The sequence below is a fragment of the Nomascus leucogenys genome, chromosome 22a, assembly GCF_006542625.1.
Source record: "Nomascus leucogenys isolate Asia chromosome 22a, Asia_NLE_v1, whole genome shotgun sequence".
Classification (NCBI taxonomy): Eukaryota; Metazoa; Chordata; class Mammalia; order Primates; family Hylobatidae; genus Nomascus; species Nomascus leucogenys.
The window spans coordinates 135,384,944-135,527,893 of NC_044402.1; the positions used below are offsets into that span (position 1 = coordinate 135,384,944).

The 142,950-nt window shown below is 49.4% G+C and overlaps 1 protein-coding gene across 1 annotated transcript; it reads left to right on the forward strand.

Annotated features, from left to right (window-relative positions):
- Nucleotides 1-1,558: 1,558 nt before the first annotated feature.
- On the forward strand, nucleotides 1,559-104,631 carry SH3BP4 (SH3 domain binding protein 4). Its single transcript, XM_003278555.3, has 6 exons — nucleotides 1,559-1,753; nucleotides 44,516-44,589; nucleotides 84,528-84,777; nucleotides 90,384-92,743; nucleotides 101,480-101,668; nucleotides 102,507-104,631. Exons 3-6 carry the CDS (start codon nucleotides 84,660-84,662, stop codon nucleotides 102,729-102,731), a joined length of 2,892 nt encoding a protein of 963 aa, XP_003278603.1. The 5' UTR covers nucleotides 1,559-1,753; nucleotides 44,516-44,589; nucleotides 84,528-84,659; the 3' UTR covers nucleotides 102,732-104,631.
- The last annotated feature ends 38,319 nt before the right edge of the window (nucleotides 104,632-142,950 follow it).

A 142,950-nucleotide genomic window follows, 5' to 3' on the forward strand; every position in this document is an offset into this window, starting at 1 on the left:
GATTCAAGCACACTCTAGACACATCCCTACACCAATCAGACCTCCTAGTCACCCAGAAACTCTCCTCTGCTCGGAGGCTTCTCTGCTTCCTCCACCTGCCCCTTCGCCTCACTGCCTCCTTTTAAAATCTGCGGCATGTATTTTAGGGATACTCGTATCCATTTTCAGGAATTCCATGATCTACACACAGATGACACCAAAATCAGAACAGCAATGTCCACCCTTCTCCCGAGCCCTAGGTCGGTGTCTCTGTCCATCTGTGTCTCCTGAAACTTCAACACAGACTTCAAATGGAGTGGCAGAAAACCAGATTCCTTAGGGAAAGGAAGGTCTCCCAGACGGCAGGAGCGGCAGGGCTTAGGGGCAGCCGCAGGGGCTCGGGAGTCTGAACATACCCGGTTTGAATTCAGACTCTGGCACGCCCCATGCGATCATAACATCTCAAGCCACCTACAAAATGGGGACAATAACTATATCTGCCTCGGGGTTAATGGTGAGGACTGACTGTGTGTGTCTCGCTCAGGACCAGGAGCAACAAATGTTGGCTTCTTCCCCGGCAAAGACCCGCGCTTTCTCCTGGGCTCCGGGTTCCCGCGGTGGGGGTGAGCGCAGTCCCGAGGGCCCCAGGCAGTGGCACAGTGGTCAGACCCCAACCTCTGGAGTCGGCCTCGGTTCAGATTCTGGTTCTACCCTTCTCCTGCTGTGGCGAACCAACCCTCCGAGCTCTAGTTTACTCGCGTGAAATGGACTAGCCAAAATTGGGATTTTTTTTTTTTTTTTTTTTTTTTTTTTTTTTTTTTAAGGATTAGATGTGTCGGTCCGTAGACGTTGCTGGCCACATAGTTAAGTGGTGCGTTCACTCACTGGGCATTGATGGAGCGCCTACCACGTGCCAGACCTATTTTACGCGCCGGGGGCCCAGAGGCGCCCAGGTCAGACCAAGTGTAAACGATTCCGACGAGAGCCCTTCAATCTGCATTCCGCTTCGCAGGAAACTCTCCTCCTTTTATGATTTTCAGCGTGACTGCCTTCCCTGTTGTTAGTTTGTAACTTTCGCGCCGGCCCCCGCAGCCTCGCGCCTGCCTTCCCTCCACTGTCCTCCGCCAAGGTGTAGTAAAGCGTCTCCGAACGCGGCGCGACCCGCGCCCACGCCCGCTCGCGGGGGGAGCCGCACCGCCCCAGGGGTCCTCGCTAGGGGTTCCCGGAGAAGGGGTGGGAGATGGGGGTGCGGGGGGGCACAGGAGCGCGGGCAAGCACCCAGACCTGCTCGGTATCGGGGACCCAGACCCGAGGATGCCGGGCGGCCAGGGCCCTGCTACCCTGGCCGGCTCCGGGCGGCGGAAGAAGAGGAGGCGCCCAGACTGGATCCCCGCCGGGACCCGGAGCCGCGGCACCACCCCCAGCCCTCCCCACGCTAACCAGCCTCAGGCGGCCGCGCCCCGCCCCGCCCCTCTCCCGAAGCCCCGCCCCGGCGCGGGACCACCCCTTCGCGGCCTCAGCTCCGGTCCCGGCCCCGCCCCCCGCGACCCCGCCCCGCCCCCGCCCCCGCCCCCGCCCCCGCCCCGGCGCGGGACCACCCTCCGCCCGCCGAGGCGGGGGCCCAGCGTGCCCGGCACTCTCGGCGGTCCGGGCCCCTCGCCACTACCGCCGCCGCCGCCGTGAGTCCCGCGGAGCCGCGCGCGCCCCCGGCTGGGCCGAGCCGCTGGCCGACGAGCGGAGCCGCAGGAGCCGGCGGGGACGCCATGCGAGCCAGGTAGGCAGGCGGCGGCGGCGAGCGCCTCGGGCGGCAGGGCCTTTGGGGCCGGCGGGGGCGCGGGGTCGTGCTCGGGGCTTTGCACTCCCTTGCGGGCGCCGATCGTGCCACCGCCGCCTGAGTTCGGGGCTGCGCGGGTGCCTGGGCGCGGGGCGGCTTCGGGGAAGCCTCGCGCGCCCCTCGCCGCTCCCCCGGACGCTCGGGTCTCCCTGGTGCTGGCGGGCAGGGACCCGGCCCGGGGTTCCGGGCGCCGAGCCCCTCTCGGAGCCCCCCGCGTGCGCTCGGGCCACCCCCCAACCCCGGCTCTGGCCACTTCCCGGCGGGCGGCCCTGCGGGGTGGCCTCCCTGGGCAATCGGACGCGTCCTCGGGCGCGAATCGGGGGGCGCGCTCGGCTCGCGGGGGCCGTGGGGGCCACGGGAGGGCCTGGAGGGGTCGGGGCGCCCCCCTCGCGCGGCGCTGGGGAGGAGGGAAGGACGCCCGGTCTCCGGTTAAACTTGTTGGTGACAATGCATATTTCAACTTCTTCGGAGATCCCTCCTGTGAGGATGAAATTGAAAACTCCGGTTTCTGGCTTGGCGATCGGGTGACCGAGCAGCCGCGAGGTGACAGCGCCGGCGGCCCGCGGGCGGGGACCGGCTGGGATAGAGGCGCGTTGTTCTCTGAGCGATGTTTACCGAGAAGCCCGCTTCGGGGCACGGGCGGGTGTCTGTTGGGACCCCAACCCTGGGTCCCGCGGCTCCTAACCGGGGGCCTGCGGTGTAGACGGGGGTTGGGGACAGGCCCAGCTGGCCCTGACCGGGTGTCGGGCGCCCAGAGATGCCGCCCGGGAGGGGCCGCGGGAGAGCCGCCGGGCTTAGCGAGCAGAGGGTCGTGGAACCTGATGGATCAATGAAATCTGAAAAAGAACACTTTGCGAGATTGTATTCCTGCTTATTCTTTCCAAGTTAGTAGGCAGATTGGAACTACAGAATTTATCCATGATAATAATAAAGTTCGCATAACTTTTGTTCTGATTGCAGAAACAATGTATGCTCAGGGCAGAAAGCTAGAGATAAAGAGAAATATAAACAGCAAACAGGAAACCATCCCCAATCCCACAGTTTTTACCAGCCTTGTCACAGCCTGGCAGATTTGAACATTAAGTTAGAACTGGAGCCATTCTTGCCTAAACCAGAGAATCCCTGAATGCAGCCGCCCCTTCTCACCCTTGTGATCGTCTCTGAGCTCCAAAGTTTGGGTTTTTTCCTTGCTCCCTACCCGGGCAGAGTCTCTGCTGGCCACGAGTCCCCTTCCCAGTGGGCTGGGGCTTTCCTTGAGATCCGTGGCCCAGATGGAATGATGGGAGAGGCCTGGATCCTCACCGCCCTCTGTGGTTTTGGTTCCTTGCCTTGTAAAAATGAAGGTAATGATTCTCAATCTGCTTCTCAGGCCACCATAAAAATTAATGGGTGGTTTGCAAGCGTTTTGACATCCATGGATGGACAGCGGCTGTACTTTAAGGCGCTGGGCAACATTTTACTGTTCCTCATTGCAGTGGTCATCCAGCGTAATAGGCTGCCTCTCACCTGGCCGTCCTGTCCAGGAAACAGACTCCAGGAATGTCCAGTGGAGCCCTGAGGACAATATTCCTGGTTCCCTGCTCAGTGCCCTCGGGACTCGGCCAAATCCCTCAGAGTGGGAAGCTTGGGAGGAGGCAGCGCTCTCAAATCCCCCTCCCCCACCTCTGCTTTCTGCATGTAGGCGGATTTCTTAAAGTAAGGGGCAGTGATATTTAGGCGGGACCCCAGATTGCCCACTGCCTGATGTCTGTGGGTCTGTGGAATGCCCGGGCCGTGCTTATCCAAAAGAACAGTTAGTTCTGGGAGGACGCATAAACTGAACAAACCTGGTTTCCTAGGGATTTGTATGGCTCACTTGTTTACTAAATGAACAATGACTGGCTGCGGAGAAGCCCAGGACACTTCTGTGAGCTTTATTTTTTTTTTTTCCTGTTGTCCCAAGACTACATTTCAGTGATCTTATAAAACAATAAATAAGAACCCATGCCATTTGTTAATTCCGGGTACCAAAGGCCCAGGTGGTGAGAGGTATTTCACAGCATGCCTTTTGTCCCCAAGCACCCATGCCACCCCCACAACAACAAAGTAATCAGGGTAGAAGATCCTCTTTCTGTAACCGTTTGTCGTTTGATAGTTTCATTTTTTAAATTGTCCTTTCCACCAGCACGTGGATCTGATCAGGGTCTGTCTAGTTGCAGATCACAGCTTGGGGGGTTTTGGAAAGACCCAGAAAGTGGGCTGAAAAAATTGCTGATAAAGTATCCTTCACCGGGTGCCTTGTCTGTTAACGTATTGTGCTCTTACTTTTCTCAGTGGAGGGAGGACCTTCCTGGATTTTCTCCCTTGCTCTTGTTTGCTAATCTGGCAGCCTGGAATTATTTCCCTCTGGGCTGCTTGAATAGACTTTCTTCTTATTCTAATGCTGGATTCTAGTCTGATCATAAGGTATGCGAACGGTGAATGTGGTTTACGCCCTTGAATCCTGGGAGGTGTTCCTGGTTTTAAATCCTGGGATCCTGGCCAGTTAAGAGCCCTTGGCTCCCCTGAAATTGCGTGGGAGGTGTGTGTGCTTTCTCTTCCTGGGGAGCTTCTTACAGAGCCCTTGACCCAAACAAGGTTGAGAGCTCCGGAGTGCGGCCCTTGCAGACCTCGTCCCTGGTCCCTGGCTCCAGGCAGACCTCCCAGTTCGCTGTTTCAGGTACCAGCCTTGTTTTGACCCAGTAGGAGCTGCTGTTTACAATTGGCCAGCCATGTGGATTTCCCTGAGCTTTATTATTTTCAAATTCCACACCTAAATTGGGCTGTGTTGTGATTTTTCTTCTGAAAATTGGAGTCAGGCCCCTGGGACATTTCCCAAGGCCCTGGAGGTGGGCATCAGGTCTTCTCTGTTGCGAGGTCGCCGCCTGACAACCAGGAATCTGAAAAGGTCACCGAGCACTAAATAGAGTTCTCAGAGCACCCTCAGTGCGCGGGTCAGCTTTGCTCCTGGCCGGGAGCGAGCCTCAGGCCAAGCAGCGTTTACACTCAGCCTCTGGGAAGCTGGGCTAGGTCTCTGGGCTCCCCAGCTATTTGCACGAAAGAAGCCTCACATTCTGCCACCACCCTGTGGGGCAGTGACAGAAAAACAATTCATCTAGCCCCCAAATACCCAGGGAACAATCCAGCCACTTGATTCAGTATCCTCCAGGAAGCCGAAACCAGCTCCTCGGTGGGCCCTGAGGGCATCCGCGCGTTACATAACCCAGCACTTGATGCCACCGTGACCTCGCTAAAGGGAAAAAGTGTCAATAGTCAGTCTTCAGACGGCGAGGGAGTGCAGAATACGCTTCAGAAAGAGGCTGTGTGCCGTGTTTTAAGAAGGGTAAAAACCCATGTAGAACATCACAGACTCCCATCTTCCAGGTGAACAGTGCCTGCTGAAGTCATCAGGAAGCATGTGGATTTGAGGAAGTAGAATTGCTGTACGGAATTCCTCTAATTTAAGGTTTGGGGTATTTTGAGGGATGGAAATAGGTACCACTCATTGGGCGCTCACCGTATGCTAGGCCGCATGTGTGCCCTTTTGAATCCTCACAAAAACTGCCAGGGGTTTCATTTTACAGGGAAGCTACGAGAATTTAAGCAACTCCTCCAACCTTAGACTTTAACGAGTCCTTGAGTTGGGATTTGAACCTGGATCTGTCCAAGTCCAGAGCTCATCATCACATCTCCCAGGGTGCTGAAATTAAAGAAACAAACGGCTCTCAGTCACACATTGGAGCCTGAAGATACAGGCATGCGAATAGCAGGGTGCCAGCCTCCCTCACACAATTAGAAAATAGCTTGTACTCTGAAGGTGATGAAATCTTTAAAATGTGACGCTTTCTCAGCCTAAATGGAAGGCAGCCATTTTGCACCTTTGTTCATGAAACCCTCACCCCGTCGCCGGGGTGAAGCAAGGTTTATTTGGAAGACTGTGGCTTTGAAGTTGGGATAAACCAGGATTTGGTACGACGTCTTTCCTTGTCCCGTGAAAAGAGGGTGTTTGGGCACATGAGGTCACCAGAATGAGATTAAGATTATAGGAAGGCTGTTAAGTAAATGTACAATAAGGGTTCCACCTTCCTCTTTACAATCAAATAAACGACATACTAATGAGATTGTTCTTATCTGTGCAATAAAAGCTTATCTCAGGGGAGCTCTCTTTGCTGAAGCCTGTTAGCCCAACCCTTCTGTAGAGATTGAGAAGAATACTTCCTTTGAAAGGATTTTATGGTTCCAAGTTTTTATTAAATCTGCATAACTGAGGACAACCCTGCCTCTTTTTTTTTTTTTTTTTTTTTTTTGAGTTCAGATTTCTCTGTTGCCCAGGCTGGAGTACAGTGGCTCAATCATAGCTCACTGCAGCCTTCAACTCCTGGGCTCAAGCAATCCTTCTTCCTCAGCCTCCTGAGTAGCTGGAACTACAGGTGCACACCAGCACGCCGGGGTGGGTTTTTTTTTTTTTTATTCTTGTAGAAATGGGGTCTCGCTATGTTGTCCAGGCTGGTCTTGAACTCCTGGTTTCAAGTGATCCTCCAGCCTTGGTCTCCCAAAGCACTGGGCTTACAGGTGTGAGGCATGTTGCCCTGCCCTTGCCCCATTTTTATGAGCTACTAAAGTCTGCAGGCCTGAAGGAAGCTTTTCTAGCCCCTCCAATGTAGGAGGTCCCTGAGCCCATAGTATGCCGGTAAACCTGCTCTCTGAGGAGAAAGCAGACTTCGATTGCAGTATCTGCCAATTTCTGTGACGTAAGTATTCCCACCATGGCTAATTTCTTTTTTTTCTTTTCTTTTTTTTTTTTTTTTGAGTCTCACTCTGTCACCCAGGCTGGAGTGCAGTGGTGCAGTCTCGGCTCACTGCAACCTCCACCTTCCATATTCAAGCTATTCTCCTACCTCAGCCTCCCGAGTAGCTGGGACTACAGGCATGCGCCACCACGCCCAGGAAATTTTTGTATTTTTAGTAGAGACCGGCTTCCCCATGTTGGCTAGGCTGGTCTCGAACTCCTGACCTCAGGTGATCCGCCCACCTTGGCTTCCCAAAGTGCTGGGATTACAAATGCGAGCCACCGCACCCAGCCTGATTTCAAACTGCCAGTTTGGGCTGGGAACATTACTAAATAGTTAACAATCTGTGTGAGCCAAGAAGAGCTGGGTCCTGCTCACCATTCATTGCACTGAGCCCACCCACACGATACCCCCGCTTCCCCTTCCGTCAGCCCCATCACTTAATGGAAGAAATCATGGCCTCACTTCTGCTTGGTCCATGTCTGCCTAGGAGCAGTACTGAAAAAGGATTTGGGTAGTACTGAGTAACCGAATTTGGCCAGCAAGAGTAGAAGGCTTCAAAACTCAGGCTGCATTTTAAAATCACCCGGGAGCTTAAAAAAACAACAATCCATGTTCCAGGCCCATCCCCAGTTGAATCAGAGGTCTGGGTGTGGGGCCAGACCTCTGTAGATTTGGAAAGCTTCCCGGGTGACTGTAATGTATATCCACGTTGAACACCAGGGATGTGGTGATGAGTTTGTTCAAGAAGAAGGTTGAGGAGGGGGTGCAATTTGGGGCAGGGCATGGCAGACCCTGTATTTGAGCCCAAGGAGGTGAGATCTCCCTTGCAGAGCAGGGAATGTTCTTCCTTGAAGCCTCGTAGCGGGTGAGGAAGTGCTGGGCTAGGAGAGGCAGGCGGAGCCCATCTTCCCCCCAACAGGTCTGTCCTCCTCCAGGGGCACGTGTCCTACACTGATGAGGTCCACATACTTGTTTAGCTTTGGTTGCTTCTGCTGGTCTAGAAAGGAAAAGGGTCTTCCTTCCAGGAAGTCAGGGGTCAGGATGAAGCCAGGCAGACCCCCTGGGTGGGTGTGATGAGCTGTTCTCAGGGCAGAGGGGCTTACTGGGACCACCCAGGTGAAGGAAAGAGAAACCCTACTGCTCAAGGGCCATAGCTGAGCACTTCGTAAGAGTCGTTGAGCTTGGGTGCACACATAAGCTGATTATTTTTTCTCCATCATAATTACCAGTAAAATTATTTTAAAATGTGAGAGCTTTCTTTGGAGGCAGTAAGCATGTGGGAGGGAAACGTCATTCACCTTCAGAGCCAGCCGTAGTGAGCGGGGCTGGGACTGGGGAGAGGCACACGAGGCCCCTGGGGTGCAGGATTCAAGGAGGTGCTCGCCCTGGGGGGTGTCTGGGGCAGGGTCTGGCCTGCGGGCCAGAGGAGGGCTGTTTGAGAGAGGGCGGGCCTGGGCTCACTTCCTTAGAGTTGGGCGGTGAGTGTGGAAGAGCTCACACATGGGAACCTAGTGTGAAGAGCAGGGGCCAGGATCACACTGCTGGATCACCCCCGGAAGGGGCAGGAAGGCCAAGGGGGAGCCAGTGCAGGAGCAGCTGGGATGGGAGAACAAGTGCCCTGCGTCTCCCTGAAGCCAAGGAGGAGAAAGATGGGGGTAGGGGGAGAACTCAAAGCAGACGGGACAGTTCTGGGTCTATCATGTGCAGAGGATTTGTGAATGGGAGGACTGGAACCCTGTCCCTGTGGCAGTGGAGAAACTCCTGTAATAGAAGAAATAGCACAGAGTGGAGGCCACGCAGAAGAATGTTGGTGATAAAAGAAATTGGACTGTATTTGATGGTGTGGAGACAGGGCAGGAGGGAGCCAGGGTTGGGTCAGAGGGACTGGGATTCTAGCAGGGGCGGAAAATTCTCCTTGGGGTACCCGTGCACTGGGGAATGGCCGCAGATACTGAGAGGGAAGCATTGGGTGTGAATAGCTGATCACCAGAAGCAGCTGGTTAAAAGACCTTCCCCAGATGCTTTTTCAGATCATGACATCTGCAACTTTTTCCCACTAGCCTTTGTGGAGGGCTGGCTGGGGGGCCCATTTGTCCTTAAGATGCAATTCATCGGACTCGCTTGCTCTTCCAGGCCCAGTTCACACTCCCTTCTCAGACACACGTGAGTGATCCTGCACCTGGGTCTGCCTGTGTCCTAGCTTTCTTACCTGTCTGTTGTCCCCCTAGGCAGGGTGCTGCTTGGGGGCAGTTGCATTTTATTATCTCTGCATTCTCCATACACAGGAGCCCCTCAGACAGCATGCCCAGTGCATGAAAGAGTTGGCAGAGAGAGAGAGAGAGAGAGAGAGAGAGAGAGAGGCTGGGCAAGGTGAAAACTTAGGGTGGTGACTTCATACAGCCATGTAGTGACAGCTCCAATATTCTCTTCTTGACATCTTGGCAGTAAAACTTACGATATATGATAGAAGTAATTCCTTCCTATGAATAATAAACAGCTTACTTATAAATACTGTCAAGTGGCCATCCGCATAGTTCTGTGCAATTTAATTTTTATTCAGGTAGGTTTACCTCACCTTTGTTTACCCATTTTCTGCTATTGCCCTTTGTAAGAGAATTTGACTTTTTTTTTTCCTTTGAGACGGAATCTCACTCTTGCCCACGCTGGAGTGCAATGGCACGATCTTGGCTCATTGCAACCTCTGCCTCCCGGGTTCAAGTGATTCTCCTGCCTCAGCCCCCCAAGTAGCTGGGATTACAGGCGCATGCCACCATGCCTGGCTGATTTTTGTGTTTTTAGTAGAGATGGGGTTTTACCATGTTGGCCAGGCCGGTCTTGAACTCCTGACCTCAGTTGATCCGCCCACCTCGGCCTCCCAAAGTGCTGGGATTACAGGCATGAGCCACCTTGCCCGGCGAGGATTTGATTTTTTTAATAGCCTTAAGATATTAAGAGATAAATGGAGTATTATTAAAATGCATGTACATTTAAGCATTTTTAAATCCTCCTAACAATCATAGTTGATGGACAAGTGCCATCAAATATTTGTATGTGTCCTGTGCATAAATGGGAAATAAGGGTACTGTGTTCAGATCTAACTGAAAATAATGATTGGAGCTGATGTAATGCTTATACATAATTCACGTAGAATGCTAGGCCCAGGGCCTATGGCCCAGTGCGAAGTGGTGAATACAGATAATGGTTGTGCTTCTTACTGCTGTGGTCTGGTCTCACTTTTCCTTACCCCTGTCCCAAATATCCCCTCGAGAAAGTTGGGTTTTTGTTTTTATCTTGTGGTTTGGGGAATCGATATTTCAGATGTTTGTAAGAGGAATGCTCTGTTCCGGTTCAGTACAGAGCAGCAGCCATTGGTTCTCTCCTTTACAGTGTGGGGTTAGGACATCAACACAATTTTGAATTTTGGTCTCATTTCAGGCCTGTGTGAGGGGGTGCTGACTCTGGGTGACATCAGGAGATCAGGCACTGGCTAGTCATCACAAACAGAATTCCAAGAGTTCACTTAGTGCCCATTTTTGCTTACATGTGTATCTTATTGGAGCCACCTGTGATTTTCAGAACTGCTAAATTGGGGGAAAGCAGACACTACTGTTTGGGGCCACATGCACACACACTTGATGAAATGCTCAGTTGCACTGTGTAATGTAGGATTTTTCTGTGGTTTCGGACTCTTCCCAGATTTGTTGGCCTTTTCCCTGCGTTACACACTGAGACATTTCTGTACACAGCTGTTTCTTCGAAATCAATCCAATATGAAACAGCCTGATTTGCAAAACTGAAAGTCGTCGTATGGAGGAAGATCCTTGGTAAGAATTTCATGGCTCACGTATCATGTTCTTCTTATATTGTTTTGTGTTTCCCAGCCATTGTCGGGGAACAATAGCTGGAATGACGTTTTCACAGACCGCAATATGAGAAGTTCCTTTTTCCAGTGGCAGCTCCATGGCTCTTTGTTGGGACCTGGTTCATTGCGGGGACATCACAGTGGGAAGGCGCAGGGGGTGTCTCAGCCCCACACACCTGTCCGTGTCCGAATATTTGGCTTCTCTTCCTGTTATGACCTCGGTCACATTTTTGGACATCTTTGAGGCTCAGCCTTCTGATCTCTAAAATGATGACCATCGCGCTTCACTCCTGGGGTTGGGCAGTTTAAATGAGATCACACTAAATGCCACTGTACTGCTAGCTGTGGATTTGGCTGCGTCATTGTCCCTGTGGTTTTCGTTTGTTTGTTTGTTTTTGAGTTGGAGTTTTGCTCTGCCGCCCAGGCTGGAGTGCAGTGGTGTGATCTTGGCTCACTGAAATCTCCATCCCCTGAGTTCAAGTGATTCTCCTGCTTCAGCCTCCCAAATAGCTGGGATTACAAGTGTGTGCCACCATGCCCAGCTAATTTTTGTATTTGTAGTAGAGATGGGGTTTTACCATGTTGGCCAGGCTGGTCTTGAACTCCTGACCTCAGGTGATCCACCTGCCTCAGCCTCCCCGGGTGCTGGGATTACAGGCATGAGCCACTGCGCCCGGCCCCCATGTTGGTTTTGAGCCACATGCTTGTCGGCGTGCAGTTCTTCATGCCTTGCTTCTTTTGTCTTGTGTACATGTACCATAGTTTATTCTTAGATACTGAGTTAATAGAGTTTCTGTGATGTTCCAGCATCTGAGTTGAACAGAGTGTAGGGGTTTGATATTCTTTTGATGCTCAATTTGACCTTTAAAAAGCACGTAGGTGTGGACCAGGGGCTTGATGCGGTCGTAACTGTCTAAATAAGGTTTAGGGCTCATCCATGCTGACTTTGCCCAGTTCCTGAAGTTCCTGGAGGAGGTGGGGTGTTGGGGGGGGGTGAGGAGGGGGATGTGTTTGATGAGGCCACAGGTCCCCGGAGCTGGGGTGGAGAGTGGCTCTGGCAGGTAGCATAGAAGGACCAGCAGCAAGTGCCGGAGGCCCCTGTGCCTTTGTTTGCAAGAGGTCTTTACCTGCCCTGACTTCTTGGGTGGGGTGGGGAGGTGATAAGCATCTTTTGTTCACTAAAGTACTTTATAGACATATGAGTTGTTTTCAGAATTGTTCCTTCTGATTTTCTTTCAGCTTTTTGTTTTTTTGGAGACAGTGTCTCCCTCTCTCACCCAGACTGGAGTGCAGTGGCCCAATGTCAGCTCACTACAACCTCCGCCTCCCAGGTTCAAGCGATTCACGTGCCTCAGCCTCCCTAGTAGCTGGGATTAGAGGTGCATGCCACCACGCTCGGGTAATTTTTGTATTTGTAGTAGAGACGGGGGTTTCTACTGGTCTACTGGTTGGCCAGGCTGGTCTTGAACTCCTGACCTCTAGTGATCTGCCCACCTTGGCCTCCCAAAGTGCTGGGATTACAGGTGTGAGCTACTGTGCCTGGCCTCTTTCTTCTTTTCAAAAAAAAAAAAAGCCTTTTCTGCATATGTATTTTAAATTACTCAATAAATTATATGTTTGTACATGTTTGTTTTAGAAACACTAGAAAATGTAAAAGGAAAAAAAAAATCATATCAGTGGAATTCTACCAGCCACGATGACCACTCTGGACACTTTCATAGGCATCTCTCAGATATTTTCGCTTGAAGTACACAGCTTCCAAACAAAAACAGGCTGAGACAGTGAGTGGTCTTCCCTGTGTACCTGGCACATAGCAATTTTTCAATAAGTATTTATTGAATGAATGCTATGCTTTTTTTTTTTTGAGACTTTTTAGGCTGGAGTGCAGTGATGTAATCTCAGCTGACTGCAACCTCCGCCTCCTGGGTTCAAGCGATTCTCCCACCTCAGCCTCCCTAGTAGCTGTGATTACAGGCACTTGCCACCATGCCTGGCTAATTTTAATATTTTAGTAGAGACACAGTTTCACCATGTTGGCCAGGCTGGTCTCAAACTCCCGATCCCAAGCGATCCACCTGCCTCAGCCTCCAAAAGTGCTGGGATTACAGGCGTGAGCCACTGCGCCCAGCAATACTATGCTTTTAAAACTAGCTTTTTATCTAAAATTGTCGACATATTTTCAGATCAATAAATACAGATTTGCATCCTCATTTTTCATGTCAGGTTTGTATAGGTAAGTACCCTGTTTGTTTAACAAGCGTTTATGAATAGACACTTCCCAGTTATTTTGAAATCATACACAACACTGCAATGAACATCTCTGATATATAGATTTTTCCGTGCATGTGAAGTTTCTCATTTGAATGAACCTTTTACTTTTATTGTGCTTAAAAATCTGTGAAGAACTTATGATTATATTAATTGTTGGGTGACTGTATAATTACTATACAGAAAAGCACCTCAAAAGGGAGTGACGTTGGGAAGAGTTCCAGAATCTGTTGTATGAAACTTGGTGAACTTTAAGAGCAGCCTTACTTGTTCCCATCCGTTTCTGGGGGAATGAATGCTTTCTGTTTCTCCGGATCCTGACCTGCTTTGCGTCCTGTGCTTTTGGAGTGGGAGGTTGGGTCAGCAGGGTAATGTTGATGCCTTAAGCACATGCTTCAGTTTTAGGATGCACGCATACATGCCAGCTTCAGAAGCATTAACATCTGTGAGTAACTGTATGTCCTGGGGCCCAGGAGGTGTTTCTGCTGGGAGGTCTTCAGGGCCCACTCCCTCCTAGAAGGGGATGAGTGATGGTTTTCATGCGTTCAGCTTCGGAACTGTCATTGCAAGCTTCTCCAGAGTCATGTCGTCATGGGTGTCTAGAGTGATTCTGTGGCTGTGTCACTTGATCAGCTGTGACAAGACGGACTGCAGTTGGATCTGGCATCTGGTAAAAGCGCAGACTTGGTTTTCAGGACCTCTGGGTTCACTAAGGGGAGAGTTTGTCATGCCTCCTGCTGATTGCAAGACTGTAATTTGGATCTTTGACTGCGGTCTGGTGTCGCAAGCCTTCTTTCTGGCAAGAGAGGAAAACTAATTTATGGGCGGAATATTTCTTGGCCTGTCTCCTGTGTGTAGTTTTGCACAGGGGCCTGGCTGCCTCCTCAGGTCTTGGCACCACAGTATTTGTGAGTCATCCACCTATAGGTCACATGAGGCAGCACTTTGGGGCTTCGTGAAACCCCAGCTAGGGGGGTAAGGGACTGGCCAGCATTCCCAGGACACCCCAGGGGCTGCCTAGAAGCAGGAAACTGTCCATGAGTTCTGGTTTTTTGTTCTGAGTGTGGAGGACACCTTCAGGAGGCTGGGGAGGGGCACTGACATCAAGCCTGAGAGCTGACCCCTTTTCTAACTCTCTGGGACATGGTCCTGGCTCTTTCCCTCTTCTTGTTCACGCTTTAACGCTTTTTAATTGCTTGACTCACTGCTGAGCCCCTCTGCATTCCGGGTGGGGGAGATAAATGGGGAGCCCACCAGACGCTCCTGCTCCCAGGGAGGTCACTGCCCAGCGGGGGAGAGGGGCATTCAGGTGCACCAGGGGAAAGGTCAGGGTTCATGAGGTTGTGTTGGGGATCAGGACAGGATCCCTAAAGAAGCCCCACTAAGTAGGGGGACCTGAAGAATGAGCAGGCCGGGAAGTGCATGGTGATTTAGGGGGCCAGTGGACTGGTGGGTTCTGGGCAGGGTGGCTTGGTGAGTCCAAGGAACCAAAAGAGGGCCATAGTGAGACCGCTTCCCCAGAGCACCTGGGAGGGATTCCAGGGCAGGTGGCTGGATCGGACAGGTCCTTCTGCACTTCCCTAGCTTTGAACTTGTATCTAAGGGCACCGAGAAGACGCAATTAGATGTGTAAGCATGACTTGAAAGGGGCCGGGTGACCTGCCCGGGGTTCCCTGGCACAGGGGGTGACCCATCCATCATCGAGGCCTGGCGGGGAGGCTACCCTGTGCACCACATCCTGTTCCAGACCCCCATCTTCACAGCCCTGGCACTACATGTAGCAGAGTCGGTCTCCCAGCCCAGTGCTCCCGTGACCCCACAGGTGACCCACATGTGGTACTTCTCCCTCCCGGCCTGCTGTGAGATTCTTATAAAATTGTCTCCTGATTAACCACTCTGTACAGCTTTTAAAAGTTACTTTTATTACCCAAAACAACACTTCAGAAACTAAGCTGACGGTTGAATCATTAAAGGAGTCACAGCATTCTTTCATCCCAGAGAGAAAAAAGGTAATGAAGAAGAGGAGACTGTCCAGTGAAAACCACATGAGAGGCACCCAGAATCAGTGCACCTCTCTCTGGTCAGCTGAGTCCTTCAACTCCTCGGCAGTTCCCCCTCAGGGAAGGTCAGCGGACAGGCTGTGTCCTGGCTTTGATTGTCAGTTTCTGAAACTCGCCGGGCTGGGTGTTCAGACTCCTGACAGCCACATCTCTGCACCCCTGTGAGCTGCTGAGTTTACTGGCCATCCAGAGAGACTTCTGTGTGGAACCCACATTAACCTGGCTAATCCCATCTCTTCTGTGAAAACTTGAATACAACCTTCTGCTGCAATAGAAAAACCGGCTGTCCTCAACTTGCTCAGAGGAAAACCATTAGTTTTTCAAGGTGAAAAGGAAATAGTGAAAAGCTGGGAAATGATGTCATAAACACTGATTTTTTTGTCATTAGTCAAATTGTCTAGAAATTGGCTGCTGGCTAAATTGGGAGTCAGATTGTTATTCTGGGAAGATGGGGGTTATTTTCATGAGCAGGAAGATGGGTAAAACGGCAGTGATTCCCACAGCGAACCTGTGTTGGAGGGCTGCCACTAACAGGTGAGTAACTTTCGGGACAAAACTCCGATTTACTGCTCAGCCGATTGCCAGTTAGGCATTATGGGAAAAACTTGCACTTGTGTGACTTTGAACGTCAGGTTGTTTGTGGTTGTCCTCTTGTGCTACTAGGAATTGCAAATAGGCAACACAGTAGAGCTTGCAAATAGGGTCTGGAAGGGAATGTACAAAAATAACAATTGTTGTTTGGGTTGAGATTTGGCCTGGCGAGGTTGAGGATGGTCATCTCCTGCCTGGCCACACCTGACCCCTCCCATTGTCTTTAAGGAAACAAAGTAAACTGTAAATTTAAAATACTTCGGGAGAAAAGAGGAGAAAGAGGCTGGGCACGGTGGCTCATGGCTGTAATCCCAACACTTTGGGAGGCCAAGGCAGGTGGATCACTTGAAGTCAGGAGTTTGAGACCAGCGCGGCCAACATGGTGAATCCCCATCTTTACTAAAAATACAAAATTAACCGGGCATGGCCTGTAATCCCAGCTACTTGGGAGGCTAAGGCAGGAGAATCGCTTGAACCCAGGAGGTGGAAGTTGCAGTGAGCCGAGACTGCACCATTGCACTGCAGCCTGGGCAACCAGAGCGAAACTCCATTTAAAAAATAAATAAATAAAAGAGAAGAAAGGGAGGAGGTGGCTAAAATTTGTAGAGCAGCTACAGGCAGTCACTGTAGTAGGTTATTTCACTTTCTTAATCCTCGGGAAAACTCAGTGGAGTAAATGGTTTTGTTTCCATTTCATGATGAAACTAAAGCCAAAGAGGATAAGTAATGTGTCCGTGAACACAGCAAGTATCTGAAATACCACACAGTAAATCTTGTGTGTGGCACTAAGGTCTGGATATTAACCGAGGGGAATTGGAGACACAAGGCACCGGCATGTTGATTTTAATTTTCTGCAAACTCTATTTCACATTCTGCATTTGATAATGCCTGTGACTGGGACATCATTTTGACTCTCTAATATTCCTTTGGATTACAAGGGTCTTTTGAAACTTTGGAAATAGTTATTTTCATTGGTGGCAAATAGCCCCGGTGTCAAACTAATGTGAACATTGCCCGTCTGGCAGAAAATGTAAAAAAAGCTTTGCTTAATTAAGGTAACATTATTCTTGATAGTAGAAATATTAAAAATATGTAATCCTTCTTTGCTAACTAATCACGTTTATATATTCCCTCTTTCTGATTGTTTGGTGTTCATGCATAACACATATATTATGCTTACGGTAATAATAGTAATAGAACAGGGCTGCATGCCATCCTGTGTTTTCAGCACTTACCAACCTTACAACACATAGGAGGGGAGGGACTCTTACTGTCTCTGTTTAACAGATCGGGAAACTGAGGAACCAAGGGGTTTAGGGACTCGTGTGAGCTGGGAAATGCAGAAGCCAGGAGTTAAGTCCAGGCTGTCTCAACCATGATACTGTTCTCCCCCACAAGGGGGGCCAGGTCTCAATTCCAGGGTGAACAAGGTGCTTAACCGGGACCAGACTGGGCAGCAGGATGGGGCTGTGTTGTGGGAGGTGGGGAATCTGAGGTCCCAGATGAGGTGTGAGGGTGGGTGGGAGGTTGCCAGGTGGGTAATCAGGAGGATGGGTCCAGACCTACCGCAGGAGCCACTCCTTGGAGGATGCGGGGAAGGCCCTAACACCAAGAGGGTGTGGAGCTGGGGTCTCACCACTGCGCCCTGACACGTGGGCTCCCCATCTTCCCTGCCTGCTTGGAGTCTCCTGCAGCAGTCCTCGACCTTCCAGCCCTGCGCTTCTGCTGCAGCCTTGCACTTCCCTAAGTGGTATTGGAGCTGCGCTCATTGCAACAAGGAATTCTTCTCGTGGCTCCATATCCGTGTCAGGTTACCTCCTTCCCGTGCCTCCCTGGCTCCCCGGGTTCTTGGTGCTCACCTCTGCACAGACAGGTGTCACTGAAGCCCCTCACCCAGTGATCCAGTGATGCTGAGTCCTGCTTTGGGAGGTGTGGCACAGGGGCAGCCACAGTGGACCCTTGGTGGAGATGATCAGAGCCAGGATCCCTGCCACCCTGAGTGGCGGATGCTGCAGAGCCAACTCTTTCTACCTGAGAAGCTTGCCCTCAGGTATCTGTACTTTGTGGGGCTTCTCTGATTGGCCATTGTGTGTTCATCTAAGAATTAGTGCAGGACGGGAAGCTCCCACCCAGATGGTGAAGGCACCTGCTGGGTTTCCTGCCACCTGTGGAGAAGCCCGCTCCTTCCCTTGCTCGGGTGAGGGCGACCACGCCCAGGTCCACCTGGTTCCGCCAACCAGTCCGTAGCTGATGGAATGAAGGGAGCAGCTGGGCTGTAGCCAGGTGGTCAGGGATCTGGTCAGCTCGGTGGTAGCAATGATAATAGATGGAGTGTTCTAGGTTTTCCCCTTTGGAAATCTCAGCTCTATTCAGGGAATATTTGTTAGTAGCAACATCAGTAGACTCATGAGGTGGGGACTGGGGGCTTGTGTTTCCATGAGGGGCTGCAGAAACACGGCCACCTGATGCCCAATGAGTTTGCAGAACCAGATGGACCCTGGGGTGTTCTCCATGTGCCTTCTAAGGAGCCTTTAACTCAAGAGAGTTGTTCTTTTTTTCTCAAGTTGTTTACTCTTATTTTCGAGTTACCTTCTAGAATTATTACACTGGGGCCAGGTGGTGTCTAGTACAGTTTTTTACTTTGGATAATTTATTGAAATTTTCTTTGGCTGAGAATGCCTTCAGTGTTTGTGGTTATTCCTTGGATACTTGCAAATCAATTGTATTTTCTCTGGGATGTGGGGTTTCAGATAGATCAGTTAAATCAAGCTTGATTATATCGTATTTCACATCGCATGCCATGTGTCTTGTCTGTTGGACTGTCAGGTCTCAAGAGACGGGCTTGGGTTTCCCTGTGTGGCTGCTGCCTTGCCCTTTCCCCGATCCACACTCACAGCTTTTACCATATGTTTTAGTCATTCTTTCGGCATAATTGGATGTTTCCGTTGCTTTGCAATTTTACCAGTAGAGAAATCCTGTGTGTGTGTATTTCATACTTTTCCTGATACCCTTTTATTGCCTCCCTTTCTAGGTCATTTCGTTGTGGTTTTATTTTATGCAAACAGTGTGCAAGTGATTCTTTCTGCCGGTTTTCATATTTGGTGTTGTAACTCACACAGTTGATCACTGCCCTCTTCTTTGAAGATGCTGTCTTCTAGAGCTCTTTCTTCCTTTATGATCTGGAAGTGAGACCAGCCACTCTGGTTCCAGGCGACTTTGCTGTTAGCTTTTTCAAGCTCATCCCTGTCCAGGGCTACTTCCCCCAGGGCGCCTCTTCCCCGTAGCCACAGGGGAGCTTTCATTTGTGAGGTTCTAATTTTGTGTTGTTGAAGCTGCCAGTCTTGTTAGGCAGACTGACAGCTTAGGATATCTCACTTACTGGCTTTTTGCAGAATTTTGTGGGTGGTTTTGGTTTTGTACGTTCGGTGCCCTGATCTGCGGGTGGCTTTGGGGAACAGTAGAGTCTGGGTCTATGCCCCTTCCTCATGCTCAGAGTCCCCTCCCCTGAAGTTTGGAAGTTGCATGTCATCACGTGCAGCCCTGGGACGTCCCAGTGTGTGCTGGCTCTGAGTAGGTGGCTCTGTGACCCTGGCCTCTGTCTGGGAAGCCACCCTTGTTCCTCCTGCCCATTCATTCATTGATTCGTTCAGCAGACACGCGCAGGCTGCCTTCAGCGCCAGTTGTGGCCTTCCAGCTATTCCGAGGACTGAAAACACAGATCTGATCGTGCCACTTCCTGGCCTGCAGAATTCCAAGGGCTTCGTGGTTTTCCAGAATAAACCTCCGCTTTTCCACACAGCACATGGAGCCTGGCAGGCTGGACTCGGAGGGTTTTATCCCGAGCCTGCCCCTGCCCTGCCTCCTCCAGTGGGCCCCTAGGATGCCTGTGGGTCCTCTTAGGGAAGCATGTGTGTACCCCAGCCTTTCCCTTACTGCCTCTGCCCGGTGGGACCTTCCTTCTCAGCTTTCAAGCCGAAACACATGCGTGTGTGTGCGCACACACCCACCCACCCTCTTTCACACACACACTCTGTCTTTCTCTCACACTCACACACACTGTCACACACACTTACATACACACACACGCTGTCATACACACACTCTCATACACACACAGTCTCGCTGTCTCACACACATACTCGCTGTCTGTCACACACATACTCTTACATACACTCACACACACTCATACACACACACACACGCTCTCTCATACACACTCACACACACGCTGTCTCATACACACACACACACACACACACACACACACACACACTCCCCCTTTGTTTCTAGAGCGCTTCTGCTTTAGTTCTAGCCGTGTTGGTCAGAACTCAAAACACTTGGGAACGCTGATGCTGAAGGACTGGCTGGATGGAATCTTAAATGTAGAGAAGCCTTAACCCATCTGAAAACCTTGGCGGGACTTCTCCTCCTTCTGTGCATCAGAATCAACTGTGAGGGTTAAAGATATTGCTCAGGTCCTTCCCCTAGAGGTTCTATTGGCCTGGAGCTGGGACCTCTGGCTTTTTAATTTTAAAAGCATCCTAGGTGACTCGATGGGCCCAACTGGGATTGAAAATGAGCAGTTTAGACAGTTACCTCCTTTGGAATACGTGTCTTGAGTGGTATCATTTCTGAGATCATGGTTTTACAAAACTTCGGGTGTGCATAACTCTTTTTATTGTAGGAATAATAAAAGCCTTTGTAGTCATTCCAAACATTACAGACACATAGAAAGTGAACAGTGAGTCACCCTCCTTTCCTGGAGCGCCTTCCCTCGGGGCGCCGGCCTTGCATTCCACCGCTAATTCCAGCTAATTGGGGTGCACTCTTCAGCTGACTTCTGTTGCGTAGGTTTCCATGTCTGTATTCCCAGATGGGATTTATGTGTCGTTTTATTTTTTGTTTGTTAGCGCTGGGGATCAGGATCACTTTTTGCCTCGTAAAAGCGATTGGAGAGAGGGTTGACTTTTTTTTTTTTTTAACTGCTTTAGAATTGTTCTGTGGGTTATCAGGCCCAAATTGAAAGAAGGTAGATGTGGTGATGGCTGCGGCGTGAGTTACCGGACACAAATTTCTTCAGAGACTGCATGAAGACAACAAAATAGGCCACTCAATATGGCCTTCCCCCACTGCCTTTAAAAAAATTCTAAAATTGTCGTAAAAGACATAATATAAATGTTACCATCTTAACCATCTGGAGCATACAGTTCAGTTGCCTTAGTGTTGTGCAGCAGAATCTTCACACCTTTTTCATCTTGCAGAATGAAAATTCTGTACCCGTTTCCTCCTCCCCCAGCTCCTGGCACCCACCATTCCACTTTCTGTTGCTATGAATTTGATTACTACAGGTACCTCGCATAGGTGGAAGCATACGATATTTGTCTTTTTGTGATTGGCATGTTTCACTTAGCATAGTGTCTTCAAGGTTCATCCATGCTGTGGCCTATGATGTTACAGTTGAAGGCTGCATAATATTCCATTATATGTATACGTTATATTTTGTTTATCCATTCATCTGTCCATGGACATTTGAGTTGCACCTCGTGGCTATTGCGAATAATGCTGCCGTGAACCTGGGTGTGCAGATATCTCTTCAAGACCCTGCTCTCAGCTCTTTTGGGTATATTCCCAGAGGTGGAATTGCTGGATTATATGATAATTCTATTTTTAATTTTTTGAGGAACTTCCATATTGTTTTCCGTAGCAGTCGCTCCATTTGGCGTTTCCGTCGACAGCGTACAAGGGTTCCGGTTCCTTCACATCCTCACCAGCATTTGTTATTTTCTGGTTTTTTGACGGTAGCCATCTCAACAGGTGTGTGGTGGTCTCTCACAGTGTTTTTGATTTGCATCTCTCTGATGACTCATGATGTTGGCCAGCTTCCCTTCTTTAAACTGCATTTATTAACTTAACTTTTCTGTGAAGTTTTCCTTTTTCTTTTTTCTTTTCTTTTTTTTTGAGACACAGTCTCGCTCTGTTGCTAGGCCAGAGTGCAGTGGCGTGATCTTGGCTCACTGCAACCCCCACCTCCCAGGTTCAAGCGATTCTCCTGCCTCAGCCTCCAGAGTAGCTGAGACTACAGGCATGTGCCACCACACCCAGCTAATTTTTGTATTTTTAGTAGAGACGGGGTTTCACCATGTTGGCCAGGACGGTCTCCATCTCTTGACCTCATGATCCACCCGTCTCAGCCTCCCAAAGTGCTGGGATTACAGGTGTGAGCCACTGTGCCCGGCCATTTTTTTTTTTTTTTTTTTTTTTTTTTGAGACAGTGTCTCAATCTGTCACCCAGGCTGGAGGGCAATGGCGGCATCTCGGCTTACTGCAACCTCTGCCTCCTGGGTTCAAGTGATTGTTGTGCCTCAGCCTCCTGAGTAGCTGGGGTTATAGGCACGCACCGCCATGCCTGGCTAATTTTTGTATTTTTTTAGTAGAGACAGGGTTTTACCATGTGGCCAGGCTGGTCTCGGACTCCTGACCTCAGGTGATCCACCTGCCTCGGCCTCCCGAAGTGCTGGGAAGCGTGGTGGCTCATGCCTGTTATCCCTTCAGTTTTTTTGTATTATTGTTTTTTTTTTCTGTAGAGATGGAGGAGGGAGGAGGGAAGCTGAGGCAGGAGGATCACTTGAGCCCATCAGTCTGAGACCAGCGTGGGCAACATAGTGAAACCCTGTCTCTACAAAAAAATACAAAAAATTAGCTGGGCATGGTGGCATGCACCTGTAGTCCCAGCTACTGGGGAGACTGAGGCAGGAGGATGGCTGAGCCCAGGAGGTCAAGCCTGCAGTGAACTGTGATCATGCCACTGCACTCCAGCCTGGGTACAGAGCAAGACCTTGTTAAAAAAAAAAATTAAAGCCCAAGTGAATTGTTTTAGATAGTGTGTGTTTTCTTTCATTGCACGTTTGCTTGGGAAGCTTATTTCTGAACAGACTGCGGAGAGAATTGCCTTCCGTGGAAAGTTGGAACAAGCCTTTTTCCCAGCTTCACTCTTCCAAAGCCACCTTTACCTTTGCAGATTGTTGAGAGTGAATGTAGCTGAAGTATGTTGTGTTGAAAAACACATGCAGAACACAGACATCACCGCAGACCTGAGGGCTGAGACTCAAGCCTCCTGGTGACTCTAAAGTATGGCCAGCCGTTGTCCTTTTGTCTGTTGGTGAGTTACGTGTGTATCATAGAAGATGTAGAAAATAGAGCCTCGGAAAGGAATTAAAAATCATCTGTCTTCCCTTAACTCCATTACTGTGAGCTAAATCACAGAGACATTCTTTTTAGATGGGGTCATTCGTGTTCATATCTGCACCCTGCTTCTTTCACTGGGTGGTTTCACTGGCAGTGCTGACGTCGCCCACACACCGTCCACCTGTGAGCCATCCCTGGCGGGAGGTAGAAGGCCATCTTCTGGGGAAATTATTTTCAGTGCTGTTTCGTGACCCCCTCACCGATGGAACACAGTGGTTCACCTACCCCTGCGCCCTCCTGGTTTTAACATTTCCCTTCCAATCTTCCTTGCTAAGATTGGCATCTTTGCAGCATTTCTAAGCAGTATGTACAGCCTCACTTTGCAGAAGTCATTCCAGTGCTCTGCCCTGAAATCAAGTCATCGAGGATTTGTTGACCACCTCTTATGTAGGAGGCACCAGTCCCAAAGCAGTTTGACTTTCTGAGGCAGTCTTATGCAATACGTAGCCCCCTGAACTGACAGTACCTGCCCTTTCTCACTTAATTCAGTTGTAGGCTCCCAGAAGCCCTTCTATCTAAAGCCTGGATTTTTTATTTTTTGTTTTTTTGAGACACGGTCTTGCTCTGTTGCCCAGGCTGGAGTGGAGGGCACAAGGATGAGTGACTTCTGGGCTCAAGGGATCCTTCTGCCTCAGCCTCCTGAGTAGCTGGGCCCACAGGCATGTGCCACCACACCCAGCTAAGTTTTAAAACTGTTTTTGTAGAGGGTTTCCCTATGTCGCCCAGGCTAGTCTCAAACTCCTGGGGTCACGGGATCCTCCTGCCTCAGCTTCCCAAAGTGCCAGGACTATAGGTGTGAGCCACTGCACCTGGCCAAGCCTGGATTTCTGGGAGGCTGTGAGGCTGCACTGCCAACACGAGCCAGTCTCCAAGTGCTCCGGGTCTAGTAAGTCAACAGGGGAGGCTTTCAGAACTCAGCAGCTCCTCACTGGCCCTGGGAAAACTCATTTAGCGATTTATGAAGGACCTGGCGCAGTGGCTCACCCCTGTAATCCCAGCACTTTGGGAGGCCGAGGCAGGTGGATCAGCTGAGGTCAGGAGTTCAAGACCAGCCTGGCCAACGTGGTGAAGCCCCATCTCTAATAAAAATACAAAATTAGCCGAGCATGGTGGCGCACGCCTGTAATCTCAACTACTCAGGAGGTTGAAGCAGGAGAATCACTTGAACCCGGGAGTCTGGGGTTGCAGTGAGCCAAGATCACGCTATTGCACTCCAGCCTGGGCAAAGAGCGAAACTCTGTCTCAAAAAAAGAGAAAAAAAAGAAAAAAAAAAGAGAGAGGTTTGTGAAGGTCATGAGCTCCAGCCCATTTCACTGCTCCATAAAATGCTACGTTGGTGAAATGGGCGCGATGAGGTGCTCTGTGGACACGCAGCCCTGGAGCTAACAGGAGTATCCTGCATCCCACCACAGGATGTGCTGAGTCCACTTGGAAGCCCGGAAAAGGCCTCGGTGTTTAGCCCTTCAGTTTCTTACCTTAGTGTTGAGCTGGCGCAGGCCTTCTGGTGCTCAGGGCCCCCGTTCCCTGGTCGCATTTTACAGTAACAAAGGCTTCATGCAGCCCCGCGGCCCAGGGCGTTCACAAACTCTCTTAGCTCCGAAAAATCGAGGGGTTCCTTGCCAGCGTCTCTGGCTCCTCTCTGCCTCCTCTTTGTTCCCTGGCTGGTGTTGGGGTGCTTTCTGGCCAAGGGTGAGGGGAGGGGAAGGAATCTGAGCCAGTCAGTGTGCCCACACTGGGGGTGTTGCAGGTCGCGTTTCACCCTGGCACGCCCTGCCTGCCTGTGACATGTGGCGATTTGTGATGGGGATCATAATAGAACTTAGCCTGATTAGAGGCATGTGGGAAGCATGCCCAGCACACGTCTCAGTCCCGTCCCTCAGAGCAGGCCAAGCTCAGGCGGCAGGCAGCTGCCTTGCAATTCTCGGAGTTTCAGGAACTGGACAGGAGAAGGTTGGCTTGCGATGTATTTCCCTGGGTTCGTTTGGTGCCGGGATTGTGTATTTCTGGTGGAGACAGTTGTTGGAGAGCTCCTGGGGAGACAGGCATTTTGTGGTTGGTTGCATTGTTATCCCACAGGGAACTGGTTTCTTGCCTCCGGGAAACGGCAGTAACATCGGGGACAGCAGCAGTCGCAGGATGGCAGACGTGTCACTGCTCTGGCTGGAGCTGCTGCTGTTCTCCCTTTCACTGGTGGAGAAGCCAGGCCTGGGGAGGTGCAGGCACTTGCTGAGGTCACAGCGGCCAGACTGGAGCTCAGAACTCTGTCTGCACCTAAGCACAGTGTCTTTTACCTCCAGCATCTGAGTCCCATCGTCTAAGGTGGCTTTAACCTCAGGATCGGGCCTAATTCTAGAATCCTACCTGCGAGGCAAGCACTGTAAGTGGCTTCATTTCATATATGGGGAAACTGAGGCACCAAGCATTTCGCTCAAGCTTTGAGGGTCAAAAATTGAACGAAACTTGTTTGAGGCTGGGCGCCGTAGTTCATGTCTGTAATCCCAGCACTTCAGGAGACTGAAACAGGAGGATTGCTTGAGTCCAGGAGTTCAAATCCAGCCTGAGCAACATGGCGAAACCCCGTCTCTACAAAAAATACGAAAATTAGCTGGGCATGGTGGTGTGTGCCTGCAGACTCAGCTACCCGGGAGGCTGAGGTGGGAAGATCACCTGAGCCGAGGAGACTGGGGCTGTAGTGAGCTGCAGTCATGCCATTGCACTCCAGCCTGGGCAACAGAGCAAGACCCTCTCTCTCTCAAAAAAAAAAAGTAGTTTGACCAGGAACATTCAACCTTAGCTTCCCCCTAACCTCTAGTGGCTTCCCCGCTTCTCTGCTTAAAAGAAGCTATTTATTTTCTCCAGCCTCAGCTTCCTGTCTCGTCAGCCCCATAGAAACTGAGCTCTCCAAATTGAACGAGGACCCCAGAACACAGGAGTCTGTGCCGAATTTGGCGCCAGGGATGATGTGTGTGGTTGTATCTTCTAGGGACAGGGGCCCTGGCTTTCATCTAGTGACCCCTGTGGAGGACTCCTGTGGATTTCCCATCTACCCATGAAGAGTGGCTCCTGCGGGGCGGCCCAGGTTACCCCAGCAGCAGTCCACCTGGCCAGGTTTGAAGGGCTTGGGCAGGACAGGTGGTATCTGGACCCTTCTCCTAGAAATTGCCTTTTTCTAAATGCAGGCCAGACTGTCACCTTTATTTATTTATTCATTCAGTCACTTAGATTTTAAACTTGTGTTGAGCTTATAGTCAGCTGGTAGTTCTGAGTAGCTAAGTTAGATCCTTATGGGGTGACAGGGCAGGTGTGTACCAGGTTAAGGTCTCTCTTGCATTTTATGGGCAGCTGCCTGCAGTTAAGCAGGGCTACCGTCTCTTGGCCCCGGGCTTCTTGTTTCATGATAAATACAGAAGCCGATGTTTACCCCCTTCTGGTAGCAGACATAGGGGCATCTCTGAGTAGAGAGCAAGCAGGGGCCTGCAGAAGGGGTTAAGAGGGGCTGGGCAGGTGACCAAGGTCACCATGGCAGGGATAAGTCACGCTGATGGCATCGTGTGGCGAGAAGGACACTTGCCTCTGTGGTCTTCCTCTCAGTAACACACAACCCAGTCTAAGTGGGAGAAAAACATAAGACAAACCCCAGCCAAGGGGCGTCTTACAGAATACCTAACCAGGCCTCCTCTGTACCATCAAGGTCACCCAAAACACGCAATGTCTGGGGAGATGCCCTAGCCAAGAGGAGCTTAAAGAGACACGACACCTAATGTCATGTGGTGATCTGGATGGGATCCTGGAACAGAGAAAAGGACCTCAGGGACAAACATAGGAGACCCGGATGAAGGACAGGCTTTATTGTTTGATGATAGTGCACTGACATCCATTGTGACAAAGGTGCCGTCCTCCTGTAAGACATACACAGGGAAGCCGGGTGGTGGGAGGCCTGTGGGAATTCTGTATATTATCTCCATGACTTTTCTATGAATTTAAATCTATCCTAAAAGAAAAAGCTTATTTAAGAAAATAGGTAAGAGTGGTTAGGAAGGCTGGTCGGAGGCTGGGGTTCCAGGCCTGACCCTCTGCAGCCGTGTCTGCTTCAGGCAGGTGACACTGGGCACGCCCTGCCAGAGAGAAGCGAGGTCCCCACTCCCTAGCCGGGAACTTCCCTTTCCTACAGACCCTCGCTTGGTGCGCCATGGCAGGTGGGCCCAGGCCTCCCAGTTGGGCTGAGACCCATCTCTTTTCCCAACAGCGCATCCTTTGTTCTCTCCAGGCCAGACGTGTAGAGGTGAGCCACCCTCCTGGCCAGTGAGGAGCTTCTAAACACAGAGGCAGATCAGCTTTTTGCCGAGTGAACTTGAGAACCAGAGCAGAGCTCCAGGGACAATGGTGCATTATTAAACTGCTCTGAAACTCAGAGCCCAGAGCACCCGGCTCTGGGGCGATTGGCAGGTGTTGGACCTGTGGCCGTGGCGCCAGCCCCCCTCATCCCATTAGCGACTTAGGGGTGAGTGGATGGAAAACAGGATGAGAGTGTCTCTCCCCCAAAGAGGGCTGGTTCAAGTATGAATATTCACAGCCACACTGAGGCACCTGCTCCTTAGATGTTTTTTTTGCTTATGCAGTTAGTGCACAGAGTGAGCCCTGCATTGAGAAAGACTCGCATGCGCATTTGCACACACATGGGCACACACATATGCGCGCACACAGAGACCCTGAGACCCTGCACTTGAGTTTCTAGTCTTAAGCAAGAACGGTGTCACCGAGGCTGTGTCCTGCAGCTGCTAGTGGCCAGTCTGTCCCACTTGGATGGTCTGTTTCTATTTTATTTTATTTTTTATTTTTTTTGAGATGGAGTTTGGCTCTTGTTGGCCAGGCTGGAGTGCAGTGGCGCCATCTCTGCTCAGTGCACCCTCTGCCTCCTGGGTTTAGGCAATTCTCCTGCCTCAGCCTCCTGAGTAGCTGGGATTACAGGCATGCACCACCATGCCCAGCTAATTTTTGTATTTTTTAGTAGAGACGGGGTTTCACCATGTTGGCCAGGCTGGTCTCGAACTCCGGACCTCAAGTGATCCGCCTGCCTCAGCCTCCCAAAGTGCTGGGATTACAAGCGTGAGCCACTGTGCCTGGCAGTCTGTTTCTGTTTTGGCATTTCCTCACTGCACCTGGAGAAGAGCTTCATTCATTCATTCATTCATTCATCCATTCATTCATTCATTCAACAAGTACCTGACAGCCTGTACAGCAGTGGTGCCAGGTGAGGAGGGTGGGTAAAAATGCAGGGTCCCCCTCACTGCAGTCACTGCAGGACCAGGGTACTCTTTTCCTGCACCCCACAGTGCCCCAAGGCCCCACTGGTCATCTGTCCAGCACTCTGTGCTCGCTGACTGGTGTGGTGAACTCTCCGGCTGGGGTCTTTTCCTGCTGCAGGTGCCGCGTCTCTTTCTTAAGCCTGTGTAGAAAGTTCTTTTGTCTGGGTAACACTGGCATGATGGAATCAGTGCCAGAGCCAAACAGGATGTGGTTCTGGGCGACTCCCAACTTCCAGCAAATCCATGGTTGTTTTCAGTTGCCTTAAGAGGGACAACTGAAACAGAGACAAGCACCCCAACAGTAGAGTGCTTCGAGGTCCTGGAGGGGAGCCCTGGCCCAGTGGAGAGAGACCGAGTGGTGCAGCAGCCGTGGCCTGCATTCGAAACTGAAGGGCGAGAGGCTGGTGAGCTCTGAGAGTCAGGCTGCAGCGCGGAGGAACAGGCTGAACCTCTGGAGGAGCGGCTCTGTCTCCAGGTCAGGCTAGAGGCTTTGCATTTGGTTTGGCGAGGAGAGACAGCAGGATTTCCGGGTGCTGGACATGCTTCTGGGTCAGAGCTGGTGCGTTTCTTTGCAGGGCAAGGTGGACAGGAGGCGGGGATGCCGGGGAGGCATCTGCTGCATTCCTTGAGGTTTCACAGGGTGCAGAGCCCCTGTCCTCACTGTTCCATGGGGTGCCAAAGGAGCAAGCCATGTGGTCCCTGAACTTTGAGTAGATACAGATAGTATTTGAAAATATTTGGGAATGTTTACACAATCACAAAAACAATGAACACTTGTGTAGCCACTACTCAGGCCAAGAAATGGAACTTAACTTTGAAATTCCCTTTGCCCCTCCCAATCCCAGCTCCCAGCTCCCAGCTCCCGATCCTCTCCCCTCCCCACAAAAATGTATTTATCGGATAAACCTGAAGCATTTAAGGGAGTCCCTGTCCTGAATTTCGCAGTTGTCATTCTCTGCTGTTTTCTATTTTATCCCATGGGGTTGTGTTTCTAAGCAACATCATTTGTTTTTGTTTTTTTTTATATACATGGAATCATGCAGTATCTTTTGTGACTGGCAGACTCTGAGATGGCCTTCAGTGATCCACACCTCCTGGTGTTCACATCCTGTGAAGTCCCCTCCCTTTGGTGTGAGCCGAGCTAGCAACTTGCTTCTAACCAGCAGGATGCATCCAAGTTGATGCTGTGCCTTCCCCCGTGATTAGGTTATGTGGGCTTAGAACTTCTTCCTTGACAACAGATGGTCTCCCCTGCTGGCTGTGGTGGAGCAGGCTGCCATATAGAGAGGCCACGTGGCAAGGAACTGAGGGGTGGCCTCCCCCAGCAGCCAGCATGCAGTTGAGGCCTCAGTCCCATGGCCATGAGGAACTGGATGCTACAACAAGCAGGTGACCCTGGAGGACCCCTCCCCAGTCTAGCCTTGAGATGAGACCCCAGCCTGGGCCAAGACTTTGATGGCAGCTCTGTGAGAGGCCCTGAAGGAGAGAGTCTCTTCTTCACCCAGTTAAGCCACAGAAACGGTGCAATAATAGAAGCCTGTTGTTTGGGGCGATTTGTTACGCAGCATTAGGTGGCTAATACAGCGTCTTGGAAGGGTTCCTTTTATGGCTGAGCATTATGTTCTTGAGGTTCATCTGTGTTGATATCTGTAGCTGTAGTTCATCGGTTTTCATTACTATGTGCCTTTCCCCTGTAAGTAGTCCCTCCTTATCTGCAAGGGGTACAAGGCCCCCAGAAGGTGCCTGAAACTTCAGATAGTACCAAATCCTATATATACTATATATTTTTTCCTGTGTATACGTGCCTATAATAAAGTTTAGTTTGTAAATTAGGCACACTGAGAGATGAACAATAATGAATAATAAAATAGAACAATTATAGCACTGTATTGTAATAAAAGTTGTGTGAATGTGTTTTCTCCCGGCCCGAATATCTTATTGTAATGTAGCACCTGTTTTGGGACCACAGTTGGCCAGGGGTAACTGAAACCGTGGAAACTTGGGATGAAGGGGGACTGCTGTATGTTAATGCCTTGGCTTCATTATTCTTTCTGCTCCTGAAGGACAATAGGTTGCTTACAGCCTTTGCTATCAGAAACCACACTTGCTGTGAAGGTCTTTGTACATGACTTCCAGCTCAGCGTGCAAATGTTTATCTAGGGAGCGCGGCTGGGCCTTGGCTGCCAATCCAGCTCCACTTCCCACAGCAGCCTTCAGGTTCGCCCAGGCTCCTCCACATGCTCCCCTCCCTCAATATTGTCCGCCTTTTTTTCACTTGGGGGGCTGGTCTGATGGGTGTGAGATGGTATCTGAGTGTTTTTATGTTCTGCCAGAAGCTAATGTTTACTGACCATTCTGATTTCCTCCCGTGCGGAAATCCTTTTTGTGGTTTTTGCCCGTTTTTCTTATTGAATTGTAGGAGTGCTTTTTGTTTTTGTTTTTTTGAGACAGGGTCTCACTGTGTCGCCCAGGCTGGAGTGCAGTGGCGCGCAAGCTCTGCCCACTGCAACCTCCGCCTCCTGGGTAGCTGGGATTACAGCCTTGTGCCACCATGCCTGGCTAATTGCAGGAGTGCTTTGGATTTTCTGGAAAATAAGCCTCTCTTAGTTATGAGCATTGCAGATACTGCATCCCAGTTTGTCCTTTGCCCTCATGGGCTTTTAAAATCAAATCAGGCACAATTCTGAATTTTTCTGTCCCAGGGGGATAATTTGCAGAATTGCACTTTTGCGGCATTCCCAGTCCTGGCCTGTGTGTCCTGGTCTCTGGGTCATGGACTGGTGCCTGTGGACTCGGGCCCTGTTTATCGCTCTTGCTTGATGCTGCCTTCCTGAGGTGGAGACTGCTGGGCTCTGTTCCCGTCTGTGGCGGCTCACCCTCCAGTCTGGGAGTGCTTTCCTGTTCAGATAGCTCATTCCAACCTCTTAGTCACTTTGGAGAGCCTCATTCAGTGGGTCAGCACGGGACCTGGAGCCCAGGGACCCCTCACAGCCAGGCCAGCGCGCACTTGGAATCTGCAGTTTGTCTTAGGCTCCCTGAAGGTGACTGCTTGACCGCAGAGGAATGCACGGGTCTGGGGAGAATTTGCCCAGCGTGTTTAGAAGGAATGCATTCCTGGAGAAAGTTAAAATTAGAAAAAGCTGCTACATTTCCTGCCATTCAGTCGCAGTTGGCTGGTGTTTGTTTGCACAAGGATTCTTTGGTAACCATCTGTAGTCGGTTTCTGGTGGAATGTGAGGTGAAGTCACGATTTTCGGGATGGAGGTGAGTGGTTTCCACGGGGATCTTTGTTGTAGGAGTCACTGCTTTGTTTTCCGAGTTGTTGCAGAATCACACCGGAGTGGAAAAATATTATTGAAACAACCCCTTGCTGATAGTTAGCAAGAAGATTATTTTATCTATTCTAGAAAACAGCTCTTTAGTGGGAAGCAAGTATCGTGGAGCGCATCTCTTTGTAAGCTCGGCTGCTGTTTTCCCGTCCCCGCCTCCTTCCTGGGCGGCCACCTCTGGTGTCGCCTCCTGAGGCTGGGCTTTTTGGGAAACCCCCTCTGACTGACACAGGCAGTGGGGTCCAGGTCGAGCAAATACAAATGCAGATTACCCAGGTCCATTTGAATATCTGGGGTAATGTACACTAAAACATTATTAGCTGTACACCTGAAAATTAGATGTAACCGGCTGTTCTGGGTTTTGTCCAGAGACCTCTCCCGGCCCAGCTACACTTTGAAGCCCCCTCTGTCCTGGTCTCTGGTGGTGCCTGGGCCTCTCCCAGCTGAGAGGGGCATCACTGGCACCAGGCGGGCTATTGGCACCAGTGGGCACACCTGTGGCTTTGCAGGATTTTGTCCACTTCTGTGTTGGCGTCCTCCTTCTGCTGGTGCTGGGCTGGGGTCGTGTGCCCATTTTATGGAGACGGAATGGAGAGGCCGGAGGGTTACCAGCCTGTCCAGCAGTGTGCAGCTCGTAAATGGAACTCTTAGTCTGTAGGTTTCAAAGCCCAGCAGCTGGAGGGCACGGGAGAAATGAAACCATCGTCTTCCCTGGAGAGCAGAAAAGATGGTCAGAAACTCACGCACAGGGAGGAAGTGCTGTGGGGCTGAGAGTCTGGGTGGCAGGGGGCTATCCCCGAGACCTGGGAACACGGGCTGTGGGGAAGCCTCAGTGTGGGCCCTGAGGGAGAGGCAATTTTTGCACAGGCAGGGAGGGGACCAAGGAGGCAATTCCCTAGTCACAGGGGCAGTGGGCAAATGGGAGGAGGTGGGATGTGTATAGGGGAGTTTGAGGGTGGGGCCGCTGACCTGGCTGGAGTGACCAGTGGATGCCATGGAGTCTGTCCATGGGGGGTAGGGCAAACTGCAGAGAACCCCAAAATGGGGCAGGGAAGCCTGGCTCCAAGGGAGGAAGGGGCAGGAAGGAGCAGGGCACCCTGTGCTCTTGAGCCGGGGGTAATACAATGATGGTGAGGTAGTGGGGCTGTAAATTTGGTGGAGAGATGCAGCTGAGACCGGCGGGGAGGCAGTGGATCAGTGGACCCGAGAGCAAGCTGCCGATCACAGGTGCTTGGGAAGCTTCCTCTTCTGTTCAGGCATCAGGTGCTATTGATGGCAGCTGCTGCTGAGCACTAGTGCAGGCCTAGGGGCTGGGGATACAGAAGCGAGCAGGACAGGTGGGGGTTCCTGCCCGCAGGCCATACAGGCCAACTTGCCAAACACCCGGATGCCTATTCCCCAGGGCACTCCACACAGCCCGTTCAAGGTGCTTCTTGTTCTTGTCCACAGATTGGTGCTTGAGAAGCTCTGAGTTCCCGTCTGTCCACCTGCATTGGCATATGGGTACTCTATAAATCATCCATCCATTCAAACATTGACTGCACTTGCTATATTCCAGGTGGTTCCCGGTGAACAGGACAAAGTCCTTGCGTTCATGGAGCCTGTTCTGGTGGGAGAAAAAGGAGAGAAGTAAACGATAGATAAAAGAATGTCAAGAGCGGTGGATGAGACCCGGGGAGGGAGTGGGCAGCAATGGTGTGCTTGTGTTTTTGATACGGTGTGTGGTCGGCTGAGTAATCCCCTCCACAAAAAACATATTTCTCTCCTAATGCTCAGAACCTGTAGGTGTTACCTTATTTGGCAAAAGGGACTTTGCAGGTGTGATTCATTGAAGGCTGTTGAGATGGTGAGATACCCTGGATTACCCAGATAGACCCTAAATGTTATCACGAGTCTTTTTTTTTTTTTTTTTTTTTGAGACGGAGTCTTGCTCTGTCACCCAGGCTGGAGTGCAGTGGTGCAATCTCGGCTCACTGCAAGCTCCGCCTCCTGGGTTCACGCCATTCTCCTGCCTCAGCCTCTCCGAGTAGCTGGGACTACAGGCGCCCGCCACCACGCCCGGCTAATTTTTTTTTGTATTTTTTAGTAGAGACGGGGTTTCACCGTGGTCTCGATCTCCTGACCTCGTATCACGAGTCTTTTAAGAGGGAGGCAGAGCTCTGACCGCAGCAGGAGGCCCTGGAATGGTGGGAACAGAGACTGGAGTCCTGAGCTTTGAAGATGGAGGAGGGGCCCTGAGCCAGGAATCCAGGCAGCCACGGGATGCAGGAAAGGGCAGGACCACGGAAGCAGCTCGCCCCCTCGGAGCCTCCAGAAGGCACTGGCCCTGACGTCAGCCCAGTGGGCCTGGTTTCAGATTTCCGGCCTCCAGAGCTGTTGGAGAGTCAATGTGTGTTTTAAGCCACTAAGTTTGTGGTAATTTGTTACAGCATCGATAGGTAAGTCATGCAGGGTTCTGCGGCTTTCAGGGAGTTACGTTTGAGCAGAGCCCTCTGAGGTTGGGGCTGGGCTTCCCTGCTGACACGTGGGCTGGGGCCACAGAGCCTGAACCAGGATCCAGGCCTGGCTGTGGGTCAGGAATCCCTGCTCTGGCAGTTGTCCTCAGCCTGGAAGTGACCCACAGCACATATACATGTGTATGAGTTTTTTTTTTTTTTGGTGCGGGGCAAGGTCTCATTCCGTCTCCAGGCTGGAGTGCAGTGGTGCAATCATGGCTCACTGCAGCCTCGACCTCTGGGCTCAAGTGATCCTCCCACCCCAGCCTCCTGAGTAGCTGGGACCACAGGCGCACATCACCGTGCCTGGCTGATTTTTTTTTTTTTTTAACTTTTTGTAGAGACGAAGTCTTGCCATGTTGCACGGGCTGGTCTCAAACTCCTGGGCTCAAGCAATCCCTCTGCTTTGGCTGTCCAAGGTGTTGAAATTACAGGCATGAACCACTAAGCCCTGTCCTTTTAAATGTAAAAATGTCAGATGAGGAATCAATGCCCTTTGCTGAGTATAAGTGTATCTTATTAACGGAAGAAAATATTTGCTTGGCTTTCTAAATTGGGAATTTCTAACAATCCGTAGCAGCCCACTGGCTTTGACCAGAACTGACCGAGTGCTCAGTTACATCACTCAGCTGAGTGCCTGTGTTGTGGACAGAAAACCCAGTGCTCTAGCACCATTTACCATCTGTCCTGGTTTACAACCCCTGAAAGCAGAGCCTGAGACAAGGACTTGGGTGCTGGTGTTTTTGGGGAGATGACTGGTCGCAGCAGTCCATCCAAGCAGAAGAGGGTGAGAAGAGGGAAGAGGAACAGCAAATCAGGCGTCAGCTACTGAGCTAGTGGCCACTGTTAACCAACTATTAGGGCTCCATCATGCTGGAGACGCATTTGAGGAGCCATGACACTGTGCCCTAGAATTGTCTTTCTGGAGGCCAGGAGGCAGGGGCGTCGACCCCAGGGCAGCCCCGGGGGTATGTCTCTGCAGCACATTCTCCATCCTGCAGGCTGACCCGGGCTTGGGCTGGGGTGTGCTGGGATGGCGGAGCACCTGCAGATCACACCCCCCATTTGGAGAATATCTTGACAGCGCAGCAACAGAGTAATGAGTGTACAAAGATCTACTATAGCTGGCCTTCCACTTCCACGAAGTCCTCACTTTGTGGCTGTCCCCTAGGAGTCATAAGAAAGGCACATAGTTTAGCTCCATCCACCAAGACTTCAGTCATCTGCCAACGTCTGCCTTAATGACTTCACAAACAGTCATTGTGGCGGAAGATGTTTAGAAGAATATGGGAGAAAGTCAAAAGTGTGCGTGAATGAAGGGGAATGAAGTGGGAAAACGCATCACACCTGCACACACATTTTTGACTCTTGTGCACAAGCATTTTTGACCCTCTGTGCACAGGTATCTTTGACTCTTGTGCATAAGCATTTTTGACCCAGTGTACACAGTCGTTTTTCACTCTCTGCGCGCAGGTGTTTTTGACCCTCTGTGTGCAGGCATTATGACTCTCTGCGCACAGGTATTTTTGACCCTCTGCGCACAGATATTTTTGACCCTCTGCGCACAGGTGTTTTGACTCTCTGTTTGTAGCATCCTCCCTTGATGTATGTTCAAGTGAACCAGCCCTCGATGCACACCTATGAGCTCAGGGACCATGTGCAGGTGAACCAGCCTGTGACACACGCCTACGAGCTCAAGGAGGACGGTGCAGGTGAACGAGCCCTTGATATACATCTATGAGCTCAGGGTCCATGTGCAGGTGAACCAGCCCTCGACACACACCTATGAGAACAGGGTCCATGTGCAGGTGAACCAGCCCTCGACACACACCTATGAGAACAGGGTCCATGTGCAGGTGAACCAGCCCTCGATATACACATATGAGAACAGGAACCATGTGCAGGTGAACCAGCCCTTGATATACACCTGTGAGCTCAGGGTCCATGTGCAGGTGAAGCAGCCCTCGACGCACACCTGTAAGCACAGAGACCACGGTGCAGGCGTTATCTCTCTTATTCATGAGGAGGCCCAGTCATTCCCTCCCTACCCTGAGTTAAGGAGGAAGGATAAGACTTAACTGTGGTCCCAGCATTTAGTGGCAGAGCCAGGATTTGAGTCCATATTCAAATAAGGTCCAAGTCTTCAACACACTAATGTTTCCCAGATATTTTCAGCCTCCTAAAGGTCTGTTGGGGGACATAAACTCTTTCAAGACTCCATCACAGACAGTCTGATTCAGGCAGGAATGTTAACTTCTACTTTTAAAGACTTGTGATTTTAGAACCTGCCATGGGAAAAGGGAATGCAGGATTGGAGCCTGGTCTGGAATCTTACACCCTCACTTATCCAAGTCCTGTCTTACTGCAGCCTGTGTGGTCTTGGGATTGTTCTGTCTGTGTTTGTCATTACTCTGCATATCAAGGCTGCTGGCTTTGGGTTAGGATCCCAGCTTTTCACTTCCTGATCTCGGGTGAGTCTTTGAAACCTGGTCAGCCTCAGTTTTCTTATCTGCTAAATGATGGCATGATGATACCTGTCTGGCCTACCTCATAGGGTTGTGAAAAGCAACCGAGAGGCCAGATAGGAAAGTGTGTTATCAACTAGGATACATTATGCTAATGATTTTATTTATTTTTTTTGTGATGAAGTTTCACTCTTGTTGCCCAGGCTGGAGTGCAATGGTGCAATCTTGGCTCACTGCAATTCAGCCTCCCAAGTAGCTGGGATTACAGGCATGTGCCTCCACACCCAGCTAATTTTTTGTATTTAGTAGAGATGGGGTTTCACTGTGTTGGTCAGGCTGGTCTCTAACTCCTGACCTCAAGGGATCCACCCGTCTTGGCCTCCCAAAGTGCTGGGATTATAGGCATGAGCCACCCCACCCGGCCTGCTGATGGTTTTCAGAGGCAGCATCAACATCAGCTGGGAGCATGTTAGAAATGCACATTCTCAGGCCCACCCCAGACCTACAGAATTAGAAACTGAGGGTTGTTGGGCCCAGCAACCTGTGTTGTAATCAGCCCTCCAGGTAATTCCAGTGAATGCTGGTGTTTGAGAACTACTGCCTTAGTCACAGAATTTCACGGGTGTTGTATGCAATTTCTGCCATGTATTTGGCACTCAGTGTCTGGTATGTTTCAAAGAAAAAAAAAAAGACAGGGTCCCTGCCCTCAACATGGTCTACAGGCTGGAAGAAAAATGAAAACAAGAGAAACCCACGTGAACCGGATGTATGCTAGAGCCCCGCGTTACAGTTGAGGAAAAGGAGGCCCAGGAAAGATAAGTCATTTAGCAAAGGTCGTGGAGCTGGTGTGAGAAACGTGAACCCACACGTTTGACTCATGACAATCTCCAGACCCTTCATTCCCCAGGCCGCCTCCCTGCAACATGGGCGGCTCATGGTGTCCCCCTACTTATTCATGGGAGAGAGTTCCGAGGTCAGAATCAAAGCCTAGGACGCCTTCCTTGAGACGCTCTCCTTGGCTAGCTTTTAGGTGGTGATTGTCGAAACCTTGGATTAAAACCTTCACCCCCCAGTAGCCCCAGTAGAGCCCAGAATGATGAACTAGATCAGCTTGTGAGGCTCCAGAAGTGATTGGTCAGTGAGTTGAAAAAGTCAAAGTCTAGAAGAATCACTAAAAATACAAGGAAAAGCCAAGTGTGCGTGGGTCTTCCAGTCTTTCTGGTGGGTGCAGGTCTTTTCTGAGTGTGGGTTTTGCCATGTTGTCTCCTGTGTGACCCACATGCATGATGACGTCATTGATTTCCAGTCCAAGATGGCGCCATGACACAGGGACACTGGTGAAGCCATCCATGCCCAGAGTTCTCCTAGAGTTGACTCATTTTCCTCAGGTGTTGAATGTCATTTAGCTTGCCAGCCACATTTTTTTTGAGTCAGAGTCTCACTCTGTCGCCCAGGCTGGAGTGCAGTGGTATAATCCTGGCTCACTGCATCTTTCGCCTCCCTGGTTCAAGCAATTCTCCTGCCTCAGCCTCCCAAGTAGCTGGGACTACAGGCGCCTGCCACCTCGCCCGGCGAATTTTTTGTATTTTTAGTAGAGATGGGGTTTCACCGTGTTAGCCAGGATAGTCTCGATCTCCTGACCTCATGATCCGCCCACCTCGGCCTCTCAAAGTGCTGGGATTACAGGCGTGAGCCACCAGCCCGCCAGCCACGTTTTTAAGTGATTCATCTTTAGCGAGTCTTTCTGAAACATTCCACTTGAATTGCCATGGGAGCTGCCCTTGTCTCACCCCTGGCCATCAGTTTATGTAGCAATTAAATACGTAAAATTTCCACAACAAGGACCCCAGCTCCAGCCAGGGGAGCGGAGCCCAAAGGGGAATGAGAAAGTGGTCTTCCGGCCACACAGGTGTAGTGGGCCCTGTGTCTCATTGTCCTCCTGTCTTCACACTCAAGGGCAGGGGGCCTCCGCCTCCTCCACTGCCCTGCCAGGGAGGAAGGGTGTTCAGAGAAGGCAGCTACTTGGTGCTGCGCGGGTGCCAGGAGGAGCTCACGGTGTGTAGGGGGGATGCATGAACAGGTGAACAAAGCCGTTGCGGGTGCTGGGTAGGTGGTTGTCTCAACGCCCCTCCGTTTTTATGCTTAGTATTCATTCTAGGTTTAACACAGGAGAGAGGAAGGTTATATCCCATTCCTTATCACATTCTCTGTAAAACTGGAAATTTTATGTAATTATAGGAAAGGTAAGTGAAGCAGTTCTGTGTTCTGCATAAGAAAATGTAACGTCCATCAGGTGAGATTTCAGGCCCTCTCACTTGGCTGCTTCATCCATCCGTTGCCCAAATACGTTGTCAGTGTGTAAGTTTTAATAGTGTTGATTTTGATAGCATGAAGTAGAAAGGCTTTTGTCCGTCTATCAGAGTTCGCTTTCTCAGTTCTGTAAATTGGTTGTCTCGGAGTGGAATGATCTGCCCTCATAGAGAATGAAAAACCTGGGGTTGGGTCCATGGCCAGGCCATGAAGCCCCTGTGTAGTCTTGGATGTGCCGTGCATGAGGACTGATTGTGCAAACCCGAAGCTGGAGGAGGATGGCGTCACTGTGCTGCCACAGCGGGGCCAGGGATGCCTCCCCTCTTTTTGAGGTTGGAGCCAGCTCTAGAAAGAAACCTTGAAATGGATGTTGGGCCCGTTCCCGTCTCCCTTTCTGACCACGCCTACGTCTGCTTTTCTTTCCTTCCCTCTTGCCATCTCCTCCCCTAGCTGGTCTCTTGGCGAACACTCCTGGCATGCAGCCATGTACCCGGGTGAATGCCCACTTCCGTTTGGCCTGAGCCTACATCCCGCCTGGCCCTTTGCCCACTGTGTAAGTAGGAAGGGTAGAGAACAGGGTTTGGCACACTTTTCTCTGTAAAAAGCCAGAGAGTAAATATTTTCCGCCTCGTGGGCCATAAGGTCTGTGTCACAGCTACACTGTTTTGGTTGCACAGAAGAGCTATTGATAAAAGGGTGGGGCTGGGCTCTGTGCAACTTAGGTAAGGACACTGCGACTTAAATTTCATATCATTTTCATGTCATGAAATATTACTCTTTTTATTCTCCCCCCAACTGTTTAAAAATAGAAAGACATTCTTTGTTCATGGGCCATACAAAGATAGGTGGCCAGGTTGGATTTGGCCCACAGGCTGTAGTTTGCCTCTGGTTTGGACAAGAATTTTCAGGGTGAACACCCCTCATCCAAAAATTTGAAATCCAAAATGCTGCAAACTGAAACTTTTTCAGCACCGACGTGATGCCACAAGTGGAAAATTTCACACCTAATCTCATATGACAGGTTGCAGTCAAAACTCCAGAACAAAATTATTTAAAGTGTTATATAAAATCACCTTTGGACTATGTGTATAAGGTACGGATGAAACATGAATGAATTTAGTGTTTAGACTTGGTTCCCATCTGCAAGATATCTCATTGTGTATATGCAGATGTTCCAAAATCTGAAATGCAAAGCACTTCTGGTCCCAGGGATTTTGGATAAATGGTATTCAGTGTGTATTTAGTTCTACTTTGTAGTTTGGTTCTACTGACTGGCTCTGATGTATGGTGGTGGGTGAGGATGGAGCGACCCCAGTCATCCAGCTGTTGGGGATGCAGGATGTAGAGGCTTCTCTGGCTGACGGCTCCATTGATGTCCACTGTGGAGGCTTGGAAATCTAAGAAATAGGCTTACATGTTTTCCAGTTTACTCAACACCAGCCTAACATTGCTTCACCTTAACCCTTCAAGAATGTGTCCCATAACTAGTGGGTTGGACTTTTAGGCCCATACCTGAAGTTGTTGGAACAAAATTAGTTTTGGGTGTTCCTGCATGTTCCCCGCGAACTCATGCGGGTCTGGCCCTGAAAGACTCAGCTCTGCAGCGTGGACCAGCTCTTGGTGTGGTCAGCACAGGCCGGCCTGTAGGTTGAGTTGGGTGAAGAGTTCACGGGGCATTTTCAAATCTGTCACTCCCTCAGCAACCTCTGAGATAGGCAGAGCCATGAGAATTCCTTTTCTCAATTTGCAGATGGAGACTCTGAGGTCTGATGAATTACTTTGACGGGGCTGTTGTTAATGAACCCCAAATTGCTGGGTGGTTTGCACAGTGCAGAGGGATTGTCTTACAGGTCAGGAGGCTGGAAGTCCAAGTTGAGTATCAGCAGGGCCGGTTCCTTCTGAGGCTGAGGGAGAATCAGTTCCAGGCCTTCTCCCTTAGCATCTGGGGGTTTGCAGGTAGTTGTTGGCTTATAGAAGCCTCGCCCCCCATCTTAGTCATCCTGTCACCTGTCCCTCCCTGTGTGCATGTCTGTTGAAACTCCCCCCCTTTTATAAAGTCACTGGGTCGTATTGGATTGGGGCCCACCCTGGTGATCTCACTTTAGCTTGATTGCACCTTGAACACTCTGTCTCCAAATAAGATCACTTTCTGAGGTACTGGGGACACATGCAAATTTGGGGGGATGCAATTCCATCTATACCATTTGGGAAATTGGGTGAATAGCTGTCTTGGTGACTGTCCTGGAATGAGGATTTAGGACACGGTGGTCATCTCTGTGTGTGAATATAGCTTCCTGTCTGGATGTGGTGGGGTGAGGACCATGAGCCTCATATCATTTATCCACTCGCCCTCCCAGACCCACTGAGGTGGGATGAACTCTCTGCAGATTTGTCATCAGCTGAGACTGTCAACCATTGTTAAAACAGCTACTCAGATGGACAGAGCGACATAATGCCCTTCTCTCTGCACCGTGGGAGAAGACACTTGTGTTTTGAGCTGCTGAAGGCAACAGAATCTTGTCTTCTTGGCATTGTGGTTTTTGGAGATTTGCCCCAAATCATGGTTAATGACAACATTGATGTTTCTTGAAAGAACCGGAGAATAAGGCATCCTCTAGACTTTATGCCAATTCCACCCACCCACACTAAACCGCGTGGTTTTCTTGGGGCCCCTGGAGACTGACGGGTCCACACTGGTGTCTGGTGGTGCCCACAGGAGAACAGTGCTTCATTGAAAGATCGTGTCCCCCTCTTCTCAGCAAGGCGGTCCTTGTCCAGAGACCTTGGGCCTCTGGAGAGGTTGATCAGGAGTTGGGGAGGTAGAAAGGGGCCAGCGGTCCTGTCCACTGAATCCATCCACTGGGACCTCCCGGACATGACAGTTTGAGCCAGATTCTCTCCTCCCTCCACTCCAGCACTGAGGGGCTAGCAGTGCCACATGTGCACCTGTCCCTGCTCAGGGTCCAGTTCTGGCATCTCTGAGCCCCCTGTCAGGGCAGCTGGGTCCTCCCATACTTAGGCATGAGGTATGAGTTTACCCAATCATCCCCCTGTCCAGGGAGCCTGCCGGGCTCAGCTTCAGGACCACAAGGCTATTAAGTAAAGACGCTGCCTAAAGAACCTGCCAGAAGGAAAGCTCCAGAGGGCTTGCAGGGCCCTTATCCAAAAATGCGAAGAGAATCGGCGCCGAAAGCCACAGTGACGGAGGGTGTTGTCAGTGCAGCCTCTCTTTAAATACAGAAAGGAGCACGGCAGCTTTTTGGAGTTGGGGCGAGGTGGCATCTGGAGTTATCCAGCAAAGATTTATTTTGTGCCTTGGGGGGCGGGAGCTGGCCAGCCTGGGGAGGGCTGGGCAGCAGCGAGGATGGCGAGGCTGAGGCCCTGGGCCACATGCAGGTCTTTTTCTTCGGGGCGGCTGGAGGGCAGCTCTCCAGGCAGCTCTGTGGCCTCGGTAGCCCCCATGACCAAGTGGAGTGGAGTGAGCTGGGGGAGGAGTGTCACAAGGAGGAAGGCATTGTGGGCCCCTGGAGATCAATGCGTTCCTGCCGTGTGGCTCTGGGTCTGGGCCGCACCTGGAGATGGATGCGTTCCTGCCGTGTGGCTCTGCGTCTGGAGCCCCTGGAGATGGACGCGTTCCTGCCGTGTGGCTCTGGGTCTGGGCAGCACCTGGCAGCCTTTGGGGTAGGCCTTGCCCACAGCCTGGGAGGCGGGGGAGCTCCTGTGAAAGGAGCTGAGTCCTTCTGGGGAGCGCCCAGTGGGGCTTGTTGTCCCTGCCTTGGGCTTGTCTCAGGAAGTGCCCCGGGCAGAGTGAGGAGGCTGAGATGAGCCCTGGGGGTCGGTTTCTCGAAGCCCCCGTCAGAGTTGATGTTCGGGCCACATGTTCTCTTGGGGTGATCCATTCTGTGTCACTGTACCCGCCCTCCCCTCATTTCCTCACTGGCCCAGTAGTAACTGTGGCCACTGGAGGCGGGTCCCCACTGAGGCAGTTCCCATCTGTCCTTGATGATGGCCTGCGATGGACCCACCTGATGAAGGGGCCCAGCAGTGCCGGTGCCTGCCTAGAATTCAGGATGGAGATTCTGAGTACCCTGACCACGGCATAGGGTCTTGGGGTACAAAGGAAAGAAGAGGCACTAGGTTCTCAGAGATGCTGGTGCAGTGGCTTTTAGAATCAGAAGAAAAAATGGGAAATGCATGCTCACGGTAGAGGAAATGGGAGAAGCTGTGGAAGTCTGAAAAAGGCAGGGACATATACCATGAAGCCAGCCTCATTCGTAGTTTCACTTCCCCCAGGTTTTTTTCAGTGCCCTTTTATTTCTTTTAAGATGATGAGATTTTCAACTGTTCTGTCTTGACATGACTCTTTGGAGAACGAGTACTTTGAGAGAGATTCCGAAGAGCTCTGAGCGACATGGTAGACCCATTTCAAAGGAGGGGGATGGATGGATGGCGGCATCCTGCCTTCTCTGCCGAGAACAGGGCCGCCTTGTGATTCCTGTCCTGAAAATCAGCCTGTGTGCAGGTGGCTGTGCAGGAGCCGTGGGTGGCACCTGCAGTCCCACCTGTCTCTTCCCACCCTTTGTTTTTGTCTTCTCTGGTTTCAGATCTTTTGTGTTTGTGCATATATTTTGTCACATTGTTGCGGCCTTTTTCGTAGCGTTCATTGATTCTTTTCATTTTGCCTGTGTGATTTTGCACATCGCTTGTACCCTTAGAAGGTCCGTGTCTACGTAGAGATCAACTATACGACCAGATTTTCTATTACCTATTGGGCGGTTTCCTTTCCTCCCTCCCTCTCCCCCTCCACACCCTTCTATTGATCTGGAATTCATTTTGTCTTTGGGTGTGAGTTGAAGCCCTGAAGGGGGTGGTGGGATCTGTGCTCTGAACACCAGCCAGTTGTCCCAGCATCACAGGGAATGATTCTTTCCTTCTTGGGTGATTGTGGTGCTCCTTTTAATTGCATGTTAAATATTTACATGGATGGAGGTCTGTTCTGGGCTGTCTGCCTTCTGCGGAGGATGAGTGGCCATGATTTAGGGAAGGTGTCCAGAAGGAAGTTCCCACTCCTTCTTTCACAGTCTGATGAGGTCCTGGATTCCTCTGAAGGCACCGGGGCCCACTCTGTTATTCCTGTGGAGAAAGTCAGCCTGAGGGGGAGGGCATCATGGTGGCACCTGCAGTTTCGTCTGTCGCATCGACGTTGGCTGGTTCTGCTCTCAAAAGCGCCGGCTCTGTAGTGATGTCAGCGCCGTGTGACTTGAGGAGGAGACCCCACTGCTGCGGTGTGTCTGGGGTTCATCTTCAGGGCGCAGCTGATAATATGCTTCTGTTGCGCTCACAATGCCAGTCATTGCAGCAGAAGTAATGGCAGGTGACGGGAGACTCAGTGTTGGGGTGAGAAAAGGCACAATAAGCTATTGTCACAGGCGAGGCTCCCTGTGAAGCGGACCGTGACGCAGAGGCCACTGGGCGGGACGTTTAGGTTTGCTGGCGAGCGCAGCAGCAGGGGAAGAGGACAGTGAGGCTGGGACGCAGCCTCCATGCAGCCTGTCGCTGACCCCACAGGAGCTCTGGCCTGGGCCGGACTGCCGAGTCACCCTGATTCAGGAGTAGGGTGAGGGGCAGGCTTTGTTAGCCTGTGCTGGTCACTGGCCTGGTCATTGGGTGCAGGCTGGCCCAGGAAGGGGGCTGATGTGACCTCAAGAAGGGCTCTTTCCAGTGAGACAGTTCTGGGTGGCCCTTGGTGAAGGTCCTTCCGCTGACCACACTCCAGAGTTGGCTTCAGAAGGGGACCTGGGGGCCGTGTGGCAGCGTCCACCACTGTCCTCGCCTGCTGTGGAAATGCACTGCAGAGCCCGTCTGTCCTCCAGGACGTGAAGGGGCCCTGGCTGGAAGCAGGCCTGAGTTCTGCTCTGGGCGGGACTGAAGCTCACTCTTGCTTCCTTCTTGTCCTGCAGTGTCTCTCTTCTCTCCTGGACGGAAGGCTGTGTCCTGGGACTTCTCTGACAGCGGGAGGCTGCGGCTGTACCAGGTAGGCAGTGCAGGCATGGTGTGAGTGGGTTGCCGTACCTGGACCCGCTTTACCATGTCATGACCAAGGTGCCAGACTCATGGGGAGACAGGCCCCAAACGTGTGCAGAGCAGCTGCAGGAGGGAGAACGCTTCTGGAAGCTTCTGGTGACACTTGACCTTTCTCAGGCACTGCAGCCCTGTCCCTCATGGCGCTCTCCTCCCGTCCTCGAAGCCCACAGTGTTGTCCCCAATGTGGGAAGGTCATTTGTCATCCTGGCATCCAGAAGCCTGGCCCCGGCGCATTCCCAGAACAGCCCCGTGTTTCTCTTTTCAGCGAATCCTCTTTCTGTTGCCACCCGTGGAACGTTCTCACTCTTCCAAGAAGCCAGGCTAGCAGCTCATCCACCCCCAAGTAGCCGCGGGACAGAGCCCAGGTTGGGTGGTGTGTGCACAAAGGAGGGATTGTTCTCACGAGGTTACCTGCGACGAGATGGGAACAGACCCGCGGTTAGAGGTCACCCTCCCTGGGGCGTCGGGAGCATTTGTCCTTGAAACACGCTGGCAGAAAATGTTCCAAGGAAGCCTTGGCTGGTGTTCGTGAGGAAGAGCTGGGTTAAATGGTGTTCTGGTAAAATGTTCCTGGAGGTTTTCTTGGCTGTCCTTGGCTTTTATCCTCCTGGTTGGCAATAGAAGGAACACCCTCCTTTGTAAAGTGGGTTGGATGGGATCACCTACCTCATAGGGCGGGCGCAGCCTCCATTTTTTTAAAAAGCAACATACAAGTCTTTCCCCACCAAGTAGAAAGGATTGGATCTAAGTAAATGCTACATTTGGATGCTCAAGGCCAAAGGGGGAGTTGAGAAGCCGCAGCTCACAGTAGGATTCCTTTTTGGGCCACCCTGGAATTGTAAAAGCCCTTCTAAATAAAGCAGGCAGCTACTTGCACTGTTTCAGGTTTTTCTTTAAATCCTGTAAACTGAGGGTAGCTGACTGGATTTTGTTTCAACTTCTCCCCCCACCCTTTCTGTTCTGTCTCTTTGTTTTCCAGTATCTGCAGTGCCTTAGGATGGAGAGAGGGTTTGAGATGTTCAGGAGGAGGCTCAGGGCTTTCCATAGTGACGTGAGGAATTCAGGGGTGCTCTGGTCCCAGGGTCAGTCCTCCGCCCACTGGGGCCTCAGTGACTTGAAACACTTCAGCCCAGGCAGAGGCCACCAGCAGGCCTTTCCTTATAAGTGCAGCCCCTGGCCCTGGAGGCTGTGGTCTCTTTGGGCTGCGGTGAACCCTCCTGAAAGGCATCCACATTCCTGGCATTCTTCCGGCCTGGCACTGGTCAGAAAGCTGGGGTTTCTGAAATCAAAGGCGAGCACTGCAGCTTGGTTCCTGTCTGTAGATAAACTGGAGGGACACCAGGGGGTTGTGCGGCGTGGTTCTCTATGGGCCCCCACATGGACTTGCCTCGCTGGATTTTGCATTTGGGGCATTGCCAGAGCAGGCCCCATCCTGAGCAAAGCAGGAGGAGGTTAATGGGGGTCCCTCTCAGGCTCCAGCAGTTCCTTGGGCGGCACGCATGTGGTTTGCTTTTTCTGACCCTGTGCCAGAGTTACTGGGGCAGCAAGACATCTGGGAAGAGGAACGGGAGGGTGGGACGGGTGCTGCCATCCTACAGCGGTGCCCGCTTGTCTCCGTGGCGGGCACACAGGCTTCCGGGAGCCCGGTGAGGGAGGTGCACCCAGACTTGCCCTGGATACAGCGGGCAGAGCGTTGCACGTGCCTCTGGTTGGGGTGTAGGGGTGCTTGGGGGCGTGGGTCCCCACAGCAATTAGAGACCATCCACAGGCCACCGCACTTTGAGTTGATTTTCGTTTTGCCTTGTTTTCCCAGAGGCATACATGCAGTGTTTTCTTGGTGCCTCTGAATCGTCATAGTCTGATTTGCCTGGGGGTCAGTGAGAGACGCGGCTGCCCAGGGTTTCCATTTCCACGCCCTGAGTTTTACCCGTGGCAAATTTTGTGATTTGCATGTAGTTCCCGCCTCATGGGTTCAAGTTGTTAACCTGTTCCTGCTCCCACTGTCATCACCGTCAGAGGTAGTTTATCCTGGTGCCTGGTGTCCTTCAGGACGAAGGAGGCAGCAGAAATGCTCCCTGTCTCGGTTCCTGAGACCACAATGACCGAGGAAACGGAGGTCTGCAGCAGAGCACGGCGGACTGCTCCTCCAGGGAGTGTCAGCCAGGGGACGGAGCCGGTGCGGAGGCCACGGCCCCACAAGGCCTGCCCCTGTGGTTGTTCCCACCATCCCACTGATGGCTGGGAAGGGTGAGCTCCAGCCCCCAGTGGCTTCAACACCCACCCTCTGTAGTTGTGTCTGCTCAAGGCCTGGGAACACCCTGCCTGTTTCACAGATGAGAAACTCATCTCAGAGTACTCAGAAGCCCAGAATACTTCATTCAAGTTCAAGTTCAGAGAGTGATTAAGAAGAATCGGAGGACTGGGTGCGGTGGCTCATGCCTGTAATCCCAACACTTTGGGAGGCCGAGGTGGGCGGATCACGAGATCAGGAGATCAAGACCATCCTGTCTAACACGGTGAAACCCTGTCTCTACTAAAAATACAAAAAAATTAGCCGGGTATGGTGGTGGGCACCTGTAGTCCCAGCTACTTGGGAGGCTGAGGCAGGAGAATCACCTGAACCCAGGAGGTGGAGATTGCAGTGAGCTGAGATTGCACCACTCACTCCAGCTTGGGCGACAGAGCGAGACTCCATCTCCAAAAAAAAAAAGTCTCAGAGCCCAGCCTGCAGTCCGGCTGCATCTGTGTGTCCCTTAAACCACTCCTCTGTTCCTTTAGCTTAGCTGGGTGCCTGGGCGGGCACATGAACCACGTGGGCTGGTACCATACCCCCTCTAGACTGGCCAATGGGAATAAATCATGAGCCACAAACAGGAGACATAAAAATGAACAGGTAAACATGATTTTTTTTCTTAGGATTGTAAATTCACACGACAGTTGAAGGTGCAGTGAAGAAATGGGTGGTAGCAGAGTCACCCACTCTCTGCAGATGGACTGGCCATGCAGGCTCTGCCTGGGCACCTCCTGCCCGGACCATGTGGAAAGTCTTCAGGGGTCACGTCGGACTGAGGGTCTCCAAAGTTCCTATCCCTTTGTGTGTTTGGTGAGCTTTTTGTTTGTTGGTTTTGGTTTGGAGGTGAAAGTCACATGACATCCAGCTGACCACTGCAATGGGCATCGAGTACATTGTTGGTCCTGTGTCACCCCTGCCTCTCTCTCATTTCAAAACTTCCTCATCACCCTGGAAGAGCACCCTGTACTCACTCCATCACCACTCCCATTGCCCCTGCCCCCGCCTCTGGCAACCGCTAATTGGTTTGCTCTTGAGGTTTGCACTGGGCTAAGTCCCCATGGCCTTCGATCTGTGACAGAGATCCTGGCTTTCATACATCCTTGGGACAGAGAAACTAAGGCCAGCATCCTTGATAGCATGACCAGGTCTGCTTGGACTGTCCATTGAGGTGACCTGCAGGCACTGATTTTGCACCTGCCAAGGCCCGACCTCCCCATTATCAGCAGATAATCCAATATAGGAGAAGGGCACTTGAGGCCGTGCAGTGGCTGAACGGGAAGCTGTGCTCAGCGTCTCTCCAAGCCTCTGCATTCCAGTGACAACATCCGCAGGGCCTCAGTGAATAAACCGCTGCAAACGCACGTTGGTGAGGCCATCAGCTGCCGTACTCCTGGCGACACATTGGACTAAGAACGGCGCCTGCCTTCTTAAGAGGCTTGTTTTGTGGTGTCATAACTAGCCTGCCTTACACCTTTCTTAAAGCAAGCATGTTGTGAGTTCACAGGAGGGATTTTTAACATACTTGAGGCTTTGGGGACAAAAGATATCAGTCAAAGAAAGATTCTGCTATTATTTATTTCAAGAGCCTTTGAATCTCTTGCTGAAATCTGCTCCCATTTTGAAGAACCTTCCCATCAAATCAGAAAAGCCCTGATTTTCCTGTCTCTGTGTTTGGAATTGTCCCCCACCCTGTTGTTAGTTCATTCCTTAAAGTTGTCTGGGCAGACTGCAATTTCAGAAGGGCACCTGGATGCATTTCATTCTTGGGGCAGAAAAATCCCTATGCAAAGAGCTTCTGACTAAGCATAGACAGATTTCAATTATTGGCACAATAGCATGTTACATAAATCAATTTCCTTGGGCCTCAGTTTCCTCCTTGGTAAAGATGGAACCTGGGTCTCTGAAGGGTCTCAAAGACTAAAAAGGAATCGAAGACACCCTCAGACTTGCTCAACAAGAAAAGGGGGCAGGATTATTGGAATGATCCAGAAAGAGAGCATAGTGAGTCTTCTCAAACTTTGAGAAATGAATTGGTCGTAAAAAATCAGACTTTCCTCTCACCTGTGCAGCTGGCTCTGTCACCTGGCCTCTGCTGCTCACCACCAGCACACACCTGGCCCGGGATTGGTTGCCAGCCAATGCGCAGCAGCCCCTTGCAGGACCTGCCCTTGGGCAGAAGCAGCTGGTTGGGCCAGCTCAAGCTCTGGGTCCGCTGTGGATTGATTCACCTGTACCTGGTCTCCACCACTGATCCGTCTGGAGAGGGGTGAGGCCACAGGGGTTTCCGGGCTTGGGGTGTGCCTGGGCCAGGCAGCGACAGCCACTAGGACCCCCAGGCAATCAGGGAAGTGGCACTCACTCATCCTCAGCTGTGCTTCTCTGCAGGCTCCCTCCCTCCTTCCCTTCTTCCTTCCTTTCAGAGCTCCCTACAACCCTATCACGTTAAGCAAGTCCTGTAGCCTCTCTGGGCCTCGCTTCTCTCACCTGCTTATGGAGGGCCCCCGAGCCTCAGCTGTGTGGCTTCACTGTTAACATGTTATTGATGTGACCGGGGGACCGCCCCTGTCCCTGACATTTCATTCATGCTGTTCTCCCATGCAGGTTGCTCTCCTGATCTGGGCCCTGCCCTTTGGTTCCAGGGGATATGAAGGTCAGAGGAGGGATTAGCATGATCCACTGGCCAGAGTCAATAACACGGGGCCCCTCCTTCCAAGAGGTCAGCAGGAGGCTTAGCCAGAAGGGAAAGCTTGGGGTCAGGCTCTGATGCTTTGTCTCTGAGCCACTGACACAGAGGACATCAAGCTGCTATGTTCATGTCCCCATTGCGTAGAGGTGGGTCCTGTAGTCCCACATGTGGTGTGCTCTGAATCTCCTTTCCACTCTGTTGGAGGGCCAGAGGGACTTGAAAGATCACAGAGCCCAGCCTTGCGTTTGGCAGAGGAGGAAGCAGAGACATAAAGGCCAGGGACTTGTCCCGGTTCCTACCCGCCATCTGGTGCCCCACACACTGGGGCCTGTCCCCACTGCCAGCAGCCTCTGTGTGGGTTCTGCCTTTTTCTGCACTGGTGGTGTCTCCCCATTGCCCCAGCTGCTCGTGGGCAGGCGTCACCTTGTTCTGACCCCTTTCCTTCCCCCAGGCAGCTCTGGACTTTGCTCTCAGCAAACACAACTGGATTCTTTTCCTTCTTACCTTATCATTGCCCATAAATCCCGTTTACACAGTGCTCACTTTTTTGTCTGAGCTGGGACGTACAACCTCGTCTCTGCCTCCAGTTTTTGAGAAATTAATTATAAACAGTGTTGACAGAGGCTCTGGCTTGACCTGGGGCATCTGCTGCTCTTCCCGGCCTTAGTCTTCTGAAGGTAACTGTTATCAGTAACAGAGCAGATGTGTTTATCCTGGGCTCCTGGGCCCTTGGCGTGGCCCTTTGAGGGGGTCTGTGAAACCCCTGAAACTGCATGCAGAACTTTGCAGATGGAGGTGGTTTTCTGAAGAGAGGGTCCAGAGACTTTGTCAGATTCCTTAGATGATTTGCACCCTCAAAAAACGTTAACAACCTCTGAGCTGGAGGAAGGCCTAAGACAAGCCTATCGCACTTGGAGATAAGATAAGCCGAGGCGGGACCTAACGGGGCCTGAATGTCTTGGCCGGAGTGCGCAGCTGAAACAGAGATGACACTTGACAGAAACCAGGGTAAAACTCTCCTTCCCTTTATTTAGCTTTTATTTCTTGTGCTTTTCATTAAGTACAGATATTCTTTGCCCACTTACAGAACAGGGCAGACCTGGCTTCTGAAAATTATCTTTAGGTTTTTCATTGAATTTGGTCTTATTCTGAACAATACCTGAACGTCGAAGGTGCTCCCCTAGATAGGTTAATAGAAACCCACCTTCCAGGGCAAGAGGCAGCATCCAGGGAGCCTGTGGACAGGTGACTAGAGAGATGAGTTCTCACGGACCATTCGGGCTACTTGGTGTTCAGGCCTGGACATTTCAGTGCTGCGTTTGAAGAGGAATTATGAGTTGGCTCTCAAAGGAGGGTGAGGTGTTTTGTTTTTTGTTTTTGTTTTTTTTGACATGGAGTCTTACTCTGTTGCCCAGGCTGGGGTGCAGTGATGCAATCTCACCTCACTGCAACCTCCGCCTCCCGGGTTCAAGTGATTCTCCTGCCTCAGACTCCAGAGTAGCTGGGATTACAGGTGTGCGCCACCACACCTGGCTAATTTTTGTATTTTTAGCAGAGACAGGATTTCACCACGTTGGCCAGGCTGATCTCAAACTCCTGACCTCAGGCGACCTGCCCACCTCGGCCTCCCCAGAGTGCTGGCATTGCAGGTGTGAGCCACCATGCTGGGCTGGAGGGTACTTTTTTTTTTTTTTTTTTTTGAGAAGGAGTCTCGCTCTTTCACCCAGGCTGGAGTGCAGTGACGCGATCTCGGCTCACTGCAGGCTCCGCCCCACAGGGTTCACGCCATTCTCCTGCCTCAGCCTCCCGCGTAGCTGGGACTACAGGCGCCCGCCACCTCGCCCGGCCAATTTTTTGTATTTTTAATAGAGACGGGGTTTCACCGTGTTAGCCAGGATGGTCTCGATCTCCTGACCTCGTGATCCGCCCGCCTCGGCCTCCCAAAGTGCTGGGATTACAGGCGTAAGCCACTGCACCTGGCGAGGGTACGTTTTTAAATGATGCAATTCTGGGGCCATCATCAGATTTGGCAAAGAGGAAGCTGCAGGAGATAACTGTTACTATACAGGATTTGAAGAAGTCTCCTACAGGCTTATTTTATATTTAAATTGTGCACAGTGGTTTATAGTTTGCCAAGCTGTCTTGGGTTTGTTATGTTGCGTAATCTTCTCAAGGATAGGAGGGTTGAGCCAAGTATTCATTAGCAGCCTCGTTTTACAGATGAGGAAACTTGTACCTCAGAGAAGCTGAAGTCATCAAACCAAGGTCAAGCCGGATGCGGTGGCTCACGCCTGTAATCCAAGGGAGGCAGAGGCGGGCGGATCACTTGAGTCCAGGAGTTCAAGACCAGCCTGGGCAACATAGCAAAACCTGGTCTCTATAAAAAATACAAAAAATTAGCCAGTTGTGCTGGTGACACTTGTATCCCCAGCTACTCAGGCGGCTGAGGTGGGAGGATTGATTGAGCCCAGGAGGTCAAGGCTGCAGTGAGCTGTGATCACGCCACTGCATTGCAGCCTGCATGACAGAGCGAGACCCTGTCTCAAAAACAAAACAAGTAAAACAAAAAGGCTCAGGCATTTGGCAGGGATGGACCTAAACAGAATCTTCTGATCCCAGTGTCGTGACATAGGGTCCCCAGAGCAGATGGACTGGGTTCAGATAACGGAAGGCCACAGAAAATTCTAGAATTGTCAGCAGAGGGAGGAGTTTGCCTGACAGCAGCAGATTCCAAGGAGGGCCCGGATGAACCTCCAAAGGGAATGCTGATTCCGTTCTGCCTTTGATCTCTTGATTTCAAAAGAACTTGAAGTAACTTGAACCTGGCTGCCATCTGCCCAGGCGTAGATGTGTGCCGGAAGGCAGGTCTGCATCTAAGTTGCTGTGAAATAGTTTGCCCAACTCGGATGCTACGTTTCTTTAGAAAATCTTCAAGCTATCACACGTGAATAGGCTTCTGATCAAATAAGCCCAGGGCTTCGGTGGATGGGGCGTGGCTGGCAGCAGGGCCAGCGTGGCCCTGTCCTTTCAGTCCTCCATGGCAGGGACCCAGGAAGCAGTACCCAAGGGCTGGAACCAGTGTGACCGAGGAGAGCTCTCCCCTGGCTAGGGCCTGGCGCTCAAACGCCAGATTCTGGGGTGGACTTGGATCCTGCAAACCCAGGCCACGGAGGCCGGGGTACCAGTGTATTCATTTGACAGGAAAAAAGGGGATACTTTGGAGGTGCAGATAATGCGTCCTCACTTTACAGGTCAGGGGCATGAGAGCAGAATGAGGGTCATTGGAAGGATGGAGTGTCTGTTTACTGTTTTATCTCTGAGAAGCAAACCCCGTTTTCTTCGCATTTTGCCAGCACCTGTGTGTAGCCTGGACTGTGGAACTAAACTCTCTGGTCTGCGGGGTGGAGGGGTCAAATCATGGTGAGAATAGCTGTATGGCTCCGCTCACTGACCTCTGTTGGGCCTTAGTTTGCTCATCTGTAAAATGGGAGTGAGAAGTCGCAGTTATGGGCATGTGACGCCTTCCCAGTCACACTCCTATGCGGGGAGATGTGGCTCTGGCATACAGAAGCTGAACTCACAGTGATGGTGACAGAGGCTGGAGGCTGGGGGGCCTGGAGCGTCTGCATCCAGTTGGCTCCAGGGATGGCCCCACCCCTTTCCTCACCTCGGTGTGATTTTAGGGGCCACAGTCTGTTCCTGTTTTTTCTTAGCTGGTTTGAGTTGGGTTTTTAGAGTCCTAAAACCCACCCAAGATGGCCCTAGGTACCTGCCCTCTGTGGGGTGCATTGCTCCAGTGGGACTGCAGGCTTTGGGGCTCCCCGTTAGCACCCCAACAGCTCCCAGCTCCTGGCTGTCACTCAGTGAAGTTTGCCATGGCTTCCCCTGTTGGTGGCGTTTTTCCTGTGCTTGACTGACTCAGTACCCTCCTAACTCCTACCTAAACATAGGTTTTCTTTTTATATGCTTTAGTAGTTATTGCTCATAACAAACATATGCTCTCAGTGTCACAGTTATTTTTAATAAATGTATCTTTCCAGACTGTTCTCTGTGCATGTGCATAATATTTTAGCCTCAGATGGGTTCCTCATGGGCAGCTTCTGAAGGTGTCATTGCCTGTAGTCGCCTCAGTGGCACTGGACCTCTTTAGAGTGGCTTTGCTTCTTTACAGGGTTTCATTATTTTTTTTTAAACTTTTGGCTGGGCGCGGTGGCTCACGCCTGTAATCCCAGCACTTTGGGAGGCCGAGGCGGGTGGATCACGAGGTCAGGAGATCGAGACCATCCTGGCTAACACAGTGAAACCCCGTCTCTACTAAAAATACAAAAAATTAGCCGGGCGTGTTGGCGGGCGCCTGTAGTCCCAGCTACTCAGGAGGCTGAGGCAGGAGAATGGCGTGAACCCAGGAGGCAGAGCTTGCAGTGAGCCGAGATTGCGCCACTGCACTCCAGCCTGGGCAACAGAGCGAGACTCCGTCTCAAAAAAAAAACAAAAACAAAAAAAAACTTTTATTGAAATGAAGTTCACATAACATATAATTTACCATTTTGAAATGTCATAATTCTGTGCTGTATAGAATATTCACAAAGTTGTGCAACCACCACCTCTATCAATTTCCGGAACATTTTTTCAACCCTAAAGGGCACCCTTTAGCAGTCGCTGCCCCTCCTTCCCACCCCTGCCAACCACTGCTCTGCTTTCGCTTTCTATGGATTTGTGTATTCTGGACATGACTTATAAATGGAACCATACAATAGGTGGCCTTTGGTGACTGTCTTCTTTTCACTGCAGAGTGTTTCCAGGGTTCATCCACGTGGCAGCGTGTGTCAGAATCCCATTCCTTTTTATGGCTGCATAATATTCCATTGTATGGCTATGTCACATTTTGTTTACACTTTCATTCGTTGATGGACATTTGGGTCATTGCCACCTTCTGGCTATTGTGACTGGTGCTACTAGGATTCATGTATTTGATGGTCTAATTCTATTCTAAGAGCTGTCTTCTCTCATTTCCAAGTTCTTGGAGAGACCCGTGGCTTTTGATTCCTTCTCCTCCACCCCATGCCTATCCCCAGGATTTTATGAATCTCCCAGGAGCTAGGGCTTGGTATGTTGTTGAACTCACTGTTGGCGTGGACCGGCAAGGGTCGCTGTCACATGAAGGCCTGTGTTAGGTGCCGTCTGCCTGCAGATCCCCCTGGGTGTTAACACAGGACTTGGAGGAAGCGCTGCTTGTGGAGAGCAGGATAGTCAACAACAGACCTAGGCCAGGTGTTTGCCCAGGTGTCACACGGGAGGCTTGTTGTGGAAAAGCAGCTTCCTGGGCGTCCCCTGTGCTGGCCATGTCTGTCTGTCTGTCTGTCTGCCTGTCCCTCCCAGCCCTGCTGTGCTGTTGGCCTGGGGAGTGGTCTGAATTGGCTGCACCCCACGGGGCTCCCCTGACTTCTGGCTTGTGGTGGAAAGGGAGGTGTCAGAGGAGCCCCTCGCCTGGGGCTGACTCTGGCTCCCCTGCCTGAGGGTCCCTGTCTCCGCCAGGTTCCAGTAGAGGCTTCCCCCTTCTCCACTTCCCTGGCGTCACTTCCCCCAGGGGTCCCTTCACTGTTGCAAATTGTCCCTTTCCTGTTGGGACCTTGAGTGATGTCTCAGCCCTACTGAGTGAAGATCTCCAAGGCAGGCCCAGAACCTGCATTTTAACAAATCTTCCCCTGACACCTTGAGCCCCTCAGAGCTGCTGAACCCCCGCCTCCACCACACCCCCGAGCTGTTGATCTCGGCTTCCTTGTGTCCAGGCTACAGGCTGACCTCTCTTGTGCTTCTGCCTTTCAGAGCTTCAAAGGAAGCACATGTTTGCTGAACCCTCCCGGGAATCCAGGCTTTGCAGGTTTCACACACATCTTACAAAATGCAGTGGGGGCAGAACGAGAGGAGAGCCAGAGCATGCTGGCTTTGGGAGGGGTGGCCCATTGTAAACAAGCCAGCGCTGGCCGTGCCAGGGTCCCAGGCAGGCTGGCTTGGTGGGGGCTACACACAGCCAAGCACCCTTAGCTCCTGCAGTTGGAATCCCGCTGTTGCGTGCCCGCCTGTGTTCCTGGCTGTGGGAGGCGCCAGGGGGAGGTTTTGATCCCTGGGGGAGTAGGAAGCCGGCCCAGCCCCTGCAGCTGTCTGGCCCCAGCCACTAATCCTGGGCAGGAGCCGCCTGTCCTGGCATGGTGCTGGGCTGGCTGGAGCAGAGTGACCTGAGAATGGGGCCTGCTTTGTACCAAGAGCACGCGCCGGTCACGGCTTTTCTGACCTAGCGAGCAGGATGGAAAAAGGGCAGCAGGTGGGAGATGGGAGTCAGCCTTGGTCTCCTTTGTCTTCACGGGCTTTGTTCCGCGAGGGTTTTTTCTTTCCTGCCCTTTTCCTTTGGGCTGGGCGTGGGTGTGTTCAGAAAATCTCAGAGCATCCACTTGCTGCCCGGGGGTGTCATACGCATCGTGGGTTTGGTCAAGAGTGGATCCATCACACATCTGTGGGGTAGCATTTTTTAGGAAACGAAGCGTAGTGCCTTTTATTCCTAATGGATTTTTAGATGTGATACAAAAGCATTCCTGGAAGGAAGCCAGCAGATGAAGGTCCCGATGGTGCTGGGCTGGCTGCAGTTGGGACCACAGGACTCTCAGAAGCAGAGGGCCTGTGCTCTCAGGGTCCTGTGCTCTCAGGAGTCTGTGGACTCAGAGGCCCCCCTCGCTCTGCTTTGCCGGGGGCCGCCCAGCCTAGATTTCTGCTGGGCCAGCACCCTGCGGGCCCTCAGATGAGACCGGCAAGGCCAACGGTGCGAGGCCTGTCCCCAAATGGAAGCGTCCGTCTGTACCACTGCACGGCTGCCAAGACCCTCCAGCTCTGACCCTCCATCTGGGTTTTGCCTGGGGGTTCAAAGAGGGGTTGGGTTAGGGGAGATAAAGGGAGGGGGACCAGGGCAGGACCTCAGTGACAGCAGCAACATGGCTGATGCACCTGGTGTTTAGTGATGAAGATTGGGGGTGCCACGCTGCATCTGTGTGTCCTTAGACAAGTTCATTCCCCAAATCCATTTCATTTCCTCTACTCATCAGACCTGCTTCAAAGACTTAAATGAGCCGACAGAACATTTAGCACAGGGCCTGGCTGCGGGTAAAGGGTGTCATCTTCCCCCAGTCAGAATGGAAATGAATTCCGTTTCCTAGGGTCAGGTGAACCCAGACCTGAGAAATCAAGTAGAGGGGAGGGAGTGGAGGCAGTTGAGGGGGAGAGTCCAGGTGAGACAGGTGAGTCCCTGCAGGAAGGCAGGGGCAGGGGGCGCAGAAGGGAGCTGGTCAGAGATGGAGAGACGGCAGGTGGGGTCCATAGCAGCCTCTCCCTGCTTCCTCCAGGTTGCAGTGGAGACCAAATGGTCTGAAAAGCCCTGACTCTCTGATACTGACTCTCTGATCCTTTACCACAGGGCTTCTCACCTGGGGCGACCTTGCCTCTCCCAGCCCCCCAGGGACATTTGGCAATGTCTGGAGATTTGTGGTTGTCACCACGCAGGGAGGAGGGAGGAGGTTCCAACCGGCATGGAGTGGGTAGAGCCTGAGGATGCTGCTGCAGATCGTACAATGCCGGGGACAGCCCACAGCGAAGATGGATCCGGCCCCAAATGTCAGCAGTGATGAGGTGGAGAAATCGTTTTCCAGACAGTCTGCTGTTTCACCTAGAGAAACTGATTGACTGGTTTTGGAGGAAGGAGGAATTTGGGATGAGGGATTTCTGGGCCTGCCACTTGCTAAGTGGGGAAGAAGAGGCCAGGCGTGTAGTGCATGAGAGGCTGCGGCCATTCTGAGCCCGTGGGGACAGTTGTGGGTAGTGCTGAGGAGGCAGGGTAGAGACAAGGTTTGGCCATCAGCAGAGATGCCCCTAGCCATTCCCAGGGTGCACTCAGGCACCCGAGGTGAATGCGCCAGCGAGGAGACCAGCAGAGCAGGGATGGACACCAGAGAGGTTGGACGTCAAGGGCAGGCAGGGGAGGAGACCCTCTGAAGGAGGCCAAGAAGGACCAGCCGTGGGGGCTGGAGGATGCCCCGGGAGCTGCACCCCCGCGGGAAAGGGCGAGTTGCAGCTGGGTGGCTCGGAGGTTTCAGAGCTGTCAGGAAAGCTGCCCTGGGACTTGGCCCTCTGTGTGGCCTTCCTCTCCAGCCTGGCTGGGAACAGTGTCGTGAGCCATTAGGTGGGAGCTGGTGCCTGGGGAGGTGTGGCACAGCTTGGGGGGCCACCGCAGGATGTGTATAAGCTGAAAGGAAGGGGGCCTGTGTGCCAGCCTCGCCTCCCAGCTCAGCCAGCCTGAAGCCCTGGGCTGGGACAGCCCCTTGGTGGGTGGGAGGCCCTTTGATGCAGCTGGGGCTGTGTGGTTGCCTGGCATGAGCTCTGGGCTGCAGCCTCCCTGCAGAGCACCAGGAGGGCCGGAGAGAAAACGCCAGGAAGAACCAGCCGAGGCCTGCTCAGGGACCGTGGCGAAATAACGCAGGAGGCGGAGAACGCTTGAGGTGCTGCCTCTTGTACGGCTTCTCCTTGTAGGTGGTTATTTTCTCCTGATTCTCTTTTTGGTACCCTCTGTGTAGAATAATGCTGCTTAGGTACTTTCTAGTTGGAGACAAGAAAGAAGCTTCTCCAAGCTGCCCTTGGTTCTGGCAGTGTCCTCTGGCTCTGGATCACTCTTGGTGCCCTTTCCAAGCACCTCTCCCTACGTCACTGTAAAAACTCCAAGGCAAACAAGCTGTGAATTATCAAAAGGCCACCGGCAGCTGGTGAACTCATTCTCCCGCTAGGAAACCTGTTGGGTAGGTTTTGTTCCATTTTATCTCCACCTGGTATGGGCTCGTAGCAGAGGCCCTACTGAAAAACGGGGCGATTCACACACTTTGCTCATTTATGCTTTGCTTTAAAAAAAGAAAGCAATGGGAGCAGCTGGCTGCCGCCTGCCTGTTTTTGTCTGACTGTCCTGTAAGCTCTACCACACCAGCACAACACCGGGGATCCGGCTGGCTTGCAGGAGCTGGGCTGACATTTGCCCAAGGGACAGGTGGAGGGACAGCTTGTGTTCTCTGGGATTGTCTAGAAATCAGCTGATTTGCATAAGAATGTTTCCCCATAGCTGAGAGCTTAATGTTCATCACTGACCCATTGGTGAGTCTGTTGAAATAGAAATGGTTCCGGGTACTGAAGGACTATTACTTGGGATAACCAGGCTTCCCAGAGTGCTGTCTGGGCCCTCCTGCTGCCCAGCTCCCCTCTGAGCTCTGCAGATGCCGTCCGGCCTGCAGTGTGTGTCTGTCTGCCGTGGTCCTCCACTCTGCAAAGGCAGTTGTCCCCTTCACTTCCAAGGAACAAAACTCAGAGGCTCGCTCCAGTATGGCGGGATGGTTGAAAGGACCAAAGTGTCACTGAATGAGCCAAAGATAAGAGGATCTTAAAGGAGAGTTCGGGAGAGGGGCTGTGGTGTGGTGTGCCTGGGACCCCGGAGGACGGAGCTCCTAGGTCATTGCGTCTAATAGTGCTCTGGGGATTCAGCTCCTTCCGCTGCCTCCATTATTTCTCAGCTTCTCTGTTGTGTCTCTTCTCTCTCTCCTTGGCCTCTCTGCATCTGTGCCTGCACGTTGCTAGCCGGCCTGCCTTTGACGGTAACTGTTCTCTGGGGTCTCGCCCTTGACCCTTGCCTCCTTCCCATATCCATGATCTCATCCTCTCTCTATGGGTCTCTCCCCAAGTGTCTATTCCAGATCTAATCAAGATTTACCTCTCACTGCCAGAGCCATGTGTTTGCTCCTCCTGTGGGTACCCCACGTTGGCATGTCCAGGAGAAAACCCTCTACCTTCCTTTTTCTCCATGCTGCCCACATTCAGCCTATTTTGGGGATCCCAGCTAATAGCGTTTTTGTGGTTTTCGCTTGCCACCTCCATGTTACCCCCAGGACCTGCCTCTTGCTCCTGGGAAAGTGTGTTAGTCTCGCCTCTCCTCAAACCTTCCCTGCTGTGGTGGAGATGCTTAGTCACCTCCTTCTGGTGAGTGCTGGAGCTTCCTGGAGGGTCTTTTTTCAGGGTTGCCTCCTGCTTATCTACCCTTCATCCCATCCCTGGGATCCCCCAAACTACTGAGGGTGTATCATCCCCTCCTTGGCAGCCTGACTTGCAGATTAGAGACCCCTCCCCATGGTGCACATGGCCCCTGTGGCTCCCACCCCAGATTTTCTCCGTAAACCTTGAGCCAGTACACCTTCGCGCACCAGAAATGATGGGTGTTTCTGTGAGCCCCTTTTGCTCTGTCCTGGGCCCACCCCACTTCATCTCCAGTTGCCAGTCTGATTCCTGTGGCACTGACCTCCCGTGCTGGGCCCAGCCTGCTTCATGGGGAGGCCCGCAGGGCAAGGTGCACACAGTATGCCCCAGAACTACTCGGTCCAGCTGTTTGATGGCTGGAAAACCTTGGACAAGAGGCTTGGCTTCTCTGCATCTCGGTTTCCTCATTTGTGAAATAGAGGTCGTAATCCTTATCTGTCTCATAGGGCACTGTGATACACAAATGAATTAGCACATCGAAAGCTTCTGGAATGGTGCCTGACACACACCCAGCAGCCGATGAATGTTGCAGGGCGTACTGGTTCCCTAGGGCTGCTGTAACACAGTGCCAAGGACGGCGTGCCTTAAAGCAGAAACACATTCTCACAGTCTGGAGGCTGAAGCCTGAAAGCAAGATGTTGGCAGTACTGTGTCTCTCCAAAGACTCTAGGAGAACCCTTCCCCGCTCTCCTAGAACCCTTCCACCCTCTCCTAGAACCCTTCCACCCTCTCCTAGGAGAGCCCTTCTTCCCTCTTCTAGGAGAACCTTTCCTCCTTCTCCTAGGAGGACCTTTCCTCCCTCTCCTAGAACCTTTCCTTCTTCTCCTAGAACCCTTCCTCCCTCTCCTAGAACCCTTTGTCCATCTCCTAGGAGAACCCTTCCTCTCTCTCCTAGAATCCTTCCTCCCTCTCCTGGGAGAACCCTTCCTCCGTCTCCTAGGAGAACCCTTCTCTCTCCTAGGAGAACCCTTCCTCCCTCTCCTAGAACCCTTCCTCCCTCTCCTAGGAGAACCCTTCTTCCCTCCCCTAGGAGAACCTTTCCTCCCTCTCCTAGGAGAACCCTTCCTCCCTCTCCTAGGAGAACCCTTCCTCCCTCTCCTAGGAGAACCCTTCCTCTCTCTTCTAGATTCTGTTGGTTGTTGGCAGTCTTCGTTAGCTTAAAGCCGCGTTCCTGCAAAAAATGTCTGCCTTCATTGTTATGTGGCCCTCTTCTGTCTGTGTCTCTGTACTGGATTTAAATTTCCCTCTTATAAGGACACCAGTGATTGGAGTTAGAGCCCATCCTAATTCAGTACGACCTCATCTTAACTTGGTCACATCTGCAAAGACTCTATTTCCAAACATGGTAAAATGTACAGGTACCAGGAGTTAGGACTTGAACACATCTTTTGGGGTGACTCAATTCCACCCGTAACAGTGGCTCTCACTGTCTTCCCTGGATCATAGTCTCTATGATAGCTCTCGTCTGTGTCTTTGCCTTTCTGTAAACCTGTTGAGAACAGCGACAATCTTGCTTTTCTTTGTATTCCTGGCAAAGGCTCAGTACTTTTGTATTTAGTGAATGTCCTTCCTCTCTACTTAAATTAAGGAAGACTCCAGTTCTGATAACTCTCTGGTTGCCAGAACATATGCCTGTACCAGCTGGAAATGAGAAGGATATGAGCGTAAGAAGTTTTGCTTTTGGGAAGCAGCCCCATTCATATATACAAGGAGATGGATGGGAGCCACCCTGAAGCCCTCCTTGCAGTTGATGAGTGTCCATTGAGCGGTTGCTGCTGCATTCCAGGCTCTGGGTGGAGGATGGGATTCTGAGAGACAGGCACAGCCCTTGCTGACCCGGAGTACACAGCTTGGCTGGAGAGACACACAATTCAATAAGCTGTTACAATAAAGTGATTAGGTCCTATTATAGGGAGAGCACGGGGCTGGTGCCCGCACACTCAGTGTGGACGCAGGGAGCAGCTTATTGGTTTAAACACTCTGGCATCTTTCCTCCAGCTGCTCATGAGTGTTACGGGGTGCTGACGGTGGCTCAGGGTGCTGGGAGGGACAGCCAGCCTAGAGGAGACACAAGAACAGTAACTGGGATGGGAAGGGCCCTGACCTCAGCAGACCATCCCTGGGGTCCCTGCTGCACACGGCACAGTTCAGTGATTGACAGCCACAGCCAGTGACCCAGCGTCTTCACCCCACAGACAGGTCATGCTGACCAGGCTCCACCTACACAGGTCGAGAAGGGTGATAGCTACGAATGTGTCCTGTAACGTTCTATAAACGGGAGCCGAGGGGCCACCTGAGTTGTCTGCCCAGTTTTCATCCTGGTTGTCACGTTTGGATCGTTGTACATCCCACCTAAAGAAAGCACTCCCTGTGTCTGAGTGGGGACAATAACCAGCCGCACCGCAAGGGAGGGCTCTTCCTTTTACTGCCCGGTGACCTGTGTGCCTGCAGGCCTGGCCTGATCCCAAGCCTCGCTCATAGTTCCCCTCTTTCACCTGCCCGGCCGGCTGGGCTGCAGTGCCTGCAGGATGCAGTGGCCCTTGCTATCACCCACCTTACTCCTCGGAGTGCATTACGCACATCTAACCCCAAAACACGTTTCCATCTCGGAGTGCGTTACGCACTTCTAACCCCAACACGCGTTTCCATCTCGTGCAGTGCCAGCACCCCACCTTAGTCCCCGCTGTGGTCTAAGGAGCAGGAGGAAGGAGACAGGCATGAGTTTTTAATATTTTACCAAGGATCAGGTGAGAAAGCCAAGGACCACACCAGACGAGTGCACAGGCCTCCGGGAGCAGGGCTGGCTTTTCTGTGCCTCAGCTGTGGGGCTGGAGGCTGGACGCCGAATGTGCACGCTCTCTAAATACAGATGGTGACACAGCTTTTCTCCCAGGCTGTGGAAATTTCAGCCCGCTCACGATAAAAAGAAATGTTTCCAAAACAGCCTTTCTGTTCCCTGGTCTTTTCCCAGAATGAATCTTGAATCAGCAGAGGTGAGATTCAGTTGTGAGAGAAGACACATTAAAACCCTAAACGCTGACCTGCAGGGCACAGCTGGCCAGTGTGGGAAGGGAGGAGGTCTTCAGGCCTCCGCCGTCTGAGTGGCCTTCTCCCTGGCCTGTGTGGTCTGCTGCCAGCCCTTCCTCCCTTCTGTGCAGAAGGTCCAGCCCGTCTTCCCCACAATCATGTGGGAACCTTGTGTATGGAGCTGTTTCCCCTTCTCCAGTTGCCCCCGGTGTCTGGGCAGTCCATGTGCTTCCCAGCCCTCCTGCAGGCTGGGGCCTCCCGCCCTTGGCTGGTTTTCACTCAGCTCCTACCAGCTGCTGGAAATTTCTCCTTGGAGTTTGATCTTAGAGCTGTGACTAGGGATGGGCATTCATTTGCATTAGTAATTATTTTGTTAGTTGGTGCATATACTGCTGCAGACGAGTTGGGCCCCACCAGGAGGAACTTGATTTTCTGGGGAGATCAACACTGCCTCGAGAGCTCCCAAGGTCACTGCTGGACTGAGGGCAAGGGGGTTTTGCCTGCAGTCGCTTACAGGGTCTCCGTTCTGCTCTGTCCTTTTATTCCCAAGCCCCTCCCCCCATTTTCTAATGGTTTGAGCGCATTCCTAGTTCATTGCAATGTTCAGGTAGCTCCAGTATCTTAGTGAAAGTTAGTGTGAAAGCCCCAGTGATTTGGTTGCCATTAAGAAATGCCTTTGCCCAGGGTCACCTGGTGAGTAAGCGGAGTGTGAAGATTAACCTCTGTGCCTCAGTTTCCTCAGCTATAAAACAGAATGATAATATTAACCCCCTCCTAGGATTTATTTCAGAAGGAAATGATTACTACTATCTACCATATATAAACAATGTGCATATAGAATATATGTGTATTAAGTACTATTGTTTTCTATAAAATTGTTATTTATTTACTAAAAGGTTTATCATAATATTAGCTATTAAAGTATATGTTAATCAACTTAAAAAAAAAAAAGAAATGCCTTTGTGTGGCTCTTACGGTGACATAGCAGGATTTTGTAAATTGCACGGTGGATATAGAGGTGTAATTACCCGTTGCCTGCCGACATCAGCCTGATCCTTCAGGAATGTTTGGCGAGCAGGATCGGGCGATGCCGGATACTTTGGGCTCTTAGGAAAATCTACTCGGCGAGCGTGGAGGCCGGCCGAGTTTTGCTGGGGAGGCCTCGTCCCTCTGTTTCGGGAGCTCGCCCTCTGTGTGCTCTTGGAGTCTGCATTTATGTTAGATGTTGGAGGCGCTGGGGAAGAAGCGCCCATATGGCATTGAGGGGAATGAGTTCTGAGAATAGGGATGTGTCTGAGCCTTCTCAGTTTTAGCCTTTAGGGAAATGTTTGTTTCCTGGGGCCACCATAACAAAGCACCACCAGTCAGATGTCTTTCCCGTGGAAGTCTGTTCTCAGTTTGGGAAGCCCGATGTCCACAGTCAAGCGTCAGCAGAGCTGTTCCTCCCGAGGCTGTGAGGGAGAATCTGTCCCATTCTCCACTCGTGGCTTCCACTCCTCGGCATCCCTTCTTGGCTTGTGGATGGTCACTGTCTCACTGGGTCTTCACATCACCTTTCCTTGTGTGCGTCTCTCTGTGTCCATATTTCCTCTTTGTATAAATGAGGATGCCAGTCCTATGGGATTAGGGCCCTCCAATCACTTCATCTTAACTTGATCATCTGCAAAGACCTTCTTTCCAAAGACAGTCACATTTACAGGTATTGGGGATGAGGACTTCAGCATCTTTAGAAGGGACAAAGGGTATTAAAACAATGGGAACATAGTGACTTCTCAGTATTATCCTCTCCCTGGCCTGGTGGCATTTAGGTTTTAGCCAAAAGGTGCTTGTTCACAAGCATTTCTGTGTTATCCTTTAACCCCTTGTTTGGGCCTTAAATGGCTCAAACAAATGCAAATAACGTGTAGTGAATATCGCTAAACCTTCACTACGTACAGCCCACAGTTGCCACAGCTGTCAATGGAGGTAAAATTTAGTAACTGATCAGTAGTTAATAAAGAAATCATACTACCCAATTTAATGAAGCACCTGTTAACCCAATCTGGTGTAATTCTTTGCATTCCAGACCACAGTGGAACACTTGGGAAGCAGCAAGGCTGAGTAAAAATAAGAGTATGTCAAACAAACTTTCACAGACTTTGAGCTATTATTGAGGAAAAATGTAGGGCCTAGGTGTGAGCTGGGTCACGATGAATGGCTCAACTTCTAACCTCTGCAGAGCATGTCCCGGGCCCATGCCGCATTATCTCACGTGGGAGCCCTCGCTGCTGTTGTCCCTCCCTATGGCTGATGGGGTCAGTGAGGCACAGAGGTCAGCAATTTCCCCAGATCATGTGGCTGATAACTGCAGTGCTTAGACATGACTGTAGGGCTCTGTGGGGAATGCAAGGATGGTTTGAGTCCAGTGTTAGCCTGAAGGACTGGCAGTGAGAGGGTTTCAGTGACTGTGATGGGTACAGCCCACTCTGGTGAGCCAGCGTTTCCCAGGCGGGTAGAGGAAGGTTGGGAAGGAAGAGCCTGTGGGCAGGTTCCTGAGGATCTGAGTGGTGGAGGTGACCAGAGGATGGGGCTGGCTGAGAACAGATAAAGGTGTGAACCATCTGGGAGGCTGGTTGTTTAATGTGGTGCCCAGCCTGTCTCAAGAGTAACATGTCATCCAGGGAAGCTCCCTCTCAGGTGTCCTCCTGCATGGTATTGCCAGAAAGAGACCACAGCCATGGGTGCCTTGCTAGTTAATCTTGAGAGTGGCTGAGCTGGGTCAGTATGAGAAAGGTGCAAATGAGGGGCCTCGTGGCATCCCCTGTGCTCATCAGCGTCAGTCACATGGGGGTACGTTGCAGAGATTTGGGGGACACACATTTGGCTGGGATTAAGAAGCTCAGATTAGAGCGATAGTTCTGGAAGAGTTGCTTCCCCACCCAGGGATATTAAATAATGTCTGGAGACATATTTAGATGTCACAGCAAGGGGTGGGGGGCTGGGGGAGGAGAAGTGAGGGGAGAGGGGTAGATAAGGTGGCCACTGCACTGGGCCCAGGGGAGCTTGCTGTGATGGACGTAACCACATGGACAGAGACTTGGGCCAAAAACGCGAGGCACGTCTGAGGAATGAAAATAAGACCTGCTTTGTTTTCTGCTGCTTCTGTGTAAGAAGAGATTTGGAAGGCCAGGCAAATTTCCTATAAGTCACCTGAGCATGTGGTGTACTGGGTGTACTGCTGTGTTGTACTTAGAAAGGGAACACTTTCCTCTGTAACTGGAAGTGTCTGGTGATGCTGAATGCTAAGCTGGGCCTGGGGAGCTGACCACCCTCAGCACCACCGCCCATTCACTCGTCCTTTCTTTTCTTTTTTTTCTTTTTCTTTTTTTTTTTTTTTTTTTTTTTTGAGACAGAGACTCACTCTGTCACCAGGCTGGAGTACAGTGGTGCTATCTCAGCTCACTGCAACCTCCACCCTCGTGAGTTCAAGCGATTCTCCTGCCTCAGCCTCCCGAGTAGCTGGGACTACAGGCATGCACCACCATACCCAGCGAATTTTTTTGTATTTTTAGTAGAGACGGGGTTTCACCATGTTGGCCAGGATGGTCTCGATCTCCTGACTTCATGATCCACCCACCTCTGCCTCCCAAAGTGCTGGGATTACAGTTGTGAGCCACCTCAACTCATCTTTTCATCCATCGTTCCATCTGTCTGTCCGTCCATCCATCCATCCATCCCTTCCAAGCTAATGCAGAGATGTGGGTTTCTGTCTATGGGGGATGGGGATGCCACCTGACACTTCCCTCGAGAGCAAAACACGTTGACTTCAGAAGATACAGGGAACACAGAGTAAATTACAAGCAACAACATAAATCATCCCCATCTCACTTCCGGCAGCGAGTTTCTGTTTGCCTTTCTTTTTTTTTTTTCTGGTATATAGCCTTCTCATGTACCCAAAGAAAATTGAGACTATGCTGTAATATTGTTTGGTAAAATACTTTAAGACTTAATATATTCACATTTCTCATATTTTAAAATCCTCTCCTGGCTGGGTGAGATCCAGCACTTTAGGAGGCCAAGGTGGGTGGATCACGAGGTCAGGAGTTCAAGACCAGCCTGGCCAAGATGGTGAAACCCGTCTCTACTAAAAATACAAAAATTAGCCAAGTGTGCTGGTGGGCACCTGTAATCCCAGCTACTTGGGAGGCTGAGCCAGAGAATTGCTTGAACCCAAGAGGCAGAGGTTGCACTGAGCTGAGATCATGCCACTGCACTCCAACCTGGGCGACAGAGTGAGACTCAGTTTCAAAAAAAAAAAAAAAAAATCCTCTCCTAAGCCATATTAATGGCTGCTTGGCATTCTGTCATCCATAGATCAGACTTTAATTAATCAGTTTCACCCTTGCTGTGGGGTTATCTTGAGCTTTTGTGTCTGGCTTCCCATCTGTCTTCTCAGGATGAATGACTGGGCATAAGTTGCTTTATCGACATGGGTGATCATTGATATTTCTGCACACGTGCTTATTTCCCCTGCCCTCCAGGGGCCCAGTGTCATTCACTGGGTGCCGTGTGTCAGGCCCCCTCCCCTGCTTTTTCATATGGGTGCAGTGTTATCAGCGTTAAAATGCCTCTCAGGAAATTAGAGGCAGTGCCACATTAAATCTATAATGAATTATTTTAGAATGTTGGTTTTAGGTTGAACCACATCAAATGGTTGATATTCAACCAGTATTTTTGGTTCTTTCTGAAACGCAGCAGGACTCTTGGTGGGTCCACTGGAACAGAAAGCACTGTAGGTACCTCGTATCTTGGGTCCTATCAACACCACCTACATAAACATTCTGTACGGAAGTGAGACACAGGCCCTAATTCTGGGGCCCTGGCAGATCTCCATGGCCCAGGGGGAGTGGGGGCAGACAAGAGCTTACAGAGTCTTGGATTACCTGTGTTCAAGGGTCTAAGTGGCTTATGGTGTAGCCAAACCCTTGGTGTGGGGCAGGGAGATTGCAGGAGGGAGGAAGCTGGATGAGGTGATTGTTTCCATGTAACTCGTATCAGACCATGGCCCTGAGTTCATCCTACAGAGTCTGGGTGCTTGCTGGGAGTGAGGTGCAGTTCCAGAAGCCAGGGGATTGGGCAGGGAGCTTGGTAGAGCAATAAATCAAACAAAACAGCAGTCCCTGCACCTATTTTAGTCTCGTGGGGAACGGGTACAGACTGTCCCTTCCAGGCCAGTGTGCAATAGCCAGGTTCAGGCCTCTGGGCAGGTGAATAGGAAAAGCTGCCACTTCCCTCTTAAACACCAACGTTAGTTACCATAGCATCTAGCATGATTCTGGCATAAAGCTTGCCTTCAGGGAGGCTTTATTGAATAGGTAAATCATTCTTCCACCCCTCCATGATCTTTGCAAGCAAACATTCCTGAAAGTTTTGAGCAAAAAAGATATGTATTATTATGAGTAATTTAGATGACTATTGTTTCCACAGTGAAGTACTTCTGGGAGAAAGGGAGGCAGGACTGGGGTGCTCTGGGCGGCCCCTTTGGTGTGCAATGCTGCCTTTAGGTTCCAGTTACTTTTTTAAACCCATTTTCCTGATGACTGAGTCATACCTGGCGCTGTTCTGGGAATCGGGGCACATCTGGGAACAGGGAGTTTGTTCATGGGGCTTACCTTCCAGACGGAGCCAGGAAATAGACAAGACCTAAAGACAAAGTTGATCGAGGTAAGTCATGTGCCCTCAAGAAAACGGCAAAACCCGCTGAGCAAGGCTGCAGTGGTGAGTGGTCAGATCGACCTTTCTGGAGCAGTGGCATTGGCCTGAGATCTGGGTGGCAAAAGTTGTCAGCCAAGTAATGTTCTGAAGCAAGGCTTGCCTGCCAGAGGGTACAGCCAGTGCAAGGGTCTTGGGACACGAACAGTCCGTTGTGCCCCAGGAAGGAGACAAGGTCAGGCGCAGCCTCGGGGCCTAGTCAAGAGGTGAAATTTTGTTCTGAATGCAGCGAGATGCCCCCTAGAGAGACTTAATTTGTTGAAAGATCCCTGGGTGCCCTAAGGAGAATGGTTTTGTTGGTGGGTGGGTGGAGGGAGTGGAACCAGGGAGCCCCGGTGGGAGGGCGCTGCAGGGCATTCAGGCAAGTGATGGTGCACACAGCCGGGAGCAGGTAATAGAGAGAGGAGGTCAGATTGGAATACACTGGCGATCACACTCACTGGACACAGTGGGCTGGACTGGCGGTAGAAGAAACGGAGAGATGCAGGGAAAGTCTCTTGTGTGAGGATGATGGGCTTGACGGTGGGAAGGGTGATTTTTTTTTTTTTTTTTTTTTTTTTTGAGATGGAGTTTCGATTTTGTTGCCCAGGTTAGAGTGCAATGGTGCAATCTCAGCTCACTGCCACCTCCGCCTCCTAGGCTCAAGTGATTCTCCTGCCTCAGCCTCCCGAGTAGCTGGGATTACAGGCATGCACCACCACACCCAGCTAATTTTTTATTTTTAGTGGAGACGGGGTTTCCCCATGTTGGTCAGGCTGGTCTCGAACTCCTGACCTCAGCTGATCCACCCGCCTCAGCCTCCTAAAGTGCTGGCATTGCAGGTGTGAGCCACCACGCCTGGCCAGGGAAGGGTAAGTTCTATGGTCACCACTGTTTCTGCTGCTGCTGCCTTCTCAATCTAGAAGGAGGTCCATTCCATTCCTCCTTTTCAGATGAGAGATATGAGGCCAGAGTTCCCAGACTATACTCTAAAGATTCTAAAAAAAAAAAAAAAAAAAAAAAAGAATCTTTAAAATAGAGAAAGAAAAGCAAGTTACATGTTCTATATGGAAATGTTGTCATAAATGATATTTTAATTGACTATTGATCATATTATGAGAAAGAAACTCAAGCTGGAGCTTGTGGCCCCCCCCCCGGAGGGAGAGCCACTGAATCTAGGAAGATTCTTCTTTGCGACGTAAGAGAAAGAACGGGAAAGGCAGTGAAACAGACACCACTGAGCTGGGCAGACTCTGGCTTGCCCTGAAGCAGGTTTGTAGGAATGGGTCTTTAAAACAAGATTTCAGTTACTGTATTGAAAATGCCTAGATATAGAAATAAGTGACTTCTTGACCAGGTTCAGTAACTCATGCCTATAATCCCAGCACTTTGGGAGGCCAAGGCAGCAGATCACTTGTGGTCAGGAGTTCAAGACCAGCCTGGACAGCGTGGCGAAACCCTGTCTCTGCCAAAAAATACAAAAATTAGCCAGGCGTGGTGGCGCATGCCTGTAATTCCATTTGCTCAGGAGACGGAGGCAGGAGAATTGCTTGAACCCAGGAGGCAGAGGTTGCAGTGAGCTGAAATTGCACCACTGCACTCCAGCCTGGGCGACAGAGCGAGACCCTGTCTGAAAAAAAAGAGAAGAAAAAATAAGTGACTTCTGTTTTGCAGCAATAATCTCCTGAAAATATAATCCGAAAAAGAGACGGCATTCACGGCGATGACAACATCCAAACGCAAATTTAAAATATCGTAATGTATTAAAAATGTTTTCTGCAAAGAAAAAGCATTTTGAGTCCTCTTCCGACTACTACTGTTACTGCTACAGCTGTTGTTAGTGGTAGTGCTGGTGTTACCCAACAGTTATTTTTAGTGCCTTTAGTTAACATCAACCCTAGGAGAAGTGCTTTTTGCGTACCTATTATCTCATTGTGTTTTCATTGTTTCCATTTTGCAGTTAAGGACTCCTTTCAAGGCCAAGGGCTTTTTGCCCTGAGGCTCCCAGCTGGCGATTGGTAGTGCCAAGGCCCCAAGTCCATCAGCCAGACTCTAGGCAGAGTGTCCCACCCTCATAATCTTGACACCAGGGAGGGGCAAACTGTAGTCTGCCTCCTGTTTTTTACAAATACATTTTTGTTGGAACATGATCCTACTCATTTATTTGTATCATCTACAGCTTCTTTTGGACCCCAAGGGCAGAGCTGAGTCTTTGTGACGGAGAATATGTGGCCCCACAAAGCTTAATTTACTCTCTGTCCCTTTACAGGAAAAGTTTGGCCGTCTCTGCCCTACAGTGCTCTGGGACTCATATCTAAATCAATGGGGACCCAACCACATTTGTGGAAGAAAAGACGGAATAGTATAAAGATGTCACTTCTTGCAGGGCAGTACCCAGGAAATCCCAGTGGGAATATGTTTCTGCAGAAATTAGATGGTGGGAGACATTTTATTAGATTATTCTAAAGTTTATTTGGAAGAGGGCCGGATATAGTGGCTCACTCCTGTAATCCCAGCATTTTGGGAGGCTGAGGCATATGGATCACTTGAGGTCAGGAGTTTGAGACCAGCCTGGCCAGCATGGTGAAACCCTGTCTCTACTAAAAAAAAAAAAAAAATACAAAAAATGTTAACCAGGCATGGTGGCACATGCCTGTAATCCCAGTTAGGAGGCTGAGGCAGGAGAATCCCTAGAACTTAGGAGGCAGAGGTTGCAGTGAGCCAAGATCGTGCCACTGTGCTCTAGCCTGGGTGAAAGAGTGAGACTTTGTCTCCAAAAAAAAAAAAAAAATGATAATAATAAAGTTTATTTGGAAGAAAAAAAAGGTAAAAATAACTGATAGGACTTTGAAATAGAATAGTGCATAGAGGCCAGACCTTCCATGTAGTCCAACACAGCAGAACTAACATGGTTAAATAAAGATTGATATTGTGATAAATACAGGCAAACTAATGACACAGAACAGCCCCGATTCAGACCCTAGCGTCTGTACACGTTTAAAAATGCATGAAGATGACATCACATGAGTCAGAAGGGGACAAATTGTTCGGGAATTCATGCAGGAGTAATTGCTCATCTGTTTGCTAGTTAATTTTATAACATCCCTCCCCGAGAAGCAAAATAAATTCTTTGTACATTAATGTCAGTCCACAAACCTTTTTTTTTTTTTTAAGTAAAGGAAAATAGATGTGAATGTTTATTGAATTTGTCATCAAGGGAGGCCTTTCTGTGCATCAAGAGGAAATGACAAAGGAAAGATTGATATGATTACATAATTGAGACTTTATCCAGTTACCAAATGGATTAGTGCAAGCAAGCACAGAGTGGGGGAGATATTTGCAGCTGACCTGCTGAGATTTTAGGATGTAATTGAGCAGAGGTGCAAAATGATAATCCACAAGGTAGGACATAAGAAGTAGTTGCTACTTGGCCGGGTGCAGTGGCTCACACTTGTGATCTCAGCACTTTGGGAGGCCGAGGCGGACAGATCACTTGAGGTCAGGGGTTTGAGACCAGCCTGGCCAACATGCTGAAAACCCATCTCTAATAAAATACAAAAATTAGCCAGGTGTGGCGGCGCACACCTGTGGTCCCAGCTACTAGGGAGGTGGAGGCTACAGTGAGCCGAGATCGTGCCACTGCATTCCAGCCTGGGCAACAGAGCAAGACTCTGTCTCCAAAAAAAAAAAGTAGTAGTTGATACTTGAACTATTTCTGACTAATGGTGAAAGGAGGGTGGATTGAAATGTTGAAAGTGGGTGAATCAAGACCTTGACGGCCCATCCCCTCGTTGTCAGATGAGCAAGGTTCTTGACCTGCTGGTTAGGGGTGAGAACTGGACACCCACTGCTGTTGAGAAGATGGATCGTCACGGTCTTCCAGGACTGCTTTTGGCAACCCTTCCTACTCTACTTGGAAGCAGTCCTAAGAAAATAACCCAAAATTCTGAGTACGATTAGATACAAAGATGATCACTGCTATGCCACTTACACTAGCAAAAACGTGGCAGTCTTGCTGGGAGGAGCAGGGTCAGGGTGGTGCCCCCTCTGCAGAGTTGCAGTTGGGGCCCGATGGGTCTGGTTGGGCCCCACTCCTTGACCTTGTCGCTCCTCACATCTTTCTAGCCAGTAGCCCATGTCTCCTTCTTAGTGGAGTAATAAGGCCAGGAGAAATAGGTGTACCTTTTATTTTCATGTAATGGCAAAATGACTTTCCCGAAATCACAGAGCTGGAATTGGGAATCCTGGAGTTAGATCCACCGGGATTAGTACACAATTAGAGGTGCTCAGTCAAGTATCTGAGAGCGTCCAGAATCAGCTCAGCTGGCCTCCTTTTCACTTGCTCATAGCATGGCCTTACAAAGTTGCAAAGACCTGCTGGAATCAAGGCCTCATATTTCAGAATAAGAATGGGAATTCAGGCTGGGTGTGGTGGCTCACACCTGTACTCTCGCACTTTGAGAGGCTGAGGCGGGTGGATCACCTGAGGTCAGGAGTTCAAGACCAGCCTGGCCAACATGGTGAAACCCCATCTCTACTAAAAATACAAAAAATTAACTGGACATGGTGGTGGGGACCTGTAATCTCAGCTACTTGGGAGGCTGAGGCAGGAAATTGCCTGAACCCGGGTGGTGGAGGTTGCAGTGAGCCAAGATCACATCACTGCACTCCAGCCTGGGCGACAGAGTGAGACTCCATCTTGGGGCGGGGTTGGTGGGGGGAAAGAACAGAAATTCATTTTATAAAAAGCATTTTTGATTATAGAAAAATCTTAGGAAAATTAAGAAAATGTTGAAGAGGAAAAGAGCTTTCCATACACTTGCTACCTAGAGATAAAGTCAGCATTCAGTGTGGAATTTACTCTTCTTTTTCTATAAAAGGTATTTTTTTGAAAACAAAGTAGAAGAAGATTTTATTATACAATCTGTGGATTTAAATTTTTAAATATTATGTTGTATAGATTTTCCATTCTATTAAATAGCCTAAGAAGAATTGTAATGGCTGCACGGCTGTTTCTGGAGATACGGTGCCTTCAAGCTCTGTGTGAGGAACTAGGTTGCTCCCATCTCCACGTCACCAAACACTTTATCTACATCTTTGATTTCCTAAGGATGGGTATATTGGGGGACAGTGGGAGGGGAGGAGGGACAGGAATTCTGTCCCCTCTCATTTTCTTAATAAATATTGGTCAAGGATGGATTTTTCATTGCTTTTTTGCTCTAGATATCTCGATTAGTAATTCATGGACATGTGAGCTCTTCAGTAAGGAAATTCATTCATTCATTCACAAATTGTACTCATTGCTTAGAGGCCAGATTCTCGATAAACTGGTGGATAAAACTGCAGTTGCTCCCTTTCTTTGTGGCTGAAGGTCTGGCTGAGAAGCAGAGGCTAAAACAATAAACTAAGGAGTGACACCTTGCAAAGTCATCTCTCCTAAGCGATGCCCTGAGGGCCCATCCACAGTCTGCATGCATGGGGTTGGCAGGTCAGGCATCCTGGGGTGTGTTGGCGCTTTTTCAGCAGATCCACTGGGTGCACTTTGCTTTCTGCTTGTGGCTTTTTGCAATGACTGTGGCATCCTCATGGCTGCTTTGGCTTTGGGGCTCCACTCACGTCCTCACAGTATGAAATTCCTTAAGCCTCAGACATGGCATGTGTGTGTCACTAATGAGAACTGCTGGTAGAATCAGGAACAGTATTAAACCCTAGAAGCCGCCTTCTCCTCTCCAGCCTGTTCAGATCCAGCATTTTCATCAGGGAAAGCCCCTTTCAATAAAAGTAAGGCTCAGTTTTCTCATCTGTAAGATGTGTGGGGCTGGCTAGACCTGCAGTTTTCACAATGGCACCTAAGATGCACTTTAAAACATTCCTTTGAGTTAATGTGTACTAGAAAAGATCTATCAAGTTGTAAACAGCAGGTTGATTGATAAAGACGTATTAATAACATTTGATTTTTTAAAAAAGAAGATAAGTCAGTGAGTAGTGTTTGGAGGGCACAAATCCTTCCAGTGCCGAAGCTTCATGGTCTTAAGTGGCAGGTGGGAGCCGGGAGTCTGAGTACAACGCTCTGGCCAGCCCCAGTCAAATGAATGGGCCTCTCTGCTTGCTGCTCTTAAAACGTCTTCAGAGACAGTTGCACTTTTTCTTTCTGGTCACTGGCTGGGGACCAGAGCTTGGAAGTATTTCTGGTCTGGGCTGATCACAGGGTCCTGCTTCACAGCCTGTCTGCTGTCAGCCGTCTGACATGGGCGGGCCGGCCTTCCCATGTGATTCAAGGGGGCTGACATTAGCCCATTGCCACAGATGTCTGCCTAAACCCCAGGCTTGATGAGCACTTGACAGGTACGCACTGGTGTGTCTGTGAGCTCTTCGTGATTCTCAGCGGCAGGGCGAGGGCGGGGAAGGAAGACGTAGGTGAAGAGCTTTGACCTAGGAGCACGCTAGGGAAGCGAGCCAAGGTGTTGGCGGACTTCCGGTCCCATCCACACCCACAACACATGGTGGGGGCCCCCACCCCTCTCCTGTGGTGTTGGTTTCACGTGTGTATCTTTCCAGCTTAATGATAAGCAGTCGAGGGAAGGTCTGGGTCCTGCTTTCCGTTGTGTATTTACTGGTCCTGAATGCACGTGATGCTGAATTAATGTCTGAGCACAACAGTCATCCGTGCCACAGATGACACCAAGCACCAAGCTTCAGAGGCCCCCACGGTCTGTGGGAGACAATCCAAGCTTGGGCTGGGCACTGGGCTCAATGCTGGAAAATTATAAAGACACAGCAGCCAAGTCACCAGCTTTCAAGGAAACGAGTGTAGTTAGGGAACTAAGAAAAAATAACAAGCATGATGAACAGTGTGATGCTCGGGATAAAAGCAGTAAATGCCTAGAGACGATGTGTCCAGGAGAGCTAGGAAAAGAGGTGGGCTTCCATTTGCAAAGGCAAAAGGCACTGTCTCAGGGGGTCATTCTCCAATCGATAGGTTTTGATGTTATAGAAACGGGGAGCCCTGTTGGGTCTTCAAGAAAGTGGGTGGGAAGAAAGGCACGAGGTCTAGAGATGTTTTGGAAGAAACAGTAGCTGTGTTTGGTGAGCACATGGGATGTACGGAGGAAGGTGTGAAGAATCTGGAAAGCTTAGAATGTCTCCCACAGACTGTGGGGGCCTCTGAAGAGTCTGAAGTAATGGTTGCCTTGAACCCAAGGAGATTCTGGGATCTGTGCACTGTGCTGAGAACAACCCCACAGCCGGGTATCATGTCGAGGGGACGGGGGGAGGCCAGGAAGAGAGGAAGCAGGGGAGAGGGGAGGCAGGAAAGGGAGGAGGCCAGGTACGAAGAAGCTCAGGCCTTGGAGAGGGACTCGCACGCCCTCCCCTCCCCTTCCTGACCTGTCTGGGAGATCCCCAGCCTCAAATGTTCTCAGTCTGGCCGGTGAAAACATCTGGAATCGTGACTCCAGCCGCGCTAGCCATCTCACTTTTTGCAGTAAAAACTGAGCAAGCAGGGAGCACCTAGTGACGACTCATGACCCTTGTCTTCCCCGCATCTCCGGAGTCTGAGTCACCAGCTTTGCACCCACAGTTAAGCCTTGAATGTGTGCAAGTTATAACCCGGTGTCTGGCACAGGGAACCTTAGCGCTCTTTCCCCTCCAGGTCTTCCATTCTTTTGTTGGTTTGTCTCCAATACGCGTTCCTTCAAAACCAACTCTCTTCCATTTATTTCTGTCCCTAGTTTTGAGCACAGAGCCTCGTTGCTAGAGCCTGGCACTCAGCAGATGTTCACTAAGGTGACCTCTGTACATAGTCCCAGGTGGATGTGGCACCCGGGATATGCCCACCTTTCTCAAACTCAGACTGGAACGCGTGGTCCTGCCCTCGTTCCTCATTCTTTCACCCTGTGGCGTGGCCTTGGCTCTGAATAACTGCTAAACTCCTAAACTGAACTCAGTTGTTTAGGGAAATGCACCCAGAGGGGCACTGTGAGTGAGTCTGATCAGCTGGCGTGTCTGTCGGTGGCTGCCCATGCCTTCCGATGGGCCGTGCTGTTTTCTCCCCCAGGAAGAGGCAGCCCGCCCGAGCCCTGGGCGGTGTGTTCCTCCTGTGCCCTGGGTGCATTAGGCGAGATCAGGCGCGTTCAGGGTGGTATGACGATAGACAGTGCTCCGGGCGCATTAGGAAAGGTTCTGCTGATCAGGCTTCTGTAACAAGGCGGGGCATCTGCTAAGGTGGCGGGAAAGGTTTGGATTTCACTGCACCTGGGCTGGTCCTCGCCCTGAGTCGGAGCCTTGCATTCCCTGCCAAGCCACGCCCAGAAGCATCCTGGCAGGGATGCCAGTCACGTGTTGACTCCACTTGGGCTGTTGCCCAGACCAGTCGGGTCAGGACTAGGAGGCAGATTTCCGCGATTTTGCCTTTGGAGTGAGAGAGGGAGCTGGGGTGTTAACCCCGTGGTCTCCTTTTGGTCCCATCAAGTGACTCTGTGAAAGCCAGGTGTCCCTCCCACCCACCCCAGGCCCCGAAGGCTTCTCCACTATAGCGATGGGGTCCAAAGCGCGGGATGCTGGGTGTCAGGCCGTCAGTAACAGGAGGACCGACCTGCTGGGGTGGAATGTCTGTGGGTTTTAGGGTCCTCTGGAATGCACTCTTGCTCGGGGAGGGAGGTGAACAGATGTGATGAGTTTCCATCGACAGAGCTGGTGGCAGAAATTACAGAGAGCAGGTGGAATCTCACGCTTTTTGTTTTCTAACCCGGAGGAAATCTGATGAAATCAACATGATACTCCAGAAATTATCATCAAACATGGAGAATGAGTCATCCTAAACAAGGCACTCAGGGAATTGGCAGGGGAGGAGCAAGGGCAGTATTTATGCCTCGATCCCCTCCAGGCCGGCTGCTTTCCTTCTGCAGCGTTCAGGTCCGTGGCCGCAGGAGAACGGAGGAGAACATGAACCGTCTGTGCGCTCAGCCTGAGGTTCCTGTAAGACCTTCTCCGCCCCAGACACGCTCTCGTTAGGTTGGTTTTTCTGGATTGGTTTGTTCTCTAATTTTTCCTTGGGGCAGATCATTGGCAGAGGCCACAGGGAGAGTATTCTGTGATCTGGAGTCTGCGCGTGGCGTGACGGCAGCCGTAGCGGAGGGGGTGTGTGCGGGTTCTTGAGTTTGCCGCTGGAATCTGTCAGTGATTCCTTCTGTATGCAGTGATGTTGTCTGTTCAGAGGCTGCCCTCTTGGTTCCTGGGGAGGAGCCAAGAGCAGCCTCTTTTGTCTCTAGATGACTCAGCCTTTGCACAGAAAAAGGAAAAACGTATCAGTTATGAGCTCAAATGCACCTTCCTGTTTTCCTAGACCTGACCCTGGCTGGGAGGTGAAGAGGTGAGATGGAGCCTGCTCTTCTAGGGGTTCTTGAGTCCAGTGGTGGCTGCCCTGCCAAGGGTGGGCCCTGAAACTGCAGGCTGTCCTGGAGAAGTGACCACTGGGACCTGCTGAGTAGACGGTGGTCAAGCTTGTTGGGCTGTCCAGGTAGACCTGAGGTGCCCACCGAGGGAACCTGTTGGTGTTTTGAGAATGTGTGGCTTGGGTTTCAGGAATAGAGTAGAATTCCTAAATTCAGCCTCCTGAGTATAATCCTATCACATCAGCCATTTGGCTCCTTTAAAGATTATCCCAGAGATACCTACCAAGGTACCTCTGAAACATCTTTGTTGAAACCGAATTCGTTCATTCATTCGGGTTTGAGAGCTGACCATGCACATGACAGGAACAGAAAAAGACAAACAGATGGTCCTATGTCCTGGGAATGCTCAGATTCTCATGGAGAAATTGGGCTAGGGACAAGTCTGTGCATGGTGTGTCTAGTGGTGATAAAGAAGGGCAGAGAAAGAGGATGGGGTGAAGGCCCATTGCACTGACATTTGGGCAAAGACCTGAATGAAGTGAGGGGACCAGAGCATCTCGTGTCTAGGCCGGGGCCTTCTGGGCTGAGGGCACTGCATGTGCAAAGGCCCCATGGTGGGAGGGGCTTGGTACCTGGGGAACTTCATGGAGACCGGAAGAGTCGAGTGGAGGGAGGCAGAGAACAGCAGGAAATGGGACAGAGGCTGATGATGTTGGGCTTCTAGGGCACTGGAAGCTGCTGATGAGAGCCCAGGAGCCTTTGGAGGGTTTCAAACAGAGTCCGAAGGGTGTCTGACTGACTTTTCAAAATGTTCCGGCTGCTAATTGAGGGGTGGACTCCAGGCCACAGGCAGGCCTGCTGGAGAGGAGCTGATGACTGTAATTGCATCGAGAGATGACGGTGGTGTGGAGGTGCTGGGGAGAGGTCAGCCAGAGGTTGTGTTCTGCAGGTGGAGCCACCAGGAGTGCATGAGAGAGGGATGGGGCAGGGAGGACGGGGAGGGATGCTGGGCTTCTTGGATGGTTGGATGGAGCTGCCGTGCATGGCTGAGATGAGTGAGGCTGGGGCAGGGGTTTGGGGCAAGCTCCAGAGTTGGCTTTGGATCCAGGAAATTCAAGATGCACCTTAGGTACTGAAGGGAGCATTTGGTGGGCAGGGGGGTGTCTGAGTCTGAGGTTCAGGAGCCACTTGTCAAAAGAATGGGAACGCAGCCATGTCCACCTGTGCTTTGAGGGGGCTCAGGCTGCCTGGGCATTTGAGTTGGTGGCTCCTTAGCAGTTTTCCTAGCCAAGGGGAGATAGCCACACCCACGAACACACCATTCTCTCTCATGGCACATGCCTGGAAAGGTAGGTAATGTTTGTTTCCTAATATTTTCTAATTTAAAAATGTTTTATTGTGCACATTTTCATGCAAGTACATAATTTTAGGAAAAATAGCATAATGAACCTTTGGGAGCTCATTATAAAGTCAATCACAGCATTGCGCCTTTTACAATATTCCTTTTCTAATAAAGCAAGGACCAGTTCGCGGGTGTGGCACTCGGGATGGGCGAGTCAGATCTGAGGCTCTGGGCTGTGGGCTCTGGGCTACCTGCGCTCCGCAGGCCATGCACTGGTGAGTCACTCTAGGACCTCGCAGGGCTGGGGAACAGTGGAGCTAAGAGATGAGGAGAGAGAAGATGGGCTTCCTGGAAGCTTAGGTGAGGCCTGGCCGCTCCAAGCAGCAGTTGAAGGAACAATGCAGAGGTGGACGGTGTTGGGCCGGCTGGAGACACAGCAATCTCCGGCGAATGTGGCCGGTGATTGATTGAAGGGTTAAGATCGGCAATACATAACCCTGGAGGTACAGGTGGAGCCTGAGTAGTGGGGGGGCTTTGCATCCCAGGCCAGGGGAGAGCAGACTGATGTTTTTTAAAAGCAGTGAGCATTGTCCAGAGGTGTTCCAGCAGGGCAGCAGCATGGCTTTGAGAAAATCAAGGGCTCACCAGAGGTGGATGGTGAGGAGCCTGAGGAGCTCCAGGGGCCCAGCAGCCACTGGCAGCAAAGGCCTGGGCAACTCTGGGCATGGGAAGAAATAGTTAGCGAGACTCGGAGCAGAGAGTGTCTTGTCAGGCTCATGTCATGGCTGCATTACCCTGGGCAAGTTGCTTTAGTGATCTCTCCAAGCCCGTTTTCATGGAATCTGCAAAGTGCAGCCAGGTCTGGTATCTGCTGCCTAGGGCCCTTGAGGACGCAGTGGGATGGTGCCTGGTGGAGCTTGGAGCGCAGCCTGTGCTGTAAGGGGAGGACACATAACCATCAGCATCCACGTCTGTTCGTTAGATGCTGTTAGAATCCATCAGGGGAAGTGGGTGATCCAGGGGAGATTGAGAGGTTATCACCCAGAGGTGGCCAGTGAGGGCGGCCACACCAGGCTGAGCTGGGAGGAGGAAGAGGGGTGGGAGGGGAGAGGATTCTGCTGTAGGAAAGAGGACAGAGCTGGCATCCCAGTGAGGAGCACACAGGGCAGCCCTGGGATGCTGGCTGCATTCTCCACCCCGTGCCAGCCCCCTGTAGATGCGGTGGTGTCTGGAGGAGCAGAGCTTCCCTTTCAGCCCTCGGTCTGACTCCACCTGCTCGGGAAGGTTTTGGGAGTAGGGAGCCCCCTGCACTCAGTCCACACCAGGGCTAGCTGCCCTCTTTCTGTACTGTAAAAACGGCCCCGAGGGTTCGGACAGTGGGCACCTCCGTTACTCACCCCTGAATGTCTGGATGGGTGTTACAGCTACACTCAAGGATGGCCTCCCCTCTGGCCCTGGGGAAGAAGCTGTCAATCTGGGGATTTACAGAGCATTGAGGGCCACAGGACACACGTCTTCCACCTGCTGCATGGAGGGGAGGGCTGCCTGTGAGTGAGCTCAGTGGTGCCCGTGGGAGCGTGATGGCCTCTGGGCCCTGGGAGCAGGACTTCCCTGCTTGGCTTCTCTCGGCCTGAAAAGGGGCGAGGGTGGCAGAGTCCACAGTTGTTGACTCATCTTCCTTGAATGGCTTCCTCTATGGGGAGAGGGCTGCAGATCTCTTTCTAGAACTGCAAACACTTGAGCTTTTTGTCTTATCACTGATTCAGGGGAGTGGCCATACCCTGCCATCAATAATAAACACAAACACTGGTGCATCTCCAGAAAGCATGTGCGCAGTGCTGTGACTTCTTTCTTCTGCTCCCAGGGCACTGGAGGCCATATGTCAGTAGTTTTCAAAGAAAACGACATTGCTGCTTCCATTGTTCCCTTTTCTACAGCCAGAGTTCTCTTCCTCAATCGGAAAGCTGCAGTGGCTTCCCAGGGTCTCCTGGGCGAGACTGACCCTTCACCACCATGTTCCGCCCACTTACCTGGCCTCCCGCCTTCGCTGCAGGCTCCACCACAGCCCCTCCATCCCTCTAGCCCCTCCGCACTCATGGAGCCAGGTCTTCACTGTGCCCACCTGTTCTTAGGCCTTCCACAGGCCTCTGGGCCTCCTCCTCCTCACTGAACACTCACTGGCATCTCACATTCTATGGGCAGCTCTCTGGGCCCCACTAGGTGGCCAGTCATGCTCTCCAGGTAACAGTTCCTGTTACCGCCCTAGGCCCCACCAGGCCTGGTGATGCCCTGAGCAGCCTGCGTGGAGCCCCAGGTGCCTGATGCCCGTCTCTGCTGACAGCTTTGCAGAGCCAGGACATGCTGGGAAGCTTTTGGGAATGCCTCCCTCTTGTGCCCAGATGGACTTTTTGTTAACCCTCCATGAAATAATTCCTCCTGGCGTGAATGGGAAACCAGGCAATGCTATAGTCATGAGGGGGCGGGATGGCCGAGGTGGCTGAGGCAGCCCTTTCCATTCTCTAGGAGAGTCGTGGGCCCAGTGGGAAGAGCACACACTGGTGATTAACAGGAGTCTTTGTTCGGCCACTGTGACCCAGAGTCTCACCCGGCGCAGTCCTCAGGGTAGCTCTGGACTGGTGGGGGTGGGGGCACCCCAGTCCCTGACAGGATGGGCAGGTGGGCTCCAGTTGCCCTCACCGCTGACACCCCCTGATTTTTCCTCCTCCTCGGGTGCAGTCAGATGGAGACTCTCAGGCAGGAACTGTCACCGTCACACGTGAAAGGCCACATGGCAAGTACCGGTTGTGGGCTGGAGATTGTCTTGAAGCTCCTCCCCTCACCCACTCATTGGTCTCTTCCTTTTCTCTCTGCATCGATTCTCTTCAGTAAATGATCCCACATTTTTGTATGGGAAGGATTTTTACTCCTCACTCAGCCTGTTGAAGTCAGGCTGCTCTGGAGGTGGCCGTCACTGGGGTCTCCGCAGTGGCCTCCAAGCAGCCCGGGGGCTGGCACACGTGGCACTTGCATTTGGGGGCTGCCAGGCTGCCTGGCTGTGGTAGGGTGGTCTCTCACGTGGCGGCAAGACCCCTTCATCCAGCTCTGCACGTAGGCTGTGCAGACAGAGCCACTTGGTCACTGCTTCTGGTAGGGGGCGAGGGTGCTGTGCCGTCAGTGCTGAGCCTCAGCGTCCCAGACCCCAGCAGAGGGGTGGAGTGTGGGGTGGAAGGAGGCCTCCTCCTGGCCTGAGCACCATCACTTCCAGCCGGGGAGTCTGGGTCCAGGGCGTCCGGGGTTCTCCCCGACGCACAGTTCTCAGGGGCCGGGAACAGGGAATGAGCGCGCAGACCTGACCGTCGTAACTTCATAGGGAAAGATGGAAACATCTGTGACCACCCAGTTTGGGGAGAACAGCTTCATTCCTTCCTGTGAATAACTGGCATGTCTGAGTGCTGGTCTCCACTCCGCCCCTCCTTACCGTGCTGGGCAGGAGAGATGGCGGGGCTGGGCTCCGGTGGGTGTTTTTAGAAGGAAGGGCCCCTAGCAGGGCAGCTCTGCCCCTCCCCAGAGAGGTGGCCACTGTGCCCTCCTCTCCTGCCGCCTGCTGCATTCAAGCACCACCGCCCCGGTGGCCCAGCAAGGGAGGCTCATCTCTCACAGTTCCAGGGGTCGGAAGTCCAAAGTCAAGGCTCCGGCCAGCTCTGTTCCCGGGGAGGGCCCTCTTCCTGGCTTCATGTGTCCTCATGTGGTAGAGGGAGAGAGAACGGAAGCTCTCTGGTGTCTCAAATAAAGGCGCTGATCTGATCATGGGGACCCCACCTTCATGACCTCTTCTAACTCTAACTACTCCCCACTGCCCCACCTCCCAGTGCCATCACAGTAGAGGGCAGAGCTTCAACATAGGAGTTCAGGGGAACACAGTTCAGTCTGTAACACATGCCTTCTCTCCAGACAGCGCTCAGGTGCAGAATGCAGCCTTCCGAGGCCTTGAGGTGGAAAGGACGCCTCCCTTGAGCCACTGTCCGCCGGTCACTCGGAGCTGGGATCGCAGCTTCTGATGCAGTGGTGACAGTGGCTGAGACTCGGCAGGGTTAAATATTGAACACAAGATTGTCCCTATAGCAGCATGTGGACACATGCCTGGCTCTGCTCACTGCACAGGGGCTCTCTAAGCCATGCTCACTGCACATGGAGCCTGGGGGAAGGGTGGGGATGGTCAGGGCTCCGACCCGGCTGCTGCAGAAACCTTGCAAAGGGTGGTGTCAGGGCCTCCGGGTCTCTGCATGGTAAAGGCAGCACACTGGGTCAGAAGCTACATTCTCAGCTGTCTCTGGATAGAGGAATTGAGGAATAAGGGACCTCAGACCATTGTATATGTGCCCGGTTATGTAGGGGTGAGATTTGCCTGCTCAGAGCTCTAGGTACTGTGGCCAGCTATGACAGCGTCTGCCAGTTTCTCTTGGAGAGCACATGAAATTCACTGCTTTGAAATCGGCTCACTGCTGTTCCTGTCCCTTCTCCCTGGGCCCTGGTAAAGGGCCTCAGAGCCAGTCACCTCATTCATATCCAGAACCCCCCACATGCTTCAGTCCTGTGTGCCCTTCCAGAAAAAAAAGCAGAGGCCTTAGGGGTGATTCTTGTGGTCTCTTCCATGGAAAGATCTTTCCTGCTTAGTAACTGGTTCAGTAAATATGCCCTGGTTTCATCTGCGTACGTTGCATTGAGAATACCTTATGGCCGCTCTGTGTTGTGTTTAGAATTGTTTATTTGGGGTGCCGGGGGATTTCAGGAGCAGATGGGTAGGGAGCATCGCCCTTGGGGCCTCTGCTGAGCTGTGCTCATTGATGGCTGCTTCCCCGGGCGGAGTCACCATGATGACTGCTCCTGTGCTGGGATCAGCCACTCTGAACAAGCAGAGGCCGATTTTTCCTTTTCCCAGCCCTGCAGCTAGCAGCGTGGACCGTACAGTCCTGCTCTATCCCCCTCTTTGACTGTAATGAATGGACTGGCCAGGTGCTGGAGCACATCTCACAAACCCCCTTGTGCCCCTAAGAAGAGCAGGTGCAAACAGCCGGCCAGAAAACACTGCTTGGGCTGTGTGTGCCCAGGGTGCCCATGAGACAGGCACAAAGTGGGCACAGAGGCCAAGGAGCAAGCACTGCTCTGCTCTCTTGGGCCAGGAAAGGTGAAATGGGTCTATCCTCATTGGAACAGCCTGGAAGAAAGAGGATTCCCACTTCCCATAAAATTACCATTGAACCCATGTTTCGCTTGCTCAAGGGACTTTTTTTTCCTCCTCTACTTTCAGGAAGAAGCATATTGCCAAGTGGATGCCGCCGCGCAGCGTGTTTGCTTGAGGCAGAAGCTTCAGCGTCTGCTGGGATAACTGGAGGAAGAAATATGAAGCCTTAGCAGCTTTACCCGGGAAGCGAGTTTTGAGATGGCGGCTCAGCGGATCCGAGCGGCCAACTCCAACGGCCTCCCTCGCTGCAAGTCAGAGGGGACCCTGATTGACCTGAGCGAAGGGTTTTCAGAGACGAGCTTTAATGATGTCAAAGGTGAACTTCTAGGGGACAGGACTGTGGCTGAGGGAGAACGTTGGGGTTTGCAAGTTGGGACCCAAGAACTTTTCTGCTTCAAAGATTGCCAGTTTAGCATTCAGATAATTAAAGTTTAGTTCTTTAAACTTCATCATGGTAATAGATTTAGCCCTGGAATCATAGTCACTTGTCTTATTTTTTGGTTTCTCCTTATTAGTGAAACCCCTTCTTAATGCAGGGTATGTTCCTCTTTATTTGATAAAATTCGGTGACAGTGTGGTAGGGAGCTTGGTGGTACAGAAACCCAGGGGAGCAGAGAGTGTGGCAAACAGATGAAGTATTGAGAACCACTAGAGAAGAAAAAAGGTGGCTTAGGGGAGGGGTCAGCAAACCTTTTCTCCAAACGGTCTGATAGGAAATATTTGAAGTTTTGCAAGCCATATACCATCTCTGTCACAGCTATTCATTTGCTGCCTCGTTGCATGAAAGCAGCCACAGAAGTAAGTCATTAAATAGCCATAGTCATGTTCCAAGACAAGTTTTTTTTGCAGACAGCCCCATTTGGACCCAGGGCCGTGCCTTACCAACCCCTGATCTAGAAGGTGGTTCTCAAGTTTAATAACCCTGGGTCTCCAGGTTTCTCCAGTGGCCTCATAAAATTGAGTTCATGAGAAAACCTATCTTTTGGACACCAAGGTGAATACCAGCAGGTCATTTTCTTCCTGGACATCTGCCCTAACGTAGGCCATGTTCAGTCTCTCTCACATGCTCCGTTGGGGCTTGGCAGCTGCAGTGACAGCACCATCATCATCAATATCTTCATCCCTTGACTTTCTCTTAGCTGTTGAAATTGTCTTGCCTAGAGCACGGCTGAAAAGTAGTAACTGGACTTTGACCATTGTATCCTCAGCCCCAGCCTAAAGTCAGTGCTAAGTAAATGTTTCTTGAACTAAACCTCTATCCCCCAGATAAAGTTGTAATCCTCTACCCTGATGTACAAAAATTATATGCACTGTATTTATGTCTGTCTAATTGAGTAGCTTCTCCTTCCCCTCTATCCCAAACATCTTCTCCCTGCCTCTGATTGATGCTGGCATCCCTGAGCATTGCTGTAAATGTTCTTTAAAAGAAACGTCTAGCCAGTGTGAGATTTTATTAGCAAGAGAGCAACAGTGATTGGATGTTGCCATAAATAACTGAAGCATTTATTTTTCAGATTCTGTTAATGGACATTTTTTTTTTTTTTTCTTTATAGCCCAACTCATCAGAGTCAAAGCTAGAACTTGGGAGCATAAATTGTGTGATTTGGGCAGAGTGTTAAAGTAAGGAGGGCAGAGTCTTAAAGTGAGGTGAATTTTTAAAAATGTCACTGGGCCGGGTGTGGTGGCTCATGCCTGTAATCCCAGCACTTTAGGAGGCTGAGGCAGGCGGATCACGAGGTCAGGAGTTCGAGACCAGCCTGGCCAACATGGCAAAACCCCGTCTCTACTAAAAATACAAAAAATTAGCCAGGCATGGTGGAGCGTGCCTGTAATCCCAGCTACTCAGGAGGCTAAGGCAGGAGAATCACTTGAAATCAGGAGGCAGAGGTTGCAGTGAGCTGAGATCACGCCACTGCACTCTGAGACTCTGTCTAAATAATAATAATAATAATAATAATAATAATAATAATAATAATAATGACAGTGCTCTGTTATCCCTAAAAGAATCCCAAATTTAGAGGAGGAAGACAAACAAGACAGCCTCGAATGTGAGGAGGAGCACAGCCTCGAACATGAAAGGGAGGGTGTTTTGAGAATCTGAGGTGGACAGAACCATGAGATCTCTGGCCTTGCCCGGAGATCCTGGGGAATCTACCTCTGAGGCGCCACATGTGACCCAGGCAGCGTGCTAGCCAGAAGCTTCACGCACATCCTAGTGATAGACAGACTTCAAGGTGGGAATTTATTTCAGCCAAAATATCTGCCATGAAACCTTCTGCTCTGATGAGTGTTTTGCCTGCAGAAGAACATACGCAGAGGGATAGGAAATGTATTATTCAGTACATTGAACTTCCTAACACCCAGGGAGATTTTTTGTATTAAAATCAAGGTGGTTGTGAATCTGGGTAACACACCTCAGAATTCATTAAGATAGAATTTGATAGGGATTCTCTGGCATTTGATGGGATGGAAGCCCTTCCCCAGTGTCCCCAGCTGCTTGGTGGCAGTTGACTGATGGAGGGCCTCATCTAGAAGGGGGAATCACACAACAGTCCACCTCCCTAGGGTTCTGGAAAGGAAGAGTGGGGTGATTTCCCTTGGCGAAGCCTGATCCCTTGATAAAATCTGTGACCACTTCTCTTCCAAGGAGAGTGCTGGGAATTTTAAGTGAAACCATTCTTATTCTTCAGTTGGATAAAACTGAGTGATAATTCTCATTGATACATTCTAGGCTATGCACAAAGCATTCTTGATTGCTTTGGTTTCTTAATTTTGAAACTACTATAAGGGAATTATTCTGAGGGAACATAATAAGGACATAACCTTTGAGGGATTCTAGCAAGATTTTGATGGCCGGCAAGCTCTATTTAATTTTCATTTAGTTTTCATCTTTATGTGACATTTCCAGTAGATTGTATCAAGGAGATAAAATGGTTTATGTTCCTGGAGATCATGACTAGCAAAACAGAAATGAGGGAGAAGAGCTTCTGTATCCTCTGGCCTCAGCCTGACCCACATCACTTCTTCCCACCTCTCCATCAAAGCCATTTTCTTTCACAGGTTTTGGTGCACTCCCATCTCATATTAAATAATTTGTCGGTTTTATGATTTTTTTAGAGCACAAGGGCACAGCCAGGGGGAATTCAGACATTGCTTTCACCAACACCAGGATCCAGTAGCATAGATTATGGCTTCTCTGTGTCGTTTACACACGCACGGTGATCATTCATTCCACAAATACTCATTGAGTCCCTGCTACGTGCCAGGCCTTGTACGAGGCCCAGGGATACAACAGCAAACAAAACAGGCTCTAATGGTGCTGATACCCTAATGGGGAGATGGAGGCTCCCCCTGCAAAAGAAACACACACACACACACACACACACACACACACACATATATTTCATATATATATATATAAATGAGGTATGTAGAGAAGGAAGAATTCTTAGTTCTTTGCCTGGGCCCCTATAACAAAAGACTTTAATAAGAGAAAAGCATGCAAACTTACTTAATATATGTTCTATGTATATTACAGATATATTATTTCTTCATAAGGAAATGAAGACTTAAAGAAGTAATTAAATCTGAGGGGTTTGATGAGGTGTGGAGAGTCCTGGAAAAATGTGATGGGACAAGAAAAAGCATGAGCAAGTGTCATGAGCAGGAGGACAGCAAGGTCTGGGCATTGCAGATTCTCTGTGTCCTTGGAGATAGGATGCTCTGTCCCCCACATATAGGGAGGGCCCCTCCCTCTTGAGGGTCTATGACCTGCTTCAGGGGGCGGGCAGGGAGTCCTTCCTGCACCTGCAGTTTCTCAAATTCCTCCAGCTTAAAATATGCATGGTGCTATATTTTGGGGTAGCACGTTCTGAACCCCATCAGGTACATGATGTAGTGGTTGGTGGTAAGAGCTATGGAAGAAGATAACATTGGGGCCAGGAGATGTCTATTTCACATAACATCCTGTGCGTCCTCAAGTTGGGTCAAGCAATATTATGATAAGTGCCTTATCTACGTCTTTGCATTTTGTCCTCTCCAAAGCTCATTGAGGAAATACACTTTTTGTCCACCATGAGTGGAGTCTTAGGCTCTGGAGATCACACAGTTTCTAAGGGCTCCATTCAAGTCTGGGTTTAGTGATCCCAGGGCGGGGTTCTCTGAGACACCCAGATAGACGGCCTGCTGTAATTTCACAGGAGGGGGTAGGTGGGGCTTCAAGGCCCAGGGATGCTCCCAGCTAAGCGCATCTCTGTAACCCAGTTAATGTAAATGAATAGAAACTGCCTACCTGATTTCCTGACACTTTCCCAAGGAAGTGTGATTATTTCCTTTCAAAGGAAAAGGAAACTGGCAGGTGATTTTCTGGGGTGGGCAATTTGATAGAATACGATGACTGTGGACTTCATCACATTAGAAAGATGTAGGTTTAGTTCAACTAAAAATGGATTCCTCTCTTTGGTCATTTGCTTTGGCAACTTAAAAAAATAAAAAGAAAAGAAAAGTTTCCTTTCTTTCTTTCAATTGTTCATTACAGAAAGCCAGAATGTGAGCAGACTCCGTTAAGTGAGGCAGTTTGGGAGGTGGGGGAGGGGAGTCCTGGGGAGAAGTATATATGCTTATTTTCTTCAGAAAGAATGTTCTCCATCTTCTAAATATACCTTCTCATGTATGGCAGGGAGAGAAAACTCTTGGATATTTAATCATATCCATTATTTTTCAAAGCACACCACTTGTTTAGCTGACTTATTTTTGCTGTTTCAATTGCCGTCTACATTTGGTAACATACAGAGTTTAATGGCAGGAGCCATAAATTAACTTGATTCACTTTTTAAAGGGTTGGAATTTTTCAGACTGCTTCAACACTTGTTCAATGATAGTATGAGCTATGACTAGGCATAATCTCTCATTTTCAGGGTATGTAGACAGTCTGTTTTCATGTTGTGATTTTCAGTGATAATTTAAAAGAGGTTGGGCCAGGAGCAGTGGCTCACACCTGTAATCCCAGCATTTTGGGAGGCTGAGGCGGGAGGATCACTTGAGGTCAGGAGTTTGAGACCAGCCTGGTCAACATGGTGAAACCCCATTTCTACTAAAGATACAAAAATTAGCCAGGCGTGGTGGCACACACCTGTAATCTCAGCTACTTTGGTGGCTGAGGCAGGAGAATTGCTTGAATCTGAGCGGTCGAGGTTGCAGTGAGCTGAGATCATGTCAATACATGCCAGCCTGGGTGGCAGAGCGAGACACTGTCTCATAAATAAATAAATAAATAAATAAAATAAGAATAAAAGAGGTTGGAAGGAACTGACTTCAGAATTCTTACTTTATCTGAGGAAACAGTTTGGTGAGGAACAGGTCGAGCTTGGAAATTGAAGAAGCAGGTTGAGGGAACCTTTCCATCCAGAGGCAGAGCTGGGAATCAGCTCATACATGTCATCGTGGGAGTTTTGGGAAGCTGTTCATTTCCAGTCCCTGGTCGCATGCAGTGGTCACCTAACTCATCATGTCACCGTGTTTTCTAAGTTAATCACACTCAGTTTCTCTTTGTATCTAGTAGCAGTTCTTTTAAGAAGAACTTTAACATTGCCCAAAATGAGATGTTTAGGGCGTAGGACATGTTAAATATTCCGTTGCACTGATTTGCCTTTCTGTGAGTGATGGAGAGGCTCCTCTGTGGTCTTTCTGCCGGGCATAGGCTGTCGATTTCGAAAGTGACCAAGTAGCAATGGTACTCTCAGAAACCAGTTCGTTCGCCAGGTAAATTACTTACCGTATTTCACTTTGGTTTGTTTCTGTTGGTGACTTGCCTGGGTTATTGTCCACCTGTCTGTTTTACCAGCTTCCTCTCTCCTTTGGGAAGCTCTCTGGACGCCCCTCCGGCCTTGCCCTCACCGTCTGTTTTCTTTGTGTTTTGCACAGTGCCTTCTCCCAGTGCCTTGCTAGTAGACAAGCCCACACCTTTCGGAAATGCTAAGGAAGTGATTGCGATCAAGGACTATTGCCCCACCAACTTCACCACATTGAAGTTCTCCAAGGGCGACCATCTCTACGTCTTGGACACATCTGGCGGTGAGTGGTGGTACGCACACAACACCACCGAAATGGGCTACATCCCCTCCTCCTACGTGCAGCCCTTGAACTACCGGAACTCAACACTGAGTGACAGCGGTATGATTGACAATCTTCCAGACAGCCCAGACGAGGTAGCCAAGGAGCTGGAGCTGCTCGGGGGATGGACAGATGACAAAAAAGTACCAGGCAGAACGTACAGTAATAACCCTTTCTGGAATGGGGTCCAGACCAACCCGTTTCTGAATGGGAACGTGCCCGTCGTGCCCAGCCTGGATGAGCTGAATCCCAAAAGTACCGTGGATTTGCTCCTTTTTGACACGGGCACATCCTCCTTCACTGAATCCAGCTCAGCCACCACGAATAGCACTGGCAACATCTTCGATGAGCTTCCAGTCACAAACGGACTCCACGCAGAACCGCCGGTCAGGCGGGACAACCCCTTCTTCAGAAGCAAGCGCTCCTACAGTCTCTCGGAACTCTCCGTTCTCCAAGCCAATTCCGACGCTCCCACGTCATCGAGTTTCTTCACCGGCTTGAAATCACCTGCCCCCGAGCAATTTCAGAGCCGGGAGGATTTTCGAACTGCCTGGCTAAACCACCGGAAGCTGGCCCGATCTTGCCATGACCTGGACTTGCTTGGCCAAAGCCCTGGTTGGGGCCAGACCCAAGCCGTGGAGACAAACATCGTGTGCAAGCTGGATAGCTCCGGGGGTGCTGTCCAGCTTCCTGACACCAGCATCAGCATCCACGTGCCCGAGGGCCACGTCGCCCCTGGGGAGACCCAGCAGATCTCCATGAAAGCCCTGTTGGACCCCCCGCTGGAGCTCAACAGTGACAGGTGCTGCAGCATCAGCCCTGTGCTGGAGGTCAAGCTGAGCAACCTGGAAGTGAAAACCTCTATCATCTTGGAGATGAAAGTGTCAGCCGAGATAAAAAATGACCTTTTTAGCAAAAGCACAGTGGGCCTCCAGTGCCTGAGGAGTGACTCAAAGGAAGGGCCATATGTCTCCGTCCCGCTCAACTGCAGCTGTGGGGACACGGTCCAGGCACAGCTGCACAACTTGGAGCCCTGTATGTACGTGGCTGTCGTTGCCCACGGCCCAAGCATCCTCTACCCTTCCACCGTATGGGACTTCATCCATAAAAAAGTCACAGTGGGTCTCTACGGCCCTAAACACATCCACCCATCCTTCAAGACGGTAGTGACCATTTTTGGGCATGACTGTGCCCCAAAGACGCTCCTGGTCAGCGAGGTCACACGCCAGGCACCCAACCCTGCCCCGGTGGCTCTGCAGCTGTGGGGGAAGCACCAGTTTGTTTTGTCCAGGCCCCAGGATCTCAAGGTCTGTATGTTTTCCAATATGACGAATTACGAGGTCAAAGCCAGCGAGCAGGCCAAGGTGGTGCGAGGATTCCAGCTGAAGCTGGGCAAGGTGAGCCGCCTGATCTTCCCCATCACCTCCCAGAACCCCAACGAGCTCTCTGACTTCACGCTGCGGGTTCAGGTGAAGGACGACCAGGAGGCCATCCTCACCCAGTTTTGTGTCCAGACTCCTCAGCCACCCCCTAAAAGTGCCATCAAGCCTTCCGGGCAAAGGAGGTTTCTCAAGAAGAATGAAGTTGGGAAGATCATCCTGTCCCCGTTTGCCACCACTACAAAGTACCCGACTTTCCAGGACCGGCCAGTGTCCAGCCTCAAGTTTGGTAAGTTGCTGAAGACCGTGGTGCGGCAGAACAAGAACCACTACCTGCTGGAGTACAAGAAGGGCGACGGGATCGCCCTGCTCAGCGAGGAGCGGGTCAGGCTCCGGGGCCAGCTGTGGACCAAGGAGTGGTACATCGGCTACTACCAGGGCAGGGTGGGCCTCGTGCATGCCAAGAACGTGCTGGTGGTCGGCAGGGCCCGGCCCAGCCTGTGCTCTGGCCCCGAGCTGAGCACCTCGGTGCTGCTGGAGCAGATCCTGCGGCCCTGCAAGTTCCTCACCTACATCTATGCCTCCGTGAGGACCCTGCTCATGGAGAACATCAGCAGCTGGCGCTCCTTCGCCGATGCCCTGGGCTACGTGAACCTGCCGCTCACCTTTTTCTGCCGGGCGGAGCTGGATAGTGAGCCTGAGCGGGTGGCGTCCGTCCTGGAAAAGCTGAAGGAGGACTGTAACAACACTGAGAACAAAGAACGGAAGTCCTTCCAGAAGGAGCTTGTGATGGTGAGTGCTCAGCAGGTGCCTGGGCGTTCAGGGCTGCGGCTCAGCAAAGCCTTTCCGCCTTCCCAGTGCACGTGGGTGTGGGCCGTGGTGTCGTAAGTCACCAGGACAGTGTCTGTGGCTGATGTCCCGCTGCCTGAGATAGGTGTGGCTCAGCCCAGCCTTTCGCCTTCCCAGTACGCGTGGGCGTGGGCCGTGGTGTCGTAAGTCACCAGGACGGTGTCTGTGGCTGATGTCCCGCTGCCTGGGATATACGTGAGGGGCTTGAACTGTGCATCTGGAGATAGGGGTTTACGGGGGATCCTGGGGGGCCCCAGACAACGCAAGGACCCTGCAAAGAAGAGCATTCCAGTCACTTTTCCCACCGAATCTGTGAGCTCCAAGAGGGTCCCAGAATGGACCCGGTGGGGGTGGGGGCAGAAGGAGGCCTGTGCTCTCGCCACTTCAGTTTAGATCTCTTGGTGGCAGATCTGTGGTTCGTTAGATTCCCAACAGGGTCTCTGACTCCAGAGTCTCAAGAACCGCTGCCCCAAAGCCTGTGTTCATTGTAATGTGAGTTTTTCTCGCCTTTGCTTCCTTGAAGCTTCCAAGATCTCTGTATTGTTTCCACTTCCCCATCTGTGTTGGTTTGAGTTGGGGTGAGGACAGCATTTGTTTTGCCAGCACAACCGTGAGCTGGAATCCAAAGAAATAAAAGGGGGAAGTAAGCATCAGACTGTGGGTTACGCCCTGGCCTACGAGCCAACTGGGGAGCATTTGCTCAACGCTTTCTTAGCACCGCTCCCCGCAGGCAGCCCCACCGTCAGCAGAGCTGGGTCCTGGCGGTTACCTTGGCTAGGCTTAGCCATACCCGTGTCCTGGCATCTCCAGGGGTGTTTGTGGTGGAGAGTCCCTGTGGACTTCTCCCTGTGATAGAACAGAGTCCACCCCCATCCTCCAGAGAGGGGCGCATCGCTGGTGTTCATTCCTGTGGGAAAACCCTGTGACCTTGGCGTGTGCCACTCTTCCTCGTTCCTCTGAGCCCGCAGGCTTTCTTGCGTCCTAGCTTCTGAGAGGTGCAGTTCTCGGTGCCCTGCCCTTCTGCCACCTCCCTGGCTCCCCTGGATTGAGCCCTGTTTGTCTGGTAGAGCCCGGAGTGTCCTGTAGACACAGGTGTGCAGGCAAGCGTCACACGTGGCACATACCCGGCTCGGCTGCCCATGTTAAGCCAGGAGACAGAAGGGACGCAGCCCGGCAGGAGTGGGGCAGGAGTCGGGTGAGACCCTCTCCGGGTGGCCTGCAGTTGTGTGCAGTGCCAGAAGCATGGAGCCACGAGATTGCCCAGGGGAGGGAGATGGAACTGGAAGCGGCCATCAGGGGGGCCACCTTGGCAACCAGGAAGTCACTGCATTTGGGTGGGGAGGAAGCGAACAAACGCAGCAGGGAAGCCTCCGGGCCCCCATGTGGGGTCACCTGCAGGGAGGGGATGGCCTGTGTCCCTCCCATCAGCCATCACCCATGTGTGATTCAGAGCACACCTCTCGGCTCTCCAGTGAAATAACTTTCCAGAACCTGGTGCCTGGCGGTGGCCTGGTCTCCTCACGGGTGCATCCAGCACAGTGGCAGACAAAGCGCCTCCATCCTGTGAGAGCCTTTGTGCGGGCGGCCCCGAGACCACAGCCATGGCCGTGCGTGCTGTCGTGGAACCTGACAGCGTTGGTGAGCCCAGGACACTCACCTGGACGTTGCACCAGAGGTGGAAAAATGACACAACCAGGAGTACCACACCAGCTGTGGAAAATCACCATCAAGGAGGTGGCTTTTACACTCATTTCCTGCTTTTTTATCTTTTTCCAAAAGACGTAAATGATCAAACTCTTTCAATTCAGTTGGTGAGCATCTCTGGGAGGGGATTTTTTGGTGGGCCTCCCTGTCCGCTCCAGGGAGGGGTGTGTCCTCTGTGCCCGAGTCCTTCCTCTACCCAGAGAGAAGGAAGTGAAACTTGCCCTTGGCCAGGTCGGCTCCCTGAGGCAAGGTTAGATTTTGTGGTGATAAAGTGAAACTGGTTTTGCAGTGTCCCCACCCGCCCCCCACACCTGTGTCAGTCATCATCTTGGACAAACTTATAGAAACCGCAGACGGATTTCTCCCAGGGCGTTTATTAGGAGACCCTGAAAACTGGCTCTTCTATTCTGCTTGTCATCACAGGGCTGCCATGATTTCTGCAGCCTCTGCCACCACTTTACCTGCCCCTCCCAGAGAGTCACAGCCAGGCCACCCCCTGCCTCTCATTTTTAGCATAGCTTTCGGTGTCCTTGTTCTGATGCCTTGGGTTGGAAACAGTGTTTAAATGACGTGGAAAGTGTGAGAGTTTGAGGCAGTCAGTGTGCAGGGAGATGGGAAGGAAAAAGGAATCAAATGCGACCTGGGTTGTTCCTCTCTCCACTGCCTTTAGAACGGGGTCAGCCCCTGCCCCTGCCCCTGCCCCACAAAGTCCTGTAAGATCTGGCCCTACCCATCCCACCCCAGAGGGCCACCATGCTCCGTGCACCCCTGCCCTGAACACACCCAGCTCGCCCGGCCTCCAGCCCCTGCAGATGCTATGCTGTTCGTCTTCCTGGGGCTCCCTTTCCCAGACCTCCTCATCTCCCTCAGCTGGTGGCTCAAATGCTGTCTCTCCAGGACGTCCTTCTCTGCAGCCCCGTGCACTCCATCGTCCTCTGTCTCCATGGCGTTTCTTGAATCAGAAGCAGTTTGTTTTGGCCAGGCATGGAACCAGGCAGGTTCGCACCTGTAATACCAGCACTTTGGGAGTCTGAGACAGGAGGATGGCTTGAGCCCGGGAATTCAAGACCAGCCTGAGCAACATAGTGAGGCTTCATCTCTCCAATTTTTTTTTTTTAAATTAGCCAGGTGTGTTGGTGCGCACCTATAGTTCCAGCTTCTTGGGAGGCTGAGGTGGGAGGATTGCTTGAGCCCAGGAGGTCGAGGCTGCAGTGAGCTATGATCGCAGCACTGCACTCCAGCCTGGACAACAGAGTGAAACCCTGTCTTGAAGATAAAGGAAGAGAAGAAAAGAAACAAGTTTGTTTATGTTCTTGTGCACTTGTTTCTCATTATTACTCTAACTGAACATAGGTTCCATGAGAGGAAGGGCCCTGGCACATAAGAAACACTGAGGTGCTAGATGGATAAGTGATGAATGGATGGATGAGTGAATGAGTGATGAATGAATGAATGAATGAGTGATGAATGAATGAATGCAGGCCTTGGGCTGGGCTAAGAATCCAAGCTGGAGGCATTCTCACGTGGCCATACCATGCTTCTGTTCTGTGGTTCCATTTCCTCTTTCCATTCTTTTGCGCCTGTTTTTGATAGAGCCCGTGCGTGAGGCATCCCAGTGCCTCTGCCTGCCCCTTCCCAGCAGCATGGCTGTGGCTGCACTCAGAGCACCCCTCTGTCCTGGCCACCTCTCTCCCACCAGAGCCTCTGTCCATGATGGTGTCAGCTGAAGAATGACAAGGTTTGTGCATTTGGAAAGGAGAGCCTCATTCCTCATAAAGGGTTGCAGCCTGCGGGTGGCTATTCTGACAGGTTGGGAAGCAGAGCCTCCTGCCAGAAGCCAAAAACAGAGACTTCAAGGGAGGGGCAAAGGCAGCAAAAATTTATGGATATTGGTGGCCAAATATACATATTCAATAAGCCGTAGGGGGATACATGAATATTTATGAAAGGAGAAACGTGCACATTCACATTTAAGCCTTGTGCTCCTTCGTGGGTCCCATGTACAAAAAATGGTGGCGGTGGCATGATTCCAGGGTAGGGTTTTCTTTCAGCCCCCTGAGGCGTCAGACAGGAAGCAGGGGACATGAAACCCTCGCTGTGCGTCCTCTGTAGACTGGCCAGAAACACTGTGTGGTCAGTGGGTTCCTGTCAGGCAAAGAGGAGGGGCGGCGTCTGGCAGTGGTGGAGGCCTTTGAAAGGGAACCCAGCTTTTTAAGAATCAGAAATCTTATCATTCAACAGCGCCCTTTTCATGCAAGAGACTATTCCCAATTCTCGGGATACTGTCAGCACTCGGCACGTGGTCTCTGTTATGGTGGGGAAGGAAGGGGAGTCGGCTGGAGATGGCCGTGAGCAGTGGCCATCAGCCATGGGGGCAGAAGCAGCCCACGGTGGCCTCAGGCCCAGGGAGAGCTTCCTAAGGGGCCAGAGTGAGCTGTCACAACTGGTCCTGGATCCACCATAAGAACGAAGCTGTGGGGTGTGGTGACCTGGAGCCATCGGTGATGGCTGTAGCGGGGGCGTTTTGGTCAGGTTGCGGGAGGCAGGGAAATAGGCATGTTGGGCGCTGTGGAGAAGTTTCTATGAGAAAGAGAAGGAGTTGCTGTGGGATGCAAAGCAAGGGAGGGTGGTCATTTTAGGAGTGGAGTGGGGGCCGGAATAAACCCAAAGAGACTTGAAAACTAACAGAAATAAGGAAGCTAGCAAGTGCATGGGGTGCATTGGGGCGGGAAAGAATGGTGTGGAGGGACTCTCTTTGAATTGGGAGAAGACCCACTTTAACCTCCAGAAGAGGAGGAGTTGATGGACAGTGTGCATTGGATGGGGTCCTGAGGGATTCCTCCCAGGTAGCCCCAAAGCCAGAGCCTGTGGCTGTTAACGTGGGAGAGGGAAGGAGGCTGGGCCCATTGTCCAGGTGCCGTGTGCAGAAGGCTTCCCCTCCAGTTTTGGGACATGTTGGGAAGGAAGCAGGATGGAATAAACATGCAGCAAAAAAACCTAAATTGTATTTCTTTGTACTTTATAAGAATATTTCCCCCCCACCCCTTTTTTGAGACAAGATCTGGCTCTGTCTCCTAGGTGGGAGTGCAGTGGTGTGATCACAGCTCACTGCAGCCTCGAACTCCTGGGCTCAAGCAGTCCTCCCACCTCAGCCTCCCAAGTAGCTGGGACTACAGGCAGGTGCCACCACACCCAGCTAATTTTTTTTTTTTTTTTTTTTTGTCTGTAGTAGAGACAAGGTTTGATTGTGTTGCCCAGACTGGTGTGGAACTCATTGAGCTCAAGTGATCATTGAGCTCAAGTGGTCCTCCCACCTCAGCCTCCCAAAATGCTGATATTATAGGGGTGAGCCACCATGGCTGGACAAGAATATCTCTTGAAGCAAGTTGCCAAACTTTGGCCCCCGGGCCTGCTATTCCTGTCAATGGCGTTTTGTTGGAACTCAGCCACACTCATTCCCATATGCATTGTCTGTGGCTTTCAGGCCCCCTGTGTCCCACAAAGCCAAAAATACTATCTGTCCCTTTATAAAGTTCAGTCACCCTGACTGAAATCATGGTGTGCTCACTTTAACAAAATTCCAGCTGAAACCAGGGTAGTGCATCAGTCCGTCGAGTGTGTTTCCTGGTGTACCTGTATGCCCATAAAAAGAGGAAGCTGCAAGGATCAGGTTCATAGCGCTAGAGCCCCCTGCTGTGAAATTTTTCTATTGCTAAGAATTGGTGGGCACCCAAAATTTGCCCTTTAAAAATATGCATCAATTATGCCTCGTTGATGGTGTGGGTGGTTTGTAACAAACTAAACCAGGGCTGGGCTCAGGAAAAGTTGTGTAAGTGAGTGAGGGAGAGATGCCTTCATTCTTGGTGTTGGAAGTGCCGACCTCTCCATTCATCCAGGATCCATGGAAATGGGACCTTGGCTGCCCCTGGATGGAGTCCAGGCGCTCTCCTTCCCAGGGGCCAGAGAACACCTGTGTTTCCCAGGACCTTGGGGACCTGTGCCCAGTTCCCCTGGGGAGAGAGCGGTTTTGGTCACTCGTGCCAGGAACGACTCGAGTCAGAAGCAGGTGACTTTGACATGTTCTGTTACCTAGAAAACGAGGCCGCTTTGGAACCAGGCAGCTGTGCACACAGCCAGATGAGCTTGGTGTGTGCTGAGTAGCCATGAAAGAGCTGAGTTGGGGACATTGAGTGACTTCGTGTCAAACCCTGTGGTGGTCCAGCACACCTTCCCAGGACCGCAGACGAGGCTCCCACCACAGCAAGAAAATTAGGATCTGACGGCCTACCAGCTTACTACACACCCTCCTGACACGTGAATACACACCTGTGTGCTTTTATCTTCTGAAACAAATCTAGTCAACATTTAATTTGTAAAAACAATTTATTTTGAGTATATCCAAATTCAAATTGAAACAGACCTTCTTCTGAAATATATAAATAGTTGATATGAAGCATAATCCAGACCGGTATTACATTCGGTTCAATTCCCAATGCCATGTGGGGCTCACGGAATTGGGAAGGCCGCTGGCCGAGTGCTGAGAAGTTTGCATATTTGCCTGCACACCTGTCACTTCCAGCTGTGGGACCCGGGACAAGCCTGGGGTCTGCAGGCTTCCTGTGCTTATCTGTAGAACAGGTGCCTTGCGGCCCACACAGCAGGGAGGAGCTGGGGTTGGGTGCCCGGAGGCAGCTCTGGTTCTGGCATTTCTAGGTGTGAAACCCACTTCCCCTCTCTCAGCTTCTTCTGTAAAGTGGGTTGAACTCAGCCTCTGCTTCATGGGGGGCTCTGGGGAGTGGAGGAGCCCAGTGTCTGGCTCGCAGCAAGCCCTGGGTTTCTAGTAGCTTCTACAAAAACAGAAACGGCCACCAGGTCCTCAAACCCGCTTCTGGCCAGCCTCGTTGGTAGCCGGCTGTCAGCCTCTCATATCTAGGGAGGCATCAGAATGATCTGTCGCTCCTGGTTCTTTTTAAATTGCATGGATTGAGATGCTGGGGGCCCACCTAGAAGGATCGCGAGTCACCTACTCTGGCTAATGCATGCCACACGTCGCCAAAAAGGTCACCTTTTTGTATTGTTAGACTCCCCCCAAGTAAACATAAAGTGTACATTAGAATGCTCAGTCTAAAACAGCTGGGCCCTCTTTGAAGTAAGCAGCCCAGCCAACTGCATGAGCACTAGCAAGACCACCCTGCTGTCGGCACAAAATAGTCGGCCAAGGAGCGCTGGCACCAGCGGTGTGGTTGGCGGGGGTGGGGGGTTGTTTGTTTTTTAGCACACTTTGGAGTCCTCAAATGACAACCTCAGGTGCTGAAACAGAGCGTAGAGAGAAAGAACATCAGGCCTGGTGACTTTCCTCTCCTCTTAGCAACTCGCCTGTCCAAGGCCTCACGGGAGCGTCAGAAACCGTCTCTGGGCTGCCTTGGGCCGCTGTGCCCGGGAAGCCAAGCCTTTCCCATTGCTGGATGAGAGAAAGCTTTAAGGGTGGGGGTGAGCTGTGCCTTCTGTGGCAGAGGAGACTCAGGCAAGAATCAGACCCAGCGTGCGGCTCTCCTGCCTTCCTGGTGACATCATCCTGACTGGCTCAGAGCCGCACACTAACCGTGTGCAGCCTCATTTATAATTAGGATGGCGCCAAAGTCGCTTGCATGACACCCAGTGGCAGTCATGTGACTTGGCACAGTGTACAGGACTAGCAGGCCTGCTGGCTTGCACCAGCCAATTTGATTTGTTTCTTTAAACCAGAAGTGTGAGTTTGACCCCAGCCTGGGGTGCCCCGGATATATTAGGCTGTTGAGCCATATGTTCATTGCCTGTCTCATCCAGCCCCCGTTTTTAGGTGGGAATTGAGTCCCAAGGCGGCCACGTGGTTGTTCCAGCCTCAGCTGGGACTTCACTGTCCCAGCAGGGCTGTCTGTCCTGTTACCTCCCCTCTGACTTCCTCTGTGGTTAGTAATCCCTGTCCTAAAGACACAGTAGAAAGTTCTCGCAGCTTTGACATGGGAGCAGTCCCACCGATTGTGGAAACTGTTTTCTCGTGTTGCACAGTCCTGGGGGAGGTCTGTGGATCTCCTGGTCACCGTGGTTCTTGGTGGTACACCCTGTGTCTCTGCCCCGGGCCTCTTCTGTTCTCTGTCTTCTTCTCCCTGGGTGTCTCCCTGGGTCTGAGTCCCCCAGCCTTCGTCCCTTCTGCCCGCAGTGCTCTCTAACTGGCCAGTGTCAGCACCGCATGCTCAGCAGGTCCAGCTCACCCTCCGTCCGTCTCGGCCTCAGGCTATGGTGTCTATTTGGTGAAATGCATTCGTTTCTTTCTGGTGTCCGCAGAGAGTGGGAGTGGTGACAACTATAATCCATATTCACCCTGTCTGTTAGCTTCCTGGGGCTGCCAAGACAAATGACCACAAACCAAGGGGCTTCATACAACAGACACTTGTCCTCTCATCATTCAGGAGGCCAGGGGTCCTAGGGTGGCCTCCGTCTGGAAGCGGTGGGGGAGAAGGCGTTGCAGGCCTGCCTCTCCTAGGCCCTGCTGGCTCAACCCTCCTTCTATTCCTTGGCTTGTGGCCGCATCTGTCCAGTCTCTGCCCCCGTCTTCACGCAGCCTTCTTCCCTCTGCCTCTCTGTCTGCTTTCTCTTCTTATGAAGACGCCAGTCGTTGGTGACTTCCCCTAATCCAGAAGGACCTCATCTTAATTCTATCTGCAAAGACCCCATTTTCAAGTAAGGCCACGTTCTGAGGTTCTGGGTGGATGTGGGCTTTGGAGGGAGACACTGGTGAACCTGGCACGCTGTGCACATCATCTCTTCTCTCCCGTGAGTCCTGGCAGTGATCGATTTCAGGGGACATTTGGTAGGCCAGGGAATGTGGAGAATAGAGAGCCCATGGCCATTCGTGCGCCATCTGCTGGAATTCTGCGGGGAGCAGAGCCTGCCCCACTCCCTACACTGTCTCACGCTGTGCCTCTTCCTCTGCAGGCCCTACTGAAGATGGACTGCCAGGGCCTGGTGGTCAGACTCATCCAGGACTTTGTGCTCCTGACCACGGCCGTAGAGGTGGCCCAGCGCTGGCGGGAGCTGGCTGAGAAGCTGGCCAAGGTCTCCAAGCAGCAGATGGACGCCTACGAGTCTCCCCACCGGGACAGGAACGGGGTTGTGGACAGCGAGGTGAGCAGCGGCTGAGCTTCGAGCTCGCCGAGCCCCTCTGTCCCTGGGCTCCTTGGACCCATGCAGTGCAGCCGCAAAAAGTCTGCCTCACGGCATTTCTGTGAAGGCGCGACAGGTGGAAATGTGCACGCATGTGCCCAGCCCTGGGTGCGCCTCACTGAGTGGGAGCCGTCCTCTGGATTGGTTGTCATGAGCCCTGGCTTTAGGATGTCAAGGCTGTTCCACACGACATGGGAAGGACAAACAGAACGGCCTGTCCCTTGCTCATTTTGATCTTAAATTACCATCCGTAGGATTGAATAATGCAATAACGCATACACAGAGGCCTCTGTGAGCCGCTGTGGACTGGAGTGATACCTGCTATGTTACATAACTTGGGCCAAAGCCGGTGTGGCCGGGCTCCTGCTCAGAGGGCCTTTGTGTCCTCGCACGTTTGTGGAGGGCACCCTAGTAAGCTTCCTGGAAGACGGTTCAGGCTTGCAAGATCCAGGAAGCAGGAAGTCCCGAGGACAAAGCTGTCTTTTATGAATGGGATGAATTTCCAAACACATGGCACAGAGAGAAAGTGCCATCAGGATTGCAAGGAAAGAGAAATCCTTTCTGTTTATTCATTTGTTGTGCACCTACTCTTGCGCAAAGCCCTGCTTTTCCCTCTGGAATGTGCTGACCCTGGCCCTGAGATGGTTCCACTGTTTCTTCTGTGGGCTTGTCTCACTCGCGAAAGAGTGTCCCAAAGTGACTGCAGAAGCTGCACCAAGTAATAGGAACAAATCTCGTTCTGTCTCCTAATCTTTCTTCCTCTCTCCCTCCTTTTGTCTTTTACGACTCCACCTCCCAGGCCATGTGGAAGCCTGCGTATGACTTCTTACTCACCTGGAGCCATCAGATCGGGGACAGCTACCGGGATGTCATCCAGGAGCTGCACCTGGGCCTGGACAAGATGAAAAACCCCATCACCAAGCGCTGGAAGCACCTCACTGGGACTCTGATCTTGGTGAACTCCCTGGACATTCTGAGAGCAGCCGCCTTCAGCCCTGTGGACCAGGACGACTTCGTGATTTGAATGGGTCCCCTCCCCTCCTGCTGCTCTGGAGTGCAAGCCCTCTTGTGCCCCGGGTGCCCTGCTGTCACCACAGAGCTGAAGAGGGAGGAAGGGGCGGCTGCTCAGACAGATTTAGGGCCCGCCAGCTAGGCCTACACCCATCGTGCGCCGCCCTCCTCCATCGAGGGAGAGGCCTGAAGGGACTGCCTACTGCAGGTCATTGCCAATCACATAGCTTTCTATTTGTTAAGTATAAATTTAAATTTAAAATCACTTTTTTAACGAATGGGGGGAAGGGACCTATGAGAAAGGTGGTATCTAATTTTTTTATGGACCATAAAGGCTTAAAAGAAAACTTACTAGGGGCACAGGCTGTTGAGGTTTTTATGTTGTTACAGACCTTTTTAAATTATGTTAGAGATGTATATAGGTATTTAAAGGTCACCGGGGGCATTTCTGATTCCCGGCCACACTTTGCATTTCAACACTCAGTCCGGAAAGACACTCGTTCGGTTGTTGGACCTCTTTCACTCCCTACGTGTAAGAAGGTGAATCACGTGGGAAAAAGTGGCTTTTCAGTAAACGGGGACAGCTCACTCTTTCTGAGAAGGCCCCAGGTCCTGCTCCCTCCTGGGATTTGATTGTCTTCCGTGCTTTGCCTCACTGGTAGTAAATGACCATCCACAGACTATGTGAATCTTTGGTGAGCTTTAGTGGGCAGAGTGAAGTCCCGCATTAGCATTTAGGTGCCCTGAGCTGTTTCCGCCAATAGATGAGAAAGCAGCCGTGAGTTGACAGTCTTCAGGGCCCCTGCCAGTGTGCAATTAGTCATTGACAAGAGGAATGCCATTGGAGAGCGAGGTGGTCCCTGCTGCTACAAGGCCATTGTACTGTTTTTTCCTTGGGGTCAAAGCAGTGCTTCCCATAGAGTTTGCTGCCTCTTCTGTGGACAGGAAGAAAACTTCACGACCGAATCAGAGCCTTGGTGGCCACCGACTCTCGTGCTTATTGCAGATGCTGCGGTTGGCCTCACAAGCAACGCCTTATGCTGATGTGCGGAGGTGCCAGCTGCCATTTGCCAAACTCCGCATTTCATTCCCTCTAAGGCTTAACCCCTCTTCCTTCCTGGTGTACCTGTGTCTCCTCAGAAAGAAGTAATAGTTTAGATGAAACCATTTTTTGTACAATGTAAAGATCATCTGAGCAAGATGAGCATTTTGTAAAAATGAAAATGTGTCTCACATAAAATCAGGAACTTGGCACAGTGTTGCATTAATAACTTTAGGGTGCAGACATGCTGTGTGAATCTCACAATGCGTCGTAGATGTCGCGTATTGGAAGGGAGCAGGAGGAAGGACTGATACTGGCAAATCAGTAGAGTGAGGTGATCCTCAGCAATGTGCCAGGACACATCCCGTGTGCCTGCAGTTGTCAGGGACCATTTGGGATCCCGAATCTCATTCTCTAAAACTGCTTTCTTGAAACATGTTACTTCCGTAGTATAATCAATGTATACTCCCTTACTGGCCTGAAACGTATAGCTGCTTATTCAGATACTGAAGACCAACAGACTGAAAAAAAGAACAAACACTAGCTATTTTATGCTGCAAGAACCAGGACACACAATTCGCCAGTCATCCCACCATATAACCTTCGATTGTGCTTCTCAACTCCACCCCTAATTTCTCCCAGAGACCATCTATCACCTTTTCCCCAAAGAAGAAACAAAACCAGTTGCACCTTAAACCATGGATATTTTTTCCTCAGGGGCTTTAAATAGTTTCCTATGCAACATGTCTTGTAGCACAAATAAAATTCTACAAAAGTTGCAGTAAATTTTATTTGGATATTTTAACCTGTTAAGTGTGTGTGTGTTTTCTGTACCCAAACAGACTTTAAATAAAACAAAAATGAAACCTAATGTAAGTATTTATACATAGACCAATGGCTGCCTCCCCAAAATAGTCACCCCTAGATGACGGTATGACAGCTGGTGTGGCAGGTGTCTATTTTCTTGCTATTCATTTAATTTGCTCTTGAAACACAAGTCACTCAGTCACCACTAACCAAATGGGAATTGGTGTGACACCAGGCACCCAAAGGAAAGCACATCGATGACTTGCTTTTTTCTGGGTCCCTTGAATTGGCAACCCCAGTCCCGCAATAGAAAGTTTAGGATGGAGTCATTTCTGTGTGTCAGGCGTCAGCCTTGAAGTGCTGAGTGCAGCAAACAAGGGCAGACAAGTGAAGGACTCCTAATGGAGACCAGCTCCACCTGGAGGTAGGGGGAGGAATGGGGCTTATGGAAATCTTTCTTGGGAACGTGACTTTGATGCAAGGCTTGAAGGCTGAGTGGGAGCCAGCCAGACCACCAACAGACCAGACCTGGGGACCAGTGTGTTGGCAGCGTTGACAACACAGGGTACGTGGGGCAAGGAGAGGCTAAACCCTCCATGTGGCTGGGACTTGTGGAGTGAGCACAAGCCCTCTGTTACTGGACGCTTTCCACCGCTTGTACCTGTGTTAATTCCACCCTGCATCACCTACCAGCTGGGTCCTCACACCCATTTTGCAGTTGAGGACAGGGCTCAATGTGGTCCCATAATTTACACAGCCAATAAGAGAGGCAGGGACCTTAACTCAGGACTGCCGTAACAAAGTGCCTTGCATGGCTTAGGACAACAGAAATGTGTGCTGTCACAGTTTTTGAGGCCAGATGTCTGAAATCAAGGTATCACATGGTCGCTTGTTCTCCGTGTCTGTGACTAAATCTCTCTCAAAGGACACCAGTCATAGGATTTAGAGCCCACCCTAATCCATCAAGACCTCATCTTAACTTGATCACACCTAGGATGACCCTGCTTCTAAGTAGGGTCACATTCGCAGCAGGGTTTAGGACTTGGACCCGTCTTTTTGAGAGGCACAATGGACCCACCACCCTGCTCCATGCCTGGCACTTTAGGCGTAGCCTGCTTGGGAAGAACGGTGCACAAATCAGGTTTAATCTATCTTGGTGCCCTCCGCCCAACACAAAGCAAAGCCAGGGTGGAGGAAGGCAATTCTTAGAGGGAGAAAACTCTTCTGATGGATTGCCGTGTTCCCCCAAGACCCATCCTCTTGCTGAACCAACGATTGGGCTGTCTTTCCCCATCTCCCTTGCAGTCAGGTGCAGTCCAGCTGGGGGATGGGAACCAAAATGCTATGGGCCACCTGCTGTTGAGTCTGGCTCACAGGAACCTTCCAGAAATCCTCCCTTCTTCCAACTGATCAGGAGGAACTCCAAGTCCTTAAAGGTGAGGCAGGGGCAGACAGAAGGACCTCAGGTCCCTTAGGGACCCCCAGTAACCTCTGTTCAGCAAAGTACCTGTCACACGGTATCTAGAGAGATAAAACTATGATTGGCCACTGAGAAGGTGAGAGTTACCTGTTAGAGTGGCTGGTGTTGCTTTCCCTCATCTTGGGTACATTAGACCCAGATGATCACGTAATCCACAAGCTGGCGGGGAATGCAGCTTGTTCTTAACTGGGAAACATCCCTACCACAGCCGGATTATTATTTTTTTAAACATCATTATTAATTTTATTATTATTCCTATTTTCAGAGAAGGAAACTGAAGCTTAGAACCGCATTATTCATTGCCAAGGGTGCAACCAAGTTAAAGATGCTGTCTTGTTTTTTTGTTTTTTTTTATACTTCAAGTTCTAGGGTACATGTACACAATGTGCAGGTTTGTTACATATGTATCCATGTGCCATGTTGGTGTGCTGCACCCATTAACTCGTCATTTACATTAGGTAGATCTCCTAATGCTGTCCCTCCCCCCTCCCCCCACTCCACAACAGTCCCCGGAGTGTGATGTTCCACTTCCTGTGTCCATGTGTTCTCATTGTTCAATTCCCACCTATGAGTGAGAACATGCAGTGTTTGGTTTTTTGTCCTTGCAACAGTTTGCTGAGAATGATGGTTTCCAGTTTCATCCATGTCCCTACAAAGGACATGAACTCATCCTTTTTTATGGCTGCATAGTATTCCATGGTGTATATGTGCCACATTTTCTTAATCCAGCCTATCCTTGTTGGACATTTGGGTTGGTTCCAAGCCTTTGCTATTGTGAATAGTGCTGCAGTAAACATACGTGTGCATGTGTCTTTATAGCAGCATGATTTATAATCCTTTGGGTATATACCCAGTAATGGGATGGCTGGGTCAAATGGTATTTCTAGTTCTAGATCCCTGAGGAATTGTCACACTGACTTCCACAATGGTTGAACCAGTTTACAGTCCCACCAACAGTGTAACAGTGTTCCTATTTCTCCACATCCTCTCCAGCACCTGTTGTTTCCTGACTTTTTAATGATCACCATTCTAACTGGTGTGAGATGATCACAGCCAGATTATTTCTGGCAACAAGAACACCCCTTTCACACTATTTCTCCTTGGCCTATGCGTGTTCACAATTGGTCAGTACCAGTCTGAATATAAATGACTTTTCTCCCTAATACTCCGAGGCCAGCCCAAGCAGTTCAGTTAAACCTCCAGTTTTTCATTGATACTGATTTTGACATTGACGTTGTTGAGAGTGATAATTAACATGACGTTATGGTATTTGTAGGTGTTCTTTAGGACCTCATTCAGGAGAAAAGATTTAGTTAGAAAAGAGTTAGGCTCTGACTTCTCGAGGAAAGGACAATTTTGTCCCTGATTAATTCTTGCCTTGATCTGCGCCTGGCCATCTTTCTGTCAAGTCACTTGGGGCATGTGTCAAGTCAGTTATTTTGTAACCCTCCAGCCCCCAGCCCCTCTGAGTATCCATCACCCCACAGTAGTGCCCAAGCTCAGACTCAGTCCTGGGACCTTTCCCCATCAGTGGTCCAGATCCCAGCAACTCAGGTTTCACAACCATTCCTACTGCCATGACCAGAATTAAGACTTTTTTTTTTCCTTGATGCTCATCCTCTTTCTTTTTGACCAAGCTACTCCAACACCCTCCCCCTGGTCCTTCCTCCAATTCTGTCCTCCCCTATCCATAGGACAAAGGACTCCTTTCACAGGAGCCCTTCCTGCATCCTGCTGTGTGGTCAACTCTGGGCTCACCCCCTTTGCTATATCCTCTCACACATGGACTTCCTCCAGCACTCCCTTGACCATCTTTTTGTAAACCTCCCTGTGTTGGTCTAAGCTGTGTCCAGGCTGTGGCACCTTTCCTTCCCCACCTGGCAGAGTCACACACTGAGCTCCTTGAGGACAGCGACCTTGTCCTGGCTCATCTCTCAATCCCAAGAGCGTAGCACAATCAACATTGGTTTCTTGAAGGAATTGTTCCTATCTCTGCAATAGAAATGCATCTCCAAATAAGATGGCTTTGGCTATTGGAGTGAATAGAATGGGCTTCATGCTGTGTTTACAACCAGTGTAAGAGATGAGCGAAAAGTTGTCCAGCAATGAATGCGTCAAAACCAGCCTGGATGTTAAGAGGTCAAAGAGGAAGCTTGCAGGGATGGAGCTCAATGAAGTGTATACTAAGAACCATTACATTCCTCAATGAATAATTTTCTGGCATGAAATGGTGGTATGAGGGAAACATTGTGAGTTTGGTCCCTGATTTTTTTTTTTATTATTATACTTTAAGTTTTAGGGTACATGTGCACAATGTGCAGGTTTGTTACATATGTATACATGTGCCATGTTTGTGTGCTGCACCCATTAACTCGTCATTTACATTAGGTATATCTCCTAATGCTATCCCTCCCCCTCCCCCCACCCCACAACAGTCCCCGGAGTGTGATGTTCCCCTTCCTGTGTCCATGTGTTCTCATTGTTCAATTTCCCACCTATGAGTGAGAACATGCGGTGTTTGGTTTTTTGTCCTTGCGATGGTTTACTGAGAATGATGATTTCCAGTTTCATCCATGTCCCTACAAAGGACATGAACTCATCATTTTTATGGCTGCATAGTATTCCATGGTGCATATGTGCCACATTTTCTTAATCCAGTCTATCATTGTTGGACATTTGGGTTGGTTCCAAGTCTTTGCTATTGTGAATAGTGCCGCAATAAACATACGTGTGCATGTGTCTTTTATAGCAGCATGATTTATAGTCCTTTGGGTATATACCCAGTAATGGGATAGCTGGGTCAAATGGTATTTCTAGTTCTAGATCCCTGAGGAATCGCCACACTGTCTTCCACAATGGTTGAACTAGTTTACAGTCCCACCAACAGTGTAAAAGTGTTCCTATTTCTCCACATCCTCTCCAGCACCTGTTGTTTCCTGACTTTTTAATGATTGCCATTCTAACTGATGTGAGATGGTATCTCATTGTGGTTTTGATTTGCATTTCTTTGATGGCCAGTGATGATGAGCATTTTTTCATGTGTTTTTTGGCTGCATAAATGTCTTCTTTTGAGAAGTGTCTGTTCATGTCCTTTGCCCACTTTTTGATGGGGTTGTTTGTTCTTTTCTTGTAAATTTGTTTGAGTCCATTGTAGATTCTGGATATTAGCCCTTTGTCAGATGAGTAGGTTGTGAAAATTTTCTCCCGTTTTGTAGGTTGCCTGTTCACTCTGATGATAGTTTCTTTTGCTGTGCAGAAGCTCTTTAGTTTAATTAGATCCCATTTGTCAATTTTGGCTTTTGTTGCCATTGCTTTTGGTGTTTTAGACATGAAGTCCTTGCCCATGCCTATGTCCTGAATGGTAATGCCTAGGTTTTCTTCTAGGGTTTTTATGGTTTTAGGTCTAACATGTAAGTCTTTAATCCATCTTGAATTAATTTTTGTGTAAGGTGTAAGGAAAGGATCCAGTTTCAGCTTTCTACATATAGCTAGCCAGTTTTCCCAGCACCATTTATTAAATAGAGAATCCTTTCCCCATTGCTTGTTTTTGTCAGGTTTGTCAAAGATCAGATAGTTGTAGATATGCGGGGTTATTTCTGAGGGCTCTGTTCTGTTCCATTGATCTATATCTCTGTTTTGGTACCAGTACCATGCTGTTTTGGTTACTGTAGCCTTGTAGTATAGTTTGAAGTCAGGTAGCGTGATGCCTCCAGCTTTGTTCTTTTGACTTAGGACTGATTTGGCGATGCGGGCTCTTTTTTGGTTCCATATGAACTTTAAAGTAGTTTTTTCCAATTCTGTGAAGAAAGTCATTGGTAGCTTGATGGGGATGGCATTGAATCTATAAATTACCTTGGGCAGTATGGCCATTTTCACGATATTGATTCTTCCAACCCATGAGCTTGGAATGTTCTTCCATTTGTTTGTATCTTTTATTTCATTGAGCAGTGGTTTGTAGTTCTCCTTGAAGAGTTCCTTCATGTCCCTTGTAAGTTGGATTCCTAGGTATTTTATTCTCTTTGAAACAATTGTGAATGGGAGTTCACTAATGATTTGGCTCTCTGTTTGTCTGTTATTGGTATATAAGAATGCTTGTGATTTTTGTACATTTGTTTTGTATCCTGAGACTTTGCTGAAGTTGCTTATCAGCTTAAGGAGATTTTGGGCTGAGACAATGGGGTTTTCTAGATATACAATCATGTCATCTGCAAACAGGGACAATTTGACTTCCTCTTTTCCAATTGAATACCCTGTATTTCCTTCTCCTGCCTGATTGCCCCGGCCAGAACTTCCAACACTATGTTGAATAGGAGTGGTGAGAGAGGACATCCCTGTCTTGTGCCCATTTTCAAAGGGAATGCTTCCAGTTTTTGCCCATTCAGTATAATATTGGCTGTGGGTTTGTCATAGATAGCTCTTATTATTTTGAGATACGTCCCATCAATACCTAATTTATTGAGAGTTTTTAGCATGAAGGGTTGTTGAATTTTGTCAAAGACCTTTTCTGCATCTATTGAGATAATCATGTGGTTTTTGTCCTTGGTTCTGTTTATATGCTGGATTACATTTATTGATTTGCATATGTTGAACCAGCCTTGCATCCCAGGGATGAAGCCCACTTGATCATGGTGGATAAGCTTTTTGATGTGCTGCTGGATTCGGTTTGCCAGTATTTTATTGAGGATTTTTGCATCAATGTTCATCAAGCATATTTGTCTAAAATTATCTTTTTTGGTTGTGTCTCTGCCTGGCTTTGGTATCAGGATGACGCTGGCCTCATAAAATGAGTTAGGGAGGATTCCCTCTTTTTCTATTGATTGGAATAGTTTCAGAAGGAATGGTACCAGTTCCTCCTTGTACCTCTGGTAGAATTCGGCTGTGAATCCATCAGATCCTGGACTCTTTTTGGTCGGTAAGCTATTGATTATTGCCACAATTTCAGAACCTGTTATTGGTCTATTCAGAGATTCAACTTCTTCCTGGTTTAGTCTTGGGAGGGTGTATGTGTCAAGGAATTTATCCATTTCTTCTAGATTTTCTAGTTTATTTGTGCAGAGGTGTTTGTAGTATTCTCTGATGGTAGTTTGTATTTCTGTGGGATCGGTGGTGATATCCCCTTTATCATTTTTTATTGCATCTATTTGATTCTTCTCTCTTTTCTTCTTTATTAGTCTTGCTAGCGGTCTGTCAATTTTGTTGATCTTTTCAAAAAACCAGCTCCTGGATTCATTAATTTTTTGAAGGGTTTTTTGTGTCTCTATTTCCTTCAGTTCTGCTCTGATTTTAGTTATATCTTGCCTTCTGCTAGCTTTTGAATGCGTTTGCTCTTGCTTTTCTAGTTCTTTTAATTGTGATGTTAGGGTGTCAATTTTGGATCTTTCCTGCTTTCTCTTGTGGGCATTTAGTGCTATAAATTTCCCTCTACCTACTGCTTTGAATGTGTCCCAGAGATTCTGATATGTTGTGTCTTTGTTCTCATTGGTTTCAAAGAACATCTTTATTTCTGCCTTCATTTCATTATGTACCCGGTAGTCATTCAGGAGCAGGTTGTTCAGTTTCCATGTAGTTGAGCAGTTTTGAGTGAGTTTCTTAATCCTGAGTTCTAGTTTGATTGCACTGTGGTCTGAGAGACAGTTTGTTATAATTTCTGTTCTTTTACATTTGCTGAGGAGAGCTTTACTTCCAACTATGTGGTCAATTTTGGAATAGGTGTGGTGTGATGCTGAAAAAAAATGTATATTCTGTTGATTTGGGGTTGAGAGTTCTGTAGATGTCTATTAGGTCCACTTTGTGTAGAGCTGAGTTCAATTCCTGGGTATCCTTGTTAACTTTCTGTCTCGTTGATCTGTGTAATGTTGACAGTGGGGTGTTAAAGTCTCCCATTATTATTGTGTGGGAGTCTAAGTCTCTTTGTAGGTCACTCAGGACTTGCTTTATGAATCTGGGTGCTCGCTCCTGTATTGGGTGCATATATATTTAGGATAGTTAGCTCTTCTTGTTGAATTGATCCCTTTACCATTATGTAATGGCCTTCTTTGTCTCTTTTGATCTTTGTTGGTTTAAAGTCTGTTTTATCAGAGACTAGGATTGCAACCCCTGCCTTTTTTTGTTTTCCATTTGCTTGGTAGATCTTCCTCCATCTTTTTATTTTGAGCCTATGTGTGTTTCTGCACGTGAGATGGGTTTCCTGAATACAGCACACTGATGGGTCTTGACTCTTTATCCAATTTGCCAGTCTGTGTCTTTTAATTGGAGCATTTAGTCCATTTACATTTAGAGTTAATATTATTATATGAGAATTTGATCATATCATTATGATTTTAGCTGGGTATTTTGCTCGTTAGTTGATGCAGTTTCTTCCTAGCCTCGATGATCTTTACAATTTGGCATGATATTGCAGTAGCTGGTACTGGGCTCGAGAACTAAGTGAAGAATGCAGAAGCCTCAGGAGCTGATGCGATCAACTGGAAGAAAGGGTATCAGTGATAGAAGATGAAATGAATGAAATGAAGCGAGAAGGGAAGTTTAGAGAAAAAAGAATAAAAAGAAATGAACAAAGCCTCCAAGAAATATGGGACTATGTGAAAAGACCAAAGCTACGTCTGATTGGTGTACCTGAAAGTGACGGGGAGAATGGAACCAAGTTGGAAAACACTCTGCAGGATATTATCCAGGAGAACTTCCCCAATCTAGCAAGGCAGGCCAACATTCAGATTCAGGAAATACAGAGAATGCCACAAAGATACTCCTCAAGAAGAGCAACTCCAAGACACATAATTGTCAGATTCACCAAAGTTGAAATAAAGGAAAAAATGTTAAGAGCAGCCGGAGAGAAAGGTCGGGTTACCCACAAAGGGAAGCCCATCAGACTAACAGCGGATCGCTCAGCAGAAACTCTACAAGCTAGAAGAGAGTGGGGGCCAATATTCAACGTTCTCAAAGAAAAGAATTTTCAACCCAGAATTTCATATCCAGCCAAACTAAGCTGCATAAGTGAAGGAGAAATCAAATCCTTTACAGATAAGCAAATGCTGAGAGATTTTGTCTCCACCAGGCCTGCCCTAAAAGAGCTCCTGAAGGAAGCACTAAACATGGAATGGTCCATAATTTATGCTGAAATAAAATTTGGCTTTATGTAAAATTGATTGAAATGAACAGCTTAGCTCTTTCTGTGCCATGGGTCAACCCCTCTGGCAGTTTGATAAAGGCTATAAGCTCCTCAGTGTTATGGAAATGCACATAAAAACCCTGAGATCACAGATGAAAGCAATTATGTTTACATACAATTACCAACGATTTTTAGAAATTGTGGTGTAATATATGTACTTCTTTATGCATTAAATAACACAATCTAGTAGTTCATCTTACATCCCCCAGAAACTCAAAATAGTGATGAGCATTTAGATACCTGCAAAAGCATTGATGGGAATAAAAATATCAGAGATTTATATGTTTGGCACATCACAGGAACTCCTAATATTAGAGAGGTTCCTTGCCTAGGTGTATTCTTGAAGGAAGCGCCAATGTTCAGGTTAATGAAAATAAAGATGTAATGTTTTCCCCTTATTAAAGAAAAAAGAGCTCGTCCTAAGGAAACTGAAGTCACCCAGATTTGCTATGCACATTTTTTAAATGCTTGTATTCGTATTTTCTGCTCCAGGCCACCAAGAATTGTATTTTTAAAGCTTTGCTTCTCTGATAGAATTTTCTGCTTAATGAGGGAGAAGGAAAATGTGAAGAAATTAATTGGTTGTGCCTGTGACTTTTTAAATATCTAAAGTCATCGTTCTTAATTTTCCATTTCAATTGACTTTTTAAAAAATCTGTGTGCTTACGTCATATATATATTACAACTTTCAATGTAATTTTCATTTTGGGAGGGTGCAGCATACATCTTAGTGAGCTATGGTCAGCTTGGAGGAGGGCCAACTCGCTGCTCATCAGAGACAGGTCGGCCCATGTCAGTCCTGGGCACACGGAGGGTCCAAGGGACAGCAAGGGAGAAAAAGAGATGGTTCCTGGGCCTCTAGGAGTTTGTATCCAATAAGGAAGATCAACACACACGAGCAGGCCAGGAGCAGTGGTTCACGCCTGTAATCCCAGCACTTTGGGAGGCTGAGGCAGGCAGACCACTTGAGGTCAGGAGTTTGAGACCACCCTGGCCAACATGGTGAAACCTGTCTCTACTAAAAATACAAAAACTAGCCAGGCGTGGTGGCGAGTGCCTGTAATCCCAGCTACTCAGGAGGCTGAGACACGAGAATTGCTTGACCCATGGAGGTGGAGGTTGCCACTGTGAGCCGAGATTGCGCCACTGTACTCCAGCCTGGGTGACAGGGCAAAACCTTGTCTCAAAAAAAAAAAAAAAAAAAGAAAAGAAAGAAAGAAAGAAAAAAAAAGAGACCCAGGAACAAACACCTGAAATTCAAGGGAGATGGCAGCACTGTCATCAGTGGACGGAGAAAGTGCTTGAGGAAGAGGAGAGCACCTGCTGCGTGATGGAGCTTTGGATGCTACCGCGGCTGGGTATTCCGAGGCTGTGAGAAGAGCCTCCCAAGGCAGGGTGGGGTCCTGAGAAGATACACAAAGGGCAGGGAGAGGTGTTTATTAATTGGTAGACACTGATTTTCTATTTGCCAGGCATTCTTCTGGGCCTGGGGTTGGGTCTCTGTCCCCATGGAGCCCACATGCTAGTGGAGAAATAGGAACGAACTAAATTCATATGATCACGGAGAGGGAGGTGCTAGGAAGAAAAATCAGTGATGCACTGGCCGGGGCGAGGCTGGAGCAGGGTAGCCAGTGAGGTGAAGTCTGGGGAAGAGTGAGCAGCTCAGAGAAGCTGGAGTGTCAGTTGCTTTTAAAAGGGCAAGGGGGGGATTAGAGTGGGACGAGCTATGGTTTAGATGTGTCTAAAAACACCAATGTTGAAAAGTAATGCCCACTGCAATGGGATGAAGAGGTGGGTCTTTAAAGAATGATTAGATCAGGAAGGCTGCTGCCTTCGAGAATGCGATTACGGCCCTTAAAAAAAAGAGGTTTTGGCCAGGCGCGGTGGCTCACACCTGTAATCCCAACGCTTTGGGAGGCCGAGGCGGGCGGATCACCTGAGGTCAGAAGTTCAAGACCAGCCTGGCCAACATGGTGAAACCCCATCTCTGCTAAAAATACAAAAAATTAGCCAAGCATGGTGGAGCATGCCTGTAATCCCAGCTACTCCAGAGGCTGCGGCAGGAGAATTGCTTGAACCTGGGAGGCGGAGGTTGTGGTGAGCCAAGATCACGCCATTGCACTCCAGCCTAGGCGACAAGAGCGAAGCTCCATCTCAAAAAACAAACAAACAAAAAACAGGTTTCAAGTAGCGTTTGGCACACGTGCCCCTCTGCCCTGCCCGTGAGGACACAGCATTCCTCCCCTTTGATGGTAGCAAGTCTCTGTCTTGGAAGCAGAGAGCAGCCCTCACCAACCCACGGACCTGCCCAAGTTGTGATCTTGGCCTCCCAGCCTCCAAACTGAGAAATACATGTCTGTTGTCTTGACACCACCCAGCACTGGGCATTCGTTAGAGCAGCTCAAATGGACTAAGAGAGATGGGAAGATGGGCCAGAGGTGAAAAGCCTGGAATGGCAGACAGGGAGGCAGAGGCCATGGGACCTCCAGGCAGCGGTGGCTCGGCCTGAAGAGTCCCAGGAATGGGGAAGGCAGACAGAGACGGAGGAGGGAGGGTCAACTCAGTCTGCCTTTTGGCTGGACAGGAGCGGGTTGGGCCAAGAGGGACTGGTGTCCTGGGAGAATGTGGCCCAGGCTGCGTTGAACGGCTTTGCTGGACGGGGGGAGAGGAGGGGTGGAGGCTGTGATGGGGGGAGAAGCTAAGACACAGATGGGGGAGCAGGAGGGGAAGCAGATCTAGGACTCGGCTCTGAATGGGAGGATCTCAGGCGTAGCTGGAAGATCATGGATCTGAGGGTAAAGGCCTTTGAGAGACGGCCAGTGAGAAGAAAAGGTGAAAATACGTAGAAACCTGGTCAGCAGCCCCTCATGCATCCACCCGTTGAGTTGGTCATTAGGCATCTGATTCAACCGCCTTCCATCTCTTTTCTTCCCTCTCCATGGCTACTGCTGTACTTCTGTGCACTGTCAACTCTCCCTGTAACTGCCATTCCAGCCTTGTCCCATCAGCTCATCCTCCATGGTCCCCAGAGGGGTCCTTCTAAAATGGATTCAGGCCAGGCATGGTGGCTCACACCTGTAATCCCAAGCACTTTGGGAGGCCAAGGTGAGTGGGTCACACAAGGTGGGGAGTTTGAGACTAGCCTAACTAACATGGTGAAACCCTGTCTCTACTAAAAATATAAAATTAGCTGGGTGTGGTGGTATGTGCCTATAATCCCAGCTACTTGGGAGGCTGAGGAAGGAGAATCACTTGAACTCGAGAGGCGGAGGTTGCAGTGAGCAGAGATCACGCCACTGCACTCAAGCCTGGGCGACGAGAGCAAGACTCTGTCTTAAAATAAAATAAAATGTAAAATAAATTAAAAATTTGATTCAGGCAGGATGCAGTGGCTCACACCTATAATCCCAGAACTTTGGGAGGCTGAGGTGGGTGGATCACTTGAGGTCGGGAGTTCAAGACCAACTTAGCCAACATGGTGAAACCTGATCTCTACTAAAAGCACAAAAAATTAGATGGGTGTGATAGCACACTCCTGTAATCCCAGCTACTAGGGAGGCTGAAGTGGGAGGATCGCTTGAACCCAGGAGGCAGAGGCTGCAGGGAGTCGAGACTGTGCCACTGCACTCCAGCCTAGGCAACAGAACAAGACTCTGTCTCAAAAAAAAAAAAAAAAAAGGATCATACCCCTCTCCTGCTTAGCCTCTGCCATCAGCAGTCCCCTGGTTTCAGCCGATGAATGGAGGCTCCCAAATGCCGGCTTGGAGGCCATTGTGGGTCCTGATGAAGCTTTCACTGGTACACGAAAAATGAGAGAAGAAAAGACAGCACACAGAGGATTTTCATGAAGCCACATTGATGCAAATCAAATAACTGTCTCTGATCCTGAGATTAAGCCCTTCACTCCTTTCTGGTGTTAAAATGTCCTATATCCTGGTGACTGAAGGTGACAGGGGATTGTAGTGCCAGGAGTTGTTTTGGTGTTTTAATGCCTTGCTTGGCAAGGTGAAAGGCTGGCCAGTAATACATCACACGTTGTTCCGGACTTGTCTTGTTGAACACAGGGAGGGAGAGACGGGATGCCTGCCTGCAGCATTTCCACAGCTGTCTGCCCTTGTGGCTATTTCTGCCCTCACTAGGAGGGTGGCCTTTGTCATATCTTCTGTGTGCTCAGCATCTTGGAAACTCTCTTGCTATATTTGGGACCCTTAAAACACAAACTCACAGCTCCCCTGGCAGCTAAATATAAGCGTATGACCAGAATCCACCACGTGGAGCTTGGACTCTGAGGCTCTGATTCATGCAGAAGGAGGGAAGAGAGCTGGCGAGAGCGTCAGGGCAGCAGTGGTCACCAGGGTGAGCTCCTGACCTGGCGGAGAGTCCGTGGGGGACACACGGCCATGGCAGTTTGCTCTAGTGCGAGGCGCGCCCGCTGTAGCCACACTTTTGTCACCAGGCCAGTTCTGGACAGGGTTCCTGAAAGCTTAGCACTGAGTGTGGGGCTCAGCTCTCCCAACCCTGTTGTGAATTGCCCGAGTCTCCTTTAATAAGCCCCTTTGGTGAAGAATCAACACTTGGCAATTTTGTTGCCTTCAAATGAACACCTTGACTTCCTGCTCTGTTTACTCCTTCAGGATTCAGCTCTGCAAATCACACTCCTAGGTGAGTCTTCTCAGATGCTCCCTCTGCGAAAGGTCCTTCCTTTGTTTTCCCATAGCTCTCTGACCTCACCACAAATAGAACTTGAATCTCTCTGTGTCACAGCTGAGTCTTTGCCTGATGTACCCCACAGACTGTGAACTGGACAAGGAGGATGTCACAGCGCTGGACTCACACTCAATAAATTCAAACTCACACTCAGTACATTCTTGGATGAATGAAATCTTCAGAGAAATTCCCATAGGGGCATGGAGGCCAGATCCCAGTGCCTGAATAGTTTCGTGAGTACCTTGTGGTGCTCCTTTCTTTTTTTTTATTGAAACGGATTCTCGTACTGTCACCGGGGCTGGAGTGCAGTGGCACAATCTCAGCTCACTGCAACTTCTGCCTCCCGGGTCCAAGTGATTCTTCTGCCTCAGCCTTCAGAGTAGCTGGGATTACAGGTGCCCACCACCACGCCCGGCTAATTTTGTGTATTTTTAGTAGAGATAGGGTTTTACTAGGTTGGCCAGGCTGGTCTTGAACTCCTGACCTTGTGATCTGCCCACCTCGACCTCCCAAAGTGCTGGGATTACAGGTGTGAGCCACCACGCCCAGCCGACTCCTTCTTTCTTAATCAAACAAATACATGTTTTGTGGGGGAATCCAGACCGTGTTCTAGAAAGTTTCATCTCGACTTGTTTTTAGTTTGTTGGTCTTCCCGCTATAATGTTACGTATGTTTGACTCAGCTGAAGCTCACACTTTGGAATAACAAGTGCTTGCTTTATTTTTCACACACCCACATATTTTTCTGCACTCGAAGTGCAAAATCAGTTCACACCCAGGGTGTAGATGATCCCACATAGTCGAGAATAGCAAGTGTGGGTATGCTTGGTGGATATCTGTAGCCTCAGGTGCGCTTTCTGGGTGTTGAAAGTTCTCTCTGAACAGTCCTCTGACACCTGAGCCAGCCCAAGGCAGGTAGAGCAGGGGGTAGGGAGGTGCCTGGCAACTCCAGGAGGCTCAGAGCCATCCTTTTTGTCTAGGAGAGAAAAGATCCAGAGAACTGAGTCACTTACATTTTTTATCCTGAGCCTGGTTAGAACCAACATACACAGAATGAGGAATTTACAGCAAAATTCACACCGACAGATCAGCGTAACAACCTGTAACATTGCCAGATACAAACGCAACTCTGTGCCTGTTTATGAGAGTGCTGGACGGGTAGATTCTTTGCACAGCCAGTGAATTCATAAGGATATAATTATGTGTTAAAGATCTCTTTAGAAAGTCAGATTCCAGTTCTTCCAGGAGCTTTGTACAACACCTTTATATATTCCTCATTATCACATTTTCCACGTGATAGATGAGCTGAGAAATTAAAGACAGGAAAGGGGATGTGTGTTGAGGGACTCAGGGCACTTGACCTACTTAAAAATAATTCACACAGACCCTGGAGATTTATGGATTTTTTCCCAGGACCTGGGAGATAGCTATCATTTTTCAAATATTAGGTTTGTACAAAATATACAGAGATATACCAAAGGCTGATGTCACTATGCCAGGCACAAGAATATCAGAACAAGGATAATTTTTTTTTGCATTCAGAAATTCATATCCAAGCAAAAACAACTCCATTTTCTGTTTGTGACGTGCATGTAACAATATTCCAAAATTCTGCTTCAAATATTAAAGTCCTTTGACGTAGTCAGGCAGCTTTCTCTCCTTCAATGAAAGAGCTTTGTATGGTTACTCACACTTCACTTCAAACAAAGCAGTTTCTTAGTGTCATTATTAGTATCACTATTTTCAAAATGTCTTACAAATATGTTATCTAGGCCGGGCACAGTGGTTCACGCCTGTAATCCCAACATTTTGGGAGGCTGAGATGGGAGCATTGCTTGAAGCCAGGAGTTCGAGGCCGGTCTGGGCAACATAATGAGACCCCATCTCTAAAATAAATAAATAAAGAAAATTTTTAAAAAATGTGGTTTCCTTGCATTACTGAATTTTTTTTTTTTTTTTTTTTTTTTTTTTTTTTTTGGCAGAGTCTCTTTCTTATTGCCCATGCTGGAGTGCAGTGGCACCATCACGGCTCACTGCAGCCTCAACCTCCTGGGCTCAAGTGATCCTACCGCTGCAGCCTCCCAAGTAGCTGGGAACACAGCTGTGTGCCACCACCATGCCCGGCTAATTTTTTTCTTTTCTAACTTTTAGTGGAGATGAGGTCTTGCCATGTTGCCTAGGCTGGTCTGGAACTACTGGCCTCAAACCATCCTCCCACCTCGAACCCCCCAATTGCTGGGATTACAAGCATGAGCTATTGGCACCTAGCAACATTATTGAAATTTTTATAAAACTCTCTTATTTGGGTATTTGCAAGTCAGCCAGATCACAACAGAGCTCTGTTGAAATATAATTATTATCTTGGATTTCCACGTATTTTCTTTGATTCACAGCTCTGAGAGGAGGCCGACTGGGTACCAGCCTAGTAATCTGGGGAAAATGAAAGAATTCCACTATTTAACATCATTCTGAAAACATAGTTGCTGTGACCACTCGTCTGTGTCTTTAAGTGTAGCCCATGGAGCTCCTGAAGAAAACTCGGCCGGAGAAAGCCTGCTAAAAATGCAGCTTCCAAGGCCTTCCCAGGCCTCCTGAATCTGATGCCTGTGGAGGCCCAGGAATCTGCATTTTAGCAAGCTTTCTATTGGATTCTTCCGTATCCTAAAGTGTGAGGACAAGCTCCATTTTTTATTTTTTTGGTGAAATTCTAGACAGAAAAGAAACAAACGACTTCCATGTCTGCAGAGGAGGGGAGGTGGGGGGTTTCTGTTTGTGATTTCTAAATATTTCAGCAGCCACAGCTCCAGCCTCTTCCCTCTGCACCTCCTGGCTTCCAATCATTGCCCAACTTGCAGTCACCTCCTGCTGAACTTTAATTAAAATCCAGACAGTTGTGTTGAGGGAGCCTTCTTGATGCAGGCCACGTGACTGGGACCTGTTTGGCTGCCCCTGCTGAGAGGGACAAAGAAGCCAGCCAGGGCTTAGCAATGGACCCCTCTCTCTACCCAGTGTCTGTCTCAGGCTTTCTGTGCATCACAGAGAGTGATTTTTTTTTTTTTTTTAAGACAGAATTTTGCTCTTGTTGCCCAGGCTGGAGTGTAATGGTGTGATCTCAGCTCACCGCAACCTCTACCTCCCAGGTTCAAGTAATTCTCCTGCCTCAGCCTCCAGAGTAGCTGGGATTACCGGCATGCGCCACCACACCCAGCTAATTTTTTGTATTTTTAGTAGGTATGGGGTTTCTCCATGTTGATCAGGCTGGTCTTGAACCCCCAACCTCAGGTGATCCGACCGTCTCGGCCTCCCAAAGTGCTGGGTTTACAGGCATAAGCCACCACGTCTGGCCTGAGAGAGTGATTTTTATCCCCTTGCTGGAAACTCCGAAACAGGACAGCGTGTGCCCCTGGCCAGGCTGAGGCTTGGGGCTGACCCAGGGCTATGTGTTCAGGGACTAAGGGCCATGGCTGTTTGGATGGACAGAGGCTCCCTGTCTCTGTGGAAGGTACCACGTGGGCAGATCCACAGTCCTCACATCTGGCTGATGCCAGTCTTCAGACAGGACTTTGCTCAGGTCCCTCTTGCACACTGGTACCTGCATAGTAGGCCTTTGTAAGTCCCAGGGAGGTATGCAGGTGAGGTATTCGTGTGTGTGTGTCTGTGTGTGTGTCTCCACCAGGGTCAAGGAGGGTTCTGGGACAAGCCCAGTTCCTGGCATTCCTTACCCTGGGCAATACCACGACTACAGAAGCAAAAGCGGCTCCAGTTTTATTCCTGGGCCACCTGAACTAATAACAGCCAAGACTCACTTAGCACTTACCCTGTGCCCATCACAGTCCTAAGCATTTTAGAGATTTTTAACTCATTTGACTCTGGCAGTAGGCTGTAAAGTAGACAGAATTAACAAAACTGTACGTTCTGCACATGTACCCCAGAACTTAAAGTATAATTTTAAAAAAAGAGGCACAGAGGGGTTAAGTAACTTTCCCAAGGTCACACAGCTAGGAAGTGTGGAGCTGAGATCTAAATGCAGCTCCAAGGCTCTAATGGGCGTGCAGTATCCTACTGCCACCTTCCCCAGGTGATGGTTTTCTGAGTCAAAAATCCCAGCAAGAGAAATAAATAGTGACTTAATTCAAAGTAGTAAATAGCAAAAATTGTAATTTCTCACTCCTGACATGAAGAGAACAGTAAGAAGTGGAGAAAGATTTGCCGTCGATTTGATGCTTTTTGTTTTCAATTTCCTTTGGCCAAGCAGATGTAATTAGTTTGTATTCTCTCTGCACACTCTGATGGCTGGCATGGAGACAGCCCACAGACCTCCTGAACCAAGAGTGATTTTAAAACTTGCTGCAACCTAAATGTCTATCAATAATGGAGTAGTTAGATATCTTGCACTACATTTATAAAATGGCATCCTGTTCCACAATTAAAAAGGAAAAGGCAGCTCTATAATTATTGGTGTGAAAGGCTTTCCAAGATACAGTAAGAGGAAAAAAGAGAGCAGTGAGTATAAAATATCTCATTTATAATGAAAGAAAAAATAGAGCTGTACGTGAAGTATTTCTAAAATGACACTCAAGAAACTTAGTGATGGGTTTGCTGGGACCTGCAGATCAACATTTGGAGAAGGACCCAGTTTCCATTGTGTATCCTTTTACGTTGTTTGGCATCTTTCTCAGTGCCAATGTAATTTTCATAATTCTACAGACTTTTTTTGCGACAGATAATTTATGAAATGAGAGCAATTTAGAATTGGCTGTAAGTACCAAAGGAATAGAGCAAATATCCCAATCTGCAAAATTAAAAATCAAACAAGTGCCTAATTAACATGTTGTTAATCAACAAAGTGGGCATATACAGACAGATAATCAAAACTAATTGTGTATGCCTATAAGACTTTTGCAGCCAGGGTCCATAGATGGGCTTTAGGGGGCGTATTAGTCTGTTTTCATGCTGCTGATAAAGACATACCCGAGACTGGGTAATTTATAAATAAAGAGGGATTTAATGGACTCACAGTTCCACATGGCTGGGGAGGCCTCACAACCATGGTGGAAGGGAAAAGGCACATCTTACATGGCAACAGACAAGAGAGAGAATGAGAACCAAGCTAAAGGGGTTTCCCCTCTAAAACCATCAGATCTTATAAGACTTATTCACTACCATGAGAACAGCATGGGGGAAGCCACTCTCATGATTCAATTATCTCCCGCCAGGTCCCTCCCATGACACATGGGAATTATGGGAGCTATAACTCAAGGTGAGATTTGGGTGGGGACACAGACAAACTGTATCGGGGATCTATGAAATCCTCAAAATGATGCACAAGTGTTTTGTTAATTTTGGCCTGTGCATCTTCTGAGGAGGTTATCCAGAGTTTTTAATAGAGTCTCACACAGGTTCGTGATCCACAAGAGTTTTTAATAGAGTCTCACACAGGCTCGTGATCCACAAAAGCTTAATAACCATTAGCCTGGAGGTAGGCAAAGGAGGATGTCAGTATATTGTTCAAAGATTAATGAGTATTGGTGAGGGACTGTCTCGTACAAAGCTAAACAAAATGAAGGTGTGAGGCCGTTAGTCTCCAGGGACCAACTCACTGGCTGTGATGCCCAGGCACACCTTGCCCAGATGTTCTCAGCAAATACACATCAGGCAAAGCACACCCACAACAGGCACCTGCACCTCTACCAGTCTGCAGGATTGCATTCCACTGGCTGCAGCAGGAACCCAACCAAGAGCAGATGTGGCAAAGAAAGGGTTTCATTTTCTCACCTAATGTGTTGTCCAGGGTGGGTGAGCATCCCTTACTCAGAACTCATAGCCTCCCTTAGAGTGTAGCTTTGTCCTACAGTCAAGACAGCTGCTGCACCTCTGGGTGTCAGGTCCATTTTTCAGGCAGGAGGAAGGGGAGGGGGCTCTGCCAGCTCTGTCTCTTTGTGAAAGGGAATCAAGGACTTTGCAGGTGACTGCATTCAGTGGAATTCTGTTGCATTGCATTAGCAGAGCTGTGCCCCATGGCTGCCCCTGGTTATAGGGAGCCCGGGGTGAGGCAGGGAAGATTATGTTCACTCATTGGTTACAATCTAACCATGTATCCCTAGGGGTGCTGCTCACTGGGAAGAATAGAAGTGGAGAGAAATTATTCAGGCCCCAAGTGGAGTCTGCCATGTATGGCTTTGTTTCCCCTGTGAGCTGGCAAGCACAGATTCCTGGATCAACTGAAGCTAAACACTGGCCTAATACCCCATTGTGAAGGTGCAGCCAGAGGGTATGACTCACAACCTGCATTCACTAGTGCCACTGGAATCTAAGATGAATGAACTGACATAATTTTTAACTACTCAAGTTTTATTTTGATAAAACTACATGACACAGGTGGAACAGAGAATGAGTCTGGTGGATTGATGGAGAAAGTGGGAGCTGAATTGACAAGAAATGATCTTGAATCAAATGACCAAATAAGTCTTTGAGAGTGCAGAGAGTGACTGCATGTGGGGCATAAGACTTCCATCTACACAGAGTTCAAGTCGAATGACGTAAGATCAATTTTATTCCTGTGAGTTTCCTTGAATTTTAACTGAAAGCCGTTTCTATGCAGGATAACTGCATGGATCAACCCCTTTTACAATAGCTGCAAAAAATAAAATACTTAGGAATATACCTAACCAAAGAGGTGAAAGACCTCTACAAGGAATACTACAAAACACTGCTGAAAGAAATCACAGTTGACACAAACAAATGGAAACACAACACATGCTCATGGATAGGTAGAATCAATATTGTGAAAATGACCATACTGCCAAAAGCAATTTACAAATTCAACACAATTCCCATCAAAATACCATCATCATTCTTCACAGAATTAGAAGAAAACAATCCTAAAATTCATATGGAACCAAAAAAGAGCTCTCATAGCCAAAGGAAGAATAAGCAAAAAGCACACATCTGGAGGCATCACATTATCTGATTTCAAACTATACTATAAGGCCATAGTCACCAAAACAGCATGGTACTGGTATAAAAATAGGCACATAGACCTATGGAACAGAATACAGAATCCACAAATAAACCCAAATACTTACAGCCAACTGATCTTCAACAAAGCAAACAAAACAGAAAGTGGGGAAAGGACACCCTTTTCAACAAATAGTGCTGGGATAATTGGCAAGCCACACGTAGAAGAATGAAACTGGATCCTCATCTCTCACCTTATTTAAAAATCAACTCCAGATGGATCAAGGACTTAAATCTAAGACCTGAAACTATAAAAATTCTGGAAGATAACATTGGAAAACCCCTTCTAGACATTGGCTTAGGCAAGGATTTCATGACCAAGAACCCAACAGCAAATGCAATAAAAACAAAGATAAATAGCTGGGACTTAATTAAACTAAAGAGCTTTTGCAGTCAACAGAGTAAACAGTCAACAGAGTAAACAGACAGCCCACATAGTGGGAGAAAATCTTCACAATCTATACATCTGACAAAGGACTAATATCCAGAATCTACAACAAACTCAAACAAATTAGCAAGAAAAAATAAACCCGTCAAAATGTGGGCTAAGGACATGAATAGACAATTCTCAAAAGAAGATACACAAATGAATATCAAACATGAAAAAATGCTCAACATCACCAATGATCAGGGAAATGCAAATCAAAACCACAATGCGATACCACCTCACTCCTGCAAGAATGGCCATAATCAAAAAATCAAAATATAATAGATGTTGGCGTGGATGTGATGTACAGGGAACACTTCTACACTGCTGGTGGGAATGTAAACTAGTACAGCCACTATGGAAAACAGTGTGGAGATTCCTTAAAGAACTAAAAGTAGAACTACCATTTGATCCAGCAGTCACACTATTGGGTATCTACCCAGAGGAAAAGAAGTCACTGTACGAAAAAGATACTTGCATACACATGTTTATAGCAACACAATTCACAATTGTAAAAACATGGAACCAACCCAAATGCCCATCAATCAACAAGTGGAAAAAGAAACTGTGAGAGAGATATATATATACACACAAATATATATATATATCTCATATATATACATATACTACTCAGCCATAAAAAGGAAAGAATTAATGGCATTCACAGCGATCTGGAAAGATTGGAGATTATTATTCTAAGGGAAGTAACTGAGGAATGGAAAACCATACATCATATGTTCTCACTCAAAAGTGGGAGCTAAACTATGAGAATGCAAAGGTATAAGAATAACACAATGGACTTTGGGGACTCGGGGGAAAGGGTGGGAAGGGGATGAAGGATAAAAGACCACAAATTGGCCGGGCGCGGTGGCTCACGCCTGTAATCCCAGCACTTTGGGAGGCCGAGGCAGGTGGATCATGAGGTCAGGAGATCGAGACCATCCTTGCTAACACGGTGAAACCCCTTCTCTACTAAGTATACAAAAAATTAGCCAGGCGTGGTGGCAGGCACCTGTAGTCCCAGCTACTCGGGAGGCTGAGGCAGGACAATGGTGTGAACCCGGGAGGCGGAGCTTGCAGTGAGCCGAGATCGCGCCACTGCACTCCAGCCTGGGCAACAGGGCGAGACTCTGTCTCAAAAAAAAAAAAAAAAAGACCACAAATTGTGTGCAGTGTATACTGCTCAGGTGATAGGTGCACCAAAATCGCACAAGTCACCACTAAAGAACTTATTCATGTAACCAAACACCCCCTCTTCCCCAATAACCTATGGAAATAAAAAAAACTTAATTAAAGAAAAAAAAAGCCAGTCATGGTGGCTAGCACCTGTAGTTCCAACTACTAGGGAAGCTGAGATGTGAAGATCCCCTGAGCCCAGGAGTTCAAAGCTGCAGTGAGCTATGATAGTGCCACTGCACTCCAGCTTGGGTGACAGAATAAGACCCCGTCTCAAAGAAAAAAAAAAAAGAAAAGGAAAGAAAAACAAGAATGGAATATTTTCAGTGTGATATTTCTCCAAAGGACAGTAACTTACTAATTGATAGTAACATTTCACCAGAAACTATGATGAATATAAACTTAAAGGCATTTTCTTCCTTGGAAATTTTCCATGTTCTTTACATTAATTCCAAAATTTTAACTTGAGACCTCTGTATTTTAAACAGATGTTACTGGAAAATATAGTCTCCAAGTTTTCTCTCTTGTTTATTGCAATAAAATGATTGTCCTGAATGTGGTGGAAATTGCCAGAATCAGAAAATTTATATGACTTAATACATGAGGAAAAATAATTGAGTATATCTTTGCAAAAACCCACAGTCTAAGAAAAAAAGGAAGGTTTTTTTTTTTAGTTTTCAACAGAGAAAATCCAAAATACACAGGTACTTGTTCAGCCTTTTATGAGAAATTATTGGAGAATGATTTTGGATCATAGCTTCTCTTTCACTGTTACACAAGATGGTATTTTAAAAAATCACGTGAAGTACATTTGATTTACGTTTTCTATACACCCAAAGAAATAGCCGTAAGGCAATTCAAAAGCTGTAATCTGGGATAATATTAGTCTTTCCATTAAGGTTCTGAGGATAAATTGAAAGCTATGTTTCTTTAACATATGCTTTGTTTATCACAGCTCTCTCTACAATATTTTAAAACAGGTGTATTTCACGTAGTCTGATGCTTTCGAGTATCTTGAGGCATCCTGCAAACAGCTTGTAAAGCTTTAAAATGTCCTTGTGGGAGCTGCATAAAAAATTAAAGAGATTTGCAATCAAAAATGCAGTGGCCCGCAAGTGCCATTGTTAAAGTCAGCCTACATTTACTGGGTGACTGGCCGGCCCGGTCACTCTGATTAGAGGTAGCCAGAATCTCTTATCTGAATGGACTCCGGAGGACTCAAAATAACATCTTGTGAAGCTGGATGTCACTTCCTTAGCAGAGGCCTCTGTGAGAACAAGATGAACGGAAGGGTCACCTTTCACACGTGAAAAAGCAAATCTGGGGCCGGGCGCAGTGGCTCACGCTTGTAATCCCAGCACTTTGAGAGGCCGAGGCGGGCGGATCACGAGGTCAGGAAATCGAGACCACGGTGAAACCCCGTATTTGTATACTAAAAATACAAAAAAATTAGCCGGGCGTGGTGGCGGGTGCCTGTAGTCCCAGCTACTCCGAGAGGCTGAGGCAGGAGAATGGCGTGAACCTGGGAGGCGGAGCTTGCAGTGAGCCGAGATTGCGCCACTGCACTCCGGCCTGGGCGACAGAGCAAGACTCCGTCTCATAAAAAAAAAAAAGAAAGAAAGAAAAAGCACATCTGGGAGCTGCTCTTGGTTCTCTGGCCGTCTGTGGGGTCCCCTCCCCGGAGATGACTCTCTCCATCACGCCCCTTCCTCCCCCTCCCCGGGTCACTCCCTCTAACACTTACCTAGGTATGCCCTCTGAACCCCTGGAGGCTTCTTTGTTAAAGTGTCACAGGCCCCATAACCCTGTACTCTGGACAACTTACCTTGTTTTATAATTACATTGTCTTTCTTTTCTCTTTTTTTGAGACAGTGTCTCGCTGTGCCACCCAGGCTGGAGTGCAGTGGCACCATCATAGCTCACTGCAGCCATAGTCTCCTGGTCTCAATATATTCTCCCATTGCTCAGCCTCCTGAGTAGCTGGGACTACAGGCATGCACCACCATGCCCAGCTAATTTTTAAAATCTTTTGTAGAGATAGGGTCTCACTATGTTGACCAGGCTGATCTCAAACTTCTGGCCTCAAGCCTTCCTCCTGCCTTGGCCTCCCAAAGTGCTGGGATTACAGGCATGAGCCGACATCATCTTTAATATAACTATTTCCTTAATGCTAGCTCCCCACGAGATTCTGGGTGGTGTCCCACCTGGCTGTGCTCACCATCGCATCCCTGGCAGGCGGTATAGGGGTTGGCGCACTGAACATCGAGTAGGAAAGAAGGAATGGAAGAGAAGGCAAGGAAAGAGGGAAGGATCCCATTGCTGGGCCATCCAAATTCTCATATGGAGAGTCTGATCTGACAACCCCGTGGAGCTCAAAATTGGAGCTGGACACAGTGTTTATTTGGCTGATTACATCCAAATGCAAACGGCCAGCCACCGTCAGTGCTAGAGTGAGGGCTTCCCCCATTTGGAGAAGTCAGCCAGCTCTTGGGGCTCATTCACCTTTCTTAATGTCACTTTTAAGCAGCATCCTCTATTGGTTCTTAGAGTTCCTTAAAGGAACAAAACTATTATCATATTTGATAAAACAATTTCATACCCAGAGGCCTGGATGTATGGTGGGTTCCTGAAAATGCCTGCAGGTGCCTGGTTCTAATATTATTACCTGTGGCCTAATAGCCCAACTTTGTCAAAATGAAAGGCCGCCATAAGCCCCCAAGAGCTCGGCTGAAGTTCCTGTTAGTCTCCCGGGAAAACTCACGGCCTTTAACTGCACTTGCTACAGTTTGCTCTGCAACAGATACCATCCGTCAGTGCTTTTTCTGCCTGAGTTATATATACATATCCAGAGTCGAATGAAGAAAGACAAAACGGTATCTAGCCTTGGAGAAGTCAACCCGAACCTCACATAAGGAGAAATGATTGGACTCTTGGTGTTTCGAGTGGAAATCAGCAAGGAGGCAGGCCTGGCACGTTGGAGGTGTGGCTGCATTCATGACAGCAACTGGCTACAGCTGGCTGGCATCCCCCAGCCTGACCTTCACTGCAGGCCATGCCGTTGTCCACCCTGGAAGATCTGATGTGATCTCAGCCAGGCCAACAACTCACCCAGCACGTAGGGAAGCCTGCTTGGCTCTGGACCTGAGGGCCTGAGAGAGAGGGCAGTTTCCTAAAAGAAAAATGTCTGGGGATTTTCCTCCCCCTCCTCTCCATCTCCGTCCACTGCTCTTGAACAGGCTCATTTATTTTGCGTTCGCACTCTTAATAAAAGTGGTGTTATGCCAGTACCTACCAACTTAAGTGCTGTTGGTGAAAATTCGAAGCCCTCCGGACACGGCATGAGACGAGGCACGTTTACAAGGTGTTGAATCCTGACGTAATTACAAGTGGGTAACAGACCACGTCCTCTGGACCTACTGTTGGCCGGGGCTGGGGAGGAAGGATGCGTCAGCTTTTCACTAGTTAACCTGCTCACTATTCATCCTAAGGAATTCATTTTCTTCAAAAGTCCTTCAGACCTATAGGAACCTGTTTCCTTTCCTATTCTTGTTTATTGTTTTATATCTCTTTTTAATTTTTCCACTTTTTTTCCTGCAAAGATAACTGCTGAAGAAATAAGAGTATGTCATGAGCAATAGTTGCCTCTTACCTTAGATATTCCTCACACTGTCTGAAAACCAGCCTCTTCCCTTAGATATTCCTCATACCGGCTGAAAACCACTGACCCTATTTTTGTCAAGACTTCATTTCTGCCTTGTTCATTTAGTAGAAACTTCTAGACTGGCAAATGATTTTTTTTTTTTTTTTTTTTTTGAGACAGAGTCTTGCTCTGTCGCCCAGGCTGGAGTGCAGTGGAGCGATCTTGGCTCACTGCAACCTCTGCTTCTCGAGTTCACGCCATTCTCCTGCCTTAGCCTCCCAAGTAGCTGGGACTACAGGTGCCCGCCATCACGTCCGGCTAATTTTTTGTATTTTTTTTTAGCAGAGACGGGGTTTCACCGTGTTAGCCAGGATGGTCTCGATCTCCTGAACTTGTGATCTGCCTGCCTTGGCCTCCCAAAGTGCTGGGATTACAGGTGTGAGCCACTGCGCCTGGACGTGATTTTTTTTTTAAGAAATGGTAAAGTTGGATCCTTCCTTCCAGCCATGAGGAATAATAATGTTATCACCCTTGGAAGGTTCCTCCTGGCCGCCTGCAATTAATCTTATTCCCCGACTCCAGCCCCGGGCAACCACCAATCAGTTTCTTGTAATATGGCTAGGTATTATCATTCTAAATGTTCACGTAAAAGAAATCATTATTTTTGCTCAGAAGGAAGTTTTAAAGTTTTATCCACATTGTCCATGTGTCAGTAGTTTATTACTTTCTATTGAGGTGGGGTGTCTTTCTGCATGAATATATAACAATTTATCTGTTTCTCTGCTGATTACATTTGCCATTTGGAGTGTTCCTGTGTCCAGGCCATCATGAGTAACACCACTGTGAACACTCATGGACAAGTCTTTGTATGGACAAATGCTTCCATCTTTTTAGGGTAAATAACTAGGAACAGAATTGCTGGGTGATGCAGGTTCTCTTCTCTGCCCTTGTCATTCTCAGCCTATTCTCCTGGTTGTTCTACATGTGGCTTATGGACCAAACACGGTCTTCTTAAAATGTGTTAGTCACACAATTAGCCTCTCAGTCTCAATCATGAATCACTTGGTGAGAGGATAGAGGAAAAAACAGACTCCATTTCCCCTACTCTCTACTCACCACAGCACAGTCAGCACAGAATACTTCTGTGACCCTTGTTCATCAAAATGTGTGGGGATTTCTTTCCACCAGCAACCAATTCTGCAGTGGATACCAGCTGGGTGTCCCTAATGCAATTAAATTCTAACACTCTCTACTGGGAGGTAGCATCAGATCTCACAGGTTGAAGGCTCAGTCCCACAAGGCTTCTCCCCAACGCCACTTCAGATGCCAGTTGCAAGCACAGGTTGTGTCTGTGCTTCTGACCTACTGACTATAAATTGAGGTTCCCATGATTCCCTCTTCTGGTTCAATTAATTTGCTATAGCAGCTCACACAACTCAGGGAGACACATGTACTGGTATACAGTCATGCATTGATTAACAACAGCAATACATTCTGAGAAATGTGTCATTAGGTAATTTCGTCATTGTGCAAACATCATAGAGTGTACTCACACAGATTGTATAGCCTACTACACACCTAGGCTATATGGTATAACCCGTTGCTCCGAGGCTACAAGCATGTACAGCATGTTAGTGTACTGAACGCTGTAGGCAACTATAACACAATGGTGAGTGTATGTGTATCTAAACATATCAAAACACAGAAAAGGTACAGTAAAAACACAGTATGATAATCTTAGGGCACCACTTTTCTACATGTGGTCTATCATTATGTGGCACATGACTGTATTATAAAGGATATTACAAAGAATACCAATGAACAGATGCATAGGGCAAGGGATGGGGGAACGGGTGCCAAGCTTCCAGGCCCTCCACAGGCACACCACCTTTCAGGAACCTCCACATGTTCAGTTATCAGGAAGTTCCTGAATCCAGTCCTTTAGGGTTTTAATGGAGGCTTCATTGCATAGACACGATTGATGAATCATTGGCCATTGGTGATCAATTTGACCTTCAGCCTTTCTCCCCTCCCTGGAGGTTGCAGGCTGAGGTTGAAAGTCCCAACCTTCAATCATACCTTGGTCTTTCCTGTGACCAGCTCCCATCCTGAAGCCATCTAGGGACTGCCAGCCACTGGTCATCTCATTAGCATACAAAAGATACTCTTATCGCTCTGGAGATTCCAAGGATTTTAGGAGCTGTGTGTTAGGAAACAGTGAGGAAGACCACATGTATATTTCACAACATCACACTTGGTTTCTAGAAAGAAGCCCATTCAACCAGGTGAGTCAAGAGAGCCTTACAATGTCGACAAAGGTACCTTATGCAGCCTAAAGGCAAGAAGCATGGTCAGGACTCGGGAAGGACTGAACAGGGAAAGCTGTCAGGAACAAAGGCAGCGGTGACGTCACGTTGTGTCTGGTCAATTCCCTTCACCACCATCTCTTTCATTGTTCCCTGCTACCAACCAGCCCACACATTTGCACGTGGTCCTGTGTGGCCATCCTCAAATGGGTGGCCCAGCCTTCAAGTCAGCAGGATATTCCTGCTCTGTCCCTGGTAGGTTAGTTTTAGTGTCCACAAATTTAAAGATCCCAGGAAAGAGAATCTGATGGGTCAGCTTGTGGCAACTGACATCCCCTAGTTCAGTTAGCTTGTGTGTGAGTGTGTGTATGCGTGTGAATGTGTGTATGTGAGTGTATATGCATGAGTATGTGCATTTGTGAGTGTGTGTGTACATATGTGTTGTGTATGTGTGTGTATGTATGTGTGTGGATGTGAGTGTGTCATGTGTGTATGTGAATGTGTGTGTATAAGTATGTATATGTGTGTGGTGTGTGTATGTGAATGTGTGTATAAATGTGTATGTGTGCATATGTGAATGTGTGTGCTGTGTGTGAATGTGTTTGTGAGTGTGCATTTATGTGTGATGTGTGTGTTTATGTGCAAGTGTGTGTATGTGAGTGTGTATATGTGGTGTGTGGTGTGGTGTATGTGAATGTGGTGTGGTGTATGAGGTGAGTGGTGTGTGTATGTGGTGTGTGTATGTGAATGTGCGTATGAGTGCATGCATGTGTGTGTGTGCTGTGTGGTATGTGAATGTGTGTGTATGTGAGTGTGTGTGTATGTGTATGATGTGTGTGTGTATGTGCGAGTGTGTGTATATGTGTGTGGTGTGTATGTGTGTGTGTGTGCATGGCGGTGTGGTGGTGTGGTGTGGTGTGGTGTCAGGCAACCGTGGATTGATGTAGCATAGCGGATTATCCAAATGGACTGAGAACAAGGCAGTTTCTCTGTGCACACATGTGGTTGGCAGAACCTAGAGCAATGCCGTATGATGAGCATTTCTCGTTGAACCCCTTCCACCTGTAGAACGGCTCTGGCAGCTGGCAGCCTCTGGTAGGCAGCTGACTGCCACCATGTCCATGCCAGCAGTTTGGGTCTTTACTAATGCAATTGATTCTGTGCATAATTAATTATTGAAAAAGTGAGCAACTCAAATTTAATTTCACTAAAAGTGCATCACAAAGCACGGGTATTAAGAAAGACTTTGTCTCCAAAGAGATAGGTACAAATGAAACCTTCATATGTCTTTGACTGATATTTGAGTCACACTCACTTCAGTCCTGAATTTGCATCACTTTCTGAAAGACTCAGTTTTATATGTTTCATTTTGTATATTTTTAATGGTTTATTATTCACATATCACACAATTTATCCATTAAAAATATATGATTGAATGATTTTTAGTATATCCACAAATATATGCAAGTACCGTTACAATTTTAGAACATTTTCATCACCTCCAGTAGAAACCCCATAAGCTTTAGCTATCGAACTCTGCTCTCCCGGCTCCCTCCCCCGGCCCTAGGCAAACACTAATCTGCTTTCTGCCTCTGTAGAAATGTTCTGGACATTTCATATAAATGGAATCATATAATATGTGGTCTTTTGGGACTAGCGTCTTTCACTTAGCATAACATTTAATGTTTTTGAGATTCATCCATGCAGTAGCATGTGTTAACGCTTCCTTCTTTTTTAAACCTGAGTAACTTTGCACTGTATGTATTAATATATTCTGCATTTGTTTATCCATTCATCTGTTGACAGATACTTGGGTTACTTCTGCCTTTTGGCTACTGTGAGTAATGCTGCTATGAACTTGGGTGTGCAACTATCTCTCAGAGACTCTGCATTCTTTTCTTTTGAATATATACCCAGAAACAGAGTAGCTGAATCATATACTAATTCGATCTTTGTTTTTTGGTGAAACTGCCACATTGTTTTCCTAGCGGCTGCACTGTTTTCTGTTTCCACCAACAGTGCACTTGGGTTCAATCTCTCCACATTTTTGTCAGCACTTGTTATTATCTCACTTTGGTTCTAGCCATCCTAGTGGGTGTGAAGTGGTGTCTCTTTGTAGTTTTGAAGACTCACCGGCATTTTCAACCAGCTACATCCAAACAGAACTATCTTTTTCCTCTCAAAATCTGCTTCTCTCCTTGTGAGTCCTATTTGCATCAAAGGCATCAGGATTCACCCACAAACCAGTGCGTGTTTCCAGCACCTTCTTTCTAATCTAGCACCCATGTCCATGCTTGACATTGGCACCCTGAGCCAGCCGTGCTCTCAGTGTGCTGGGTGTTGCATTAAATTTTAAAAATCTATATGATGTATCTTTCATCATTTTTCTTCAATTACAATATATGCTCATTATTGAGAATCTGCAAAAGTATAAAGATGAAAATTTAAAATACCTCCCTCACCTAGGGAAAACAATGGACCAGTGAATTGACATCCTAGTGTGGTTGCCATGTGTATACACTCCACGTGTATAATTTAAGAATAAACACTCTTTACCCCTGACCGAGGCAACTCTAAAGTATGAGCTCCCCTTCCTCTGGAGTTCTCGTGTGGGGTGGAGCCAAAGTTTGTATTAGCCCGTTTTCACTCTGCTATAAAGATACAATTCAAGATGAGATTTGGGTGGGGACATAGCCAAACCATATCGTTTACCCTCCAGGGGACTTTGTTGGATATTGCTCCCCGCTACCCCCCATCCCTGGTTCCACTTCCCTTCCCCCACTAGTCTTTTCTGAGGCATGTCTTGTTCCATCACCCTCATATGATCTGCTTCTCAACATCTGCTATAGGAAAGCCTGACACATCCTGATATGGTTTGGCTCTGTGTCTCCACCCAAATCTCATCTTAAATTGTAGCTCCCATAATTCCTATGTGTTGTGGGAGGGACCTGGTGGGAGATAATTGAATCATGGGGGCGATTTCCCCCATATTGTTCTCATGGTAGTGAATAATTCTCGCAAGGTCTGATGGTTTTATAAGGGGAAACCCCTTTCGCTTGGCTCTCATTCTCTTCTCTTGTCTGCCGCCATATGAGATGTGTCTTTCACCTTCTGCCATGATTGTGAGGCCTCCCCAGCCACGTGGAACTGTGAGTCCATTAAACCTCTTTGTTTTGTAAATTGCCCAGTCTTGAGTATGTCTTTATCAGCAGCATGAAAACGGACTAATACAGGTCTTTCCACACCTTTGCTAATCCAGGGTGACATTTAAAAACAATCTTTTAATATAAAACAATTTCAAGGTTGGGCGCGGTGGCTCATGCCTGTAATCTCAGCACTTTGGGAGGCTGAGGTAGGCAGATCACCTAAGGTCAGGACTTCAAGACCATCTTGTCCAACATGGAGAAACCCAATCACTACTAAAAATACAAAAATTAGTTGGGCATGGTGGCATGTGTCTATTAATTCCAGCTACTCTGTAGGCTGAGGCACAAGAATCGCTTGAACCCAGGAGGCGGTGGTTGCAGTGAGCCGAGATGGCACCACTGCCCTCCAGCCTGGGCAACAGAGAGAGACTCTGTCTCAAAAAAAAAAAACAAAACAAAAAACTGAAGCATACACAAAAGTATAGAGAATAGTATAATGAACCCCTAGTGCCCATCACTCATTCCAACAATTACCCACATTCTGTTCTTTGTGTTGCATCTGTCCTTCCAAAACTGTTTTGGCTTTTTTTCTGGCACATGTACAACAAATTCCAGATGCCATATCATTCACTGAAAAATACTCCAGTGCTTATCTCCAACAAATAAATGATGAATGCTTAAATGCACACACACAACACCATTCTTATATCCAAAAGATTAGTAATAATTCCTTAATATTATCTAATAACCAACCTATCTTCAGTTTTCCTGATTGTTGTCTCAAGTGTCTTTTTCCAGTTCATTTGTGCTATTTATTGCTCTTAGTTGATATGTCTCTTAATTCTCCTGTGATCTTAACAGTTTCAACTCTTCTTCTGCTTTCTCCATGCCAGCTATTTGTTGGAAACAATAAGCTCATTTTCCAGGTCATTTATCTTACAGAATGTCTCACTTTTGGATTGGGCTGGTTGAATCGTTGAGGAATCATTTAAGGCTGTCTTCCAACCCTCATATTTCCTGTGGATGGATAGTTAGATCTAGAGGCTCAATTCGGCTCAGGTTGTTCAATTTATGGACAATAAAACTTTACAGGTGACACTAGACACTTATTGCCGAGAGTCAAGAGGCACAGGATGTCTGGGGTCCCACCTTTGGTGACGTTAAGATAAATGAATCAGGTGTTGTCAGCCTGATCCATCCATTATAAAGCTTCCCATCAACTTTTCACCTCATGGTTTTAGCTCTCCCTTGGGATTATAAATTTAAAGTATCTTTGTGAACTTGATAGCTGATAAAATAGACTCGTGTGTGTTAGTTGGTAAATTGATTGCTCATTTGGCAGCTCTGGGGATTCTTTGTGATTTAGTGCCCTGACTCCTGGTCAGGCCTCCCCATCGGGTCTTGATCTGGTCTGGTCTGGTCCTGGCCTTGCCCTTCCCATCAAGCCATTTGGACTGTTTGATGCAGAAATCATTCCATACACTACTCCTGGGGATTGTCCCCACATTCCAGGCTACAGGGAGGTGTGAGATCCAGGTGCTACCTGGATTCCGGCTCCATGCTGAGATGTCTGCTGCCACATCAAGATCAACATCTTTGAAGCCACCAGCGCTGCAAGAGAGCTGCAGGAGTCACCATGAAACCTCCATGAAACCACATGCAGGGCCACCAGTTCAACATGCTTTCCCTCCCACAGTCAACATTGCAGAATGATAGTTGAGTGAAACAGTTAATCTGTTCATTCTTACTCACTTTTTTTCACTTGTTTATTTCAGAACCCTCTTCCTAAGGCACAGACATGAGTCTGTGTGGGCTGGGCCACAGAGCAGTTTGTGGGATAGATGCTGTCCAGAACCAAAATGAGCCCTTGATCCTCACCTGGCTTACTCACTAGGTACCTTCGTGTGCTCTTCAACCCTCCTTCCTCTTAGGATGAGTTACTTCCCAGGGAGCTCCAGAGTCTCTCAGCAAATGTGTCTTTGATAGGGTCAGTCCATAGGCCATATAGACAAGACATACAGACCTGTCAGACCCATCTGAATCATGGTATGAGGACAGGGAACCCCACCCACCGGAGCTCCGCTCCTGCCTAAACAGCAGCAGAAAGCAGAGGGATTGGAACCTTCAGAGAGGTAAAAACCATGGGCTACCAAAGGGATGTTCTTCCAAAAGGCCTTTTAAAAATATGAAAAATCATTTTAGCAATCTAAGTATCTCTCTTTGTGGAATATGTTTAGGAACTGGGTAGGAAACAAAGACTGGAACAGCTGCCCAGGGACTGGGGAGGACTCTCAACTGGCGTTATTTCTGTTTGCCTCTCAGAGAAACTCCCTTGAGCCTCAGGTCTTGATCAAGGAAGCATGTAGGACTCTGGTGAATTTTTTAACTGGTTCTTGTACTTCACTGATCTGAGGGGAATTCCAACACTAGTCACCCACTGTCTTGTGATGAGTGGCCAGAGACAGGCCCAAGCTAGATCTGTGACCATCGCAGCAATGAAGTTCAACCATTCTGGGAACCCCCTTGGGGATCATGATGACATATGAATACTGTTAAGGTGGAATTTTGCCCCCAGTACCAGCCTGGGATCCCAGGCACCTCTCAGAAAGGTCCCCAAGGGAGAAATATACACACCTTGAAAACAAGCAGCACAAAGATAGTGTTCTCTTACTAAGCATTCACATCATGTTTTTATTTTATTTTTGGTGTAGCATTGTAATGGCACCTGTTCCTGTTTTCACAATTAGGAAACCATCATTCCTACCCAGCTCCTGAGCCCACAGCTTCACTGGAGTTCTCTGGACACCACTCCCTTCCTCTGACTTCCCCTCTGCCAGCTTCCCATGTGGTTTTCTTCTCTCCAACCAAGAGTCAGTGGATCCCAAGCACTATTTTATCACAGTTAAAGACTGCCTTCTTTCTCATTAGAATAGATTCCAAGTGAATTCCAACCCATTTGATCTTAGGGAGGAGCTGCCAAGTCCCAGTGACAGTCAGTGATGACATTAGAAGAAAATGAACTGCTTAGCAATTTTGCATCTCAATAGTCGGCCCTTCTCCACATACAGCTGAGTTAGAGGTGCTGGATCCAGCTCTCATGCCCCGCAAGAACGTGACCAGTGGGATTAAGTCTTTAGAGTTCTTCAGGCCAAATGTGATGCTGTGTGGCTTCCGAAGCCAGAGCTAAAAGGCCATGCGGTTTCTGCCTTGTTCACTGGAGTATTTGCTCTTGAAGTCCTGACTGCCTGGTAAAAAGACCAATGCCTCTGAAGCTGCCATGCTCTGAGGAAGCCCACGCCACATGGGGAGGCTATGTGGAAACACTCTGATCAGCAGTCCCAGCCGAGCTCAGGCACCAGAGATGTGAGTGAAGAAGCTTCTAGAAGATTGCAGTCATTCAAGTCTTTTACATTGTGGAACAGAGAACAGAGATAAGCCAACTCTACAGTGGCCTGCCCAAATTCCCAACCCACAAAATCCATGATAATAATAAAATGATTGTTGTTTTCCTCCTGTAAGTTTTGGGGAATTTTGTTCCTTAGCAACTAATAGCTGAAACACTGAGAACTCTGCTCCTTGCCTCCATGCAAGGATAGAAAATCTTTATTTTGTATCTTTTCTTTTATGTTGTTTTCCTTCTCTTTCACTTGACATCTATTATTGTGGGAGAAATCCTGAACTCTTCTAATTCCTTCTAGAAAAGCCAAAGAAGCGTCTTTTGATGATAATCAGCAATAAATAGTCAATTATTTGCAGATCTATACAAATATGCCAAACAGAGAACCCACAGCGGCATGATATGGTTTGGCTCTGCGTCCCCACCCAAATCTCACCTGGAATTATAATCCCGATAATCCCCAAATGTCAAGGGTGAGATCAGGTGGAGGTAATTGAGTCATACGGACAGTTTCCTCCATGCTGTTCTCATGATAGTGAGTGAGTCTCATGAGATCTGTTGGTTTTATAAGTGTCTGGCATTTCCCCTGCTTGTACTCACTCCATCCTGCCGCTCTGTGAAGAAGGTGCCTTGCTTCCCCTTCGCCATCTGCCACGACTGTTAGTTTCCTAAGGCCTCCCCAGGAATGCGGAACTGTGGATCAATTAAACCTGGTAAATACTCCAGTCTCGAGTATTTCTTCATAGCAGTGTGAGAATGGATGAATACAAAGCACATGCAGTGAAGGTGGCTGAAAGATTTCCATTTGGCCACTGACTTCACTTACTCTACTTTTCAGTGATCTGCGATGACAGGAAGAAAGGAAAAACAAATCTGAAGACAAAGGAAGTCACATTATCAGGACACTCATGGTGGAATCATTGCATCGGCCATAAGCCCTGCAGCAGGGAGGCCACCAGGTCAATGGCTACATGTATGATGGAGGATGTGACCACTTACAGTGATGGCAGAGAGCACAGGAGAGATGGGGGAAATGCTGAGATACACTTGTTGTGGAAAACAACAGACATGTGTGCATTGAAAGCAGCTCTGGATAAAGTCATTTTAAAAGAAGAGAGACAAACTCCGGAGATAACAGTCACATACAACTGGAAACACGTACAAGGATGTTCATTGCAGCCCTGCTGGTTTTAGCAAAAACATGGAAACAACCTCATGCCTCAGTCAAAAGACAAGTGGGCAGATGAAGTCTTCATTGGCATAAATACAAGCAATAAAACTGTATGAAAAAGAAAGCAGGCCAATGAAAGCCAGGACTCGGGCAATGATTAGCTTCAGGTGGAGAAATGCAGGAGGGTCAAAGGAGAACCATCTGGATACAGGAAGGTAGTTGTCAAAGTTAGAGCTTTTGTTTTGGGTGGTGAATTTTCTGGTGCTTAAAAATAACTAGATAAGTAAAAATCCAAATGTGCGCCATCCATGGGTCGACAATGAGGGCATGTCAGGGAGCAAGGACTGTGGTTAATTCAGCCGGTAAAGGAGGCCCAGCCGAGCAAAGACAGGGAGACTATGATATGGGAGGAGGACAGGTACAGGAGCAGGCAGAGGCAGCTCCTCCAAGCAACTGAGCTGCAGAGGGGGAAGAAAGTGAAGGCAGCAGCAGAGGGGCGTGAACAGGGCCAGGATGTTGTTTTGTGTGTTTGTTTGTTTTTAGTGCATTTGCTTATGGAAACAATTCAGGAACTGAGGATGCAGAAGCGAGGGGGAATCCCGGGTCTGGCACTGTGAGGAAGCAGGAGGGAACGTGAAGTGGTGTCAAACGAGCTTTTCTCTGTGGAACAGAATGTCCTGTCTGTGTAGAAGGGGCAGCTGCCTGCTTGCCTGGCAAGGCGTCATCTCAAATAAAAAGAATGTGGGTGTCAGGCGTAACCTAAGACATCCACCTTGCACCCACACACCGTGTGTCTCACAGACCCCCCTACCTTCCCACAGAGACATCTTCTTATTTGCAGAAAGCCATGGACCCAAACAATCCCCCTCCACCTGCCTGCCTTTCCTCAAAATCCTGCCTTTATGTCCATTCTCTGGGAGAAGGAAGATATTGCACGTTTTCCAAGGGAGGCACATTTCGCAGCTGTCATGCCCCTGCCTGGTTTCTGGGCTCCCCTGCCTGGTTTCTGGGCTCCCCTGCCTATCAACAGTGACTGCAGGCTCTTCGAACCTGCTTGGGCCCACCCTGTGGCTTCCATCTGAATTCACAGACCCTGAGCTGCAGACACCTGGGCATTCAACTTGCCCACCACGCTGTTCCTGGGGGGTCTTTCTTTCTTCTCATTTGTAAGAAACAGTCAATATGATATCAGGCGTAGTTTAATGCTGCTTCCCACATGATACATCCCCACCTGCAGTGGACGTGCTCCCCTTCACACCCCTGCCTCGTGTCACCTGGATATTTCTGATGGACCCTGCTCACCTGCCCCCTCCACACCTGCTCCGGGCTGGGCTCTCCCGGGGACCCAGCCACGTCCTGGTCGTCGTTATGTGCCCCACAGCAGGCAGGCTCCCAAAGGCCTCTTTTACCCTCCTAGGCAGTGAGAACCCTGACGCTGCCCCCAAATCCTTGTCCCTTCTAAGAGAAGAGTTGGGGGAGCCAAGCATTATGCCAAATCCAACTCAGGCCAATGGAGCTGAGTTATACACAGTTTTACTTTCCTGAAAATCTTGGTGCTTTCTCTAAAAAGTGGAGTCATGCATTTTGTGAGGAACCTTCTATCCCTGAGCCACAGAGTGAGACCTCTGACTCCTGGACCTTCCTGCTGGGCTCCTCCCAGGAGCACCCTCCTCTGCACCTGCCCCTCCTCCCCATGGGTCCTCCCACCAGCACGGGTGAATGCTGCTAACTCAGAAGTCCCACCCCTGCCCTGACCAAGTGCCCACTCCTGCGCGTACACAGCCAGCTGGGTCTCCCCACAGCTCCCTCCACCTCGCCTCTCCCACTCCCTGTTCCCATTCCCATCTCTGTCCTCATCCTGCCGGTCCCCACCGGTGGGGCAGCCTTTCAGTGGTCCTGGCCCCGCCCAGTTCCTAGGGCCCCTGCTGCACCATCTGACCAGATGCTGACCTTAGCTGCTACATTCACTTCTGTTGCCTGGGGACTTGGAGGAGCTGACCCCTGGCTGGAGGGGTTGGGAGAGGCTTTAATTTAGTTCTTTCTTTTGAGGCTTTCCCTCTCCCGACCGACCGACCGACCGGCTTTCATTTCCTCCCTGTGGCATTAGCCGTTCCTTGTCTCCACCCCAGGCCTTTTCCCACAACCAGGAAGGTGGGCTGGGGCAGGAGAGGGTGGGGCCGGGTTTTGCAGGCTTGGTTTCCATTAATTATTGGGATAACAATGAGAAACTGAGAAGAGAGAGAGAGACAGAGACAGAGACTCAGAGACTCACAGTGCCACACTGCATTGCAACTACCCCACACTGTGCTTCCTGTACATTTTCCGAGTTTCCATCTCCAGCTGGGCTGGAGGAGGCTGTGAGTGAGCGCTGGGCCTCCAGAGGGGAGATCTCATAGCCCCCTCGTCCTGCGGCATGAGGAACCCTAACAAGAGGGCAGGGGATAAAATCCAGTGGGTGGAGGATGAAAGCACCTGAAGATCCTATTCGGGGCAGGTCTTGTCTTCAAAAATGTTTAGATATGGTTTTGTTCCTGGCATAGGAATCTTCATTCCTTCCACTCCCAGAACCAAAATAAGAGAGACAGGTTTCCTCGGCAACCGAGGAAACATCTCTAGAGAAGGGTTATATTGTTTTGAAGTGTTTTGAAATCTTATCAATGGTTTCCAGGGAAACACAAGACGATGAATAGAGGCCTTGCTAGGTACATTTAAGAAGAAACACGGGGGAACATATTTGGATTCACAGTGT

Bases quoted from the DNA above. Each gene is read 5' to 3' on its own strand.
- SH3BP4 (XM_003278555.3), top strand. From the start codon at position 84,660: ATGGCGGCTCAGCGGATCCGAGCGGCCAACTCCAACGGCCTCCCTCGC. The intron at 84,778-90,383 runs GTGAACTTCTAG...TGTTTTGCACAG, and splicing joins GAGCTTTAATGATGTCAAAG to TGCCTTCTCCCAGTGCCTTG. The intron at 101,669-102,506 runs GTGAGCAGCGGC...TCCACCTCCCAG, and splicing joins ACGGGGTTGTGGACAGCGAG to GCCATGTGGAAGCCTGCGTA.